The 140,000-nt window shown below is 40.5% G+C and overlaps 3 protein-coding genes across 11 annotated transcripts in view; 2 read left to right on the top strand and 1 right to left on the bottom strand.

The window, feature by feature from the left end:
• Positions 1 to 16,082, top strand: part of shf (Src homology 2 domain containing F) — a 104,127-nt gene extending 88,045 nt beyond the window's left edge. For all 3 annotated transcript variants that reach the window (XM_028583215.1, XM_028583199.1, XM_028583208.1), the window contains 3 exons: positions 6,540 to 6,714; positions 6,896 to 7,015; positions 14,245 to 16,082. In XM_028583215.1, the coding sequence (XP_028439016.1) occupies positions 6,540 to 6,714; positions 6,896 to 7,015; positions 14,245 to 14,431 (482 nt within the window). In that variant the 3' untranslated portion in view covers positions 14,432 to 16,082. The remainder of the gene's footprint in view (positions 1 to 6,539; positions 6,715 to 6,895; positions 7,016 to 14,244) is intronic.
• Positions 16,083 to 21,943: 5,861 nt separating this feature from the next.
• Positions 21,944 to 29,439, bottom strand: ubl7b (ubiquitin-like 7b (bone marrow stromal cell-derived)). Of its 5 annotated transcripts, none has more exons than XM_028576243.1 (11): positions 29,295 to 29,439; positions 28,636 to 28,812; positions 28,381 to 28,500; positions 27,804 to 27,889; positions 25,017 to 25,101; positions 24,726 to 24,783; positions 24,471 to 24,604; positions 23,430 to 23,479; positions 23,159 to 23,335; positions 22,842 to 22,955; positions 21,944 to 22,332 (listed from the first exon to the last, which is right to left on the bottom strand). In XM_028576243.1, the coding sequence occupies exons 2-11, from the start codon at positions 28,808 to 28,810 to the stop codon at positions 22,192 to 22,194; spliced, it is 1,140 nt and encodes a 379-aa protein (XP_028432044.1). In that variant the 5' UTR covers positions 28,811 to 28,812; positions 29,295 to 29,439; the 3' UTR covers positions 21,944 to 22,191. The 5 variants fall into 5 exon arrangements, with proteins under 5 accessions (XP_028432044.1, XP_028432035.1, XP_028432052.1 ...); XM_028576234.1 differs by having other exon boundaries at positions 28,636 to 28,816; positions 29,300 to 29,439; XM_028576251.1 differs by having other exon boundaries at positions 29,300 to 29,439.
• Positions 29,440 to 30,876: 1,437 nt separating this feature from the next.
• cd276 (CD276 molecule) lies at positions 30,877 to 110,132 on the top strand. 3 transcript variants are annotated; one of them, XR_003692620.1, is made up of 9 exons: positions 30,877 to 31,180; positions 39,465 to 39,560; positions 54,844 to 55,194; positions 58,164 to 58,460; positions 85,544 to 85,681; positions 89,117 to 89,158; positions 95,435 to 95,473; positions 96,420 to 96,477; positions 109,260 to 110,132. XR_003692620.1 is itself a non-coding variant. In XM_028578821.1 (8 exons), exons 2-7 carry the CDS (start codon positions 39,515 to 39,517, stop codon positions 95,455 to 95,457), a joined length of 897 nt encoding a protein of 298 aa, XP_028434622.1. In that variant the 5' UTR covers positions 30,882 to 31,180; positions 39,465 to 39,514; the 3' UTR covers positions 95,458 to 95,473; positions 109,260 to 110,132. The 3 variants fall into 3 exon arrangements, 1 of the variants encoding a protein (XP_028434622.1); XR_003692621.1 differs by lacking the exon at positions 109,260 to 110,132 and adding an exon at positions 97,010 to 97,060; XM_028578821.1 differs by lacking the exon at positions 96,420 to 96,477 and having other exon boundaries at positions 30,882 to 31,180.
• Positions 110,133 to 140,000: the final 29,868 nt, after the last annotated feature.

The raw sequence follows: 140,000 nt of genomic DNA, 5'->3' as shown, positions 1-140,000 counted from the left end.
TTGAAGCTGTATCATACAAATAAATATTTTAAAAATCATATATTGTGATTTCTGGATTTATTTTTTAGATTATGTCTCTCACAGTGGACATGCACCTATGATGCACTCATATGTGTGTGTATATATGCACACATATATACACACACACACATATATATATATATGTGTGTATATATATATATATGTATATATATGTATGTGTGTGTGTGTGTGTGTGTGTGTATATATATATATATATATATATATATATATATATATATATATATATATATATATATATATATATGTATATATATATATATATATATATATATATATATATATATATATATATATATATATTTATATATATATATATATATATATATATATATATATATATATATATATATATGTGTGTGTATATATGTATATATATATGTATACGTGTGTGTATATGTATCTGATTTCATTAAGGAACAGTTTGAGTATGTATGCATTCACTAAATCAGTAGCATTTAAGATTGATGTGTTGCATAGCTGTACCTTTACATTCACATTGTTGTGGGTGCCCTGACATTTTAAGGGGAAATTTAAAAAACAACTTACTAATATGATTTCCTATATGAACTGAAAACGGAAAAGTTTTGTTTTTTTGGATCATTCTTACAAAACAGAGGCAATTCAGAAGCACAATCTATGATTATGTGAAAGTGTCCCCTTTTACTTAACCTGTCAGTGATGACTTAACTGAGAGAGCTCAAATCTTTTAGAAGCAATGTATAATATGACTTTAGGTAGGAGCTCAGTAATGACTGCACTGCACTTTTCCATCTGGATTACATGTGGCGGAAAATCACTAATTCTTGTGCAGGTTTTAGGGCTGAAGGCTCATTAGTTTTAATTGTGCTAAACTGTTTTCTGCATGCGTAATTGCCATTTGCTGTGACCCCCATTTCCTCTTGTCAACATACTCATAACTGTCCCAGATGTCCCTCTGGCCCACTGTTCTCCACAGTTCTACATGAATTGAGAAATCAAACTAATTTGAGGCAGTTTCACTTCTTGACTTGAGTGTCTTCACCTCAGGTTTAGCCATATTTACCATTTTATCAAAACACAATGGACAAGTAATCTCATATTTTCAACCGATCAAGCCATTAGGTCATTTTTGAAGCCCTTCTACATACTCAAACTCCTGACTGCTGTAATTACCCGAGGGGAAGAAGGACATGTAGCAGAACTAATGCCAGGAATGGGATTTCCCCTGGCAGAGCGGGAAGACTTAGAGTGAGACCATGTAAGAGGACACCGCTGTGTGCTAAAGGCGAGGACAGGGCAAGGAGTTGATTTATATCCATAAATCCATGGGAAAGGTTCTGGTTCCCTCTGTGATGTCAGTGGGTTTAAGATTGGCATCCAGCTGTAAAGTGATCCTCTCTCTGTCTGAGCCAGTATGGCCCCACTCTACATCGTTGGGGTCAAAGGCCACTGTGGCAGACAGAGGTGGGGTGGCCTCCGGGACCCCTGTGAATACAGTTACAATACTCTCTTCTTGACCTCGGCGTACAAGCAGACCCACAGTAACACAATAGTCATCCATTAGACACAGGACTGTTTACATGCTCCAGATTGGCTCGCCCAGGGTAAATAGCTAAGAGTCTATGTATGTATATGTATGTGAAGGCTATTGTGGCTTGCTCTAATATGGATCAAGAATAAACAATATCCATTACAGTTCAAGGATATCAGCCTTAACCGTCCAGCCCTCATTATCAAAATTTCGGTGTGGCTTGACACAACAGATATTACATCTACATATAAATTGAGGGCACTTTTCTCTGTATACTTTTCTATAATGAAGAGCTTTTCGCTTTTGTTTTTTGACATGCATTAATTATACACACTAAAGCATTTATCTTACCTTCTCCTTCATCTAATCTTAAAAGACTTAAAAAAAAAAAAAAACTAATTTAAAAATGTCCATATTTAGCTTTTAAGGGTCACTCCTTTGTCTTGAAATGTAAAAGAATAAAGCATATTTCTAGATTGTGGAATCATCAGAGATTAACTTCTAGATTTAGCAGCAATGCGCTAAAAATATATTCTTACAAGCTGTCCAACAAAGCATTATTTGAGTTCCTGATGCAGATAATTGATATCAACATAAAAGTGAGTGATTTTTAAAGCTGCCAGTTACTGGGGTGTCATACCACGCTAAACACTATTTTCAGTGTGCAGTGCATTCTAATGAGATGCAGACCTGTTAATCATTTCATACGTCCTGGCTGGAAGAGTTAATTTTCACCTCACAATATGGCAGTCGATAGCACACTTTACCCCTCAGACTAGTCATCCTTTTTGATAGGAGTACCGTTAGTAAATGAGAATTAATTAGCCAGCTTAATTAGAGAAATTTCCTCAGGAATGTGTGCAGAGGAGAGAGGGGTGTAGTCAGGTTGTTCAGAAGCCTCATGGACGTTATTGTAACTACATCTTTGGTGTTTCTCTTACTTTATTTGTTTGGAATATTGTGGTCATTGACAAGTTTAGTTCTGTGGCATTTGATGGCCACTATTAAGTCTCTCTCTTCATGATCTCATGGCATTATTTTGTCTAGTGTATTGTGCTTTGCTGTTCTGAATTACATTGCAGTGTAATCATGGAAATGTCATTTTGACCTCTGTTTATCACTCTCCCTCCTCTGGGTTTTATAGAGCTCTCTAAAGGAAGCTGTGTGTTTGAGGGGGGCAGGCCATTCAGCCATCAGTCACCATCTGACTGACAGTTCAATCTGATACACAGATTCCATTTGCTGTGCTTTACAAGCAACAATACTGATAACACACACAGATGCCCCTGCACATTTACTTATGTGTCTTTGTGCGTGTATGGGACGGTGTGTGTGTGTGTGTGTGTGTGTGTGTGTGTGTGTGTGTGTGTGTGTGTGTGTGTGTGTGTGTGTGTGTGTGTGTGTGTGTGTGTGTGTGTGTGTGTGTGTGGTGGGTGGGTGGGTGGGTGGGTGGGTGGGTGGGTGTGTGTGTGTCCTTCACCCTCTCGTCTGTGTGCACCAGAGAATGAAAAGGGAATGGGTTTAGCTCTCTTGCATTGATATTCAGCCTTAAAACATAATTCCACAACAATTTGAAGCTGTAGTGTTAGTGAGATGGCTCGCAATCAAAGCAGACATGGGTTCATTTGCTTTTGAGCAAATAAAATGATAGCTTTTGTTTAGTTTGGACGCTCTCCCTTTAGGGTAATACTCTTTTTGTAGAACGATGCACTCTGCCCGTAGAAAAGACTCAGCTCTGACGGGGAAGGTTGATGGGGTGAGCTCCTCTGAGAATAGCCACTCAACCCTTGCTAGGAGGTGGAGTGAAAAAAGTGTTTAATCAAGGTCAAATAAAGCGCTGATTGTGTTGAATCTGGGGAAGTATAGGAATTAGTGGGTGCGCTAGAAGAATGGAGAAAATGTGAAAAGCTAAGGTCAGGCGGATGGCTGAGTGGGCTGTAGATAGACTGAGAGATGGACTGTGTGGGAAATCCAAGACAGCAACATTCATCCTTATGCAACACTAGCAGATAGCTTTTGCAGCCATGTTATGTTCAAAGTGCATATTTCATCCAACTTGTATATGGACATATGCTGTACAGAGATAAAGTTAAACAATTTTGATGCAGGATCAGACATAATCACTGACTGATAGCCCTGCATTAGGACCATCAGAAACAGTGGACATAACAGATCAAAGCTGCTACTGCTCTTTCTCTCTTTTTTTCCTATTAGACACGCAGACATTCCTCCACAGTCCATTTCCCACTATCTTTTTCTGTCCTTGACAAACAAAAACACAGAGGAAAAGACCCACAGACATAGAGAGACAGGACTGAAGTGTTTGAGATAGAAAGATCAAAAGAAAAGGTGAGGGGGAGAAAAAGAGGACAAATGCAAACAGGAAGAGAGAAATTGAAAGCGAAGGAGGGAGAGAGAGCAATTGGCCGCGTCTTCATCTTGTCATCTGTCAGCGTTGACAGGGATGAGCCCGGGCAAACATGCATCTCCCTCATTCCCTTGGTCAGTTTCCATGGAAACGCTATTTCTCACCCTTACACATATACTGTATGTTCATCCTACTCGCACTGTATTCCCAGTCAGCATGTGGTTCAAATGGACTGAAAAAGTAGAGAACTAATGATGTCTGTTGACATGTGGACTTACATGCAACACAGGCACATCATTTGACTGCCAACGGTCCAAGCATCATACCCTGTGGAAGTTCAGCTACAGCTCATAGTCTTCCACAGGTCTGAGGTTAGAGCCACAGTTTACCCAGCCGTCATGCAGCATTACAATTTGGCTGTCATTTTAAGACTCGGCCATAGCCCTATAACGAACAAAAGTGCAGAGGCCAAGATAACAACGGTAGGCGGAGTCATTTGGAATAATCATTTCCATGAGTTTATGTTTAGGGAAATGCATCAGTGAGCTCAAGGCCGGCAAGTTCAACCTGCAGCTGAGTGGAGATGAGGGGGAACCCCTGGTGGTCAGAGCTGAAACAGCAGCACTCTGTCTCAATACCCTTACCTGTTGGATCATATTCCATCACAGTCAGTGGTGGAAGATGTAGTCAGATCCGTTACTTAAGGAAAAATATTTGATTTGCAAAAATGTGTAAGCAGCATTTTACTGTTGTAGCATGTGACATGGAGCTAGTTTTAACTACTTAATGTACAATTCGGTTGTTGAATCTTGTGGTTCCCAACCTAGGGGTGGCACCCCTGCCAGAGGGTCAAAAGATAAATCTGAGGGGCCGTGAGATGATTGATGGGGTAGGAAAGTTCTGCTACACAAATTTGTAACCAGACACTGTTTTTTTTTTTAGTAAGCGGCCACAAGCCAAACAAACTTAGAACCACTGGGTTAATCTATAACTATATATTACATTTTGTAAGCTTTATGATGTGTCAACAAATGTATTGTTATATTTACAGTATCTACAGAAAGTGGGGCTAAACAGGTTTTCTGTTTAGCCCCACTTTGAGGTGACCACAAGCTTAATGAAATTTGTTGACATGATGTTGTCTCACTTTGCCTAAATTGATTGATTGATACTGTCAGCCCTCCCGCTCAGTCTGGAACAGGAACACTTGGCGAGCTCACAAACTGTAAGTGTAATGGAATCCTCTGACTGGAATACAAAGTCTAGACAGACCCATCTCCATCGACACGTCAAGATCACAGTGCCTGTCTGTCTGTAAAGTACCTACCATGTTCAGCCCAGGTAATTAAACACTAGACGTGAGAATGGCCATTACCGAGAGCTGCAAAGACAGATGCAACGATCAGAGGCACTGGCTGTGAGCTTCATACTACATTAACTCCTTCCTTGAAAGTCTCAGCTTTGATGTGTTGATCCTAAGCCCTCTAAGCAGCCATCTCCAGTTAAAGCTTGTCATATACTTGTTGCTGTTATTGCTTGAGAGGCGTATCAGTGGCTCTAAATGGGTCTTTCCAGAGCCAAGGGTGCTATGACATCAATTATAGCGATGGATGACAGAGGGAAAATGGCTAAAACACACATGTACACACACACAGAGATAACCACACTGTGACTCCAACCTCCACCGTCCAATGTTTCATTATTTTGGCCTCCATTACTCAGAATTCACTTTCATTCGGCCTTGTGGAAATTAGTTCTCTTCTGCTCTCATGTTAGCTTTTGTGGATAAAGGTAAATATTTTCCCGTGTCCTGATTGGCTGTGAAGCTGCTCAGTGACCTCCACCAGTCACGTCATGAGCACAGGTCACCTCCAGCCCCCACATATCATCAAACACTTCCCTGTGAAGTTGCCAAGACAGCTTATCATGTCCATGTTGACCGTGAGAGTTTTGAAAAGGCAGTTTAATGTTTAACTTGCAGTACCTGTGAGTGGGTTTGTGCGCGGGGGTGCGTATTTTTGCATATGACTTTTCGAAGTTTGCATGACTCTGCACATATGTTTGTGTGTAGTTAAAGAATATACATGTTCACACATACTGTAATATATGTGGGTGTATTTACAGATTTGTGGTTGTTTGAGTTGTTTGGAGGATGTAGGCATGTGTGTTTACTTTGTGTTACTGGGATGTGTGCACAGTGTGGAAGGATTGATCTATGCCTCCTCCACTGTATGTACATGTCTTTCAGTTGGATGAGTTACACAAAGTGACACTGTGTGTGTGTGTGTGTGTGTGTGTGTGTGTGTGTGTGTGTGTGTGTGTGTGTGTGTGTGTGTGTGTGTGTGTGTGTGTGTGTGTGTGTGTGTGTGAGTGAGAGAATTTCTGTTCCCACACACACCTCATTGCTCTGTTCTAGTTTAGATATATTTCAAAATGTCTACTTCCTGTTAAGCACACTAGCTTTTCCAAGTGACCTTAACCTGAAGTCTAACTGAAGTATACAGACAGGACTATGTTGTATTATTATCATACCTGTGAAGGGTCTCACTTTTTTAAAAATACCCATTGTTTTCTTCCCGAATAAAATGTTTCAGCTGTTGCATTTTCCTTTTATTACAGTCCAGTTTGATGGCGTGGAGAAGTCTCGAATGTCGCCTACCAAGGAGGGGAAAACCCGCCCGCTGCAGCGACACTCCAGTGGCTGTCTGGTCAACACCAAAATGACTTCACTAGACCACTGCAGTTCCTCTCTCGGGGAACGAATTGACCCCACCATGCCCCTGGAAAGCCAGTTGTGAGTCAGATCTCGGGGTTGCTTTGTTATGACTGCAATTTATTTCAAATACACCACTTTGGCCCTTCATGAGCAGATTTGACATTAGGTGTTTCATTTCCTTTGTTCAGTTTTCTGCTCATTATAACCCTTCCTTTGTTCCTCTTCTCTCTCATCACTATTTTCCTATCGTTCACTGTAGCTGGTACCATGGAGCAATCAGCCGAACAGATGCAGAGTCTCTGCTCCGGCTGTGTAAGGAGGCCAGCTACCTGGTGAGAAACAGCGAGACCTGCAAGAACGACTACTCCCTCTCCCTTAAGTAAGGACAACGCTTTCTTTTCCTAAATAACAAGCCACAAACAGTGTTATCAGATACACACATTCCGACTGTCTGTGTCAAAACAAACACCAGAGACTCGTGGAGCCACAGAAGTGTAGCAGCTACACATGCTTTCCGGTGGAGTACACATTGTGGACCAATCTAACATCTTGCTTACAAAGGTCCTCGTATACCTGTGCCCCAATAGTCTGCTGACTCTGCCTTTTCAATATGGTAATAATTTTCACCTTTCAGACCTCTATCTTCCACTTGCATCCTGCCCGCCCCTTGTCCTCCACCTCCCCCCTGTAACCCCTCTGACAGGTCGGCTCCTTCATTTGCTGATGTGCCCACAACACAGTTAATGTTGCCCTTCATCTGCGCCCCCTGATCCCTGCCGCATCCAACACAGGGTTCAAACGAGCCAATCTGATTGGTTTAGGCTAGTCTGACATTTGGTAGAGGTTACCTCTGCTTGAAGGCCTGTGGTGAAGTCACATCACATTCTTTTGACGGTAATGTGTGCCTTCGATGGGTTTTGGCAGTGAATGATTTTCACTGCCAGGTGCAAGTACCAGGTGACAGAATCATAACCAGAAATGTGTAGCCCTTTGAAAACTTGCCAAAGTCAACTTTGGTAATTTAGCTTGAGCCATCAGCTTTAAAAACCTAGTATCTTTGCTTCCAAATGGTCTATTCACATTTACCCTATATACAGTCCATTTTACATTTCAAGGCAGGTTCAACCATTTGACATTTAGAGAAATCTCCAAGGCGACGTCATGTTAGATAAAACTATAATATGCTAAGAAACGTTGATTAGCCTTTGTTATTGGTCATCTTGCTGGAGGCTTATATGTCTTGGCAGGGAAACATAATGCATTTCCCTGCTATAATTATCTTCATGCTAGTATAGGTGACTATCTGTCTAATGTCCTCTCTCAGTTACTGATCATCTGCTTATGCTTGTGTGACTGCGTGTTTTTTTCTGCCTTACTCATTTAAAAAAAAGAACTTACTAACTGCAAAGCTACAGACCTGCTACACTGACATTCTGACAGACAATTTAAAAAGACCAGATGCATGTATGACTGGTTGACTTCTATAGACTATTATTATTTTTTAAGAAGCCTTAGTCTTTTAATTATCCGGAATGTAAAGTTACTGAAAAAGATTTTCAGGCCAATTGAATTTTCCTTGGAGATAAAAGGGATGTGAATGTAATAATATCACTTTAGATAGCACTGAGTAGGAATACATTATTTAGTACTCAAAAAAGCTATGGCCAAAAGGGACATCCAAGGCAGCCAACAGAGGATACATAATCAATAGCTATAAAGTGCAAACGAAGGCCAGAATATATTGTTCAGAACCACACACACACACACACGCACATTCACAAACAGACACACACACACACACACACACACACACACACACACAAAGCTTATATTCACCACAGAGCTCCATATCTCCAATGTAGATAGAACAAAACATTTTTTGCTATTGGCGGATGATGATTTAAGGAGTGATAATTCAGGGAGTGAATTTGATTAATACACTTCCAATAAACCATTTCAATTTTGGAGCATGAACCTATTATTATTATTATTATTATTATTATGGAAATGTGCTTACTTAATGCTGGGGGCTTTATATTGAATGAAAATTTTTGGCGAGGAAGACCAGAAGGCACTGGCAAAGTGCTGAAACCTGTATGGCTGAATATTTTGTTCACATATTAAAGTCAAACAGGCAGTAATAAGATAGTGCATCTAAAGTAAAAGTTTTGTTTGATTTAGTGTGTGGTGAAAAAATGTTTTAAACTTCTTCAAACCTTTCATGCCAGTGGCCACATGGGGAAAAATGCATATAGTCTTCGGCCATGAGCTTTTTAGTTTAAGAGATCGTAATGAGTTTTAAGCACTTTGTGTTGTACAGTTGAATCTGTAGCAAGATGATTGTATCACTATTAAATTGCACTCACCAGTAAGTATTATTTCTAATGGAAACCGTGATGCTGGTATGTGGACTGAATAATTGCTGCCAGGTCTTGTAGTGGAGATTCAATGTACATCACAGAGGTGACTGTCATGTTGGACCTCAGTCTGTTCTTGGTCTGTGTCATAAGTGAAAAGATTAGAAAGAATTTGTTTTCTTTGTCTTGGAGTGGTAAGATGTATTGTTGTAGTAACGTAGCCAACTGTAGCATTTGCTAGCTAAATAGCTGGCAGGAAAGCTCCTGCAGAAGGAGAAAGAGGGTAAAAACATTCACATAGAGAATGTTTCTTGCAGCTTTTTGCTTGTGTAAGTCAGCTCCTGGCTGTCACAGAATGTTATATGTTTTGCCTTTGGCATCAATCAGATTAAGCCTAGAAAACAGCCAGCAGGCTGATTGGTGGGAATGACAGGTGCCACCACACTGCAGGTAGAGGTTTCTCTGAGTTTAGCCTGCTCACACGAGCCCGTCTCCCCTGCTGCCACTGAAAATGAGTAGAAACCCAAGGTGAGGATCCTCCATGTCTGAGGTTGCTGAAAAATGTATAAGGGCATGAGGTGGCACGCATGTGTAATGCATTATTGATAAAGACAGACGTCGCTAAGACCTCCAGCCTCAAGAGTCCTCTGGCCTGACGGAAAGCATTTTCAGTCTGTTTTGCCCTCCTAACCTCTTTCTTCTGTTCACCTGCCCCTCTCCCACTACCCCTCCACCCTTCTTTTTTTCTGTCTGTGACGAGAAACCCTTCAAGGTGTTTGAAACATATTAAACCCTTCACAAGTCTGTCAGAGCACAGTATCATCCTGTTTCTCAGAGAGAGAGAGAGAGAGAGAGAGAGAGAGAGAGAGAGAGAGAGAGAACTCTGCACCGCATGTTCCACTGGCTGAGAAGAGACATTGTTAGTGAAAGGAGAAAATCTTATCTAACAGAACCTGTTTGATGCCACAACACGAACGAGGGGAAACTAAATAGCCAATTGAAAAAGCAACCAAAATGTCTTTGCATCTGCAATTTAACTCCTCTTCCAAAGGCACATCATGGTTTTATGGTGTTTTTTTTATTTATTTTGTTTAGACAGAAAAAGAATCAGATATCCTTTATGTGGCGCAGACGAGAAAAATGACCTGTGTAGAACACAAAAACAATATTAATCTGACTTTGCTGCTTATTTTAACCAATCAAAGCCACGTTTTTCAGTGATCTATGGTCCATTAACCACATTGGATATAGATGGCAGATTTTGTTTCTTAAACTTCTTGGCCTGCTTCACATCACTAACTACATCCTTTTTTTCATCAATTGTGTATTGCCGAATGGTTTGGCTCATCCCAGGTAGACTCATTCAATTTGTGCTCATATGATATAAACAGGATATCTGATGCCCAGTAATGGTTAAAAAGGTCATCACTTCTGCCAGGGATTATTAGCTTTTGGCGGATGGATTTTCCTTTTCTGGTGCCACAGATTCATAACACTGACAGCATCATTCATGGAGCAATCCAATATGCTGAAGGTGGAGATAAGCTGTGATTGCTGTCTGGCTGTTCCTGCTCTGAGGACTACAGGGTTCAAATCAAAGTCATAAACCTCAATTAACAAGGATGGCGGACCTCCCTTGTGAGATTCATCCAGATTAGACAACAGAAACCTTCAAACACATGCATATGATAACACCACAAAGGCCTGTCTTCTCAAAAATAGCCCCATATTCATTTTATCAACATCCCTGCCATATAGCTCTGTTGTCCTGGTTTCTGTCTCTGCAGGACTGTAAAGTGATAAGCAGCCATGAACACTGACTGGAAAATCAGTTGGGAATCTAAAAATGATGCTATTGATGTGTTTGCCTTTTAAGTGTGGCTCTGTGTAACCTAACGCCAGTCTCCCAGCGCTCCACATGAAGACTCATCAAATGCACTTTGCAGGGAAGATTTATTTTAAAATGAGCTCTCCTGGCACCACTTGCAGAATGGTAGAACTGTAGACCTGTGGTGACTGGTGAGAGACATTTGTCCAGCTCTCCTCAAATCATGATGAACTTGTTAATGACACTGATAAATCTATAGGCAATAGAGGTGATGGTCTGATAATTGTGTTTACTTTTTACGTTTTATAGACCAGCAAGCCTGCAGCTTTCTACCTCAGCTCACCTATAAAAAAGTATGTTAATACATTTGAAATATTCTCCATCATCTGCCGTATACGCTGCAAAGGATTCTCATTTTCTGTAATAACCATAATAATCACACTAATATAAAGAAAAGGATTGGTCTCATCTGTTGACATAAAACATAACCTCACAGGAAGGAATCACTATATCTGTTTATTCTTATTCTTGATGGATGTCCCTTTATTTAACCCTGTACATTCTAAGCTCTTTTCCACTATAGTGATATCTCTGTGCCAGTTTCTCTCTGCGCATCAGGGAGAGAACACATCCGCAGGCATATGCAATTACGAGATAAGTAAAGAATGGACTTGCCTTACATATAAGGTGCCTAAAGCCAACTTCTTGCTTCTGTTCATCACACATAATGGGCGTACATTTACAGTGGGTATTCATTTATAGTGGGCATATATTCAGTGACCTCAAAAATATGGCTTTTGTTGATTTTAGTTGCTTCATTTGTCTGCCTGCCTTTTCACAAACCCATATAATAGTCAGTAAACAAAAACAAATTTACATGGAAAAGAGGAGCATGGCTCAGAGTCATCAACACTCTTGACCACCCTGTTTCCACTGTATCTTATCAAAACAGAGATGCATGCTTATGTCTGTCTGTCAAAATGATGTTGCCACATCCTAGTTTTGTTGGTAATGAGAATAAATAATATCTCTTCTACTTAACACCTTGCACAGACTTATCCTGCTTGTGTACAGTCCTCACGAGAGTCATATTCTACACCATCTGTGACAGAATGAATATTGCAGATAACACTTACTGACTCCATGAGTCAATTGGGCCTGAGCTCTCAAGCTTACCTGATGTGTTTGACTGCTTGCCACAGCCAGAGTTAGTGAGAAATGGTAATCCCTGGGGTTTCTCCTCTTTTTCCTCCAGTGTAATGGAAAACTTCTGTTATTATGCTTCTTTTGGCCATGTTTTTCATTATTTGCATTTCAGCAACAGGGGTTACATTTCAGATTAGGGAAGTAACCAATATAAAGTAGAGTATGTGGGAGTTTAGTGAGCTGGAATGAACTGCTGCACATTATGTGGACGACAGGTCATAATGCCCACTTGCAGCAATATGAGTGCATCGTATTTGAGCCTACAGCAATCATAACTTGCAAGAAGCATTAGCTGCTGATTGAAAAAACTATTATGCTAATGCATTTTTGTAAAGACAAATTATCAAAACAGTATATTTACAGCAGGATATAGGGGTCATTAGTTTTGTATCAGTCCCTTACTAAAGCTTATTGTTTGCATCACTTAACTCCAAAAAAGTAATTTTCTATTTTAAAGCAGAAGATTACTGGCAAGCTGTAAAATGTATTGATCGAAAGCCCCAAGAAACACACAGGGAGCTTTTAATTTGCTGTGCTTTTATTGCTGTAGCTTAAGTGATTTATCCTGGGGGTTCATTAGCCTCATCCTTATGCTCTGCATGTGAAACCCAGCACCTTAAGCAACCTGCCTTTTAGTCTCCTCCCCAGACAGCGTCAAAGTTATCAAAGGGTAATCCGGCTTTCAGAACATTGTCACGTACTGTAGGGAGCAAGTACTGCAGGAGTAAATGAGAAAGGAGCTGTCAAGGAGGGCTGATCTCTTGAGTTCCCATATATTCAGGCTTCTGACATACTTTTCTCTTTAAATTGGTTTTTAGCCATGCAATCGACATGGCTCCAGGCACAGCAGTGACGGTTGGTTGGTCCACCACTTTAGTCAAGACTGAAATAGCTCAACAACTTTTCGATGGATCGCGATGAAATTTGGTACACATGTCCATGGTTCCCCCAGGATGAATCCCATTGACTTTCGTGATACTCTAACAGTACTTGTCATTTTCGCCACCAGCAGGTCAAAGTTTTTATTTATCCAGTGAAATATCTCAACATCTACATGATGGATTGGCACAAAAGTTGGTTGAGGCATTCATGGTTCCCATATGATGGGTCCTTTCCTATAGTGCTACCATCAGGTAAAAAATAAAATTTTCCCAATACTTTAGTTTATGAAAACCTGCAAAACGAATTACATTCCCATCAGCCTCAGCTCTACTTTGTGTTTAGCACTATAGGAAATAAGATGGCGACATTGACAAAAAAAGCAGCAAGTTTTCTGGGTTTGGTTCCACATTGTGTGGTCCACTGCACATGTGCATTAGTGTTTCTTCCACTGGCCCCACCTGTGCGACCCTGCTTGGCGCTTAGACTTTACATTGCTATGAAATCACACACATGAAAGTAACTTTTTAAAGCTCTGGGAAAGATTTACAAATTTAAAATGTCCATGTTTTAAAAGTTACTAATGCAAAGACTAATACTTGATCTTCGTTGCCGGTCAGGGTGTCCTGTCAAAGGTTTTACAGAAGTGTCTTTTATTAACGTTGTATGTGGGTCACCGGGGACTTTTTTCATGGCCACTGGGACAAGTTGGCAGTGAGGTTTAGTGGCAGTGCCGTGTCCAGCTCTCTTAAAGCTTTACTGTGCAACTTTTTGATATTAATGAACGTCCGTTACATTCAAGCCATTACCAAATGAGTTGCTACAAAGCTAATTAAGACTATCAGCTCCACACAACTCTCTCTGTATTTCTCAGTATGGCTATGTTCAGAAAATTGTGTCATCCGGCGACTTTCCCGCGCTGAATTCAAGTGAAGATAATTACCTCTTCAGAAGAGTCCATCATGTTTTTTTTTAATCCTCCGTGTCCTCCTTGGCTACTAGCAACTGCGTGGAGAAGGGGTGGGGGCTGTGCGCGATCACGGAAGGCTTGTATCATGTGGACGCGCCAACAGTTTTGTTGTCATTACTTACTACAGAAACTACGCACTATAACTTTAATATATCCATGATGCTGACATTAGCATTAGGTCAGAACCGTTAGTGTCGCTATTGCCTCTTGTTTCACCTTGTTTTACACAAAGAATTTATTTCCATGCTATTCAAGATGGAAATTGACACTTCAGAATATATGATGTCAAATGCAGACTCCTGGTCTTGTTTTTATGTTAACTAACAAAATGTTTTCGGCCCCTCTCTCTTGTCTTCTTCTGTCCCCAGAAGCAGCCAGGGCTTCATGCACATGAAGCTGTCGCGGACGAAGGAGAACAAGTACATCCTGGGCCAGAACAGCTGCCCTTTTGACAGCGTGCCTGAGATAATCCATTTCTACTCCAGCCGCAAGCTGCCCATCAAGGGTGCCGAACACATGTCCTTGCTCTACCCTGTAGCCATCAGGACACTATAGTGCTCTGGGTCCCCTGCAGGCGTCGGCCCCCGCAGTACCCACTGGGCCACCCTGTGGCTCCAAGCTTCCTGTCCCTCTGGACAGAGCCCATTAAGCTCATGGGAAGATGAACAGTGGCATCCCAAAACTGCTGATCCTGACTCACCTCACTGGCCAACAGATTCCAGACCTGTTTTTGAAGGCCTACTGCATACTATCTTACAAATACAGACTCAGTGTTGCAGAAGTCTTTATTATTTTATTTTATTGTATTTATGACAAACACCAACTTCATTACATCACAGACTGACTATCTGTTGAACATCATTTCATTGATTCTTGAGCTGATTTCCCTTAGCACTTAACACTCAAAGAAAAAGAAAGGTACAACAATGTAACATTTGTCACTGGGGTGTACCTTTTTATTATAATATGTTGTACCTTTTTCTGAAAAGAGTGCACATCATGAAAAATTGGGTATGGACAAGTTTGTTTGACTTTGCTCATTTGGTTAGGCTCTGTTGATACTGTAATTGTTCGTAAGGGGACTTGAAGATTGTAAGAGCTGTGTAAGGGAAGAGACATTTATGAGGCATGTTGAGGTAAATTGTCCTCATGGGCCCCATACAGTGGTCAGGATATTGAATAAACTGGCCTTGTATGAATGGTGTGTCCCCAGCTGCATGGGAATAGCAGGACTGTGAGCAGTGCAGACTGATCTCTCTATCTTGTCATAGTGCATGCTGTCTGCTATCCATCACTGAGTGGGTGTATCACACCAATGACAGTGTGTAAGTACCATAGTGGTGAGACAGGCAGGAGATCATGATGGATGGGTCAACCCATCTGACACAGTACAATTGGCTGAGGCTAGAGACCAGAGACTGTCCAAATGGACCAAATTAGCCCCGCTACCCCTCCTTAGAATGGCTTTGCATCGGGAGAATGAAATATGTCTTCATTGTCTACCTCAGAAAATCAATTTCATTCGCCCATCTGCAGATCAATAGGTACAATGGGATTGCAGACATCGATCTGTTCTCCCTTCAACATTCCCAATTCCCTTAAAATTGCATCATCGGTTTTAGTAATATGATTTTTTTGAATAAAGTTAATCCAAGTTTTTTTTTTTTTTTTTTATGAAAACACAAGCAGATTTTCCAGATCAGCAATTGTATGTATAGTCACTAATATGATACTGTGTGATGTCAGTAACAAATGTTTGGTTAATGCCTTATAATGCATGGGTCAAATCAGTCCGCTAGATCAGCTGATTTCCAGTTCTGCTTTTAACGATTGTTCTGTGACTGTAATTTATTCTGGGGTAATTATTACTGATGTGTTACTCCTTTGTGATGGCCCATCGGCCCCCTCGCCCTCATTGTTCTGTGCCGATGTGATCGTGTTTTTTGGGACTACTCCAGCCTCTTTTACTGTGGTGCTTTGCATTTTTGTTGTTTCAAGTTCCGCTAAATGCACGTTTGCCTCGGTGGCCTGACTCTGAGACGTGAGTCATGGCGTCTCCTGACCAACGGGGTTGTCAAGCATCGCGTGAGAGACGATCACATATTCTTCCTCGGACCAATCGCAGCGCAGCCTGTCCGAACCAGAAAAAACACCTACCTTCATTCTGTCATGCTTCCACTTGGCATTAAAATCTCTCTATCATCTACCCTTCACTACCAGATGTTTATTCATGTGTGAATGTGAGTGAGCATGCATGTGTCCAACATGTCCAACATGTGTACGGTATATGTATGCACACGAGAATTTGTGCACAGACTTTCTGAGTTCCGGTGTGTTTTTGACCCTGCTGGTACAAACTGGCAGCCCTTGCTTGAACCTCTTTGGTTGTCAGTACCTTTTTTTTTTTTTTCTCCCTGAACTCAAGAAACTAGAATTCAGCCCCATGACATTTAAATTTCTTCTTGTATTTTTTCATTAACCACATTTTATTTCAGCAACTCCTAGAAATGTCATGTCTGTCTTGTGGTCTGCTCTCTGTAGTTTATTGTAACAGAACCAATAATATTTCAGCCCACAGCAGCATTAAATATCGCTGACCAGTTACAAGAAGCTGAGTCTAATGATTTGTGACAAACTGCCTCTTCAGAGGAAACCTTTGTCAGTCTTATGAGTTGCAAAATTCTGTGGTTAAATGACCAAATCCAAGTAAAAATGGAAATTTGGGGAGGGGGGCTTTGGTCCAAGCTGAAAATGACTGACACTAAGGAATTAGAAACTGACTTAAGCGAGCATGACCACTTTATATACTAAGTCAAATACATTTTGGCTTTGGCTATATATACGCTCTGTGTGCTATGCAACTCTGAACTGCAGTCATTGAAGGAAAAATGATTGGAGTGTGTGCCTCCACCAAATGTTTATGACCAATATGATGGTACAAAATGTCCACCAGGAAGAGATGTAATCAGCAAAATGACCTGATTAGTTAAAGATAATAGATTGCAGAAAGTGGGATGTATAACAGATGTTTATTTTGTTGGTGCCGTAAGTTAGCAGACAGATGTTGCAGTCCTCAGATTAAGTATGCCATATGAGGGTGTCTGTTCGTGTGACAAGACAACCTCTGCAGCTTTATTAAGAAATAGCATGTTGTCGATTTGGACCTATGTATTTCCTTGAGAGAATATATCCTAAGAAGAAATGCAAATGAAATAAACTATATGTGTGATGTATCCTTTATGTTCTAAATGTTCCCTGTCTAAGTGATGAAATGTTGACAGTGAGGCTCTTTATTTAGTTACTGCTGCTGATGAGTATTACTCCACTATAGGAAAGAGCCTGCATATGATGTCCACACTGCCTAGAGAGAGGCCTTAGCTTTGGAAAAAAAGGGAAAATGAGAATAAGCGGGAGACAGAGGGGAAGGTGTTCTGACGGGGAGGGATTTGCTGCAATCAGCAGACACACTCACATTCGTATATTTCTATTATGAGAACCTGAAAGAGCCCTTCTCTTCTCTCAGAAGTGTCTTGTGTGTGTGTGTGTGTGTGTGTGTGTGTGTGTGTGTGTGTAAGCAACCATCAGCCATTGACTTGCCCCGTGTGGATCACTTTACTGAGGTAAAGTGGCATGTATGAGTTTCCTTTGTGTACATTTTCGTGCCACGTATGTATGCACTACTATAACATATCTCTGTACAGTCCCTCATGGCCAAATGTATATACTGAATGTATTGTATGGGGACATAGAGGCATCAAGGTTAAAAAATAAATAAAATTGGGTTTATGAGTTAAAGTGTGATATAATGTTTCAGTGATCTTTTTTTTTTTTATTCAAACACATAATTATTTAGCAAAGGAAATCTAGCCCCTTCCTGTATCTTCGCCAGCACCAGTTACCATGGTGAAGTCCTATGACAAATAAGAGAGCGACCCTTGTTTGAGTCAAGGACAGAAAGCTGGAGCGATTACCAAGCCAGTACTCCAGCACTTGTTGTCCTCTATTGATCCACTTTGTAGCAGAGTCCTGTAATATTATTTTTTCACTCCGTTTTTCATTCCAGAAGCATTTGCTTGATGTGTAGTCTAAAGCTTGCTAGTCCATATTTCCTATCCATATTTCCTGCTTCCAGCAATCACACCTTTGCACACTGTCAATTTAATGAAGTGTAAATCTTATACGATTCTTGGCATTTGAAGAAAGTCTTTGCCTCAAGTTAGTAACAGATTTAGAGGACAATCATTTTCTAAGAATTTCCTGGAAGAACCCTCTGGTTGGGCATTAATTATAGAAAAGGTGTAAAATAAATAATTAAAAAAAGGTCCAATTTAAAGCCAAGTAATATTAATTTCATTTTAATTAATTGTTGAAAACTTAATTCTCTATATTTGTTGAATTGTATGCTTGCCCATAGATACATTTTACATGGTTGCGTATTCAGATGACCTTCTGAGCACTGACAAAAAGTTAGCAAATATTTTAACTATCAACTGAACAATGTATCTATTTTCCCTATGATTAGTTCCGAATTACATAACTCTATTAATACCAGCAAATCCATGTTTTATGGATGCTTTGCTACTACTACAACAACAATGGTGTGATTTTTTTTATTTGCTTCTATCATATTATCCATGCATAAATTGTACTTTTTGCACTGCATTCTTTTCTGTGATTGTGGATACTTTTCAGCTAGACACATCACTACAACACTTTCGTGAGTAGTAAGCTATCACACCCACTGAGGTGATACTGCTACATGTAAATCAAACTGCTCAGAGTCCAGCAGTCAGTTCTGTTGAAGGCAATTTTAACAGTGAAATACCTAATCCCTTACCCTAAAATCCCTTTCAGAACAGTTGCATTGTGACAGCAAAAAACCTTTTTTACACAGCACATTTTGGCAACAAAACATCTGGCAGAGCAAAGGCAGGGAGTTGAGGAAAGGGAACGGAACATTCACAGCCACCTCAAGTCAAGGACTTGTCTATGTGGCTCTGACAGTGAAACAGTTTGCAGCAACATTCGTCTGTTTGTAATAGTGGACATTTTTTATAATACAATACACATTATTGCACCATTTTGTTAGCTATTTGGCCACTGTTCTTGTGAAATGGCCATGCACATTTCTACATTGAAAATGATAAGACAGTGGCCTGGGTTTGCTCAGTGGGTAGAGCAGGTGCACATGGACATAGGGGTTTGTACCTCGACACAGAGGTCCAGAGTTCGAGTCTGACCTGTGACAATTTCCTGCATGTCTTCCCCCTCTCTCTCCCCTTTCTCACCTAGCTGTTCTATTAGGCAGAGAAGCCCAAAAAAATAGACATTTTTCAATACCCAGCAATGTCTACACACGTTTATGCACCAAATTACTTCTGCAAATTTCAATTTCAAATGTCATTTTAGGTTCAGTAGTTTTTTTTCTTCTTTCATATCACCTGTTCCAATCAAATCCACACCTTCAGACAGAAAAGTTGCTATTTAAAGTTTCTCCCAGTGGTTTGTGCTGATCTTTGCCTCTTCCTCTGTAGCAGCTCTATTTTCCTCTATAGAAGCTCCATCAAGGGTTAAAGCACCTGGGATAAATTGCATCAAAGACGCTTTTGTGGACAAAAAGAGTGCTGAAGGGGAAGAATAAAAGCATGGCTTGAAAGAAATGAATGGCCCACAAGGGGATAGAATGGCCTTGTGTCCATCAGAAGCTCATTTCATATTCCGCTCAGTCACGCCAGACAGAAAGCAATCTCAGGTAACAGACCTTATGTTAATAACACATGAGTTGCCTCCTTTCAGAAAGACAAAAGCGGACGGAGGGCATTATACCAACTCTTTCCTTTCCTCCTCCTCTGCCAGGTCGGAGGATTTCATCTGGAGAGAATAGTGAGAGTATTGTTCTGCTTGTCTGTGAAGGCTTGATTAGAGGAGCTTTTACATCATTTCAAAAGCTCTGGCATTGATGATTTCTACTGGTTTAACATTTGCCTATAATGGCACGCTGCAGAACCTTGCTCATTACCTGAATCCCAGGTCACCGTGGGAGTAATTGGGCAGATTTGTGCCAGCTTCAAAGCTCCAGGCTTGATTCATTAGGAAGTCATATTTCCAGTTGTTTAAGCCATTTTCCTGCTCAGAAGAGGGCTTTTATTTTTCTCACAGATATGCATCCACCACAGTGTCATTTGGTAACACATAAAAATGGAAATAACACAGTTGCGCAGCTATTCAAAACCTTTTTGGCTTGGCAAGTGTGGCTTAGGCACCCTCTGATAACTGTGGCAGAGCTCAATGAAGACGGACTATATTTATCTAAAAAATGATAGGTGGAAATAGAAAGAAAAAGAGAAATAACAGTGTGTTTTTTTAATTAATTCTGCTCCCTCTGAGATCTTCAAAGTTGGTGGTTCACTTGTGACGGAGTGTGCCACCAGCAGGTGAAATACAGCTGCCATTAAAAAAAAAAGAAAAACCTCTAAAGATTCACCTCTCTCTCAAGTGTTGGATTGTTGTGTTGAAGATATTTTGCTACCCTGTCATCTTTATTCCTATAATTTTAGCAGAATAAATCGTTTTTTAGCCAGGTCTTACAATGATGAAGAGGTTTTGAAAGAGTCGACAGGTGCAAACAATACTTTTCAGTTCATGAAGTGTATTGCAATTTCAGTTCTTTTTTGACATAAGGGTGGATATATAGGATTTAATAATAATATCAGGCAAGAGATTACATATTGTCAATACTTCTCTCACAGCTGACTAACAAAAGGGACCTAAATATGGTTTGCAATAATTGCTTTTTATACCATATGTGACGGCATTTCGCACACCATTGAGTGTCTCCATGACAACTTCACATGATTTTCCACAGTAAATCGTTTAGAATGTCCTGAAAGCTGCAGTTATGATGCTTGTGACGAAAGGCTTGGCATAATAACAGTAAACAGAAACAATACACTACTGTAAAGTGCGTGCAACACATTCCACGGACTGACTTCACAGCTTACTAGCAACAGAAAAACATGTCTTAATGGAAATCAATGCAAAACTATTCAACATTACTCCGGCTGGGTTTAAAATTCCACTCGTTTATCTAGACAGGCAGTCTTTTTTTTTTTTTTATTTGCTAGAAAGACAATAAAACTTTCATTCACTATTGTTTTGTTGGAACTATGACACTGGTTCCTTCAGCACAGTGGAAATGCTTTATTTTTTTAAATACCCTTGGAGCCAATTGGAGGGGAAAATTGCCCGCAGGTGTGCATGCATATAAAACGGTAATGGGGACAGACGGACACAAAGCGCTGTTTGGGTGCTGTGCTCATGAAAGGGCAATCCACTGATTGAGCTGTCACAGTCACAGATGCAGTAATAAAACTAAGCAGGGCAATTACTGTAGATGGAAAACTGTAGGTAGCAGAGGGGGGCACGCAATATGTCCTCCCCTAAAATACCCTGACGGGAGACAGCGAGACAAAGCAAATGTAGCCTTCTATAATAAGGCTGTGGGGGGGAGAGAGAAAGGGGGTGCTCAACTAATGGTTAACAATGCTCCAACAAGCACAGCAACATCTCAGTGGATGTTAATACAGCTATCACCTTATCTGTGCAACTTCCTTTTTATGTTACTGGCTGCCTAAGCATATTGCCTTTCAAAAGAAATATATGAAAACCCACAACTTCAAATAAAACAACCATTTATGAAACACTGTTCAACAGAGGGCAAATCAAAAGCAGGACTTGAAATTTAGGAGAGGAAGAAAGAGCAAATAAATAAGCAGTATGTCTGCTAGGGTGACTTGTGACCAACAGTCCCGTCTGGATAGAAATAAACTACTGCATTGCCATCTAGTGTACAAATATATGAACTACACAGGTTGGGTAAATACAGTATGGTTTTTAGAGCACTATATGAGGCCCATATTTTAATACTGCAACCCAAAACTTTTATAATTATGTTTATACAATCAAGAAGCAAACACACGAGAAAAATTTAATTTAGACGGACTAGACCAATGCAGTATGTTACGATCAATGTCACCTATTAAATAACAGGAAGACAGGCTCAGGAGATGATGAGGTAAGCATTATTACATTTATTACAAGTCTAGTCACATCAATGAGAAAAAAGCTGGCATAACGTTTGTGGAACTCAGATGTGATACTGTACAGTATTTAAATGGCGTAAACAGTGCAATAATACAAAGAATCTATATATTTTATGTCTGTAAAGCCATAATTTATTATGTCTGGGCAGCACAATGACAAGCTTTGTTCTGCTTTCTCTCCTCTAGAAAAGGCTTTGTCCGTGGGGTACGGGCTCAGAGTCCTGGGCCTCCAGCAAATATGAGCTCCAGGGCAGCCTGGATGTCACCATCTGTGGCCTGCAGCGCCCTCAGCATTAGCTCCTCATCCTGGATCCCCATGTCCCTGAGCTGCTGCATCTGGGACTGCCAGCGGCCCTAGCAAAACAAAAACACATTCACTGAATAAGCACCAATCATTTTTACTCCTGCCTCGTTTAAGCTCTGCATAAACAACTTCACAGCAGCAGTGTATACTTTACACTGATACCACCAAAAATACAGGCCAGTTACCATTTAAAGTGCTCATATTATTATGCATTTTCAGGTCATAATTGTATTTAGAGGTTGTACCAGAATAAGTTTACATGATTTAATTTTCAGAAAACACCATATATTTGTTGTCCTGCACATTGCTGCAGCTCCTCTTTTCACCCTGTGTGTTGAGCTCTCTGTTTTAGTTACAGAGAGTCCCTTTGGGGTGGACTTTGGGCTTTTTCACTTTATAAACCTATAACATGCACAAAAAAAGATATATAACACAACAAAGGAAAGGGGAAAAGCCAAAAAGCATAATATGGGTCTTTTAAACATGATTTGATATTTCAAAGTACATCTCCTTCATGAATTGTATATGTGGGATTTAGTCTACGAGTTTACATCCCCACCTGTAGAGCAGACATGTTGGAGGCTTGCAGAGCTTGCTGTAGAGCCTGGCTGAAGAGATCGTTACTGACTGGAGTCCCTGCTGGCATAGGGGCTACGCCACTGGAGGGGTCCGCCTATATCAAAGGCAGACAAGAAAATCAAAAGATCAATGTATTCACCTGCAACAATGTGTCAGAGATCATGTTTTCAATACATAAGTAATATCTTTAACGTGTCATACTTTAATCTTGCGTCAATTCTACAGTATCTGTTAAGTAAGTAGTAAAAGAATAAACATGCGTCTGTGTATCTTTTTCTAAATGGAAATACATCTCACCTGGCTTGAAGTTGTTGGAGTAACCGCACTGCTGTCAGGAGTGCTGGCGAGGGCCAAAGCTGTCGCCAGCTCGCTCTGCGTTATTGGCCGAGGGCCCGTTGCTCCACTGTGGCTCAGAGAAACTGGTCGCAATCCTGATGAGCCTCCCGCTCGGTTGGAGGGACCTGCTGGGCTCCCCTGTTACACACAATCAGACACAGAAAGATGGCCTCGCATCATCAGTTTTCCTGTATATGATATCTGATGTTGAGTATCAAGCAGAGTGACTCACAGACTGGAAATCTTCCTCATCGTCAGACATGCCCTCAAACATGAAGCCCCCTGCCGGATAAAAAGGATTTGTACATTTGTAGTGAAAACGCAACAAAAACTGATCGAAAACTATTTTTATGTTCAAAATTGCTACATATTTTTTTTTACTGGCAGTTTAGTAAAGGTACACTTTACTATACTGCCAGTAGTTATCTGTTGCATTGTATCAAAATATTAAAGTGATGGTTCAGAGTAACATCACCCTAGGGTCCTTTGCACCATGACCTCGAGCCAAACAAACCCCCAGAAGCTTTTTTTTTCACCTGGATCGAACATTGGGAGAGTTAGCGTTATCAGCTGAATAGCTTAGTGCAGACGCTAATGGATCCAAGAGTGTATCTTGTACATTACCCCACTAATAATGCCCGAAATGATACCAAACATCTACAGTAGTACAAATAGGTTATGCACTCATAAAACGATGGAATTGAAAGTTTGTAAGTACACCAGGAGTTTATTTAAATAACACTTGCCGGTTGGCTTCTCGTCTCTGCTGCTACCGCAGTAAGACGAGTGCTTAGGGATGTCTACAAATTACATCACCGAAAAGAGATACAACAAAAATATTTAATAATTTAACTTATACTTAAAAGTAAGTTCTGTAGTACAACTAGCAGGAGACAAGTCATAATTGAGGTAAGTTTGGAAACACTACCTTATTTAATCATTAAATTAATAAATATTTCTGTTGTATCTCTTTTCGGTGTTGTAATTGTAGACGTCCCTAAGCACTCGTCTAACTGCCGGTAGCAGTAGCAGCAGCAGAGAGCAGAAGCCAGCAGGCAAGTGTTATTGAAATAAGGTATAATAATTTTAATAAGGTCATGGTGCAAAGGATCCTAGGTTGAAATTACTCCTAACCATCACTTTAAACTATTGTCTGCCTCAGATCAGTTATGTTAATATCTGGAGTTTGTCAACAACAATTCTTTATTACTATAAGCGTTCCTCTCTTGCTTGTCATAGATTTCATTTTTACTGCGCCATCGTCCTTGCTCACCTGGCATATCACTGTAAGAACTGGCAGAGACGTTGCGAGAAGAGCTGGCACTGGACTGAGCGGGCATGCTGCCTGCCACAGAGTGGAGGACCAGGATGATGGCGTTGACGAGGGCTGGGTGTGAACTGATCAATCTACGAAACCGACAGAAAAGTATAGATGCAGATTTAAATGCCCTTCCACTCGTGTGTCTGTGCTGGACTGATTATTAATGCGTCACATCAGAGCCAATAACAAAAGAAAAGCCACACTCACACGTCCAGCATGTTAGGGTCTGTGAACTGCACGAAGAGATCTTTGTCTTGGAGCACCCCTGAACAGATAAAAAGGGCGTGAGGGGAAATGTTACCATTTACATATTTGCCTGGTACAATGAGATGGCATAACAGCATTAAAGATGCAGCAGGTAAGACTTATAAAACTAACTTTCTGTCATATTTGCTGAAACTGACCCTATGTTCCAGTAGAACTATATGAAACTGGTAATAAATCTGGATCTTCACAATCCTACCTACAGCACCTTTAATAAAACTCAGCAGGTCTTACCTAGGGCGACTGGGTCTGACCTGAGCCCTGGTGTAGCCACGATGATCTGATCCAGAGACTCTTTATTTGTCAGCATTTTATATACCTATGTGAGGGGAAAAGACAGTAGGTCCCATTTTTAAATATAGCAGCATCAGTAGAAGAAGGATTAATAGTAACCTAGTGGCGGTAGAAATAGTTGCAGAAATACTAGCGGCCAGTAATTGAGTAATATTTACATCACTAAAGCAATACTTATTTAACCATATACATGATTAGTGTGCATTCCAGATTTGACATTAGGTTGCGTGAGATATTTACTGGTGGCGATCGTATAGACGTTAATCTGCAGATACTTTGGATAAAGATATGCCAGTGCTCATTTTAACCGTCAACAACATATTACATCGATGGTGTGTACACATGTTTGATTCTGCTGTTTGTTTCAGAATCATTTCTGTATCACTCAGCAAATAAAATCCTTCCATTACAGATCAGAATAGATTGAGGATGGTTAACATGTTGTTTGACTGCTGTGTTGTGATTTAAAAAGTTTTTTTTTTTTTCACCCGACCCAAACTGGTGCTGACACGTATCTCCTTCCACATCTGTACCAACATCCATGGATCAATATCAAGATAAGTGAGTACCAGTTTATGTCAGAAAAATATGCCAATTTCCATCTGAACTATCCCTTCCTCAACTGTTTGTACCTACTAGGTTTACACCATGGAAAGCTGCCAGCCTTTAATAGCTAAACCTGTTCCTGTTGAGGCTAATCTTTGACCAGCTCGTAGCGGCCCAGGGTCCTGCATGCACACACACACATACACTGAAATGGATCTAGGGTGATTCAATCAGAGATAAACAGCTGTGAACACAGGTGTGACGGCACCCAAGTGACTGTAGAGAAAAATCCAAACACCCAAGCCAAATAGTCTCCAGGTCAAGGATGCGTGTGTCCAAAAATGAGTAGAGTGCAAACTAGAGCTGGGAAATATATCGATATTATATCGAAATCGTGATATGAGACTAGATATCGTCTTAGATTTTTGATATTGCGATATCGTAATATGACAGTTATTGTCACTTCCTGGTTTTAAAGGCTGCATTACAGTAAAGTTATGTAATTTTCTGAACTTACCAGACTGTTGTAACTGTTCTATTATTTGCCTTTATACACTTAGTCATTATATCCACATTACTGATGATTATTTATAAAAAATCTCATTGTGTAAATATTTTGTGAAAGCACCAATAAGTAAAAAACGACAATATCGTTGCGGTATCGATATCGAGGTATTTGGTCACAACTATCGTGATATTTGATTTTCTCCATATCGCCCAGCCCTAGAATCAGAATCAGAATCAGAAAAGCTTTATTGTCAAGTACATTTTTTACACATACAAGGAATTTGTTTTGGTGTCGTAGGTGCATGTCACACATTATCTAAAAATAAGTTAAACAAACAGGTTAACAGAACAGACAATATAAGTATAAATATATAAATATATGTGTATATATACACACACAGGATGTAATAAAATAAGAGTAACAATTAAGATAAAAAGAGCAGATTAAGTACAGTGGCATGTAGAGCCAGAGGTGGGTGTGGAGAGAGTCAGGGTGGTTTCCGGGCCTTGTTAATAAGGCTAGTGGCGGAGGAGAAAAAGCTGTCCTTGTGACGTGAGGTTTTGGTCCTGATGGACCTCAGCCTCCTGCCAGAGGGGAGTAGCTCAAAGAGTTTGTGTCCGGGGTGTGAGGGGTCAGCCAAACACACTAGTGCAAACACTCCAATGAATTCCTACATTCGGCAGTGAAAGACAACCTAATTAACTTTTTACTGTGTGTAAGCCATAAGAAAGCTTCCAAACCCTATTGCAAACGTTCAATGTCACATAACTCACACACTAGAGACTAGATTGCAGAGAGGATGAACTCCATATCCCACCTACCCTCTTCTCCAGCTTTATGGCCAAGTGTAAGGCTACAATTAAATTGCTATGTTTTGGTTTAAAAACAAATACTGTATCTTTTTTTGCTACGTTTACAACTCGCATTCCCACTGCTCTGGCGTTTCAGAGCCTCTAAACCGGAGACATTTGAGATCACTTCTGACCCGTTTTGGTTTGGAATCTGAGGGGTTGTGGTGCATTCTCAACGGCCGCAAATGATGATGCCAAAGTTTCACCACCTGACTGGGTCTTATGGTCATGATGTCTCGTTCTCTGAGACTAAGCTACTACCAGCAACCGGTGGAGTACACGCTGCCTCCTGTTTATGCCCAGTATACAAGAATGGAGATGAGATATGGGGTTTGGGTGTGTTAGTTTAAAAACGGAGATTAGCTTTTCTACTGGAGCTAAAAACGTGTGCACAGAAATCGCTTTTGGCTCAAAACTCCTCTTAAAAACCAAAACGCAGCAATGTAAATGTAGCCTAAATGTTCAAATATGTATTAGGCAACAGTCCCAGTTTCCCTACATATATAATTAAATCAGAAGAGAAGTTAAATCTGAACACAAGAGGTCAGATATACTGTGAAGTCAGGTCTGAATGTATCTGAATAGAAGAAAACAAAACTACACAAGACCTAAACCTATGCCCTCCAGTTGTAACAGAAGTTCGATATATCGTATCAAAGACGGTCCAAAAAAGGTTATTAATACAAATTTGATCCATTCTATTAACATAAAAGACATAATTTAAACTCTTTGGAGCAGAGAGGGTTGTTACCATGGGCAGTGTTGTGCCTGCTGCTGCTGCGTGCGTGCGTGCGTGCGTGCGTGCGTGTGTTTTCTACTCACTGAGTCTCTGTAGGCAGAGTTGAGAGAGTGAAGAGCAGCATGAAACACCCTGAACTCCCTGGCTGCAGTTGCTCTGTTCACAGGCTCTAGAAAATAAACACACACACACACACACACACACACACACACACACACACATTAAGACTTTCAGTCTCACTTACAGTTAGGGCTGGGCGATATGGAGAAAATCAAATATCACGATATCTTTGACCGAATACCTTGATATCGATACCGCAACGATATTGTAGTCTTGACTATTGGTGCTTTCACAAAATATTTAAACAATGTGATTTTTGATAAATAATCATCAGTAATGTGGATATAATGACTAAGTGGGTAAAGGCAAATAATAGAACAGCTAGAACAGTCTGGTAAGTTCAGAAAATGACATCACTTTACTGTAATGCAGCCTTTAAAACCAGGAAAAGACAACACTACGTTATTACGATATCCAAAATCTAAGACGATATCTACTCTCATATCACGATATAATATCGATATATTGCCCAGCTCTACTTACAGTATCCTACAGCTAAAATTACATAAAATACATACTGAAAATGACAAACAGACAGACCTGCGCTGCTCCCTGGCTCTGGCCAAGTCTTTTTGAGGATGTGTAAGGTGGATCCTGGTTGAATCCCACAGGCATCCAGAGTTAGGTCGTCCTTAAGTTTCCGCCCACAGTGGACCAGCTCTGATACAGGAACAGAGATAGAACATTTTTAGGACAAATAACAATAGGTATTCAACATACGTTGACAGCACACAAACAGAAACATTTCATTCACAGCTAACATTGTGGTCAACGGTCACAGCAGGTGTAACACACCTATTAGTTCAGGATCTGGGATGGAATCTGGGGTCTGTGCTGCAACAAGTTGTTTTAAAGTAGCGATTCTGTATCCTCCAGGTGGAACATCCCCTGGCATCATGTCTGGGAAGTGGAAGGTGGATTTGGGACGATTCGCCAGCTTCAAAGACAGGTGCCAGTCTGAAGAAGCCATCTCTACCTTTTACACAAACAGAACACAACCTTAACATGGTGGCGTGGACAGTAACTACAGACTTGATCAGTAGCTATTGGGGTTGCCTAGACGGCCACAGGCTAGCCTAGAAGTACAATGTTATATTATGCTTTCATTTCAAGATAAGATTAGAGAAAATAATGGCAATTCTATTTTCAGTTCAGTAACGTTACCACATACTATAGAAAATAAACGTTAGATGAATAGCATTACAACAACAATTATCACCTCCATCTTTATCTTTTTTGGGGAGGTTGACATGACAAGTTAGCTAGCTACGTTAGCAAACCTCGGTTAGCTGCTTAGCCGTTGCTAAAAACAAAACATGCCGATTCGCTAAATGAAATGTTGGCTATCAGTATAGTATGCCTTGTTTAGAACAACCCCTTTGATAACATCAATAGAAATGTCCAACAGAGACGCCACGACAACTGTAGTGTTTGTGAAAGAAGCGCAAACTCACCTCACCGTTTTATTGTTGACACTCTATTCCCTTCCTGGTTTTAGTCACGTGGTCTACGTTACGTTTACTTCCATTGTCCAAACAAAGGAGTTTTTACTTCTCTGTCCTTCACTGTATGCAATCATTAACCCCCTTCTCTCTCTCTCTCTCTCTCTCTCTCTCTCTCTCTCTCTCTCTCTCTCTCTCTCGCATGCGCGCACAAACAGGCACGTAAGGCCTTTTTACAGTTTACAGTTAAGAAAAAGAGAAAACTTGTGTGCATACCCACACCTCTGTTTGTTTAAGAGTGAGCAATATAATTCTTTCCTACATTCTGTAACATATTTTTTCTAAAGAAACCCATTTCCAATGGGAAGAAAAACTAGAACCTATGGCTGAATCGTATGGTCATGTGCTTATTTGTGGCCACATTTTTACAGGGATAGTCAGCGGTGGCGTCTGTGATATAGATATTAAATGTTCATCCGTATGGTCACAGTTATATTTGTTTGTTGTGTACTGAAGTAGCATAATCACATGACATGGTAGCCTAAAGATACATTTGATTTGACAAAAATAACTGCGGACTGCCTTTTAATGTATTCATGCTATTTTCAACAAGTTATTGTTTATTACTCATCTAAAGTGTTATAATTAATGAGACTTAGCTAGGTTTCAGCCCATATGGCAATTATGAACCACAGCCTCAAATGTTGGTCTTGAGGAGCTGTTTCAGCATATATCAAACAAATGTAAAAATTGACAAAATTACCCACACTGTACATTTACTACCACCTAACAACGTTACTAAATATTCTCTATATTCTCTGCACTCCGGTGTGCCGGTATATCTCTAAATAATGACTTCTCAAAATAATGATAATATTATCATTATATATTATCATTATATATGATATATATATATATATATATATATATATATATATATATATATATATATATATATATATATATATATATATATTATAATATTATGACTCATTATTTTAATATTAATATTATTATATTATTATTTTAATATTATGACTCATTATTTTATTTTGAGATAAACTCATTATTTTGAGGATTCTAATTTTTTTGAGATTCTTCGTTTTGAGAAAGTTTCTCATAGAGATAGCCTACTAACTAACTCGAAGGCCCGATCTTTTTTAGACTTCCATATTTTCCTGTAGGCCTATACTGCACACAAGTTCCCAATTGATTTTCTGCATGTCCACAAATCCAAGCCATCGCATGAATTAAGTAGGCTAATGCTAGGCAACCTGTACAATATGGCATTAATCAAATCGCCGCAACCTATAAATCCACATAGGCCATATTCTTTTATAAATATAACAGACTGGGCTATGCTAGCCTACGTAAAGGTACTAAATCTGTTTCATTTAACGGCATAGGCTGCCGTGATACGTTTGAGGACCGTATGCTAAATCAATACGACTTATCAGGTAGCATACCATAAAAAGTAATTCCGAGTGCCCACAGATAAGATAATTGTGCCATAACCGTTACTTGCTTTTATAACGCTGTACATGGAAAGAAAACGAGGTAGATGTGTGCTCACAAACGGTTAACCTGGGGGTCGGGACTGTCGAGACTCTTTTCTCCCCAAGGGATGACATCACTGCTGGACAAAGCGCAAGGAGTGGTTTCTGTGAAGAGAACCGTCCCAAATCAATGGAACATACCCCCACACTCTGAAAACACATCCTATAGCGTTATCCACCGTCAAAACAATCTGTTATCGTGCCGGGCAGCAGTTCTAGTAACGTGCGTTTGTTGTAAGAGGAATGAACTACTCTGGAAAATAACAACGGCTGTGCTGGTCAAAGAAAAGATTCACCGCCGCTGGATGGTTGGTGGTTTCTAAGTTTCGCCCTCCTAACATGGTAAGCCTTAAGAAACTGTGTTTGAAAGCAGAGCACGAGCTAACAGAAATTATATCATTAACGTTAGGCTAATAAAAAGATAACTGCACGTTACTAAACTTAGGTTATTCTCAAAGACGAGCAACAGCTGGCGGGGAGCAGAAGAACCCCATGAACTCAGGGTAGGGTAACTGGCTCACATAGTTGGCTCTGTTCACTGGCTCTATGTATATGTCATGTCTGGTATTTTTATTTGTAGTTTTAAAGCAATACATATAGGCCTGCTAAGATATACAGTATACTGTTTCCCAGATGGAGCGAATACAATCTATGAATGAAATGGACTGCGCCCCCATTTGACAAAAAGTCAACACTGCATCAATGCATTTAATCTGTGTAAGGCAACTTCCATAATTCAAAATAGGGACAAACAAGTAACTGTTATGCGTTTACGGTTACTGGCAAGCGACTATTTTATCCTGAATCTTGCATTAAGGTCATGCTAGTAGTTATAAATCCTCACTTAGGGCTATGACTTAGTCCATAGAACTAAAATTACAATAAGTAGATCTATGTTTCTTTCTTCTCTCTCTTTCTCTCTTTTGTGAATGAATGAACTGTATCAGAATTGGCTAGGTCACTGTGGTTCCCAACCCGAGGTTTGAGACCCAAAAAGGATCACAAGACAAATCTGAGGGGTCAATAGATAATTAACAGGGTAGAAAAGTGAAGAAAAAACATATTCATGCCACACTATGCTTATTTTCTTCCAGACTTGTCAAACAGAAAAGGTTGGGAACCACTAACATAGGAGATGCTGTACTTTAGGCTGTAATGAGGATGTTGCCTGGCCTGATGCTGCCCTTATCACATGATAGTGCAGCTGTGCTCCGCTGGCAGGTACAGCTTCCTGTGGAATGTAGGAGGATGTAGTATTTACTGTTCTGACTTGTGTAGGAAATGGTTTCTGATATAGTGGAGACATAATTAGGTTTTTTGACATGTGCAAGATGCTCTACTGCATTTTTTGCCAGGGACGTGATTGCAGTTTGGCAGTTCATAGTATAATTTCATCTCCATATTATTGAACAAAGCTGCCATAAGATAAAGGTTACACTTAATTGCCTCCTGTGGCTTTGCAAAAACAGGATGTTGGAGTTTCCGTCACATTGAATACTGATCTATATACAGTCTAGTACTGCATTATCTTGCCTATTATTAAATTGCTGTATGATACTGATGCATGGCCTATTATAAATGGTACATTTGAGATTGAGTAGTTATAAAGAAAGTTGGCAAGTAAAACTTTCATATGTCTGAGCCATAAAGCTTTCTTGACGTTTATGGAGCTCCTTTTTTCTTCAGTTTGACAAGCTAATGTATAATTTGACCACGTAATGCACTAATTGACTAGACTACTACGGGGAACATTTCCCTGCATGAGGTGAATTCAGTCATCCCTTAAAATGGCTTGCTAAATTCTCACCCCTGCTGCCATATGGATTTAAAAGGCTCACGTTCATCCCATGATTCGGTCCTCGATGGGGCCGGTGTCTTCCAGATTGGAAATATCCCCATCGTCAAGGGTTGAATGGTTCCCAATGGTTTGAGGAGATTGACAATGGTGCCAGCCATATGCCAATGAGACATTTTAGCCCAAAAGGTCAGTCAGATTTATTATATTACTAGTGTTTAAGAATGGCCTTGTCATCCAGGAGAGGAGTGGACTCAAGAACAGTAGTGTCAGTAAATGACAAACTGTTAAGAGAGCCACTGTCACAGATTTCTTGAAAGAATACTGCAATGGTACAATGACCATGGCGAAATAGTAAATCTTAATGTTCTGTGATACTTCAAGAATAATTTCTCTTTCCTTTGACCTCGGTAAGAAGCTTAATAATCCTTAGCGCAGTGTCAAAATGAAATACACTGGTGATTATGGCTCAAAAGCTTCCTATGCACCACTTGACATTACCTGGCATGTGTTGTTTTTGATAGATAGCACTTTATTGTCCGTGTACACGGAAATTTGTCTTTCAATACAAGCTCCGACAATCACCACAACAACCTAAAAACAAAAGCTAAAAACATAGAGGCAACAATAAAACAGATACTTAATTAATATGAGGGGGGCCCTGCCCTGCAAGAGTAGTCTTAAATAGCCATAAATATATAAATAAAGCTAAAAATAGATAAAAGTAAAAAATAGGGGGGAACTATCACTTCTTTGCTTTCCTGTGTTGATTCAGCAGAGATATTGACAGAGGAACAAATGAGTGTTTATATTTGTTCTTTCTGCAGTCTGAGACCCTATAGTGCCTCCCGGAGGGCAGGAGTTGGTACTCCCCATGCAACACATGGGATGAGTCCTGGGAGATGTTGTCAGCCAGTCTGACGGTGTGCAATACGTGGCTTTCAGTGAACACGTTCTCCACTGAACGTCCCACCAATTTGGAACAAATCCTCAGGAGCCGTAGAATCCTGGCCTTCAGATGAACTGAGAGGCCCCCAAACCACACTGCGTCTCCATACTGCAGGATGCTTTGAATTGTTGACACAAAGAAAAGAAACAGGATTTCGCTGCTCGCTCCGAATGACCTAAGTCTCCTTAAAAAGTAGATTCTCTGCCGTACTTTGCTGCAGATATAGTCTACATGATAGGTCCAGGAAAGGTCACTGTCCACATGCACTCCAAGGTATTTGAAAGATGAATTTTGTTTTATGGTTTGATTGTGGATGGTTATTGGTGTAATGTGGCAGTCATGAGAGGTGCCGAAGATAATCTCCTGAGTTTTCTGTGTATTGAGGATGAGGGCATTTAACTCACACCACTTTGCCAGATTATTCACCGTTTCCACATAGAGGTCAGCCCCTCCCCCTCCTTCATCAGAGCTACCAGTGCAGTATCATCGGAAAATTTGATGATATGGGGGTGATATGTGGAATTTGTTTTGTATGTCTGTATGATAAATGGTGCTAAAAAGAAGAAAAGAAAAATTCATCCCAAAAAAAAGCTAAAAATCACTAAAAGAAATTCAAGACATTCCGACTTTCAAATCAAAATCAAATCAAAATCAAAAGAACTTTATTTTTCCCGTAAGGGAACTTCGTTTGTGGTCAGGCACATTCAAACACAACATCCAACAATACATAGGACTAGTCCGTATTAATCATACCAGAGAATACATAAATGCTAAATACTAAAAGAAACTAAAAATCCTGAGGGTAGGAGTAGAGGGGTGGGTAGGGAGAATAGGTTGAAGTCTGGTTCGATCGATGGGGGGTGGTTATTGTTTGTTCAATAGTCTGATGGATGCTGGCACAAAGGTGGACATGGCTCGTTTGGATCGTAGGGAAGGGAACGGAATCTCCTCCCTGAAGGTAACAGATGGTACTGGTTGTTGAGATTATGGGTGGGGTCCGATATGATGAGTTTACTTTTCCTGATGGCCTGTTCATCAAATATGGTTGTGAGAGTGGTCTGGTGTTGTCCAGTGATCTTCCCGCTCATCTTTATGATTCTGTTGAGGGGACATTTGTTTAACTCAGTCAGAGGGTGAGGGTGGATTTGATGAAACAGTTATGAAATGACTGGAGTATTGACTTGTTGACCTGCAGTCGTCGTAGCTTCCAAAGACAGTACAGGTGTTGTTGACATTTCTTGAAGATGCGGTCGGTCTTTCACTGACTGTTTCCTTTCCATTTTAATGGTCTTCAATTTAGAGAGCACAATTATTCGTTCATTCCATAAACAGCATTGGAATCTGAATAAAGAGCCTAGTTTTGATGTATTGGTGCAATATAGTGATGGATAACGTAGATATTTGAAAAATACAACTTTTTACAGTTAAAGTTTATTGTATCATTATATTTTTAGGTGTTGTGACTTGCAAGTGTGGTCAGCTTGTTTTGATCTCTGACATTGAACTGAATCGTTAAAGTTAAATCGTCAAATGAAAGGGAGAAAAGGGCATCTACATGCTGGCATGGGGTCGGTAAAGTACTTGAGTCATTCAGTAAAAAACCCTTTAATGGCTTCCTTGTGTCTGAACAACACAGATTTCTTTTCATGCCATCGTTAGGAGAGCTTACAGATACTTTTATAGAAATCTTGTCCATTTGGACAGGATAACTGTGATATGTGTTTGGTCGTTTCCTCTTTGAATATTTATCCCCATGTTTGAATGTCTGTGCAGTGAATAACCCATATTCTCTGCCTCTGAGGGTAAATTCAGATAGTGTTACAAGTCTGTCTTTTCAGTTGGTCTCTAGCAGACTAGCCTTCTCAAAGTCCAGAGAGAAAATGGTGTGTGTGCGGTTATGGAAACTTAGTGATGAAGCCACACTCCTGCCCACATCCTCTCTGCTTTAGCCATAAATGGAGCCTCATGGAAAACCTTTTGGTCTGGCCTGAGGTGGAACTACAGCTAACAGCAATATTGAAATCATTCATTGCACCAAAACATCACGACTGGTTAGCTGCCTTCTCCAACTTCAAAGAATTTATGTCCAAAACATATTGTTGCTTATGTTTGCTTAACTTTTAATTGTGGATTTGTGTAGACATTTAACTTCTCAACCATAAGGTTTTACTTTTGTTGATTGGTGGGACGTTACAGCATTGAAGGTTTAGCAACTCTGAACCTTGATGTTCACAGTTGATCAAAGTTGCGAAACACCCACAGCTGTTACTGTAAATGCTGAGTAAGTGGAAAATGTGAAAGCATTATTAAAAGGTGGCTACGTGTTAAAAAGAAAGACAGTGTGGATATGGAAAACTGAGCTATATTTTTCTAGTATTGCCACAGACAATACAATTTTCTGTTCCGGTTTCAAATGACTACATTTAACACTATCACTGGTTGTAAATGCAGTTTTCTTAAAGTGCTCATATTATGCTTTTTTGCTTTTTCCCTTTCCTTTACTATTTACTATTAAAGGTATAGTGGAGGATTTTCTTTTTCCGGGTGGATCATCAAGACTATTGGTCCTCCTGGTTGTCAATCATTCTGGTGATATGTTTACGTAAGGCCGTCGTACGTTTACGTCCCTAGCTTTCAGGTGTATGTGTGGTGAGCTTGAGCTACGGTTTCAGCCATTCATTGAAGCATTGAAGCTTTTGGGAGAATATTTCACACGCTGGCGTGCGCTAAAAGCACAGGTTGGGCTTCCCACTGATGCCTCAGTCGTGAAGTTTCTACTCCACAGGTAAAGTTTGGCATGCTATTTGGAGAAATCCATTTAAAATCACTGCTAGTAAAAGTTGATGTAAGCTATGATTAGCGATGCTAGCCCTGGCACAAGTCACGCACCGCGCACACATGGTAAACATCTCAATTTGTGAAAAAATGCAAATCTTCTTTTGGAAAGTAGGCTTGTATGAGCCATGCCGACAGCAACTTGTAAACAGTGCACTCTCGTGCACACGTTTAATAGGCGTTCCCTCTCGGGAGCAGGCAGAGTGTTGCGCATGTGTATTTTTTCAAAAAGTACAGAGGGCGGTTCTTTTCTAAAATTCGGGAAAATCCTCCACTATACCTTTAAGGCACTTACCATCTCCAACAGAAAACACTGTTCACAAACTGCTCCAAACAGCTCTATTGTAGTCCAGCCTTTACTTCCGTGACAAACGTGTGTCACTTTGTAACACACGTTATAATGCTATGCCTAGCTGCTAGCGTGGCACGCCCTCATACTCTGCTTCTGACTGGGTAGTAGTCCTTACCTAGCTACTGCGCATGTGCGACTCCCAACAAAAATGGAATAGAAGTGAGATGCCTCACTCTGTAGCTAAAACAGAGAGCTCAACACACAGGCTGAAAAGAGGAGCTGCAGCAATGTGCAGGACAACAAAAATATGTAAACCATGTAAACCTATCCTGGTACAACCTCTAAATACAATTCTGAACCTGAAAATAAGCATAATATGAGCACTTTAACAACAGAAACAAACAAAAATATGTAAACGACAGCATTGTGTGGTCACAAAGTTTAAATAGATGAAAATGCCAAACTAAATGCCATAACTCATTCGGCTAAACTCTTTAGGCTATGGTGGTGGTAATACACCATTTTGTTGTTTGTTAAAAGCCACAGAAGTAAAAAAAAAAAAAAAAAAAGGGTAGAAACTTTGAAGACCTAAAAACTAAAAATGTTCATTGGATATATTGCAGATACCTGGCGTTTGTCTTGATAGAACATGTGGTTTACAAGTCACTCCTCTAACACTGAGCAACCACTATGCCGGTTTTTACCAACCAGCAGTTTGCGTAGCTGTAAAAAATGTTGATGTGTGTGGTTCATCTTGACTGTCTAGACCTACTGCATGTTTAGCTTTACTTAAATTTTCCCATTTGTAAATGTAGGATTTGAAATTTTCTGACTCCCAGTGGTAGTTTAAAAAAAGACACTGTCACTGAGAGCAAAGCACCACTATATGTACACCCAATCTGACCCAGGGACACTGGACAGACACTGAGATGAATAGGCTGAAAGCAACACTTTCGCCCAGGATTGTCTCATTTTCCTACAAACCAAAACGATCAGAATAGTTTGTAAGATGGTAATCACAAGAGCTTTTATCAACCATAATATTCCTCATCCTGCTCTCACACACTCTCTCAGGACACAGACAGCTGCCTCCCGGGCATTTGTAGAGGAATTGAGAGTATGGGCAGACAGGAAGACATGGATAACTTACCACAAGGAAAGGAGAGTAAAAAAAGAAAGTATGTCATGCTATATCAGTTATTGACAGGAAGCCAACTGGTTTGCACTGGTGGTAGATTGTTGCTCACATGCCTTTGTGCTCAAGGTTATGTCTCGCACATTCTAACACAATACAGATATCTGGAGAAGATATCCAATAACTCAAATGGCTGTAGATTTCTTCTAGATATGTTTAAAGTTGGGTAAAGAACTCTGTGTCACGTCCAACTCTGCAATATGTCATTTCTATTCATCCGCACTTTACTCATCTATATATCTGTGTATATATACTGTCTGTTTATAAAAGGGTGTTTATTGTGTAAATATGTTTGTATTATTACTATTATTATTATAACTATTATCTATTTTTTCTATTTCTTATAATACTTTCTGTATATTTTTTCTCCTATGTCTATTTAATGTGTATTTGTGTTATTTTGATGTGTGTCAATTTTTTTCTTTTGAGCTGCTGTAGCACAGGAATTTCCCCAGTGTGGGATTGATAAAGTCTATTTTATCTTATGTTTCATAACGCAGAAATACCCTATTTGCTTAAAATGCTTCTGATTCATAATAGAAAACTTCCCCCTCTCTTCTCTTTCTCTGTTTTTGTCTTCCTCTTTTTCTTTTTGTACTCTACACACTTGCACCCAATTAATCCAGTGTATCCAATTATGCACAGCATTGTAGCATTTGGTTCCATTCATTTCAGTTCAACATGAAAACTTGCAGTGACTTGAAACTTGCTCGATCTAGGTAATCCATTACTTTATTTTGTTGTATTGATTCTTCAGTGACCTAATTGTTTTTGTTTTTAACGTGATAGACTCATGTGGTCATTAAGGGCCCTGAAATCCACCAAAGAGCCTTGCATTAATAATCCTAGAAGACATGCAACAAGCAAACATGGACACTGAAACCGATACAGTGAATTTGCTTTTCAGCTTTGCTGTTGTACTGTTATACCCAATTATTTATAATAGGTGGCTGTAAAATAATGACTTCAAATCAATGAAAAAACATGTGCCTCGAGTTGTATCAAAAGTTTAAATACAAGTAGCTTTTCCCCAACAAATAAAGATACAAATAGTGACCTAATATCTCATAAATATTTCATGTGTAGAAATAGACAGGGAGGGGATAGTTTTGTCCCTCTCTACTCACTGAAAGTTATGTTTTCCCTCTGGAAAGCAGAGTATGAGTTGGCTGTTTCCTGTCAACTTTGGAAGTTCCCATTTGTCATCACACCTCCCTCTCTTTCTGAAAGAGAAAAGCCCCGAGTAGGCCAGAAAAAAGGACTGAAATAGTTTACCTTCAGACTGATTTCAGATAAATTTGCCAGTCACCAAAAATATTCTGGAATTTTAAATAGCCTTTACTTGAAATATGTTGGATTGTCTCATTGTCTCAAACTCCACCCACTGGAGAGAGCAAGCAAGCTGAAACAAAGACCTCTCTCTGTTTCTATCACTTCCTAATCCTCCTTCTATCCACTTATCTTCTTATTTTGCTGGAGTTATTGTGTTCTGTTCTGTGTTGTAACAGTCTTCCTCCTCCTCCTCAGATGTCTGTGTTTTTTTTATTTTTTTACCTGCAGCTCTGTGTCTGAAGAAGTTGACCTGCGGTTCCAATCCACCCTGGTATACCATGCTGTCCCTCCTGCTGCCCGCAATGCTGGCCGTCCAAACTATGGGTGGGTGTCGCCCGTCTATGCGAGTTACCGCAGTGGGAAATGCCACTGCCTGTTAAACAATACGCCCTGCAGAGCCTATTAGTCTTCCCCCTTCAAAGGCTTCACTGGCCAAAACAACAGTTCAAATGAGAATACTCCCAAAAATAATTTGACAAGTAGTTTGAAAGTTATAAACCCTCCCTGTTTAAACTCTTACCCATCCAGACAAGTTGACAAAATACATATTCTTATTTATACTGTATAGACGTAGCCTCAGGGAGTAAAAAGACATTACTCATCTTTAAGTTGAGTTTATACAGGGTTACAACTCTATGATATGGGAGTGTGTTTTTAATATATTTTTTATATATAATATATAATTCAGCGTGTAAAACAGCATAGCTTTGACCTTTTCCAGACATGTGAGGAATAGAGCTTGAGGCTAAGGTGAGGCCCTCGATGAAGAGTGCTAGAAGTGCAGTTTTTCGGCTGTGACTCAGGGAGTGTGGTGTGGAAGTCGTCCTCATATATTTACAACACCGGGAAGCATGGTGGTGGTTGATGTTGCAACTGAGGATTCATAACTCACGGACTCAAAAGTTCTAGAAATGGTGCTTGAAGAAGAAATTGTGTCATCATAAAAAAAGATACAGATAGCCTGGGCAGGCTTGATAACGTCTCAAGTGACGGTGAATAAAAGAAGGGAATTGGGCATGTCGAAAGAGGGATCGACATTTTATTACCACCCTTTTCCAATTCGGTGTGCAGCTGAAACATAATGTAAATAAAAGAATCTCATAGTAGATGATATTCCTTTCATATTAATGAAGAAGAAGGAGGTAGTCAACTATGAAAGGCTTTTTTAGCATGCCAAAAAATAGATTCAGCGTACTTTGGCAAACCCACAAAGTTCACAAAGAACTTTTATCGTCCAAAAGACCATCATTTAAAAAGAGCTATTTTTCGCCTTTTCTACCCTCTGGTTGAGCTGACACAACCTTCCATCGGCCATCAGTGGCACCTTTCAATCTTGACTCAGTGGACCTAAGTGTCTTCAGTGGTTCATTAGGGACCTATTCTCTCCCAGCACAAATGGGCCTGCGGCCTGCTCATTACTGGCTGTGTGGCATCCACTGCCTAACTCGCTCTTCTCACCGGGAGGGAAGAGGAGGAGGTGTCGGGGACTGATGGAGCTCTTTAACTCACGGGTAATGGGCTATTGTAGCTCACACAATGATTCAGTTTCTCTCTGCTAACTGGGGCACTAAGTGAATTAGTTGGAGTCTAGTTTGATTCTATAGTCTGCACATGTAACACTGTAAGATGATACAAAAACACTGCATGCTTTGTGGAGCTTATTTAATTTAGTGTAATATAACTGTGCCACCAGCTTTGAAGAGTTGCAGGTGAATTTCAGAGAAAAACAGTAAACATTAAATCTGACTTATTTTTTCATTCTTTGTTAATTAATTAATTAATTAATATATTGAGTGCAGTGGCATGATTGTGGGCTGACAAATTAATGCAGTTTCCATTTTTTTTTTTTTTTTTACCAGTTAGGGCAAAGAAACCCTACAAATGTTGTTGTTGTTGTGTAATTATGTGTGTGTGTGTGTGTGTGTGTGTGTGTGTGTGTGTGTGTGTGTGTGTGTGTGTGTGTGTGTGTGTGTGTGTGTGTGTGTGTGTGTGTGTGTGTGTGTGTGGTCCAAGATGGTGGCAGGTTGCAGTTGGTGTGCAGGTTAACACCAACTGTTTTTGTAAAATCGAAACAACCACACCCGTTGTAATTGCCATCGTTAATGTAATAGATGCAGATATGATATATTGTGTTTGATCGCGACAATCAAGCGTGCACACAAACAAGCATTACTGGTAGAGGAGCTTACAAACCATGCCTTCCAGCAGTAGGCCTACATCCGTCCGCTGTCTGAACAGCATTGGATGGCTTTCCAGATCCATGTGAAAAACACCAGCGAGCCGGCAGCGCGAGCAGAAGTTTGTTTCCTCCAGCGATCCAGTAAAGTGCATAACGCTCACGATATTGCTTAATGGAATATTCTTCAAGAACAGAGTTTTTACAGCGGAAAGCCACAGTGGTAAACCTTTTGGATTACAAATCCTCAAATATGTGGCAAGAGTCCTGAGGAAGTTCCCGCTGATACGGCCTCATCCCCAAGTTTTAACACAGGCTTCAACAGCTGACTGGTTTCGCAAACAGCTGGGTTACCTGCATGAAACCGTCTTGCCCTCCCTGGAGACAGAAGCGAGCTATGGCCGGCGGCGAAAGAACGTGAGCAGGAATAGTATACTAATTTGGTAGTATAAAAGATCTAAAGCAATTCTTCTTCAAAGTCTTCCTCAACCTGCACCTTTGATTCCAGCATGGAGGAGGCTTTCTACACCAAGGTAGTTAAATACCAATCACTCCTAAACACCATCTCAGAGCTAGGCTATAGGTGCAGACTACTCGTTTTCATATTTAGCCTAGGACACACACACACACACAGGTTGGTATTAAGAAGGCTGCAACAACTTGGGATGGCCAAAAAGAGGGCTAAACAGCTTGCAAAGTACTGTGCCATATCTGCTATTATTGGTAGCTGCCACATATGGTGGAGACTTTGCTACTTATACCCTTAAGAAGGTTTGCGTATGTATTGTACTGCATCTGTAATATTTGTGTCCCTGTACAATTTTTCTTCATGTGGACATAAATAAATGAATAAAAAAATGAGTCAATATGATTCAGGGTCTTCAGGTCCCTTGCTGGAATGACTGGCTCTAATCCTCCTTTACATCAGCCGTGTCGTTGCTGGATAACTCCTGCAAGTGCCCATATCAGTAGACACAATTACACTTTGTAGTCTTGCCAACACACTTCCTATCGTGAGAACAGTATTTGTGGAAGAAACCACAAGGACAGCACATGACAAAACTGTCATCCCAACGCAGTAACATTGTCTCTGTAACGCGTAGCTGTATCCTGACTTAGTAGTCAGATGATGGATCATTCTCTGTGAAACCTCTCCCTGATGTTACTCATACGGCACTGCACAGCTGTTGTGTCACGGCAGCAGTGAAGAGGGTTGTCTGTAAGGGGTTGTTGTTTTTGTGCTTAAATGCACTATTGAGGAAGCAGAAGTGAGGAAAATGTGCTACACCACCAACCCAATCAGGCTTTGACCCTTGACCCTGGTAGTTGCTTAGGTTTATTTTTTAAAATGCATGAAATGTCAATATATATGTACACTAATGACAGTAGCTGAGTAGAGTAACATCCTTGGCTCACTCCAGCACAGCACACAGCCGTGCCAGCCAGTGGCAGAGCTAACAGGAGGCTGTCTAGCTAATTGCTTGTTGTTGTCATACTCTCTGTTCAGTTAGCACAGCCACTAGGCTGCCAGAGCACCCAAACAATGAAAGAGAATTGTATTCATGCAAATGCAGAAATGGAAAGCTGACCGGATTTCACTCTCAGTGATGGGAGCTGTAAGGTAATTCACATTAATTAGCATAATTGGATAGATTGCATCTAGCATAGTAGTCGGTAGGCACACATTATGGCAGGGCTCCGGAGCGTGAAAATAGCCCACTCATGCCTGCATCTCTGGTGTACTTTTTAAAGGTCTGCTAACTATAAATGCCCACTTCCTGTCCTCCTTTTCTCTTTACAGCAATTGATTCTGTAGAGAGGTGACACTTTAGCCTGCGCACAAATTCAATTTAGGGTTATTACCCCATATCAGTGATGTTCTTGCTAATTTGATTGCGTCCAGTGAAGTATCCTTTTAAAAACAATCGAGGACAGGCTCAACAAAGATTGGTTTCGCCGCAATGCATACATAATGACCAGTCTCTTTTGGCTTGCCTCTGTTTCACTGTTTCCCAGCTCTTCTTTTCTCACAGTGCGCTCATTGAAACAGAGTGCATTACCCAACAAGCACCTTATGATTATTTCAACAAGTCCTAAAAATGCTGCCCTGTGGGATTGTTAAAAAATTGATACGGTTAATATGCCGAGATTGCAGATCTGGAGGGGAAGAGGGGCCTGGAGCCATATGTGTGTCTGGTGGGCTGTGATGAATAGGTTGAACGGATGCTGATCTGTGCTTGGAAAGCATCACAGCTACTGACTTGCTGAGGAAGCAACACAGCAGCTGACACAGGGAGACACCCCCCTCCAGGGTGTTGCCTCTGTGATGTGGCGGTGGTGATGTCAGGCACAAGGGCTCTGTCATCGAGACAACGCACAGCTGGTGACAAACTGACCCATGCTTAACCTTGCATCACTCCTGGTGCATTAAACTGTGAATCAGCAAAGGATATGAACCTGTGAAAGAGCAAAAACATTTAATTTCAAAAGACAGCTGATGGAAAACACCTGCCTTATCAGAGGAATACGAAAAAATATCCTCTTGGTCTTCCTCATCAACTCTTCCTGGCTCCTCTGTATTGATGGCCATAGTGGATGTAGATTGCCATTATGGGAAATTAGCTTCACTCTAGTCAGATCTGACCCCATGACCCTTCTGCTACCTTGCTAAACTTCCCTTTGTGCCACACCGCTCATCCCTTTTCCATCACCAGCCTCCTGCTCATCAAAGGCTCTCTGTCTCTCAGGCTCATAAGCCAGAAGCTTGTCCTTATCTGCCCACTGTTCTTCTTCAGCCGGGAACTATTATTTTACAGCCGGAGCCCATTAACAGGTTATTGATGGGATATGAGAAGGCCTACATCTATAAGGAAGCAAGACAGAGGGAGCAGAGATAGGGAGAAAGAAAAAGCGGAAAAAATACATAATAGCACAATAGTGAGTCCCATCTTGATTTATGACATTGCTGAAAATAAGCAAGTCAGAATTTTTGTCTTCCCTATCTGCCATCACCTGTATCTCTCCCTGAGTGAGGTCATTCACACTCCATGATGAGTTCCTGGAGCAAAAATGGGAAAGGAAGAGATTATGTTCAGAGCTTAATGTTGAAAGTGACCCTTTTACACCGCAGAAGGCTTTAAGTCTCACTTAATCCCATCCATATTGTGTCTTTTTTCACTGAGGGGCCATTTGAAAACCGCTGCTCAAGACACAGACTCTTTTTCAGGTTGCTAATTTTCAAACCAGATCATGCTTACTGTGCACACACTCCCATCGCTCCCTTAATGTTTTCCAGATGATTTTTAAAGGAAGTATTATGGACATCTACATCTGCTCCTGACGGCATGAAATCAAAAGCTAGCTTTTCCCTCAGACTTTTACATGGATTGGTTATATCATAAGAATAATCGGTATGAAAGGGCTCACTGATCCTTTGAGCAAAATCCTTTGATGTCCAGGTGCTGCAAAATGTCCAGAGTGAAAATGTGTTGCGCTGCAGTTAAGTTCTTTAACAGATGGGGGCAGTGTTGTTAAAGCATATTTTTCCTGCTTGTCTTTTTGCCCAACTGAACCCTAATGTCATTGCAGTCTGTTAGTATTGCACCTGTTTACTTTGCTGTGTCAATATTGCCCCCTCCAGTGCTACTGCTTGATTTTCCTTATGTGTGAAATCATATTAATACTTCCTCCTCCCATGTCATAGGTTTCAGCAGGGTTTTAGACATACCCTCTAACAATGTGTCCTTATTGTATTTAACAAATGGCTCCACTGATTGTGTAAATAGCTCTGTTCACTGTCTGTCATGCAATGTGACAGTGATGAGTGGCTGTGAAGTGCTAATCGTTGTGTATTGTTATTTGTATTGGACTGAGTCAAAAGTTGGAAGTTGCATCTGCTTATTAAGCTGGAAGGCCCTGAATTTGGTATTTGTAATATTCACATTGAATATAATACATGATTTAAGTTAAAAGTAGTGCTGTCAAACAATTAAAATATTTAATCGCGATTAATCGCATTAATGTCACTCACAATTAAAAGCAATTAATCGCACATTTTTATCTATTCTACATGTCCCTTGATTTCTTTTTGTCCCATTATTTTTTCTCATTTCAACGCTCTTATCAACATGGAAATGTGGATCAGCTTGCTTTGTGCTTTTGTCGCCTGGCTTTGACGAGGGAGCGGAGAATTCGCATCAGCTGTGTGCTTGGCCATCAAGTGGTATTTCAGACTGGATGTGCTGCGATGATAGCTCAGTTCACGACGACAAAACACACAGATCACTTTGGTCTTGTCAATGGAACCATTTGACAATTTTTTTAAAGTAAACTTTCCATTCAGAATCTTATTGGCATCCATTTCGGCGTCTCGCACTCGCCATCCACTCAAAACCTAACATTAGCCTACTAGTCTTTGGCTGGCTCGCAAGCCCAAACAAGTGTGTGCGGCGTGCCTGTTGTTTTGTTTCCGGTCAAGCTAGATCCGAGACTACAAAGTTTGCTAGGCCAAAAAGAACGTTAATCTCGCGATAAAAAAATTGACGCCATTAAAATGGGGTTGCCGTTAATAACGCGTTTAACTAACAGCACTAGTTAAAAGCATTACTTGTATAAGATTTTCTGTTGGCCAATTGATGCACGTCATGATTTGTAAGCTGCGCATGCTCAGTGTGTAATTAGAGTAAACGATGAGCTGAGACACATTTTACATGTTGCTCCAGGTTTGAGCGAATAAAATCCAGTTCATGTCACGTCAGTGTGCTCCTATTTTATGCATGCAGTACGAAACAAGACAGTATTGAATTGTGTGTGTGCTGGACGTAAATATATGAACCTCATCTAAAGTCAGTGAATTGTGAAAATAATCTTTGCAGAAAGTTGCAAAAATTACTTACTTAAAAATCTGTGTTTTCCTTTATTATGTGTGTGTGTGTGTGTGTGTGTGTGTGTGTGTGTGTGTGTGTGTGTGTGTGTGTGTGTGTGTGTGTGTGTGTGTGTGTGTGTGTGTGTGTGTACCGACCTGTGTACAAGCACTGTGTACACGTGTGTATTTGACTGTTGCTGGTCATGCTGATGGGAACCTTGCTGCTCCAGAGCAGCTTTGTAACAGTGTCTCCATTGTACTGTCAGAGTAACTTGTGTCCAATTCCTCAGACAGTGTTTTGCTGTGGAGCTGTCAGGAGTCATACAGGTGTGGAATATCAATGCATTCTCTGTTTCTGCATGAAATTGTGTGTGGGGACGGTGTGTGCAACTCGATATTACTTGCAGTTTATTGATACTGATTCAATGGTTACTGTTTACTGATTTAAGCCAAAGCTCACTAACATTGTATTTTTACCGGTTTTCTTTACCAACAGCACTGTGGAAGACTAAGGCAATCCATTAGAATACGTGTCTAATCACTTGTTACTGCTTCTACACAACATGTTTTGTGCAAAATCATTCCTCTCTAGTTGTTAAGTCAATAAACGACAGCAGAAATGAAATAACCATCATTTAAATATCTGACTCATACAGAACTGATCATTATCTGAACTGATCAGTATTTTTTTCCCAGAAGGGATAAACTGATAGAATCTTGCAAACTCACTACCTTTGGAGCATGTCGTGGCTCTCGCTCGGCTCATGTCTATGGATATAAATGAAGGATGATCAAAAGAATTTTAGCCTCTTGAGAAAGACACCATTTTTCTCAAGTCCTCTCTATTGAGTTGGTTTAATTTGAGTATTGTAGGCTTTAATGGGGCCATAGGAGGCTTGATTTCATGTCTGTTAACGGAAAAAAAACAAATGACCATAAACACTCTTGCAGCATACTCACACATAGTGTCCTCAGTATATTGTCATATTATAGCCAAACCCCTGCTAAATGCACAATTTCCATCTCCGTCAATATTTGCCTCCCAGCTTATCACATTAATTCTTTCTTACTTAAATCATTGTCAATCTTTGTGTCAATTGGAATTGTGTGTTTATGCTACTCTGTAAGTATCATCCCTAGTTCTGTGTACACTTGTGTGTTTGTCTAAAACAGCAGAGATGACAAAAGTACTCACTTCCCATACTCAAGTAGAAGTACAGATACTTGTGTTAAAAAATACTCTGGTAACTGATTTAACTTTACTCAAGTAAAAGTAACAAAGTACAGGCTTGGAAATGTACTTAAAGTATAAAAGTAAAAGTGGCCTTGTGAATGACAACCATTTTTTATGCAAAGCTACCTGGACCAAACAAATAGAGTACTAGAGTGCAAGCTGTGAAACTTCAGTGGACATGGGAAAAAAAGGCTCTTTATATGCCATTGCCTACATTTTAAATGGATGTCTGCCAATAGGCCTAAAACATCACATATATGATTATTGTGACAGAGACTGGGACTCCAGGTTAATGACTGAGTAGCAAGATATGAATTCAATTGTAATTCTGTTAGAATTCACAGATCCAGTTTCTCTTTTTTAAAGTGCCCATTTTCTGCTCATTTTTAGGTTCATAATTGTATTTTGAGGTTGTACCAGAATAGGTTTACATGGTTTAATTTGAAAAAACACCATATTTTTGTTGTGCTGCAGTTCCTCTTTTGACCCTATGTGTTGAGCTCTCTCTTTTAGCTACAGAGTGAGGCATCACACTTTTATCCCATCTTTGTTGGGAGTTGCACATGCGCAGTAGGTAGGTAAGGACTACTAGCTAGAAGCTAGTGCTGCTAGCCACCTTGTTCTCAATGGCAAAACACTGCTACAACACTATAGAACTACTTACATGTCCCTAGTCTGCAGGCATTCCACGAAAAGTTGGAAGTCTTCTTCTAACCCTAACCCACGTTTAGAAGAAGTTTCCCAGCTAATCCTGCCTTGTACTGACCGAAGTTGGAGAAACAGCTAGCTGATGTGGTAATAGCTAAAGTGGTTAGCACACACCAAATGTTTCGGCTGATGACGTAGAACTCCTTCTTGATGCCTACTATCTCAAACATCTCTCTCAGATAAGGCCAATGATGATTGGGAATGTCTTGCTGCTTGTCTGCCGAATCTCTAAGTCGCCATCCATACTACTATGTGCTAACATTGCTGCCATCAAGCCGCAATGATTTGCCACGAATGAATGCCGCCGAATCTGTTGAGTCGTCTTGTAGTGGTGTGTCAAGTGCAACATATGTTCCCATCCAATTATATTGAATTCGGTATTGAGGACGCCAAAAATAATAACGGTAACTCCACTGAAATTATTTAAAACTATAGTAACAAGCCAATTTTGTAAAATGTAAGGAGTAGAAAGTACCGATATTCGTGTTAAAAATGTAAGGAGTAAAAGTAAAAATTCGGCACAAAAATAATAGTAAAGTAAAAATATCTGAAAAATCTACTTGAGTACAGTAACAAAGTATTTGTACTTTGTTACTTCTCATCTCTGTAAAACAGTGTGTACTTGCCTAGGTCAGCCATTTGTTGCCTTACTTTTGGGACTACAGGATAAGAAGGTAAAAAGATTCAATGACTAAATAGGATGAAGCTTTCTGTACATTCTGCTTTGCAATCAGACATGAAAATCACTCACCTTTTTAAACCAAAATAGGTGACCTACGTGAATCGTGTAGATTCAATGAGAAAATGTTTAAGGGGGGAGAGGGGGTGGGTGTAAGTACTCAGGCCTGGTGCCCGAATTCTGGCGTATGACTATTTTAGAAAAATAAATAAATTAAAAAGTCCACATGGGATTTGTTTTGATGCGCTGGATTTAACCATACTGTCTATGGATTTAACCAATCATTGAACTTCCACCAACCAATGAAAGAAGTTCCACCAACCAATGAAACGAGTTCTAGCCAATCAGATGCAAAGTAGGGCGGGTCTTTGCCGAAAGTTAACGCGGCAAAAAAAAAATGAGGCAAAGTTTATCAAACTTGGAGCATGTAGATACAGGAAGATTTAGTTGAGAAAAGAAATGGCGCTGGGCATGAATAGAGGACAAGAAGAAAAGGGTGGAGACGGGAAGCCGTTTAGCATTTGGTGTCTCAAATTGAGGGAGCCGGGTGCTTGCTTCTGCAGCACATGTTTTGGACGGCAGCAGCGGTAAGATAGTAGCTGTGTCTCAAACCGCACACTTCTGTCAGTATACTGCTAATGTGCACTGACCACTTACTGTCGTAGTGCCCACTTTGGATGGTTAGTGTTGTCCCAAACGGAACACTTATGTTAAAACACTTAATGACGAGTGGTCGGCTCGCCCCGTCGCCTCTGAAAATCTGACGAAAATCTCTTAAACTGACCTTTGTTGATCTGAAATGAAGACAGATTCAGCCACTGCATGGCCTATTTCTTCCTTAAAATGTTTTCAGAAACACGTTTTGGTTAACTATTTTTGTAAAATTTGCGATCGTATTCTGAACGAGCCGCCATTATGCTCTGATGTGAAATCCGGGAGAAGCCAGACCCATGTGACACGTTCGTCCAATCAAGTGCCGGTAGACGTCCCTGGTCCCTCCCCTTTTCGCTGCATAGTCAAGATGGCGCTTATTTAGTGCGCGTAGTGTCCATCGTTCCACACTGAACTTTTTGACCGTTTTTAGGGGTCTTTCGGGAACTTTCAGTGCACTGACTTTTTGCGTTATATACACTATACACTATATACTTAAAACTAAGTGCTTGAAGTGTGCAAGTAGGCAGTTTGAGACACAGCCAGTGCTAGCTAGTCATTAGATGCTAATCACAAAGCTTTGGTCCGTGCACTCTGTCATACGAGTATGTTACCAGCAACGACCGCTACCGTTAAGACTGCAACTGCGCCTTTACTGACCCACCGTGATACAAACAATATGTGTGTACGTTCATAGCGGAACATGATTTGTAAAAGCCTATGGTAAAAGCTCTCTGAAGCCCAAACTAACTTGACAAAGCTGTCTGTTTGGAATCAGCATGGCAGGTATTTAAACATAACGACCTTGTCCCAGAGTCTAGACCTCTAGCTATATGAAAAGATAAACAATGCAACGTTTTTAATAAATGTAAATAAAGCAGCTAATGTCAACATGGACAAAATCTTGAATGTACTAATTCGCTTTTTTGATGATGACCTGGCCAAAGTAGTACATTTTAGTTTTCACAATGATTCATTGTAGGATTATGATATTATTACAATATGTAAATCCACATTCACTCTTTATTTAACATATGGTTGGAAGAAGTAAAAATGTATCCAAAACGTTTTGGACTTTAAAAATTATGACTTTTATTATTGTTTTGCCAGTCAAATTAACTTTAATGAGTGCATATTGAAATAGTACACTGTTAGTTGGCAAAAAATGCATCTCAAAATGCATCAGATTGATGCTTTAAAATATGGAATATTTAAAATTTTCTTCCGGGGGAGCATGCCCCTGACCCCCTTAGTGGGGTAATATCCTTCTCACCTTTGTCACCCCTGACCCGTTTTCATGCCTGGCAATACATTTTCCTGTATGAGGTGCACATTTGTGAGTGAGTGACAGGACAGAAGTGACTTTAGAGTTAACAATCCACACTTGCCTACATGTTTTGGTTGTTACTTTGTGGTCTGTAAATTCAGATTTTATCCTTGTTTACTGTCTTTTAAACTTTCCTTACCCGACATGCTGGTATCGGCACAGAAGTCAGAAAGTGTAACGCTGCCAGAAAGCCAAAATATAAGAATAATAACAGGCATCTCTAAAAAAATCTTGATTTAGTGAAAGTACAAATACAGCAGGATACATGTAGGGATTTTATTTACATTTGTATTCATTAAAAGTCTATGTATGCCTGTTAGCCACTGAAAATATTACTAATTCAAAGTTTAGAAAAATTATTTAAAAAACACGCTCTGTGTGTTTGCCGAGGAATAAGGTCTACACATCAAATCAGTCATAATGCCTATTTACATTACTAGATCAACTGGTGAAGGCTACTAATCTCAGTACAGTTATCTGATTTTGTGCACATACTGTATTTTTAAGTGCATGTGGGTGCGTGCATGTGCACTCACCTATCTGTATCTGCCAGGACGATGTGAGGTATCACTAGATTTTATTTACCAACAGCCTTGCACGTCACCCTGCAAGCACCCTCCCTATAAAAGCTGTAATCCTCCTGCTTACATCCCACGCTCTCCCTGTCTCACACTCAGCCTCCATGCTCACCTCATGTGCCTAGCTAGCATCAGTTCACTATACAAATAACGTGGTCGAAGCAAATCCAACAGCACACCTAAGGAAGGCATGATGGAAGTTGTTGTTGATACTGACAAGGGGGTGGGTAGTCTTGTAAGTACAGTGGAGAGCAGTGTGAAGATCATTTGCAGCCTTTTCTAGCCAGCCCTGTGCCTCACTGCTAAGGAGGGCCTGTTGCCAGCGCTCGGGAAGGCTGTAATGAGTTTATTTCATGTCGGCTGTGAAAGTGCCCGTCTCTGTCTCGCAGGCACTCAAACAGAGCTGAGGCCCATAAACACAAAGTGCAGTGTGTAAATCCCCACAGCCTGACGTCTCCCAGCCTGCCCTCTATGGCTTCTGAGCATCTCTTTATCGAGAGGTAGAAGGGAGAGGCGAGATCCCCGCTTACTCTTGAGAAGACACCACAGGCCTGGCTACAAGGTGCTGCCCGGCCCCTTAACCAAAGACCACCTGTGTACCGTAGTTATCTTTAACCTCTGCTGCTTACACTTGTCTCTTTAGAGAATGCATGTTTTTTCATGTCGAGAGCAGAGCTGAGGAGAGACGATCAAACAGTCAGCTACCATACAGAAGATTTTGTTTGGTGTAAACAGCAGCAGATCAAAAACAGCCCGAGTGCGCAGTGTTCGTTTTGGCTCGTGGTATTTCACCTCTGACGAATAGGAGATCAGATGTGCGCTTTCCATGACGTCAGCCGGGCTAGCTTGCCCTTCTCTCCTGTCCAATCCTCTCGATGCAATGCAAAATGCTCCCCTTGAATTCCCTTTCTAAGCAATGGTCGGTGTCTCTACACAAGGTCCCTGTGTAGAGCTGCATCCTCCCAGGGCCTTGGAGCTAGTAGTAGGTCACTGGTTAAAGAAGCAGTGAGTGAAAGAGGAGGAGCGAGGCAGGGATATGGACTGAGAAAGGGGGGTTTCTATCGCTCGCTCCTCTCTGATATGGCTTTGGTCCCTGTTGAGGGATTAGTGTGTGAGGCTCCACCACAGCCTCTCCCTTGACTTGTTTCCAGATATTATCTTTAAGTGTGAGCTCAATGTCGGCCTCTCTTTCTCTCGGTTTCCCTCTTTCCCTTCCCCCTTCCTGGTGTGAGTCATACCAGGCTGCTCGGGGAGTGATTTAATTGCTCTCTCTCCTCCTCCTTCAACATGCACGTCTCGGAGAGGGCTGTCACTGACCCTCCACTCCTACAAAAAACTACAGCTACCTATTCATTACGGCAAAGGTTGTGCCACCTCCAAAGACAGCATAAATACACACTCCAGAAATCTGCTTGATTATCCCTTCCTATTGATGGCGACACAATACTGGCCGCTCCTGCCATGCTTTGCCCTGATAACTTCTTAGTATTGTTTGCCATGCTGTAGCCCAGCTGAGTCAATGTGGGCATAATACGGATGATAGAAAACCCCCACAGCACCAGAAGAGCTTTTGTAATCACAGTGAAGGAAATCACCCTCTGCTGCTCACACCAGGGTGGTCAGAGAATTGTTGTGTGACAGGAACTTGGTTGGTATAGAGGCTTTGATTTGCTCCAGGTCAAAATTATGAAAAACTATGATAAATTATGTTAAGTTTTATTCAAAACATGGTAATACCAATGATTATTTACACAATGTTTCCTGTTTCTATTTTAATGTGATGCAATATTTGAGGAGGAAATAATATATCTTCAAGAAGTGTCCATCACTTAAATGTTTTTGAATTGTTAAATGATTGTGATTTAAAATATTAGTCATTCACTCTGTAAGGCTTTCCATGGGCTATTTTGGGCCCAACACTCAGGTTTAGATGGGGCATGGGGTATTTTGGACGGTATTTGGAGCGATTTGTGCATTTTTTAGTCCCACGTGTCTGCACTTGTGAGGTTAGTCAGTAGGTGGCACTGTTCCTACAGTCGAGCAGGTTGTTTGGGGTGAGATGTGGAGAGGCTACCTAGCTGGGAATGGCTGAATGTGATTGAAAATAGGTCTGCCTTGACTGAGCGGTACCCATCCATATATGAACTCACTCAGATGAAAGACTTGTTTGTTGTTAATAGGGGAAGTAATTATTGCACCTCTGCAGCAGTCAAATCACCTTCACAGCAAAGCGATTCAACATTGACGTTGGCTGTCTGATAGGCAGAGCTCAAAAAGGGGTGAGGAGGCTAACATGCCGCTGTGATTATAACAATTAGAGAGGCTGAGCATAAAGTAGAGTGTATTGCTCCAAGGGCCGACTGGCTTTTTTTTCTCCCCTGTGATGCTGATGAGTGTTTCGGAGTTGTAAAAAGAGCAGACAGGGATCAATGGAGAATGCTGACTCTTGAGAATACTATGGATGTACTCTGGACTGCCTGAGATGGCTACTAATCCAAAATGATTATGCAGTGTACTCTTTGCTGTTGGCCTAGTCTAGACAAACAACACCCAAAAGCGCAAACACACACACACACACACACACACACACACACACACACACACACACACACACACGCACACACATGCATGCGCACATATGCATAGAAGAATCAGCTGCCTTTGAGTAGAAGCATTTGGTGAAAAGCAGAGTCACCTTTCATTACCACAAAAGCACACAGTTCTACCCCCCCACCACCACCCACACACACCCCAACAGATTTTTTTTTTTAGATTTAACCAACGATTTAACTAAAGCTATAAAGATGTTGTTGCTTCCTTCGCTAAGTTTTAGCACACTGAGCCATCGCCAGGAGGTAAAGCCAATAGAAACACAAACAAAGTCCTAGTGCTTACCTCCCCTCTCCTCTTCATCGCTCTCGCCTTCATACCGTCTCACCTGCTCCGCGCTACCACGCTGCACAAACACAATGGATGTTTCTGAAGCAGTCACAGCATAATATTTCAAAATACTGCATTGATTTTCTTTTTCAAAGACATTACAATTTTGAGTAGATGTCAGTCTGTCACATTTGAACACAGCACACTGAATTAATGCTGTGATTCAGTGAATACTGTATGTTTATACTAGACCTGAACAAAATTCTATTTACTAATACTGTTATTGCCTATTTTAGACTACCTAGGTTACAGATGGGTGGTGTTATATGATTGACACAATGAAGACCACAGAGTCAAGATATATTTTTCTTTAATATATTTTGTGACAAGCTTACAGCAAAACACACCCCTCTCTACTTAGATACAAACACAATTGTTTTATTCAATTCAGGGATTTTTATTTTTTTTTTGTATTGACATCACTTATATGTCCCACCTCCTCTCTTATAGCTGTGTTGGAATTGACCGTCCCGGAGCAGCCAGTGGTGGCGCTGCACGGCAGTGATGCCACACTCAACTGCTCCTTCAGCCACGCCAACCCCTTCAACTTGTCAGATCTGAGCGTCTTCTGGCAGCTGACAGACACCAAACGCAGTGTGCATGAGTACTCGGGGGGTCGCGACCAGCTGGTGGACCAGGCCGAGAGCTTCGTCAACCGTACCAGCCTGTTCCCCGCCCAGCTGGGCCTGGGCAACGCTTCGCTCCTGCTGAGCAGGGTGGTGGTGGCCGATGAAGGCAGCTATACCTGCTTCGCCAGGGTGCAAGACTACGGCAGTGCTTCTTTGCTGCTGCAGGTGGCCGGTGAGTCAATCTGTGACAACCATGACACATGCAGAAACAGATTAACATGCACATGGACACTAATGACCAGTGGCACGCACAAAGTAGATACACAAATTGCCAAAAAAACACTGCCCTAACGGACGGGCTGAAAATAAGCTAAATTAACATTTATAATTAGTATTTACTTAAATTCTCTTTCATAATCGTCATTTTATCAAGGAAAAATGTCAAAAATAGGCAACGTTAAAATCACAATTTCCTACCACCCAAGGAGATGTTTTTAACATTTGATAGTTCAATGATAAATTGATGTTTCTTCATTTAATTCCCTTTTTATTTTAAAGTGCTCCAGCAATTTAGTATAGCACTTCCATAAAGTCGGGGGATTCACAAAAGACAGATTTCAACATTTAAGCCCAGATATCTTGACTTTTAGTCCATGGTAGGGATAAAGCCCGAAAAATTTTCTACATTTCCCTTGATGCAACCTAGCATCTTTTGTTAGGCTTCCCCTGATTTATAAATGCCCATATCTTTACAACTCCACTGCCAGTCTGTAATGCAGGCTGCATATAATTTCTCTACAAGCCCTAGCATTGGTTAACTTATCATAACTCCTCCAGAGCACGGAAAACATTATACAATTGTTTTCACACACACACACACACACACACACACACACACACACACATACAGACTGATGACCTTTTCTTACAGAACAAATGGCAAACAAAAAGACAAAAAAATCATCATCCAGGAAGAAATACTACTATTACTAAAAATACTAACTTCATTCCACAACAGACCATTTTTGGAAAAATGGGAGGCCTCCAATTTGTATTACATTGTAGTTATAATGAAATTAAATTATCGCAAAAGTTAAAAATCTAAATTTCATCAGCAGGCGCTTAACGCTGCAAAATTATGCTTTATTCATAATTGTTCTCCACACAGAACTATTATATGGAACAATGAATTCATAACCAGACATAATAAGTCTTTATATCTACAACACCGGGTTGATAGGAATATAATTTTTCTTGCAGCTTTCAAAATGATGACTCTCAACTTCTTAGTTATGAGGAATTTCTTAGATCTAAAATCTTTCCTGTCACCCACAAAGAATATAAAATGCTAATAAATGCTTACATAGTGGAATTCTTCAACTAATGAAATGTCACTCTGAGAAACAAGAATTGCAAGAATTGGATCTGACCTTATTTGTTAATGGAATACATATTAAAAGTCATAAATGTACCAATAAACATATAAGGAATTATTTCTACAGCAAAAGGAAAATCACTGCACGGGGGAAATTAGTTTGGAACTCTTTTTATTCTAACATTCACTGGGAATCAACATGGCTTCTACCGTACAAATTTGTTACCCCCAATAAACTGAAAGAATTACATTTTAAAATACTGCACAATAGTTATCCTATTAACACATTTGTTTCAAGATGGGTTAGTATTTCAAATACTAACACACACACACACACACAAACACACACACTCACACAGACACAGGTTTATTGTATGAAAGTAAGACATAATTATAATGGTCCCAAGAACTAAACACATGTAAAATTAATGTTTTAAGGATTCTTTCTGTGCAGTATGTTCAATACATTGCCTACATGATGGATAAATGCTGTGTCATTGGCTAATGTTTGCATCATAGTTTCTTTTTCCACTTTGAATTGATTGCATTAAAAGTGATTTGAGCTCAGCACTTATACACACATATACACTAATGGCACGCAATAAAATGTATTATACAATTACCTATGGAGAAGGTGATTTATGATAATTTCTTCTCACAAGACGTGAGCAGGTGATAAACAGTTTCCTCAGGGCTGCTGAGCAGTGCTTTTGGTCAATGAATGCTGATTGTGGTCTGTCATGGTCAATATCTGCTGACTTTGATTATTAGCTGTTGTTACGGTCAATCAGCCATCACTAACATCTTCTCTGCTGTTTGACTACATCGCCCACCTTCACAGCTGAGAGCCTTTTATTTATTTATGATGATACTGTGTGCCTTTTTCTTCCTCCTCCCATTTCTATATCTGTTGTGAGATTGTTCCTGTATTCTCCAAGGATGGATGTGCATTAGGCGGTGTTAATGAATAACATTTTTTTCTCATGACTGGGGAGAGGGAAAACAATGTCTCCAACAGTGACAAATTGGTTCCATTTTATGCATTAGATTTATAGATGGTCTATTTTTAGCCAACATTTACAGTTAATATTGTATACTTCCTTCATGCTGTGCTGGAAGAAAATGAAAGGAGCCCTCAATGGAAATGTGCCTGTCAGTCAAATGGACAGCTGGGAAAGTTAGTGTGTGTACCACGCTAAATCTATCTTTGTGTTGAGAGTCAACTTTTCAAAAAGCAGCTCAGGCAAACTTATTTCATCTCGCCCTCAGCTCCACCCCATTGTTTGTTGTGCAATGATTAGTTCTGGGAATACAGCAGCCTATTTCTCTGCCACCTCTCTACTCATGTTTTAGCTCAAGGGATTGAAGAAGCGTGATTTCAGCCGAGGCGGAGGATTCACCCCTCACCTCCATCCCTCTATGTTCTTTTCATGCTATAGGTTGAGTCGTCCCAAATCTCTGAGCCTGCCAGTTTTCTCTTCGGCCTGCCCAGCTCCACCTCCTCCTCCTCTGGGAGTGGCTCAGGGCTTTGGGTCTCTAGAGAGAGTAGCGTTAAGAGTGTAGTGATGCAGCATCGGGATGTGCCACAGATGCTGTATGTGTCTGTGGGATCTTAAGCACTGTGTTATGCTAAGCTCCCTAAATATAATTAAGAATTTAATGGGAATCATGTCAAACAGTTCCCAGGGTGACTGTCACTGCAGAGAATCTAACTAAATTCAGTATGTGTCTGCTGCTCCCTTATCCCCCTCTCCATCCTCACATGCCCTTACCCACCCCCATACCTCACCCCTCTCCTCCTCCTCTTTCGGTGTAATTTTTTCCAGCCCCCTACTCCAAGCCAGTAGTGACTTTGGCACCTGAATCCAACCTGCGACCAGGAGATGAGGTGGCCCTGACTTGTGTGGCCTACGGTGGTTATCCTGAAGCTGGCGTGGTATGGCAGGACGGGGGCGGGCGCAACCTGACGGACAATATCACCACTTCATTGGTGGCCAATGAGGAAGGGCTATTCTCTATGACCAGCGTGCTGACAGTTGTGCTGGAGCCCAATAGCACCTACAGCTGTGGACTGATCAATCCACTACTGGGCAAGGAGGGCTATGCCTTTGTCACAATCACAGGTGGGTCTTCATCTCTTTTTCTCTATAAATAGCTTCTAGGTCAGTCAACATTGTCACCTCCATTCTGGTGCAAAGTAAACAAGCTATAAACAAACAATTCACTGGCTTCATGCAGTGTTTGAATGTTACCAGCTCAGACTAATCTTGTTTTCAGTCATGCATAAGCAGAGTTTCTTATTAACGTCTCATATGGTTTTGTGAATCAATCCATCAATAAAATGTTATGCTGTGGAGAATTAACTTTTTTATATGTCTTTCTGAGTCTCTCTGTTTCTCTGTTGCCTAACAGTTCAGCTCCAATGAAAGGAATAAGAAATGATGTAATGTCCAATTATGGTTCAATAAGTGTAACACATCATTAAATTAGATCAGTGGGCGATTATTTCCCTGAGGATAGTCAAATAGCTATTCATCACACATTTCAAAAGGCGATACAGTAATAAAAGATTGTGCTGGACGTAGTGATTGCTGTCTCCTAGCAGCTGTCCGCAGGAAATGTTTGCTAACCAGGAAGTGGATTGATATATGTTTGCCATTCTCTGATTGTTTGTCATCTTGAGCTGGGTGTGTGACAGTACCTGCGTGACAGGTCTAATGGTCTTCCCAAGCCAGCTACCATCCCCACCCACTGCCCATGTCCCCCTGGCCCTGCTGGTGTACTCTATGTGTTAAGTGCAAGGAGAGTGCCGTGTAAGGTGGGCCAAGGCTGGGTCTCTAATGGGAGCAGCACTGTGTGAAATGGCTCATAAATAAGTGGAGGTGGCCTGAGCCTGCTCTCTGGGCTGGAGCTGGTGCTGGTGCTGGAGCTCGGGCTGTTGAGGCGGAGGTCGAGGCGGAGGTCAGGGAGTGCTGCTCCACTGGGCTGGGAAATGACTGTGCTGTCTGGAAACAGGATGGCCGATTGGCAGGGCAGGCTTGCTGGACTACTGAGGGAGGGTGGCCTTTCTAACAGTTTGGTTGGCCTCTTTCAAAACAGCACAGATAACCAGTCTGAGGGACCATGGGGGAGTGGAAAGGTATTAAACACATGAGAATGAAATATGACTGTAAGGTAACAGTGGTAAAATAGCCTGTGGCTGCTATAACCCTTTGACCTTTGCCGGATTGATGTACTCCTTCAGGTATGGTTGAAATAGATATGATTGTTTATTAACTTTAATGTCAAAAAAATGTTGACTGAGTCATCTGGACTGGCAATTGAAAAGCTTGTGCATTTTTGTCATTTTTCAGGGTGGGTGAGTCAATGTAAATCAGTGAGAATTACATGAAATTTCCTTCTTCTTTTCTTTAGTCCCATAGAGTTTAAAACCATATATGACCATATATAATTTTTTTTAGCCAAACCTTTTATCCCATGATCCTGGGTTTTTACTTTCCTGTTTTATTTTGTTTGTGTTGTTTGACTTCCTGCCTTGTGTTTTTTGTGTCTAACCTGCAACAAAGATGGCATTTTAACTCTACAAGTTGGTTGCCTGATTGTGGAATTTTGACATTTCAACATCAGTGGTATAGCCAGCAACACTCAGTTAAATCATCCTACTATTAGATGACTTCACGGTGCAAGACATGGAGGCTTACTCTTCTGGGATGCAATAATGTCGTCATAGTCCAATCTCTCCGCCATCTGTCTTAAATCTGTCGTAAAGTAGCGACAAACATTTAGGACCACTTGTCAGCATGGATGCCCTGCTGTGCCGTGTGGAGAACAGGCGTTCTACCATGCACCCTGTCATAGACAATTGCTCTTAGTGGTTGAATCACTGCAGGGAAAGGACAAGAGACCAAACTCTCTGTGAGTGATGGATTGGCAGTATTCTCCTGCTTGCCTTTTATGTGCTGCACAAAAACTGTCAATCTTTTACCATAACCACATAGTGTGTGCTGGGCAAATGAAATGTTGCACTGTTTTATTTGGATGACAAACATCTTGCATTGAGTCATCAGTCCCTGATTGTGTAGTCTCGCATTGCCAGACATCTCCACAGCGCTGCGGAAGAAGGTTTGGCCCTTCCACACATCTTGTGGATATACACAAACATGCTCTGCATTTCTTAAAAACGATCCCAATGATTTTAGGCGGCGCTAAGCTCCGGATGCAGCGGCCAGTATTCTGCAAGTACTACTGTTTTAGAGTATATATGCATGGAGGTATTAGGATTGTATGGAGCTGTGATCCCTGTGTATCAACCATGCCATATACAGATACATATGGGTTTGTGTGTGTGTCCCTGTATGATAAAGTAATGATCAATTGACACCAAGAAAAGGCCACATACAATAATAACTTAAGTTTACTGTTCACACAATACAGTAGCGTGAGCTATAGAAATTAGCTGGATACATGGTTAAACAAAATTTGCTCTTACCAGTGTATCGCCGTGTGTATTTTGTCCATAGTAAATCCCTGCCAATTGGCACCAAAACCTCCCATTTAGATAGATAATGCTGTAAACATATTCTTTGTTTATCTTTACAATCATTCTCCGAATGATCCAAGCAGGCCTGCCTTGTTGCACGATCCAAATGTTCCTTAAAACTTGCCATTTTCAGCCTGTAACGTTGCTCAGAGGTTCCTGTTAATGTCGATCGATAAGACCAAGGAGTATGAAGTTAACACAAAGAAAGCGAAAAATGAGGGACATCCAGCGGCACAGTAACTATCCTGTAAATTAACCATCGTCGATATAGACTACTTATTGTGTAGTACAGAATGGTCCTCAATTAGGGCTGACAGGTTAGTGCATTCACCAGCAGGAGTTAGCCCTTAGGGCTATCACCTGGACCTGATCCTTCTTCAGATGCAATGGCATCGGGGAATTGGGGTAGCAGGCGAGCATGCTCACTGGCTGTTTCTTTGTAGTGTGGAGAACTTCACTAATTGTCCATGCCATTTTTCAAAGAAATTCTTGCATCATTTCTCTCACATACATGCAATCTGATCAAATTATGATCACTGCATCCCACTGCCACTGATACTACCTGTGTACTAGGATAATTTGTGGACTGTTTTGCTTTAACACCAGTGAGCTAGCTTCATCACCGACAGTCTTCTTCTTTGACTTGAGAGAGGTTACTTCAGCAGCAAAACTTAAAATTCTTCATTCAGCTGATCATGCATGAAACTAACAAAATACTAGATGCCGTTATAAGTACTGTACAGGAGCTCAAGACCAGCTTGGAATTCACCCAAGATAGGTTTAAAGGAACATGCCGACTTATTGGGAATTTAGCTTATTCACCGTAACCCCCGGAGTTAGACAAGTCGATACATACCCTTCTCATCTCCGTGCGTGCTGTAACGCTGCCTGACGGTTCCAGCATTAGCTTAGCCTAGCATAGATCCTGCAGGTAACTGGTTCCAACTAGCCTACTGCTCCGAATTGTGACAAAAGTAACAAAATAACGCCAACATGTTCCTATTTACATGTTGTGATTTGTAGAGTCACAGCGTGTACAAAAAACAAGGTAACATGAGACACAGCCGTCTTCTAACCGTAAACAAACTGGGAACTATATTCTCAGACAGGCTTGCTGTGAGCATATCACTCCGCCCAAGTACTATATTCTTCCACCTAAGAATATAGTTCCTGGTTTGTTTACGGTTAGAAGACGGCTGTGTCTCATTTTTATACACACTGTCACTCTATAAATCACAACATGTAAATAGGAACATGTTGGCGTTATTTTGTCACTTATTCGGAGCAGTAGGATTACTGGAACCAGTCACCTGCATGTTCTGTGATGGGCTGATGCCGCTGGAGCCGTCAGACATCCTTACAGCACGCACGGAGATGAGAAGGGTATGTATCGACTTGTCTAACTCTGGCGGTTACGGTGAATAAGCTAAATTCACAATAAGTCGGCGTGTTCCTTTAAAGAGATGACATTTGGTAATAAAGAGATTTGAAAACGACAATGAATCCAAAGCAGGAAATGGATAGGATGTTTGAGGGTGTGCAAATTCGAGCACATCACACCCATCCTCCATAAACTCCACTGGCTTCCTGTTAGGTTCAGGATTGAGTATAAGATCTGTCTCCTGACCTATCAGTGTGTCTACGGCAGCGCACCATTGTTCCTTTGACAGCCACAAACTCTAAGTCCCCAAGTCCAAACTCCGCACTATGGGAGATAGGGCCTTCCAGGATGCTGCGCCTCGACTGTGGAATGCCCTCCCAAACAACCTGAGGGCGCCACAGTCTATAGAGGTTTTTAAAAATAAATTAAAGACCTACTTATTTTGTATTGCATTTTCTTAATATAATCTTTGTTTTCTTGCTGTTTTTAACAGTTTTAATGTTTACAGCACTTTGAGATGTGTTCTTCATGTGTAAAGTGCAATACAAATAAAATGTATTATTATTATTATTATTATTATTATTATTATTATTATGTTTACAAAGTTGGACTACATAGAAAATCAATGCTGGAGGACAAACATTTGAATTGATGTGATTGCAGTCAGAGATTGCAACCTCAGGAGCAAGGTTCATGAGAACAGAATCGTTTTTAGTACTATCAGAGACACACATGGAAACTAGCCTACTTTTTTAATGAGTGAGTTGGCTGTTGAAGTATTTATGTTATATAGAACAGATGGCTACAAATATGGTGGCAGAGTTGCATGTTATGTTCAGGAAAACATTTCAGTTCTACAGAAAGATATAATAAGTACTTACATTGAACTAATATGGCTACTGATTCACCTTCCATACTGTAAGCCTATTCTAGTTGTTTAGTATAGGCCGCTCAGTTCTAATGTGAAGTATTTTAATTGAATATGTGAAACTCTAGATTTAGTGACAGATTAAAGTAAATATATAGTCCTTCTTGGTGACCTGAATATTGATTGGTTTTCTAAAAATGGTCCATCACATAAGAAGTTAATTTCTATGGCGGATGTTTGCAATCTTATCCAGGCTGTGACCCATCACAATGGACTGTTATTACTTCAACCTGTATTGAACATATTTTCACTAATATACGTGAGCTGTGTTCACAGGTACTATCGGTGGCAGTGGGATGCAGCGATCAGATGCATGTATGTAAGGGAAATGATGCAAGCATTTCTTCAAAAAATGGCATGGACAATTAGGGAAGTTATTAAATGAGCATGCTCCACTCGGGTTTATAAAGTGCAGTAGTGCACCATGGATTAATGATGAGTTGAGATCTTTAATGCTTCAGTAACACTAGCGTTCCATTTGTGGAAACTAATCAAAATAAAGAATAAAGACCTGGTGTTGCCTGCTAGCTGAGAGTGTTCCCTCTGCTGGTGACATTCAAGTCAAGACTTTATGTTATTCATAAATCTAATTATAAATCGAGGAATCTCTCTGCATGTGTGTGTGTGCTCTGCTATTAACACAAATGCATGTTAGATGAACGCCCAGGCTCTTGGGCTCTCCAGCACGTTGTTTTGTTGCCAGCGGTTGCACACATTTCCCTGCCCGTTCTGTGCGCTGTAGTGGCTTTCTCAGCCGGCTGAGCTGGGTTCCCTGCTCCCCCCGCCTGGTCCACATCGCCACCTGGTTGTGTGAAGGCGAGACAAAAAAAAGGGGACACGCCGAATCCCTAGATGAGCCGCAGCCAAGCCACGCCACAAGAACAGGGCCTTTCTGTGTGGAGTTTGCATGTTCTCCCCATGTTTGCGTGGGTTTCCTCCGGGTGCTCCGGTTTCCCCCACCATCAAAAACATGTACTAGGTTCTCCAGTCAGTGGCCTTGATCAAGGCACTGGCTCAGATCTGGAGTTGGTGCCCAGGCGCTGTGATTGGCTGCCCACTGCTCCCTTGAGGGATGGGTTAAATGCAGAGAATGAATTTTGCTACATGTATTTGTATGTGACAATAAAGTACCTTTACCTTTACCTTTACCTTGAACCACGCTTATAGTTAGATAAAGCAGTAGTTTAATTAATTCCCCATTGTTTAAATGGAGGACAGTTGCACACAATTTTTTTCAGCAATTAGGCCAAACATTTGCTGTTTCTAATTTCTTATATGTGACGATTTTAATGCTTTTCTTTGTCATATATGATAATAAACTGAATATCTTTGGATTTTGAGCAGTCGGTCAGACAAAACAAGACATTTGAAGATGTCACCTTGGTCTGTTGGAAATTATAATGGCCAATCGAAAAAAAGAATTAGATCAATCAATAATGAAAGTAAACGCTAGTTGCTGCCCCAATGCTGTAAGGATCAAATTCAATATTAGAGCAGTTTATATAGACTTTGATTGTCATTTCCTTTAATCAGTGCCATGATCCTGCTGTTCCCCTAATTTAAAAATAATAAAGGAATCAGTCTGAACAGATCCAGTCAAAGAAAGTGCCTAGGAGAAAAATGGCCTGTTAAAGAGACGTCTAGCCAAAAAGCAATGGAGTTATTGAAGTGTGATGAAGTAAAGATTGAAAGAGGGATGGCAACAGTAGCAAATCTGCAAATAAACTAGGGAAAACCCTAAATTAAAAGAGTGGTGATCATGATTTTCAGCAATTGGACAGACATTAATAAGAGTAATTTCTCTGTAGGAGCACCAGCACAGCTTGATGATGGCCCAAGTTGTTAGTAAACACACAGAAGATTTACAGTATTTTCTGTGCCATGATACAAGGGGACTTTTTTGAAATGAAAATATATTTGCATTTGTTTACAACAGCTGGTATGTGCTTAACAGCTTATGTAATTAATTTTGACCCAGCAGAACTCTTCTGCTGGAGTAGCAGAGTGTGGAGTGTGCCGAGCTTGAGTTAATATAGGAAACACACTCGCCTGTTGTATACACTTACAAACACAACACACCACACTCAGAAAGTGGAGAATCCTATTATAACAATGGGTGAAATCTGCTTAAAATTCTAAATGGACTATGAGAGTGAAAAAAATATAAAAACAAAATAAGAAATGGGAGAGTAAAAAGAGAGAGAGTTGGGGGGAGGCAGAGAGTGAACAAGCATGTTAAAATGTCACACTCTCCCCAATCTCTGATTGAAAAATTGCAATAGTAATACCAATCTCCCAAAAGCAAAAAAGGAGTTTGACAAGGTTAAAGGTCCAATATGTAATATTTGTACTGTAATAAATCCAAAAATGACACCAATGCCTCATCAGATATTAAGGAAACATGTTAAACTGAAATACTATCTTTTCTGACAACAATGCTAATGTCAGTATTTTTTCTTTTTGAAATTTACATTCCGTGACGGAATTTATGTTTATGTTTTGGTCTGTATGTTGAATATCAACGGCCCAGTTTGACAGGCAGGCCGGGTCAGATATACCTGTAAAAACGTAAACCCAGCACGCTACAGCTGTAACGTTAGTACAGCCATGAAAGCAGCAAACAAACGAACAGGATCAACGGAGATAGATTCTACATATAAAAAAAAAGAAAACAGCATGTTTCTAACAGTTGCGTGACCAGAGACGTAACAACCCCCTGGTAAATATTGGAGATGTATTTGAAAGATGGAGACAGCTTGGATCCCAAAAGGACGCAGAGTTGGCTTATTTTCTCCTGAACAGGTAAGCATTAGCTTCAGGCTAATTTATCACAGCTACTAGGGATGGCACAACGGTGAGTTATTTTAAACCACAAGAGGGGGGCTGTAAATCGGAAAGAGAGGACTATGAGTTTGCAGTGTGTTTAGCGATTGTTGCCGTAATTCTAAGCCAATGAAATGTCTTCCGTCGGCAAGGTAGTGGTATTTTTAGCGTTTCGTATTGTAATTCTAAGCCGAGGAAGTGTGCCTGACTGGCGTGTGGAGAGGACAGTGAGGTTGTTTTTAGCGGTTCATATTGTAATTTTTAAGCCGAAAAAGTGTGTCTGTCAGTTGGTTACAGAGCTCCGCGTGAGCACGGGCTTTTATGATTGTCAATATAGCCAGCATCTACCGTTAGCTACTCCGCTGTCCTGTGGAGTAATGTCTGGCTATGTGAGAAAAGTGTCTAGCAACATTGTTGTGAATGTTGTGGTCTCAGCCTGGCAACCCCCGTGAACTTCGAGTCTGAGCAGGAGGGGGCGGGGGAGACGACTCTCCAGTATTTTGAATTGGTAGTGCAGTAACTATTTTAACCGCTAGCTGCCAGTATTACATACAATATTGCATATTGCACCTTTAATTTTGAGAAAATGAACCCTTTACCCACACTGAGCAGAGCACTATGTGGGCCGGCATGAGCTGCTCCTTGAGAGTCTGTGTTAAGTCATCCATGTTATTCTAACCTCTTTTATAGTCACCACCAATTTAGCTACCTCACCAGAAGCATCCAGACTGTCAATAGCATATGCACACGCTGCATGAACACATTTCAGGCATTTCAGAGACAGTTATTTTTGTATACACGCCCTGTGGAGCACTGGTCAGCTTTTAAGCCGAGCTCTGGAATAGGCAGTGTTTTTGTGTTGCTGGGATATTGATAGATTTTGCAGAGTGCAGCAAAGCTTAGTTGCGAGGAGACCCATAGGAACAGCTGGTATTAATGAACAGTCAAATGATGGAAAGGAGCAGCTTCAGACCTCAAATGAACCGTGGCCTGTCTGCTTGCCTGGCCAGCATGCTTGTGTACCAAAATCCCACCTCCCTCTCCTCCTCATCCACCTGTCTTAATGACTGTCCACTGTCTCACACTCCCAGCCTATTCTGACCGCTTTGTTCTCCTCAAAAAAGGAATCATGTTTTGGGAGTTTTGGGGGGATCAAGACTCTATATCCTATCATTTTTTACTGATCCTTTTCTGAATGTGGAGCTTTCTGTGTATCCCATCTACTGGAGCTGTGTGATTGCTGCAGTGTGTTGTCTGATGGCTGGGTTTCAGGGCCTGTCACTGAACACCCCCTCCAGCACCACCCCCACTCCGTCTGCTTGCTCTCTCAATGAGAATGGCGCCATTTCCCCGGCATCACTCTGCTGGCACAGCATTTACAGTGAACAGTGTGCGGATGGAGATATATAGAGTGGGAAAAGGAGGGAGACAGAGAGATGAGGCAGGGAGATAGAGAGAAGGAGCTAGGGAGACAGGGTTAGGAGGGGTGAGAAGTGGATGACAGAAAGCAAGATGGAGACAAAAACGTTTGCTGAGCTCAGAGTTGTGGCACTACGGCCTGGCAGGCAGGATGGACCCGCTAAAGGGGAGGGAGATCACCCCACATGGTGTGGAAGGCTTTTTGCTGAATTTTACTATCTAGCTGGCATTCTCTGGCTTTCACTTGGCAACACAGTGGCTCAGCGGTTAGCACTGTTGCTTCACGGAAAGATCATCCCAGATTTCCGTCCCAGTCCCAGTCCTGTCTGTGTAGCATTGGCCATGCAAGTGTGGGTTTCTTTTCATCCCGTGGTTTCCTCACACATTCAAATTTCCTATAGTTTATATATAGTTTATAGTCCTTATGGTAAGTTTTCTATATTTTTAGCCCAGAAGACAGAATATAGGTGGATGAAATTGGCTGGGCCATATTTTACTTGCTATTAATCAATGTTGTGTGTCCTTGTTTGTCAAATGTTTGTTGACCAACTGTCATGGACCTAGCCCACCTTTGCTGCTACTATTAATACCCCCTGAATCTATTCAAGTTCACACTGTCCAAAGGATTGCCCAACTCAGTCAACCCCATCACAGGCCCTTATGCAGGAATTAACATGATCTCTTATTCCGTGTTTATTCCCTTGCACAGGAATGAAGATACACAGAATCGTTGAGACTTACGGTGTTCTTTTCCCCCATGTCTTCGAGACCACATTCTAACATTTCTTCAGTTTTCTGTCAGATCCTTCCATATTCCTTCAGTCTTTTCTAATGTGACTTACTCTACTCCAGATACAGCATTGTTTTTAATGGGGCACATTTCTCCAAGGTGACTGTTTGTTACTGTATGATTGTGAAGCATGTGCATGCTAAACTAACCTTCACTGGGTAAATCAAGGTTAGAAAACATCTTTAATTGCTAAATAAACATTGACCTTAGCTGTGAAGATGGAATCTAACTCTGGTGCTAATTGTAGGTGGTGCTGCATGAGAGCATTCAGCTATTCGTTACACTTAGCAGTAGGGATGCACCGATCCAACTTTTTCAGTCCCAATACCGATGCCTGGGCTTTGTGTACCTGTCGATACCCGATACCGATCCGATACCGTTGTTGAATTAATAATACACTGTATACCTTCCACCTTATACCTTCCTTCCACCATGTGGAAGAGACTAAAGGCACCAGTTTCACTTTCCTAACTAAACATTACTTTCCTAACTAAGACAAAATAACATAGATGTAATGTATTGAATTTTTATTTATTTGTACACTCAACTCTTCCAGCATGCAACACACGTGCGACAAAAAACTAACAAAACTGGATCGGCCCGTGGATCTGTTAATTTCTCCGATCCAGCTATTTTGTCAATATTGGGACCGATATCCGATCTTAATATCGGATCAGTGCACCCCTACTTAGCAGTTGTTTTTTCTTCATTATTTGTGTACCAGCTTGCTTTCTTGCCCCTTTTCCTGACAGTTATTATGTCTTAAGAACTTCATCTTGACATTGCATTGTCATTTAAATAGCTACCTGCCATACTTACTCGAGCGATAAAGGGCTGATTCCTCAATTGTTTCTAAGAAGTCCCACAATAAGTGTTTTCCCTGAATATAGTCAAGTAGATTATTTTTAACTCAGAATCTTTGAAAATATTGTGTGGCAGTTTGGAACATTTTTGTGTCTTAAATTGGAGTAAAAGCATTGCTGTGCTAGCATTGCCAAAGGGCCAAACAGAAAGATGCAGTGATGTACTGGTTCAAAGGTTCTCTCATTAGAGTAACTGTTGGGATGAAATTGCCGTAATTACAGTTATTGCTGAAATATTTTACAAGCACTTTTGCGCTTTTCTCTGGTAGGACCTTCTATCAAAATCTCTGTCAATCAACTTTGGGGTAATATGTTGACGAATATCATGTTTTTGCTTCCAGGTTCTATAACAAACCACTGTGCTGGTCCTTGTTCTCTCCTGAACAAGGTCTAATTTAAATGCAATTAACAGAGCCTTCGGAGAAGCAGAAAACAGCAATATAAATGAATATGTTGTCAGTAGAGCAGCTAGCAGGCAACTTTCCCGACGGAGCATTGTATTAATTAGTGTCCAGTGCACAAACATACCTTTCTCTTGCTGAATGCATGCTCTGTCTTATCAGCAGCCCAGCCAGGGAAAACAACCAAATAGACAGATGAAGTAATGTAGGCAATCTAAAATAAATTCAGGTAGGCAGCAATGGCACCATTGTAAGCACAATAATTCCTATCAGGATTATTAACTCGGGCCACTTGATGTTGTCAGTGGTCTAAAATGTTGAATGTTTTCTTCTGGGCCTTCATTATAGGAAATGTATCCCTGTATTATGGCCTGGGCAATGTTATTTGTGATGTTCCCAGTCCTAGTGTTAGCGACTCTGAGGGAGTGTTTGTTTGGATTCAGTTGTGGCCACTTTCTGGTCTGTGTGCTGCTTTTTTAGAACTGTACAGTCAGAAAGATAAAATGAGCGCCTCTCTTTTGTGCTGGGATTTATTTTCCTTTTATTCTAGTTCCCTCTCTGCCATTTTGACTTTTTTGCATTAAAGGTTTTTTGTTCTTGTTGGGTATCATAATGCTTTCTTTGCCACAATTAAAGTTTAGTATTTGTAGTTAAAGTAGTATTTCTTCCTGGATGATGTTTTTTTGTCTTTTTGTTTACCATTTGTTCTGTAAGAAAAGGTCATCAGTCTGTGTGTGTGTGTGTGTGTGTGTGTGTGTGTGTGTGTGTGTGTGTGTGTGTGTGTGTGTGTGTGTGTGTGTGTGTGTGTGTGTGTGTGTGTGTGTGCGTGCGTGCGTGTGTATGTGTGTGTGTGTGTGTGTGTGTGTGTGTGTGTGTGTGTGGATATATATGCACATGCATGTACAGTAAGTTTGTGTAAGTACACAAAGCTGTTTTTGTGTCTGTCACATGTGCACCTTTACTATATTCCTGTCGTCTTCATGTCAACATGCATGTGATCAAAAATAGGCTCAGTCTTTGCTCCGAGACCATCACATCATGGCAGTGTGATCTTCCCCACTGCCACCCTCTCACAAACAGCGGTCTGACATCTTTATGCCCGTCCCCGGCCCGGTGAAAGCCTGTCTCTCTCTGTCCTCCCTCGCTTTCCTTTTCAGGACACTGTATTTATGATGGCAGTAAATGCACAAAAGCCCTCTTTTGTTATTGATCGGGTTCATTTTGATTTGGACTCACAGCAACGACTATCATTGGGACCGGTGGGGCCCAGCAGTGTACATTTCACACAGCTCCCGCTAAATCCTGTAAGAGGGATTGGTTTCGGGAGGTCTGGCATCAGTCTTGGCTTCACGATATGAAATCATATTAGTTTCAGCTTTTCATAGTCACTGGGAGAATAGCCACCAACAAACGGCTGGGCACACCTTCAAAGTTTGCTTATTTAGTTATTCAGCCCTTTTATTTGATGTTTAAACTCTGCAACTGATAACACCATGAATTATTGTCCTGCAAAGGATGTTTGCAACCTCAGTAAATTGCTTTGTTCTCTGCATGCAAACAGTCCAAATTAGTGGCTGGCGACACACAAAGAGCATTGTCTAGCGATATAATGCATTTTCAATTAGGAGGCGTTGAGAGATTTAGCTTATTCTCAGGATAGGTAGCTCTTTTCTTCAATAGCCCTAGAGACCAGTAATTGATTACCAAGTGTGAAATGGAAGTTACGAACGGACTGAGTGTGGCTGTGTCCCAGGGGAGAAGAGTTTCGAGCAGGCGTAGTGCTTGACTCGCTCACCTCCGCCTCTACTTACATCTTGACTTCAAAATACGTAAGCACCCACTGACTCACTGCGCGATAAGAAACGTACCTATTACAGAGCCTTTTATTTCAAACCCAGTGTCAAATATCACAGTAATGACTGTGATTAAGCCATGCTGCGGTCGTGCTCCTTATGATACCAGTTTGAATGGACAGCAGCTCGCGATGACTCAGATCCCCTATCAGGTTGCATTAATATCTTCCCACTGGCTCGGACTCTGTAACCACGCCTGTCTCCCCAGAGCCTGACAACTTGCAGCTCATTACAGACAAACTGTCCACGAGGAAACAAACTCGCTCCTCTTACCTTATTAATATTGTCAACTGTGTTTAATTTCATCACTTGCCCTCCTCGTGTGTGTTGCCGGAGTAAGTGCAACTCTCTGTCAACGGCAGAGACAGCTCGGTGACCCACACCGCAAGAGTCTGTCATATCTATAATGTATCTGTCTCGATGCTTTCAGCCATTTACTCAACCAGATGAAGAGTGATGCCATTTGTAATGTCGGGTCGTTTTCCTGATGTGGTTATTAGAGGGATTAAGCAATCCAAACAGGGTTACACTGCTAAGAGTGTCTCAGAGAACCATGGATGTGTTGTGGAACCAAGAACTTTAGCAAAAAACAAGCCTTTTGGAAAGGGAGTGGAAAGGTTTTGCTGATACATTTACAGTATATGATTTAAAGAAGTATTTCAACACAGAAATTTGCTGTCTGGTGGAGAGTTAGATGTGGAGATCGATACCCCTCTCATGTCTGTGTATGTACTATGGAGGTAGAGCCAGCAGGTATTTAGCTTAGCACAAATACTTGAAACAGGGAGGAAACAGCTAGCCCGGCTTTGCCGAAAGGTAACTTTAATAGCTTTAAATAACTAAATCGGCCTACCAGCATGAAATATAACATCTTAATTAGTGAGCTTTAGAGGTGCTGTTAGGCAGACTTTGTTACTTTTGGACAGAGCCAGGCTTTTGTTTTACCAGTCAGATATGAGAGTGGTATCGATTTTCTTATTCTCTCTCTCAGCAAAGAAAGCAAATAAGCCCATTACCCCAAAATGTCACAAATTCAAGAAGGCACACACATGTATTATTATTGCAGTATGTACTGTAGGGTGTCTGATTTTCAATGATATATCTCAATAAGCACCTAACATATTGAATGTGTTGTGTTGCAGGTTGTGTACACACCTGCTAAATGACACACGCAGGCAGACTGATGCCCTTGGATTTCAATATTTCACTGCATCTCGGTAAAGCCACGTGACATAAAGTGATGACATTGGTGCGATGATGTCACTGGTTATAGTTTTGAAATATGTGCTGCTTCAGCAGAGTGATGACTTACATCCAGAGATGAAAGTAAGGGTGTCCTGTTTTGTATTGTGTACCACGAGAAGAATTAGTGCCGGTACTCCATTGCAGGAAAAGAAGCTGTCAAGGTTACAGAGTAAAATAGGATTCAAGTTGTAATCCTCTACATTGTAAATCTGCCATTGATTTACAAGAATGTCTTAAATAATATTTCTCCCAGTATTTTCTTGTTATTTATCATACATTTTAAAGCAAGGGCTAGACAGCTTTAGAGACGGCAGTAGTGTGCATCATACAGTAATGGTGTCAAAATATGATAAAAAGGGAGGAAAAGAGGGCAAACTCCTTTTTACAGTTGCTTCAAGGTATCCCTGTCATTTCAATGCAGAGTTCGCTATATAGGTCTGTTGTGTAACTAAAAAAAGAACTATAGAGAGTGTCGGGAACTGATTGCTGGTAGAAGTAATGATCACCCATTCTGCAGTATGTGTGCTATTAAGATGGGTGTGATTGACACATTAGCCAACAATAGCTTCTTAGCATTTTGAAGTAGTTTGGTCAGTGAAACTGGGAATAATCTTTAAAGTGTAAAGCTCATTATAACAGTATGTTGGTTTACCTGTAATTATAATCAAGCCCTGCACAAACTACAGGCCTGTTTAAAACCATAGCCCATCACCCTGTTTCAATTGTGAATGTGGTTTCCCATGCATCCATCGTTCTATTGAAAGACAATTGTCTCAAAGTCATGGTAAAAAAAATTTTTATTTATCCAGAAAACACTTGCTTAGCATGCATGCTGTTTATAGCAGTGGCCTGGATCACACACTCCCACCTGGGAAGACACTTGATCAGTTGATCAATGTCAGGTTTAATCTTTCTCTTAGACTTTTTCAGAACCTACTAGCATTGCTCTAAGCCCTCATTGCACATATCTTATGGCAAATGAGGGAATAAAAATCGTTATTTGTGCATTAGGTTGCCTTGTTTTAGTCATAATGTATTAGTTTTGTGAAAAGTGCTACCCTTGTGGGACATTGGTATGAACATATTGTCCCTGACTTCTTTATCCGCCGGCGGCTGAGCATTTTCTCAGGCTAAATGACTTAGCTACACACAAGTTGTGAGACTGTGATTAGCTACTTTCCTCTGAGAGAGAGATTTACAGAGTCACTTTTTCAGTCTGTCCAAGATATCATATTTTAAAAGTGCTGGAAGGAGACAACATATATTTAAGCAGTAAGCCATGAGAAGCTGTACTTGACAGTGATTTTGGAAAATCAAGGCATTGTTAGGGACTTTTCTAAAAAAAAACTGTCATGGCACAGCTCTGAGTAGCTTTTTGCTTTTGTAAAATGACTGCAATAAAAAAAAGAATGTAAATTTGCCATAAATGTTACATTTTAATGTAATATCTGTAATAAATTATGCTTTTACCACTTTGACTGGTGATTTAGTTGCACAGTATTTTACAAGAACTTCAAACACACTCAGTCAAAACTGAGTGAATAAACTGTTTTTATGATATAAACTCAATGAATGACTCGATTTTCTAAAAGGAGCTGTATTGATCCAGCTCAGCCCGTAATGGACATTGGAAAGTTGTTTCAGCACTTAAAAGCCTAAAATCTTTGAAATGTCTCTTTTTAATCACTTGATATCACAATGGATCTCAGTGCTCGCTTCTAGATTGCAGTCATTTATTTAAGCTACAGGGTAATGCACAAATATCAATGTGTAACAAAGCTATGTTAAGTCTCTCCATGCAGCTGTAAAGGTACTAATCAGACTGTAAAAGTTCAAATTAGATATAATAAAATGATTATACATTGCCATTGTATGGTATGAACCATACTGTATTTATGGTTTCTAAACTGTGCTTTGTGTAAGCTAGGCATTTTCTTAGGTGTCTTCTCCCACAAACATGCACACACCTTTCTTAGAAATGCTCGTAAGGACTCTTCTAAAAAATGTATTGTAATACATTCTGCAGTTTCTTTGAGCAGAAGAGTGATGATAAGAAAAGAGTTTGAAGCCTCTTGCTGTTTAACTATCTGCACTGAGAAATGTTCTCAAATAAGACACTGTATCCCTGTTAGCAACAGGAGTGTTAGTGGTGTTATTAAATAGCTTAACCTGTCCTCTGACCTCCCTGAAGGCAACAGCTGTGTGGTTCCAAGAGTGTTTGTATATATTCACATTCAAACTAAGCAAATTACAGTGCAATTATGTGAAGAGGGTTTGTTCTTGAGAAACAGGATTGAGCTAACCTGCTTCAAACTCTGAGCTCGGCCTATCTCCAGTGCTTTCAGAATATTCATCTGTCTCTCCAGTAACCACCAAAGACTGCAGCAGAGGAAAATGAGAAATGATGTTTTATAATGAGAGCCCTAGGCAAAGACATACAGAGGCATGTCTTTTAAAAAAATCTGTCATTATATATTCTCCTAGTAATACTGCAGAGGGGGAAGCATACTAAGAACTGTGCACTCTTTGAAGGCAGTTCTTTAATGTTTTGGATAGAGCTTGCATTGCCTTTTGATATAGGGTTAATCGTATATCCTGTAATTTTGTATTCAGATGTTATGCTGTAAGCAGCAACAGTTCATGTGGAATTTAGCTATATCTTTGTTTACTCATAAACAAACATTGATACTTTAAATCAGACAAAATCAACTATGGCTGTAAAAAAAAAAAAAAAAAAAAAAAGTTTTGCAAGAGATTGTATAACTAGAGCACACTGGCTACAATGACTAAGTGTTGATGCTGTCAGCTGTCCCATTACAGATTCATAGCAATCTAAAGAGACAGAAAACAAACGTGAAAGACTATTACAAAAGGTAGTGCAACTACTGGGTGTGTTCCTGACTTAAATGAACACTTGAATGGATGGTTCAATAAGTGTCATGTTAAAGTTCATACCCTGGATGATATTTCTCACCCACTTCACACTATACTGATGTAACACAGGAGTTGTTTCATCAATAGGTGTGTACTTCACAGACTGTCTGCAGAGAGTTTCAAGCTGCAGTTTGTTCTTGGTGCAATGAGCCATTGGAATGAGCTGTGGAGTTGTTGTACTGTCTTTATTTAATTGAAGTTTGTGTAATGAGACCTGTTATTGTTTTTATCTGTGCGTTTTATCACTTAAAGTCATTTGCCACTAGCAGCTTGTGAATATGCACTGATAAAATAATGAAGCAGGATCAATATCACAGTTTAAAGTGCACTAATCAATATATTTTATATTGACAGTGGAATGAATGAATATAATGTGAAAATATTTGCTTGTAGTAACAAACCCACACAGAATGATCACCTCACAATGCAGTCATCCTCAGCTCTACAGAGCATTTTTTGCGACTTCCAGCTCATTGTATTGGGTTTGTGGCCCACAGTTTTACTGTTTGGTTGGGTCTCATACCTCTCATACGTGTCACTTCCAGCAGCAGGCAGTACATGTCTAGCACTAAATGACTGCTGTTGAGCAGTGGAGCATTAAAGAGCTAAAGATATTTCTCTCAGGAGTTGGCCAAGACCAAAACAGAGCTAAAAGGAGATTTAAAAAAATTTGACTTACATTTGTTCAGGTGGCCAGAAACACAACTGCATATGAATGCTGATATTACTATTGTCTGGATGTGTAAATAGGTAACAGTTAGTCTCGCTTTGCCCTTTGACCCTCCTCCACAGCGCCGCGGAGGAGGGTCTGGCTAGTCCACACAGCATTCCGGGATGGGCATTTCTTTAAACCAATCACAATCGTCTTGGGTGGCGCTAAGTGCCGTACAGAGCAACGGTGCCTCTGCGAAATAGCCTCGGGAAGGAACTTGTTTTGGTGGAACGTGTACGTTCAAAGGTTGTTTTAGTCATGCAACAGAATACTCAAATACGACAGATAGTCTAGCTAGCTCTCTGGATTTACCCTGCAGAGATCTGAGAAGCAGTGAACCATAATCCTCATAAATCAACCGGAGTTTAAAATTCCAACACAAAGAAAGCCCAAGGTAACGGTCATCTGGCCTAAATGAGGGACATTCGGCGGAATTTCTGGCAGCAATCCTGGAAGTGAAACGTTGTGTATATAGAATAGGTAACCGTTTGTTAACATGTTTGCCATGACAGCTTGTTTAGATGATAATATGTCAATGTTGTTTTTACAGCTTATTGCAATGCACCACGGGGCTAAAAAACAATAAATATATTATTACTGCTTTAAAAGGAACCAGATGTAGCTCAGGTCAAGAATTGAGTTTGGGTTTGTTTAGCAGGATCAATGCATACGCTTTGTTTTAAATGACTCTTTAATCCTTCCATAGCTATTTGTCCTTGTCACTCTGCTCTCAGCTCCTCTACTTGGCATTACCAACTAGCCAGATAGTCTGTTTTGTTACTGATAGCTGTCACTAGTGATTCTCTCCTACACATCCTCAACATCTCACAGGCAGCTCTTGCTTTAAAGCTAATTAAAAATTTAGACACAAACACAATGTTGTAAACTGAGTATTGCAACCAAGTTCCACCTGCATTGCAAAGATTGCCTAGCGAAGAAATGGTGCAACCAAAGAAAAAAAAGAAGAAAATCAATAGTCCACTCTGCCTCCAACATCTTAATGCCACTCTCAGTGGAGAGGGATGTGTGGAAGTGATGGAGTCTCTGTCAGTTACTAGACATCAGAGGAGTTTTTAATTGAGGCCCCAGTGGGGCTGGGAGGGACATGGGAGACGTTGAGAGAGAGCTCGCCCGGCCGGTGTTAGATGAGGTGGGCAGGCCGGTTGTTAGACAGTATTGTCTGCGTGCGTACATGCATTTGCTTCAAGTTCAGGATTTTATTTTGGGCAAAATTAATGTTTGTTTTATATACCATGGATCCTGTGTTTTCACCATGTCTTCCACGTCTGACTTGTCTCATCATTAGTACAGGAAGATTGGCAACGGTGTGTTGGGTTTTTTCTTTTTACGACTTTTTTTAGTGCTACGTGTGTCAGAGCTGGACCACATTTTGGGGATATTCCTTGTTGACATGTTTCCTAATGATTTGCTCCGGTCTCTATTGAGCTGTCCGACTCCATTTCTTCGCCATCCCTTTTCGTAGCATGCACATGTGCGTTTGTTTTAATGTAAAAGGGTAGGGTATGCCCACTGGTTAACATGCAGTGGGCTGATGCTCGCAGTGCGATTTGACGTGACATTTAAAATTCATTTTTTACCAGGACAAATTGTGTAGCCAAATCCTCATCAGGGCACGTATCTCCACTGGTGTGAAGTTTATTTTGGTTTTACTGCCCACCTCTACCCCAGGCCATTGTTTATATATTCCAGCACTGATCTGTTACACATTCTTACACCTCCCTGCCTGTAACTTAGCCTCTGCCTTCCTAACACGACAACCATGCAGTTGGCTCTAAGCTGTATATTCAGTTAATTAGCCTGTCTATTGGGTATGGGATTACCTTCAACTGTAAAGATGAGAAAACCCACTCTAACCTTGCTCCTGGCATATCTGAGTAAGACTTGAAATCATCCCTTTGAATATACCTGTGACTTAGTTTTGCCCTGCTTTCCTCCCAGACAAATCAGTGACTGTTGTGCTGGTTGTGTACTGTAGTAATACACAAAAAGCTTTCTGACAGTTGCTTTTATGGCACTATGAAAGTCGTCCATCCTAAAGAAATACTCCACCCATAACCTATACTTTGATTATTAGATATACTCATCCCCTATGTACCTTATGCAGCACACCCATTTTTTAGTTTGTTCCATTTCCTGTTTTAACTTCTGGTTGTACTGTAGTTGCAGTCTTTTTGCTAAATCAAAGGTTGCAGTCCAGATCGGTTCACACAGCCTATTATAATCTCAGAGTTGGGAACACACACCTGACATCACCACATACACCACAGATATCGGATTAAAAAGACCTCAATCTTTGGCGCAAAGTTACATATGGCAATAACTTATTGTACAACTCGCTCAACTAGCTTACCATGTGTTGCAGCCATATGGTTGCAGCTTGTTTCAAGTAGCAAGCCTCTGATACTAACTTATCAGTATGATCATTCAGGTCATAAAGTTATTAGCATTATTTGCATTCTATAAAAACAATCATAAATTGCCATGCTATTCTTTGTTTTTTTTTGGTCTGGGACCTGATTTATCATCATAAATTAAAACACATTGTTTCATCCAACTACCCAATATAATATTTATTGTATTAATAATAGAAATAGAAATAATTAGCTCCACTGTGACTCTGTGTTTTGGATGAAGAAATATTGTATTGAGTCACATTTTAAAGGGTCATTCTCAGACAACTTCATATTGTTATAAACCCATTATAAAACATAAAAAATCAAACACATTCTAATCAGTCACCATGGCTTTTATAAAAGGTCAATGGCAGTCTGCTGTGATTTTTTTAATTTTTTATTTAACCTCTGGTCGTCCTTCACGCTGTACATTATATTAATATGAAGGCAATCTATAATATGAAGACAAAATAACGGCTAAAACACATCTTTTCCAACTACACCTCGGATAAAAAAAAAAAAAGTCTGGAGTTTGAACCTTCACAGTTGAAAGCACTTAATTGTAAGTCGCTTTGGATAAAAGCGTCAGCTAAATGACATGTAATGTAATGTAATGTAACGGAGTGGTAGCAGTTCATTGTTGCTAAAATGTGTAAGATCAATCTCATTTTAAGGTAGCTCTGCTACGTTTGTTACAACTACGTTAATACAAACCATTTTAACCTTTCTTACAGCATAAACCATTTGATCACAAACATATCTTTGTCATTTCTGTAGTGCAATTTATTGTTATGCTTATCGATTGATCAATCGACTGTGGTGTGCTGATACCGATGTATATTCAGCAAGCTTTTCATGCCTGGTTATCCGGCACTTTGGCTTTCAGTGGGAGATTTTTGTCTTTTTTTGTGTCACAGCCAAATTCTGGAAAGGTTTGAATTTTTAAGTGATATGCAGTAACCATTTGTGATGTTTAAAACATGTTGCTGCCTTTGTAAATACCTTTCACAGACATCCAGATACCCCTGATTTACACTGGTAACTTACTTTTGTATGACTAAGAAACTTATCATTTTCCAACCGCCCCATTTTCTTGTTTTGTATGAGCAAGCCACAATGATCAATATCTTGCTCAAGTTCAGTCTGTCTCTTTGTCTCATAGTAACCTTTCTTAGTATTGTGGGTGGGTGGCAGAGAATATTCACCTGTGGATCAATCAGATTAAAGTCTGATTTACCACACACCACCAACTCATCATTCTAAATCCATAGTGCTGCAGCATAGTCAGAGTACCTCTGGACTGTGAGCCAACGTTCCACTGAAGAAAGGTCAGTAGCAGCCTGACGTCTCTGAGAGACAGCTTATGAGTTGAGGGTGGACTAATACCATAAAACCTCATTGTGATTCCAACCCAGTCCTGCATTCACATAGTTACCAGCACTGCTTGCTGGCGAACCCACAACCCCAAATTCATTCACTCTTTATTTACCCTTCTTGGGTCGCTTGGTCACTCAACCGCTTACCCCATCCCTCCAACCTTCACTGACTCACTAACTCATCCACCTTACTCACACCCGCTTACCCTCCACCACTTTCCCCACTACTACCAGATGGCTTTTATAGTTCTCCCGCTGAGGAAAGAAAGAGGGCTGTTAGAAACGTTATTCCTGTAAATGCAGAGCCATTACTCTGTTTTAATGTGCATGTCTGCACGTCATACACTCGTGTTTGCCACGAGCCCATGGTGTCAAGGGAAGGGCAATAATGTCAGACAAATTGTGTAAGTAAATGGGCGCTAGGTTGTCCTAGAGACGAACGCATTGCCTCCCTGCATGCAAATAAGACACTGAGGTAGCATCTTGCTGAAAAGCAATTTATTGAAATGCAAAAAAAGAGGAGAGAAGGCTCAGAGCAAAGATGCTGACAGGACAAAAACCTGTCGCCATCCATCTCAGTTTGCCAAGTTTTCACTCTACAAGTGAGCTTCTTGTCCCCTCCCAGAGAGGACAGGTGTTTCCTAGAAATATTGCAAGAACAGCTGGTGTGTCTGTGTGGTCACAGGCTTTTCATGTTGGCTGAATGGGGAAGGGTTCAGAGGTTTTGATAGATGGACGCCTTCGAGGTTGATAATAAAGGCTGGTAATTGAAACTGAAGCTGAAACAAATTCAAAGTCATTCGTTCAATGTAATGCTAATATTCATGCTCATGTTTTTCATTCTGGCTAATCCGTGTCCTCTGACACAGAGGCCATCTTCTTTCCATTAGCACCGTTGTTATTGTTTCTGCCAATCTCTTTCCTGTGAGATCAGCGGCACTACACAGAAACTGAATAAAGAAGTTTAAATCACCAATGTCTGCGAGCTGCTTGCACTCGCTGAGGTAGTATGCATCAATCATCTCGCCAGTGTTGGGTGAATATGATTTAAGCGTGAGCTCCTGTTTTGTCTCACTGAGTTTTATATCTCATTCACTCTACTGTTTCTTCCCAGCCTTACTGTATTGTCTGAATGAATGTCTTTATCTCTGCCATGTGACTCATTGTTAGAGAGATATATAAGCCTATTTCGAGTTCTGGGCCTGGCTGTGCCTCTGTGTTCTCCAGGGCTGTATAGGCCCTCCAGCAGGGTTGGGCCCTACTGCTGCTCAACCCCTGGGCTAGCCCCCAGTCCACCTCGCTTTTCTCTGATCAACACTCCTCCTCTACAGGTCCCCCCTCTCTCTTCCTTTATTTTCACAACCAGTCAGAATAAGGTCAGGTTGTTCATCCTGACAATGAAAGAAAAACCTAATTGACTCTTCCTCTCCTCTTCCTCATCCCTCCAGCTTGTCTACAATGAGCCTTGAGGCTCTTTTTAGCCTGAAGCCATCCTTCTGTCAAGGGACATTATTCTCCTTTGGTCACAGCTTAAGAGGCTAGGTTTCTTCTAGGCAGGTAAAACTGGGCTGACAGTTGGAGAGAAAGCAGCTTTGATCTCCGCTGTCTTCCCGTTGCAGAACCAAGATGACAGACAAGGGAGTCTTAGGAGCACTTTATTCCACCAAAGGTGCTGGTGAGAAAACACTCAGGCTTGTAAAAATGCCTGCAAATCTTGGCTCTCACATTCACTGATGCCCAAACAATATCTAAGCTGGCCCCTCGCGAGTCCCCAATAGTGTCTTCCAGAGACTAAGGGAGCCTCATTTCTCACTGGTGATGTGCCCTGTGTTAGAGGCTCCATATGGAGGTGGTGTTTTATCATACTCTTGCCTGCCCCCATTAAATATCTATTTTTACTATAGCAGTCTGCTGTGGCCTCCTATGATACACAAAACACCTGCGGTGAAGCACCACCTATAAGAAGTAATAGTAGAGGATGCGCTCCAGGTGTGGTCGATATAACCTGTAAAAAATTTTGCAAACATTAATTGAAGGTGCATTTGTAGCTATCAATGGTACCCTTTCATTATATATCACTTTTTATCAGTTTGATAGTGCTCAAAAGCAAAGAAAACGCTGCAAGGGATGAACACAGTAACACATCACATTGTATGTACAATATAATAGAACATAATACAACAGCATCATTTTATAGCCTTCAAAACTACCATAGTGTTGACTCAGTGCCGTGCAGACAGTTTTAATAAAATCTAAACATTTTAAGTAGGCTATTCTATTGGATTTGCAATGTATTGTGCAGGTATTCCCGTAATTGTGTCCACCTACTGAATCTATCAGTAATGTATGAGACAGATGTGATCTCCACACGTTAGTATTGTATATTTCCAAAAATGATTGATATACAAATGAAAATAATCACTGTAGATGTGTGATGTCACAATAAGGCAGTGGAGAAGGATTCATGGAAAATAATGGCAGCAACTGTAACCACTGCATACGGCTGCTGACAGTGCCAAAATGCAAATGTTACCACATGCAGTTTTCCTGACATCAAACATATAGACTCCAATAAAAGCAAAATTCATAAATGCTGCACACGGTTTGAATGTGCTGAAATGTGCAGAATGTCATGCTTTCACGTTGTAGTAAATTATATGACAAAAAAATGAAAAGATCTAAATCTATAGTGTAATTTTATGTACACTGACAGGGTACATACCTAGCCCCTATTTTATGTTTACTAGTCAACTGACATTGAGTATTTGCATCAGCAAAATTGGAAGGAAGTAAATACAGACATGAATCCGGGTGAGTGTGTGGCATTTAAATTGGTTATTATGATTGTCTTCTTTCATTCTCTATCTTATCATGTCAGTTTGTTATAGACCCCCTGCCACTATTTTGATGTGTATTCTGATGTGTACTACACATTCACAGTATCTAGAAAACATCAAGTGTGTGAGGTGAAGTTTGCCCTGTTTGGTGCAGCTCTGAAGTCTGCAGACTCTAGGTAATGTGACAGTGCAGCCCAAAGCACTCCATCCTCACCCTTGCACAGAGGGAATAGGGAAAAGGGGAAAGAGAGGATAGGTAAACAGAGCCATTAGAGACAAATCTATTTCTGAAGAAAACAAAATCACATCATCAAACAAGAGAAAAAGAAAAATATGATCCTGCAGCCCTTTGGGCCCCGGCGTAGCAATGATAGCCGACTATGGCATTTGTCTTTATCAGTCTGCCTTGAGGGAGGGAGAGTGTGGTGGGAAGGTGTGCGAATAAAGAGAATGAGAAAGACTATGGAAACAAAGAGCAAAGCTTCTTTACTCATCGCAAAGAGCTAGACTCATTTGTTACTTTTCTGACTTAAAAGACGTAAACAGCTTGTTTATGATTATTTCTCTTTTATACATGTTTTGTGGTTTTGCTGTTAGTACGAAGTGGCTCTCAGATGGTCATTCTTTAAATATAACAGAGTGAAGGGCTCGGTGGACAGCGAGCCAGAGCATCATCAGTCACGACTAGCCTGGGGAGGCATACGCAGCTTCATCAAAATGACAAGATTGACTTTCCAGATTTTATCCTTTCTTGCTTTGCAGTAGCAGTACCAGAGAGTCTTAAAAAAGCCTTGTGTCTCAAGGGACTCTCTTGAAATATATATATATATGTATATATGGTTAAGCAGACTATGGTGACCTTAAAATTAGATCATTAAATTGCATGGAATGTATAACATGTAATATACATTAATATCTGCCTCTATAACAGTCTCTAGATTATATCGGAGGCATTCTTTTTAATCTTTTACTGCCAATAAAACAAGGAGTAGTAAGACTAATAATCTGCAACCATGCTATTAGCTCTGTGGGGTTAAATATTAATGTCATCACCAATCCAATAAGACATTTCCATTGCTGTCTTCATGTAAATCACCCTTCTTCTTCACCCTTGGTTTTGTTCTGGTTTTGTGTGTGCCAATAACAGCCTGTACTTAGCACAGTGTGGCTTTGAGCTAAATGCTAATGTCACCATGCAACCATGCTCACAATGCCGATGCTAACATAGCTGATGGGGATGTCATTAATTTTGCAGGTATTTAATAACTATAATAATAATGCAATTAATCCAACTTGCGTAGGAATCTGTCCAATAGTTGTTCTTTTCAACAAATATAATCCTCATGTTGGGGCTAGAAGAAAAGTCAGGGGATCATTAAAGTCATAGGCTTTATGTTCTTGGAACCATGAATGTCTAGTTTTATGGCAATCAATCCAATAGATGTTGAGATGTATCAGTCTGGACCAAAGTGGTAGTCTGACCAACAAACAGATTGGCATTGTCATCTCCAAAGATATGGCTAAAAACAAACTGAACTGACTTTTTCACTCCTCACTATGGCCCTCTGTGGCCTTTCATTAACTCTGTTTCATAGGACAATCAGGTACATTTGCTTCTCACCATCAGATGGACTGGCTTTCCATCTGAGAATTGATCGCCTCCAAAAGGAAGCCTCTATTTGCCCTCCATCTTGGCTGGGCTGTATTATAGCCTGTCTGCCTGTCTGCATAGTTGATGCCAAGTCCTTACAGATGCTTCATCATTTCCTCTTTCCAATGCCAGTCATTTTTCAGTCTTTTTTTTTGAATACCCCAGGGAAATTTGGCTGTGTCTCTGATTTCTTTTTTTTTGTCCTGCTGACCAGTTTTTATTCCTCCTCATCAGTTTGCAGTTAGCCAACCTACTGCCACTCATTTTGATGTCTATATGTATTCAAAATAATTTGAATATAGTGTTGTCCGAAAGATATGCTATTATTGTACTCGTCAAAAAGATCAAAATGTTGTATCAAAATATGTACCGTGCAGATTTATAATATCTCACTGAATATTGGCATTTCATTCCCGTTCAGAGTGAAAATTACATTATAGACATTAAGAAGCTATAGAGTATTAAAGCAAACACATCAGAACTTGAGACATCTGAGCAATGCGTAGCAGAAGGCAGGGGGTGGGTTAGTTAGCGCCAACATCCTCTTAATGCTGTGCCAATGCTGTTCAAGTGAAACAACAACACAGTCTTGTGCGACTGCTTAGCTATCTGCCATCTGGACTCAATTGAATGACTCAAGTGTCTTAATTGGACACTAGTAAAGAAGCACTGACTCCGTTCACATTAAGCAAAGGTTCAGACTCTTCGGTTTTCTCCGACAGTCCCAATGTTTTCTGAAAGTCAGACCTTATACGGAGATGATATGAGTCTGACGATGATGACGGAGATGATGATGATGATGATGATGATGATGATGATGATGATGATGATGGCAATAATCGCCATCAGTGTCGTCATGTTGTGCTTCATGTTCTGCAGTCTCGATAATTCAGGATTTATTGACAATGAACTCACACAGCAAAAGTGTCAAATGGTGATGGATACAGCCGTGACAGTTGTGCTCTTATTTTAGCTCTGCAAGAGTGAATAATGAGGCTCTCCCTTCTCTGCCCCCCTCCCCCTCTGCTCTTTCCTTCAGGTCAGAACATTGCGTTCCCCCCGGTGGCTCTGTGGGTAACCGTTGGCCTGGCCGTGTGTCTGCTGGTGCTGCTCATTGCCCTGGCTGCTGTCTGCCGCAGGAAGATCAAGGAGAGCTGTGAGGAGGCCAGGAGAGAAGGTAGGGGGAATGGAAAAGAGAGAAGGGAGAAGGGAGAAGGGGAGAGGTGGCTCTGCACATTTTGCACCGGTATATATTCTCACTAGGGGTACAATTCATTGGTGATGACTCTCTTGAAAATCCATGTTTAATCTTCAAGGTTAGATACAAGCATGTTTTGGGCTGACTTGCCTTCATTAGGGGCAATATGAAATGTAAATCTCAGAGCAGTGACACCAAACTATATGCACAAAAAATAACTTTTTTTTCTTGGACTGTGTTAGCCTGCTGCGTACACAGTTCAAGGACTGGCTGAATAATGGATGCTAACCTATCATGCTCTCAGGCCCTTTCAACCCTTCTCAGGGCCTTCATTAAAATGCAGAATGAGTCCTTAAACTCTTCACATAGAAGCTCAGTAGATGATATGCTTAATTGCGACATGTTGCTTGGATCATGTGGGAAGCACAGAAAGAGATAAAGCAGAAAGCAGTGATGAGATGTTAACTGCTCAAGGAACATTGAGAATCCAGAGGGAAGTCTGCTTAATGTGTATAGGCAGGATCTCGGATGGTGGGACACATATCTTCAGCAAAGAGGAACATCATTACTCGGGTCCAGTAATTAGCTGTGCGGAATGGCTGAGGATCGCCGCAAGTGCAAAGAGAAAAAGTTTTGAAATGAGATAGATAGTGCAGTGCCACCAGCTCTGCTGTAATGAGATCTGCTCAGAGAGGAGGAGACATTTAAATAAAGGTCAGCCAGTGTCTGCACCACGGCCCAGAGGTTTAAAAATAAATATGGAAGTGACACAGACTCAGAGGAAAGAGTAAATAGCTCCATGGAACATATGAAATCAAATGAAATGGAAAGAGAGAAATATAATGCAGTTCCTCCCACGGGAAAAAAAGGCTCCTCAGCCTTTTCTTCAGTAGGGTAGAATACAAGCTGCGTTTCCTGCCTCCAGCCTTAACACCGAAGGCGGGATTGATTATGTGGTCATCGACTGTCCGCCTTATTGAAATGTTAAGTCTTATTCTGTCCCCTGCCAGCAAGTCTTTGATGGCAATGCTGACTTATTCACATATCATGCAGACTCTTATACTCCTGATAGAATGATACTGTATGAATACAGATCTGGAGGGTTTTAAAATAGGATTGGTATACTCATATCCAGAGCTGAGGGCAGGAAGCAGAGAAGTGCAACCAAATTGTGGTTGTCTTATCTTTTAATGGCGGTTCCCGGGTATGGCTAGATTGAAGTTGACTCTCTCTTCACTGTGTCTGGGTAGCAAGGGTGGAAGGGTCAGTACAAGTGCAGAAGTGAGTAAGTCATTTTTCTTACCTGTCATAATGTATGTGGAGCACCCGAATGTGTATCACAGCAGAGCAGAGCAGCTTGTGGAAGCTCAATTCCATGGGCAGTGTTGTATCTCAACACCAGCATGGTTCTGTTTTCTCTGATATAATTGTTTTTCTTTCAGCCCTCTCTTCTGTCCTTCCTTACATGATGACTATGTATTTAATATATGCTTTCAGTGAACTATCCAGTGCTGCGGTTCCATTTCTCCAAAGCGTATTTTAACATTTAGATAAGCATATGATTTAATCAGACTTACGCTTGGAGACCTTGTGTATGTGACATGGGACAGATCTCCCCAGTGTGACAGATGAATGTCACAAGGGAAGCAGTGTTTCCCATAGTGTCTGTCTCACAGGGGTGAAAGATGTGCACCACCCTCAGGTTTACCATAGACCAAATGCTGTTAATTGATCACCTTTTGTGTGCATGTGACTCACGTTAAATAACAGACACATAGATTGATTTAATTCCATCTATGTTTAATTCAGTCTATGTAGCAAACACTAAAAACAGACATTATAAAATCCCTGATCAAAATATTGGCAGACAAAAGCTGTTCCTCATGTTTTGTTTTTGTAAATTATCAAAAAAGTTGTTTTTTTGTTTTGAATTTGAATTCAAATAGAATTTTTGTCATCAAGAGTTGTGTCAAAGGGAGTGAAAAATAAATTAAAACCTACGCAGCACAAAACACTGCTGTCATTAAGCTTCATGTCTTAGTGTGCAAAAAGGTTTTTAAAAAGAAAGCTCTGCTGTTTCTGGGGTGCAAAAATGAATGAATTAGGCCCACTTATCAGTGTGTTTATAGTACTATAGGTTTACTAAGAGGCCTTTGCTTACATTTGAAACACTCATGATGTCACAGCAGTGTTTGAAGAGATTCAGCAGCAGTGCTGCACCAGTTTTCTGTAGGGGAAACATAGAGGCAGAACGGAGGATGATGAGGAACAGTAACAATCTTCTGGCTTCACTGAGTAGCTTCCTTTCCCCTGACTTTTTCGCCTTTTATGTGGTTTGTCCAGCTTTTGTGCTTAAGCCATAACCGCCCTCCTTCTTACCCTTACACATCTGGGATGCAGCCAATAGGGGCATAAAAGTGTAACTTTTAACACTCAGTTCTCACTCCCTACCCTGTGGATGCCCTCGTCTTACTTTAAGGTGCCTTTAGATGAGCCTCGCTCTCCGATCACATCTCTGTCCCCCAAGGTATTTTTTATTGCTGCCACAGGGGTGGGACTGTTGGTCGATTTGGAGGTGTTGAATGAAGCAGTCAACGTAAACAGGCTCACACATCTATATGAATGTCACACCACAGTTCAGATGTGTAGTATTGGTTTATAATATGTATGTATATATAAACTCTTAAGCTATATGATCAAAGCCATATCGTGTTCTGACTAATGATAGTGTCGCGTAATATGTGTGTAATATGTAGTACAGGCTTTGAATCTGGAAAGCATGTTTTATAGTCCGCTGTCAAAGTCAAAGAAAATCAGTCGAACATATAGGAATATAGACAAATTACTTGTGTTGCCTTGACATTTAATTTTTAGTTATTATTAATTATTAGTTTAATATCATGTATCAGACACTGAATATTGGATTTCAACCCAGATTGCTGTGAAAATTGTGTCATAGAAAATAATATCAGTCGCTTGAATACTATTTTTAGCCTGCATGAGTGTGCGCACATGCATGCCGTGTGTGTGTGTGTGTGTCTGTGTGTGTCTGTGTGTGTGTGTGTGTGTGTGTGTGTGTGTGTTTAAGTGTGTAAGTGTGACAGCCATCACTGGGTTGGTTCCCTAACTCTGTTGACAGTGGGTTTTCAGAGAGCCAGCAGCTAAAGCCTAATGTGATTACTGTCTCTGCGAAAGGGCTGGATAGGATGTTAAGGGGTGGGTATGGCTCTGTGTGTATGATGTGGCGGGGGTACCAATGTGTGGAGCATCGTAGTCACATAGCTCTCTCACCACAGCTTGTCCTTTGAGCTGTGAAGGATCAGCTCACCATAGGCTTGTGATGAAGTGACTGCATTGCGTGCCTGCCTTTGTACTGTGACTCCCACTGATAATGGCTCCTCTGTCTCCCCACAGCTGAAGAGGCCAAGGAACTGGAAGAAGAGGAGTCAAAGACAGGTCAGCAAATCCACACCTGGTCAAGCCTCAGCCTCTGCATGCATGAGGGACCTGCTGTACGTTTTAGCTAGCAATGCTGCGCGGGTGCTTGTGACAAAAGCTGGTCAGGAAACCGTTGAACATCCACTTGCTAAAGTTCCACATCCTTCAGCCAGAAACGATATTCAAATTTGAAATATGTTTAATGTTTTGCATTCAGCACTCTGAGCAGTGTAATCATGCAAGGCTTTAAACACTGCCAGGAACAGGCAACGGTGCATTTTGTCCACTGAAGGGTGGATGAAGTGGGCAGGCAGACCAGACCGTGCAAATCATTTACGTGCAAAAGCTCATTGCAAGCTTGATCTAGAATTGTTTCGTCATGTTATTTACATGAACTGTGCAAAGCATCGCTGTTACAAAAATATCAAATAACACAAAAATCACCCACAGTCTTCTTTAAAAAGAAGTCCAGGTGGCAGGATGGTAGGGACCTAACAGAACAAGTAACTGAATGTTAAGTTTGTTTACTGAAGTGTAAGTAAACACTGATGAAGCATGAGTGCACGTGAGAAATGAGACCAGCTTCAGGCACTGAATCCGTTCAACACAGCAACCCAGTGGCATAACTCTTCCTCTGTGTGTGTGTGTGTGTGTGTGTGTGTGTGTGTAAGTGTTTGAAGCAGAGAGGGGGAGATGGGCGCACTAATTTAGTGATGCCAACAAGCTGTTTTACATTATACGTTCCCCCAAAGCTACAGCTATAACAGTGAAATCTATCTGGTCTATAAATTTAATGGTAACAAGTTCCACAAGTTCCAAGTTTCACAAAATGCCAACAATAGTGCTGCCGTGTCCTGCACTCAAATGATCCTGTTTACCAAGCCAAATTGATTCCTGGCTGAAATGTGTTATGCATATTATTGCCACTTGGAATACATTGCTTTGAATTTGTATGATGAATCATCCAACAAAATGGACAACACCTGTGACAGTCCTTGCACCACATAATGCTATACAGAGTTTGGCAAGTCACTATTCTTTCAAATCTAACTAGTTTGAATCACTTTACAAAGAAAATGCCTAGAAGGAGCTATGTTCCATATTATAACTGTTGTCCTTCGGTAAAGAGGCATTCCACAACTGTTCAAAGTCAAGCATTTAAACAAGGAAATAAAGATGAGTCTACAGCCACACTAGTGGCTCTGCGAGGATGTGCTAAAGTAGAGTGGTGCTTCAAACTAAGTGTTAATGTCAGCATGCTGACATGCTCACAATGACAATGGTAACATTATGCTATTTAGCAGGTAATATGCTTCAGAGGAAAGACTAAAGAGACTAAATTGCTTTGGGCTAAATGCCAACGCTAACATGCTCACAGTGACATGGCTAACATGCTGATGTTTAGCATTCTCACCAACTTAGTTTACTGTATTAGAAAAACAAAGTTCAGCTGAAGCTGGAGTTTCTGCTGGTTGCCTAGCAACCTCATGTCGATGACTCCAGGAAGTTGAAAAATGGGCAAGAAATGGTCCAGCTCCCCTGTTACGCTGCAATGTGTTGTTTTTACACTTCTGTTTTTGTACGTTTTAAACAAATGAGATATAACTGTTTTGTTTTGTTCATTAGTGAGCGTTAGAGATGCTGATTTTGTTTTACCTTTAGACAGAGCCAGGCCAGCTGGTTCCCCTTGTTTCCAGACTTTGTGCTACGGTGTGCTAACCGGTTGCTAGGTTTATATTTACCGTACAGACATCATCTAACTCTTGGCAAGAAAGAAAATTGAGCGTATTTATCAAAATGTGAAATTCATTCTATAACTTTTTGCTCAGTAGCCTACTAATCTTTTGCTTTTCATAACGCTAGTGAACCAGGACAAAAGAGGTGTGTGCTTCTTTTTCTGTGATAAGAGTGATGTGATATTTTGCTTACTATGACCTTATGAGTCTAGAATTAATTTCGCCATTAGCAAGCAGAGCAAGCTTCTTCTGCCTGCCCAGCCTCAGTGACTACCCCTCACAGTCTTGAGCAGTTCTCCCTCAAGCATTAATGTCATTAGAGTTATTCATTTGAACTCCTTCTTTAGTCTGATTTAATTATTTAGCCTTTATGTGAACGGCAAAGTTAATACCATGTGATTTTAATAAGCTGAGAGGTGAAGGAGAGTCTCTGAGTGAAGCAGAACAATGACTTTCACTCTCTAATGCCTCGCTCATGAATGTTTCAAAGAGATCTGTGCAGCCAGGAGCAGGGTCAGCCATCCCACAACTAGTGATACTTAATAGTTCAGCTTTAGCTAAAGGTGCAGGGCAAAGGAGAATAGAGCTGGGAGACTGTAGTATGCCTGTACTCCGGCGACAAGACAGCAACTTGCAGCCTCCCTCACTCTTGTTGCCTCTTGTCATCGCCCATACACCTGGTTGATCCAAGTGGACGTTGTGGGCGGTGAGCTGGTGAAGTCAAGCTAATGGCTCTGCCTTCTGAGATCACTCTGTGAGCACTCCAGACAGGAAGCTTTGTTTTGCCATCTGGCTCCAATTGCGCTGACAAAGGCAGAGGATCCTGCATGGGACAAAAGAGCTGAAATGAGCCCCACTTTAATAAACCCAGGATGATGGGGAGCCACATTTGTGTGTTATCTTAATGAGCTGTCCAAAGGAGAGCGCACCTCCCCATTCAAAGCCAGGCTGATTTTAACAATTACCAATGATAACTAGGGACCTGGGCTCATTCATTTGCAATGGGGAAGGATCCCTTTGTTGCCTATACAGCAGAGGCAAATAATGTCTAACAAACAGTTCTGGATTGATTTGCAGGTGCTTAAGCCACAAGCAACCCCTTCATACACACTAACATGTCTACACATGCACACACATGTAAAAGGACACACACACCACACACAGAAAGACACACTGTTAAACACTTATCTACATCCACATGCAGAGATGTGCAGTGTGTACAATTCTTGCTGGCTTCATTGCTCAGCTCCCCACCTCCTTTCTGAAATGTGTTCAGTAATCTAAGCATGATGTGCTGTTTAGAGGGGGCTGCAGTCACGCAAGTGCAGCTCCTCCTGTCAGAAGCTGGCTTTAGTTTGTGTGCACTAGCCCCTGTCTCCCTAAATCCTGGACTCCAAGGAGTCAGGCCTTAGCAACAAGGCCCTGGAAGAGAGTGTTAGTCAGTGACCCAGTTCTTTCAAAGACAAAGAATTGTCGGCAAGAACGATTTGACACGGCATCTGAAAAGGGAGCTCCATGCGAAAAACGGTTTTATTAACCCTTCTTAACTGAGGCAAAGTCCCGCGAAGGTGGAAGTTTAGGGAATATGGGGCCTTATAAAGCTTGATAGCACAAGCCCCACCCTTCACCATATTCTGGTTCCTTCATGCCAAGGCCACCACTGAAAGATGGATGACAGTGGCTAAAATCATATTAAAGCTTCAAGCCTAGTAGCTCATCACCCTAAATGATTGTAAGAAGCTAGCTAGCTAAGGCTGTGTAAAGGTGACTCTTGAGCAGACAGACAGAAACAAGGACAGCTGTACCAGAGTCAAAGTCACCTCTGTGCTTATTATATCCCCCCTCTGTCCTGTCTATTGAGTTATTCACATAGCAATGGAAATACAGCTCTGTAATGTGCGAGGAACATAATATTCACCCTATGCCTCTTGAGTGAATGAATTAAGTTGTTTCAGTATTTCAGTATGTTCCTTGAAATTGCATATTTTTTTATTGCCTCAGGGAATATTATTCATACATACAGTCGATTTGACTAAAGGTAGGAAATTGTTTTTACATGTCCATTTAACTATAACAACTGCATTGGAGGGAATTGGATAATTAACAACTAAAAAGTGTCAGTAACGCACCAACAAACTGAGCAAGGCGCCAACAACGGCAGTGAGGAAGAAGACTTACCTTACACGGCAGCTGGAGTCTCGCGATATCACGCAAGAACGGCGGAATCACATATCACATTTGTTCAAAAAAACAACAGCAGACGTGATAGACAGATGGTTCATCCAATCACCTTCCAGGTATTTTTTTTTTTTTTTTTTAAATGCCTGCCCTTTTCCAAACAGTTTCCATTGACATTTTCTCAGATAGTTCCATCTGGAGCAGCAGGTTGGGAAAAAAAGGAAATGTAAACAATGCACTATTGCAGATATTCTGAAAATGGCTTTGCAATTGGAAAGAAAATGGAAAGAAATAGTATCCTTGAGATTAGAGATGGTGTCGGTATCGGCTCCGATACTGCCTAAAACGCTGGTATCGGTATCGGGAAGTACTGGAGTTTATGCATCGATCCGATACCACGTAATAAAGCCCTAAAGAAAATCTGCGTTAAAGTAGTTTATTTATGTTATTTTTCCCGTTATAACAGACTGTCAAACTGGAGAATAAAATAAAAAGTTCTGTGGCATTCATTGTTTGTGTTTGTTCATGTTTTACAAAGAGTTTAACCTGAGCCAGACCAACAACAAAGATATAAATCATATCACATCCATACAGGGATAGTAGTATACAGTTGTTAAAACATAATAAAATATATGACACACTGGTATCGGATCAGTACTCGGTATCGGCCGATACGCAAGTTCAGGTATCAGAATCGGTATCGGGAAGCAAAAAATGGTATTGGACCATCTCAACTTGAGATCCAGCACACATGCTTTGCAAAAAACTCCAGAGGACACCTTTGAGTTAGTTAGTTTCTCTTATTTAATGTAACACTATACACTATACAAAGTATAGGTTATACATGGTAGAGTTATAATGGAAAAAGAAATTTCTTGGACACATGGCAGTACTAGACCAAGGCTTATTGAAAAGTTGCATAGCGTATTCTTATAACATAACCCAGTTTGACAGACCTGCTGGTCACTAACATACCATTCCACATGGTTTGAATTGAGAGGGCCTCGGAAAGCAGCTCCCAGGCAGCTCTGTTTGACATGCCCTCCCTTTTCACTGGCAGCACATACAGTACTCAGCCACTGGGCTCTCCCAGCGGTCACACATTACTGACTAAATATATGTAAATAGCACATTCATGTTGCCTTCATTATTAGATGTGGGTCACTGGATAACTTCAAGAGCGCTAATTAAAAGAGCTCCCAGCACACCATTGCTTAGTAGTTTCGCACACAATACTCAAGCACTGCACTCATGTTCCTTGCTGGTTCTGCACCATACAGTAAGCTAAATGTTTAGTACTGTTGTAGTTTTCTCCAAGTGTGAACCCTGAGAGATGATGTTTTTGTGTTGAAGGCCAAGTAACTGGTTGGATAACAACGGGAATTATAAACCTATCACATGAATCATATACATGTATAGGTGTTAAATAAAACTGAATTTTCTAAATAGGTTATTTCCTGTGCTTGCTTTTTTATATTTCTATATATTGCTTACCTTCAACATGAGAAAGGGTTAGATTCCAAAAGGAGATTGCCAGTTGCTGAGAAACTTTCTTCTTTCCTTTTCTCCCTCCTTTGTCTTGAGTAGGAAGGAACTCATCAAATATGTGCTGCACACTGAGCTACTTTTGCATCCTGTCAGAGGTTATCTGCTGGTCCGCGAGGAAAAGGCCACCCGATCATTGTCAGAAGAGATAGAAAAAAAAATAGCAGCGCCTAAATCATTTGAAATAATGAGTGTTGTCACAGTTAATAAAATCAGTCAAACCACTCAGTGCTGTGCATCACAATAACAGGCCAATCCCACTGCTGGTTGGTTTACATATTAGACAAAAGTAACAGTGTAAAGAATGCTTCTGTGAGACGACAGGGGTGCTACAGGAGTGAAGGCAATCCTTTTCCTGGGATGAATCCCCCTGTACAGACACCATTTACATCTTCCTGCCATCCAACCCCCCCTCCCCCTCATTCCCCCTTCTGTCATGTAATCTACGCGCCTCTGACAGCACAGCGAGGCCCGGTGGGATAGTGCCTATCCATCTCTCTACCCCAATCTGCCTCCCCTGTTTGGTTCCACATGAGCACTCAGCTGCTGTGACTAATTAAATAAAGCACTGTGCCCTCTGCTTCCTGTTAGCCATGGCAAGGTTGGTGCACAGAGATGGAGCAGAGGAGGAGGAGGGTTGCTGAAGGAAGAAGGGACACAATAACAACTACCAAGCCTTAAATTATGCTTTGGCCCATGAGCCAATAGTTACTGTACGTTGATGATGCTGGCACGACCACTTTGCAGTAGTTGTATTGCTTACAGATCTTTAAATGAAACAATTCTTTGAATTTAAGATTAAGTATTTATTCTTGTTTGTTTTTTCTTTTTCCAGCCATGACACTACTGAAAAGCTAAGGCCAAGAGAATAAATGTGAGTATAATTCCAATATGTATATCTATGTATATCTTTAATTACATCTGTGTCTTTATGTGTCTCTCGGTTTTCACACTTTTTTCTGCTTATCACAATTGCCTGGTGTTCCCAGCAGTAATGCAATGGAGGACGCAGTACCTCTGTAGATTATGTGTAAGTGCTGCTGTAATCAGGCTAGTTAGGCTGCATTAATTCAGCAGACAGTCGTGAATATGAGAAGTCTTGACATTTTGATTTTAGGTATCACAGGGACACTGGCTGATATGACAAATCTATTTCATTTTATCAGGCATGCAAACACAAATGTCTTGGCCTGCTCAAAGCCAGTTTAAGAGTCTGAATAATGGTAAACATTTAAGGTTTGAGTCGTGTCTGTCTGAAACTATGCATATTCATATTCAGTCATCTTCATCAAGTTTTCAATCTCCCAACTTAAGCTTGTGATGAGCTGCAGCAGACCATTTTGGGAGCCTTACAAAATAAGTTGTATAGCATTTGTAGCAGTTGTAACATATTCTTTGTTTCCTTTTGGCATTGGTTGAACAGATAATGTCACTAACTTTGTCATGCTAAAATATTGCAGTGGTAGTTTTACTTTTTTCGTTGACAAGAAGACTTGCAGCATGATCACAACCCCCCACCTTGCAGTCTGATTAGCTATCTTAAATGCACCAAAATACGGTATTGGTTAAAGTACTGTTGGTCGAGTGACACTTCATCAGTCTTAAATATGGACAATCTATAGAAACAAAGCAAAGTATAAAAATGGCCCCTATAGTAGCACAAAGAATATTTTACAGTATGATTCTATGCTCAATGATGATTTTTTAAAGAATACATAATAATAATAATAATAATAATAATAATAATAATAATAATAATAATGATAATAATAATATTAAGTAATAAGGCAAAGTATACTCTTTGTTTGTACTGTGCTCAGACATGCAGTGCCATGGACAGTTCAACTTCTCACACAGTAGAAGAAGGTGGTTAGGAAGGTGAGCAAGCTAATCTCAAATGGACTGTTGATATTGATTGTTAACATACTGTATATATATATATATATATATATATATATATATATATATATATATATATATATATATATATATATATATATATATATATATATATATATATATATATATATATATATATATATATATATATCTGTATATATATCCTGTCTGCCCCATATTAAAGAGGCAGACAGGAGGGTGCTCCAAGTTGGATATATATCTGGGTACTGGCTGGCTTGATTTGAACTATAGTCTGTTATGGATTAGTAGACGACCCAGAACTATCTGTCTTGATAACAGGGAACACAGACAAACAGATTAGTAACTGGATTCTCCCTGTAGGACATGTGGAGAATTGTTATCGTAATCTAGGAAATGGTGTGACCAAACAGAGGAACCTCATTGGTACAGTCATGTTAGTGTACATGGAATCATCAAAGAAAATATACCATGTGGTATCTTTCCTTCTCTTGACTCCTGATATCACTTCACCTCCATCTCTATGTGTTAGCTCCTGCTGGGCACATGAAAAGGTGGAGGTGGACCGTTTTGCTGCAGTGTGCATTGACTCACCCATGAGTGACCCCTGGCCAGTGAAGACTGGTCAGTACTCCCTCTTTTAGCTGCTATTCACCCCCATTTTTCCAAACCAATAGAAATCCAGATGTCCCTTGAAGACCAGGATACCTATACTTTATACTCTATCCATTTATACTGTGTTTGTATCTTTGTAGGAGTCTTAGGGCCCTCAGTTATGTTTTGCTGTTTCAGTATCATCACCTGGTGTTGGGGCATCATTCTTGTTTTCATTTTTCTTTAGTATTTCTTCTGTCTCCAGTTGTGAAAACAGCTTTCTCTTGACCATCTTTGAATGTTGGGTAACTAGTTGTTTCTCAGAGAGTGAGGATGATGGTGTATTTTCCCCACTTACATTGTCAGACTGAAGGTTGACCCTATTTTTTAATGACTCCACTCTAGTAGCAGGCTGAGCTGGACCAAGAGCAGCAGCATTTCAGAAAGTGATAGGAGCCTGGGTGCTGGCAGTGCCTGTGGCCATTGGGAAGAGGAACGGGACACTCCCACTGGCCTCATATTCACTCGACCATGGCCAGCCTGTGTCAGACACTATATACCTCCCTGCACCCAGCACACGGACCTCTGTAGGCCAGGAAAGCCCAAAACCTTGGAGCTATTTTGGGAAAGCTCCCGTGGAGTAACCAACAAAGGACAGGAGTTGTAAGGGCAGAGGATATTTTTGTGTTCAAATCTTTATCTTTTTGAAGAGAAAAATAATTTTCTCTTTTGTTGAGACATACTGTACATGTTTTGATGTTGGATGCTGACATTTCTAGAGACATTTTAGAGGCACTCCATCAATTTTGATTTGACATATTGTTGAAGTGTTTTGTCACTATGTCGCCATAGTTGTGTGATAACAGGATGTTGTAGCTGGTTTGTCTTTTGTTAAAAAATGGGAGATGAGAATGAGAAAATGAGAAAAGTTGCTATTGGTGAATATTTCCTGCTGTTTAGGACCATTTAAAATGTATTCCACTAACAAGGGAAACCTGTCCTAACATTCCCCACAGAAGCTTACTTAGAAGCAGTACAGATTTAATGTACTGTGTAAATTTGGTGTCCGTGTGTACAGTATGGGCACCACACATCTATTGCAAAGGAGGCAGAGAAAAAAAAAGTAGATGATATTGCTCTTTCGCACCACTGTCTATGAGTCACAGTTACTTCTATCTCACACTGTTTCTGTTCTTCACCGCTCCTCTAACATTAATAACCAGCAGTTTCAGTTGTGTGAATACTTTTTATTACAAGGTTGGACAGTTACAGCTTGTTTTTATTAGACCCTGACTGGTCATTGCCATAAAGCCTCAGCATGCAGAGTGAGTAGAAGATGATGGAAGGTGCAGAAAGTAATTTCCTGTAACTAGCCAAAATAAATTCTGGCTAGTAGGAGTCAAAGAGAGGACATTTGTCATTACTGTAGCATCCACTGACCTTCACCGGGACTGTTATTGCTAGGTAATATCCTGCAAGCCCCTCGACCTCTCTGCTGCTGAATCATCCTGGATCAATTATTCTAATATTTGTGTGGCAGTTTTGCTATCGATTAATGCATTTATGCAGAGTGCAGCATATCTTATTTAATAAAGCAAGGCTCTGCATTTAATTAAGTAGTTTCAGTGGGAGGCGGCACTTTGTTTTCATAAACCTTTGCTTTATCGATACGTTTTCCTTCGTGACTTATGTTTATCTATTCAAACTTTTATTGTTTCATTACTGGCAGATAACATAGTAAATGGCTATCTGCAGCACACTCAAAATTTTATAGATTGTTGCCATCGTTAGTGGTTTAGACTTGCTGTGTGCTACATACTGATCATTATGGCAACTTTGTGGTTCTGGAAACTTAACATTAGTAGAAGTAGTTGTGTTCAACGAATAAAATGTGTTATTCTACCAAGATCAGAATTCTGTAGGCAGGATGTAAAGGAGGGGTTTCAAGTAAGTCTTCATTTTCTACGCATCCCCTTTATGTATGTAGGGAGATGGTTGGTCATACTAATTCCCCCTCCTCTTAATTCTGACACTGCAGAGTTTACTCCCTGCAGGCTAACACCACTATCATAAATAGTTGTAGAACATACTCCAGTCTACAGCAATTAGCCAAAGCTAATGTGATGCTTCAGAAGACTTGGTGAATCAGCTGGTTATTTTCCAAAGTTATCTTTTTAGTCTGAAGTTCCCTCTTTGCAATTGCCAGTGGAAGGATACTACTCATTGATAGTTGCATAACCACAGTGTCTGAACAATGCTGGTTCCAGCAACATTTGAATAAAAATGCTGAATATCAGTGTTGTTGTTCTTTGGGCACTGGAGTTATGACCTTTGTTCATAAACTGCAATGATTGTTAAAAGTCGTTTTTGTTCTCTCCATGTGTAAAGGGTCAGTTAAACTGGTATTGTGCAGAACCTTTGCCTGGACAGAGATGGCTGCAGATGAGAAGAGAATAAATATTCAAAGGCAGACATGATAGGAATAAAGAAAAGTCAGTGAAACGAGGAGCAGCATGGATGATCCCGGTCATCTACCTGATGACTTTCAATGAATTCCAATGAGAGAGATTCCATTTTTAAAGATAGGCCCTATAGGTGCAATTAGTGCTACATAATGGCCCTTTCCCAGCTCCTTCAGCAGAGTTGTGAAATGTTGATTTAATTTGCCCCTATAAATTCACTTAAACTCTGAAGAATAGATCTTGTTGTTATAGTCATTTGCAGAAATAGCTCAGGGTTTACTCTGTCATGGTTTACAAGTACAGGCTGCATATAATTACCTTCAAAGTCACTGTTCCACTATCTTTAATGCGACTATTATCGCCATCACACCCCCAACCGGCCCCGTCAGACACCGCCTACCAAGAGTCTGGGTCTGCCAAGGTTTCTTCCTAAAAGGGAGTTTTTCCTTGCCACTGTCGCAATAGCCACTGCTAATGCTTGCTCTTGAGGGAATTACTGTAATTGTTGGGGCTTTGTAAATTATAGTGTGGTCTAGACCTACTCTATCTGTAAAGTGTCTCGAGATAACTCTGTTATGATTTGATACTATAAATAAAATTGAATTGAATTGAATTTGAATATAAGGGAGTCCTTTCTCAAAGGATGGGGACGAATGAAGGTGGAAGATAAAAGGTGAAATTTCAAAGGAGAAAACTAGTTTAAATGTATTTTAAAAGCCTGCTGCAGCTAGGTATTCGAGATGGGATGTGAGCTCTCTGATGAGTTTTTTAGTTGGTAGGACAAAGAGTGACGGACTAGGAGAGACAGAGGGGGTCTCCCCCAGTTCCTCTCTGCTGTATGTGGCAGGTGACACCCTGCAGACACTGATGATGTCAGACAGGACACTTGCGTTGGACTCTCTCCAGGGAGGTGTCTTGAAGTAGAGTCTGACTCGCTCTTCCAGTATCTCTGATCTCTGCATTATTTATGCTTTTGTCTCAGCCATTTATCAGCATTTTTATACCTCGCAGCCTCATTCTACAGTACATCTCCTGTAATGGAATAGGCTGCAGCGATGATAGCCTCTGAGGGAAGCCAATAACCGAATATAGTAGCTCATATTGATATCAGAAAACTGTGGAATGGACAAGTGTGCTGCGTAGCAGTCTCTGCATACTGTTTAGGACCTTGGCAAACATCCATTCACATCAAAATAGTGCATTGAAAAATAAAATATAACGAAGAAAAAGCTGTGCTGGCTCCACTTTCTTACCTTTATATAAATTTTTTTAGAACATGAAACTGGTAATATGTGAGCTGTGCTTGGAGCAGCACAGCAACTGAATCTCTGATCAATGACAGCTAATGAACACGGCAGGAGTTCTGCTCTGTTTGCCTCTCGACAGAGAGCTGCCTTCTCCAGAGAGCTCTTTTTTTTCTCCTGTTTTTGCCAGAAAAGTACAGGAGCCTTCATTGAAACCAACTGCCTCTGGGCTCAATTAACTAACATAGATTACTCATAATGCAGATGAGAGACTGTGTACAAGATCAGCAGTGTGGTGATGTTGAAAAACACACAAATCGTGCATGCAAGGATACAGACAATTGGGACACTGTGGATCTGAGATATGCCATTAATGTATAGTTAGTAATAACTGCTCAAAAAAAGGGCCGTAACAAGTAAAATAATGTACTCGATCTACTTTAATAAAAGTGATTATCCCAACAATGAAAACATTTGCATGTACAAACATCTATTCCCTGAGGCTCTATGCACCAAAGTACATCAGAAGGTGCGATGAAAACTGATATATATATATATATATATATATATATATATATAAAGCAAAAGGCTGCACTGGATCTACTGTATAGTCTCCATTAGGGCTGTCCCAAACGATTATTTTTTAAACGATTAATCAGGCGATTATTTTTTCGATTAGTCGACTAATCTAACAATGCATTTTTCGATTAATCTAACGATTAATTTTTCACTTGCGCAATTATTAACAGTTTACACAAAACAAATTTCAATAAGGTTCAAATCTCTATTTATTAAAACTGTTTAACACTGCATTGTGCAACCTGAAGCCAGATACAAAAATAAAAAGAGCAAGTGCAAAAAGAGTAGCCTGTATTTGCTTTTTTAACAGTAGTAGGTAAAATAATGAATAAGCTCTTGTTTAACATCCAAGCACTTCTCCCTTTAATTTAACTTTAATTATTTGTATCTAAAGGCTTTTTTTGTGATTGGCACATCTGGGTGATGGCGTTGGATATGCGTTAGCATGTTAGATGTATTTCCACTCACATACCCAACAACTGATGAACAATGCCAACACACAGTCCTCGTCTTATCCACCACTCTCTCGCCTTCAGCCTACTACTGGAACTGACCAGAAGACCGACGTTTTCGAGGCGGGGACGGCATGAGACGAGAGGACATGACACGGGAGGCTCCAGGCTGCAGCCATACGGTCTCGAAGTTTTCCCAAACTTGCGATCTTAAAAAGGCTGGCGGGGAACTCTTGTGGGTCGCCACCACTCGCCGTACTCGTCTTTTCGTGCTGCTATCTCTGACTCACTCACTGGACCGTCGACCTAACAAAAAACTGCATGTAGACGGAGGAGCTCGGCTAGCTTCAGAGCTCAGGCGGGGCTACAGTTTAGGTGTCCCTAGAACCCACGTATCTAACAGTAGTTCCACATTACATTAGTTCCGCATTACATTAATTTGCACGCAAGTTTTATTTATTTATTTTATTTAGTGACGCGTCAATGCAAATTATTTTTGTCGACGCATTTACGTAATCAATGAATCGTCCCAGCCATAGTCTCCATGATAACCTGTAATTCTGTTAAATGTTGCATGCAACAAGCAGCAACACTTGTGACCCCAACAGCAGAGCTAATGCAGCAGATATATGTTTTGCAGCAATGACATGGTTTGCTTTGGGTGTGGTCTCACACTTAGCATCCCTCACTCAGGCCGAGTCGCTGTTAGTTTCCCTACCTACTGAACAGTCGTCAAATTCAAGAATCTCTGCTGTTTTTGGCAACATGATGAGTCTTTCTCTAAAAGCTCAGAATTTTTGCACTGTCGAAATGTTCCGTTCACAGCAACCAACACTGCCCAGCACAAAGCTTTTAAACCTAAATTAGTCTTGATGCAAGTAGTAGTTTTTAAATGGATCCCAGCCTATTGTTTACAAAGGATAGCTATCAAACAATCAATTTGTTCAGCACCAGAGAATTTACAGATGGCACAAACCTAAATAATGTACAGCCCCCCACTGTTTTGGGAGATGCTAAACATGTTGCTTATTGAATGGCGAGATTACTTTTATGTGTCGCTTTCTGAAGTGTGCACACATTATCGTGAGACTGCAGGCAAAGTAGCACATGCTCAGATGAAGGGAGCTTACAGTATATGTGCACTGTAGAAGTAGATTAACTAATGAGATAAGAAGGACCATGATCATACATGCGGAGCAAGCCATTCAAAATCAAGTGTACAGAAATTATGCTGTTGAAATGCACTTGATGACTATAGAATGTTGTGGAAGGTGTTTTCTTTCAGCTAAAACATCAGATGTGATTGTGTCACATGCAGCTAATTAGTGGTACATTAAACTGAATATTCAACCTGTCAGTCAGTTAGAAATTATACTTTCACTCTCAGTTACTCTGGTTGGACATTATTTCAAATGACCTGTGTATTTAGGCCACTGTTTATAACTTATGGCTTTTTTTTCTCTAGTCTGTGGTGTTTTTTAAGCAATTACCTGAGTGTCGGTGTCATTTCCATCTCTCCCTTTTTACAGTCTGTAGCACTGGCCAAAACAAGGTGTAGAGACACAGTAGGGTATGGCTTAATGCTATAAAATGGGTACCAAATTATTTTTTACACATCATGAAACATTATCATATTCTAGATTATTTAAAAATAACTAGAAATATATATATATACTGTACATAATACCACTAAAAATGGTAAATGTTCATCTACTATGGTTTGTGGTCACAATCGCAAAATGCAGCATTGACCTCTGTGCATACCCATGAAGGGCTAAAGTTATTAAATTAGCAATTAAATCGGGCTGAATGTAAACTCATTGACACGTCAGTCTTTCAGCCATTGCTTAGCTCTGCTCAGTTCAGCTTATAGGGTGACAGTCACCTTCATGCTGCATCAAGGGAACAGCACAGGTGGAAGACGGACACTTGGCATGTCATCCTGTGCGACTCTTAATATCCATCCAGATTTACATACTGAGAATTTAAGTGATTTAGGGTAAATGATTGACTTGCCTCTTGAGGTGGCCGGCATCCCAGTGTGAGCGCAGGATATATGTGACTCTTTCTTTTCCACTCCTTCTACCTTTCTCCTGGTACTGAGTCACCTCGCCTTTGGGGCTTACCACAGGAGTCTCTATAAATGATCCTTTAGACTGAAGTGGAGAATCAAGATTAATGCACTTTCACGTCCCACCCAGGCTCCGGGGGAAAAACTCTTATAATTAACACCAGGGGGGCTGCAGGCTGCTTTTGGAGAGAGGTCGAGGGTGAGGTTCCTCGACCATAGAAAAAGAGCTGATATAGGTGTGAGATTTTCAGAGCGTGATGTATGCTGCTGCTTTGGAATAATAGTGGAGTGGTAACAGAATGACCTGCCAGACACCTCACACTGGCTTACTGTTATGGGGACCAAGTGGAGGTGCAAGAGTTCCTGGATTACTGCATCATTCATAGTGATCATTGTTATACCTATGTGAATTATCACTGAGGCAGACGACTGTACTTTTTTTTTCCCCCAGCCTGCTCCCTCAGAGATTCCAAAGTATTTTTGCATCACTGTTTAGTGTTAAGTAACTGCAGGGAAAATGAGACACATGTACCTCTAATGAAATGTACCGATCTTAAGAAATGCTTAGCATTTAAAAGAATAGTTTGCCATTTTAAAACAAATATGCTCATTCCTTCTTTTTTTTTTTACAAGAGTTGGATGAGAAGATTGATACCACTCATGTCCAATGATTAATATAAAGCTACAGCCAGCAGCTGGTTAGCTTGGTTTAGCTCTATTCAACAGTACAACAATCCACCTCCCAGCACCTCTAAAGCTCACTATTTAATATGTTATATATTGAATACGGTAGCAAAACCGAAGCATTGAGAACTTTGTAAGGGTACAGACAGTTTACTAAAAAGATAGATTATAAAGACAGTCGCGTTCTCGTATACAGGCGGCCGCCATCTTGGGAGCTACGTTCTTTCTAAACTATCTTTTTAATAAACTGTCTGTACATTTACAGTGTTCTCAATGCTTCGGTTAACATTTAGGGACCCTCATGCTACTGTTGAAGTGTGGTGATATTTTGAGCCTTTTTAGTGGTATAAATAGCGATTCTTTTATTTTTTTTTACTTTCCCTGTGCCCCGAATACTAGTGTTGTAAGCTAATCAGCAGTCCGCGCTAGCTTGTTTCAAGCTACAAACACATTCGATTAGCATGAAAACATGTCCCAGAGAGCGATCGAGTGGGTACACATCTGTTATTAACCCCTAGGTTCGTTTTGCAGGGGAAGTGTCCTTTAATAATACAGCTTTAGAAGACATTAAATGAAAATAAACAATATTAAAAGCCTTTTTTCGCTGATACTTTACTGTATGTCCTCAGACACTTATCCTTAGCATTTAACCAATCAGATGTTAGACAGCAGCAGTGATGGTGTTTTTATTTATTGATTTTATTATTGTCATATGTTTTAACTTAAGATTGGACATTTTTTAAAGTCACTAATGTTTTTATAACTGACTTCAAAACTTGTTTCAAAAAGAGGGGGCTGAAGGAAGGGAGACACAATGCAGTACTTAACTTTATTTGGTGATGTATTTGGAACCATACACCACAAAGTTTACTTGAAGGCTACTTCAATGCATGGTAAATACTAATACAAATATAACCTTTTATATCTCTTCCCACGCTGGTGATACCAACCCCTGTTTAGATATACTGTTTATCCCACCCCCAACCATTTGTGTTTTGCAGTCCACACAGGATCCTATTTCCATTTCAGCTCTCTACTGTATATTGAGGCATGTAAGGCATTTGTTGATATGTAAATGCATCCATAAAAGCAGATCTTTATACCATCTACGAGTAGTATACTTATCCATTCTTGCACAGAGAAATTGTATGGTGTGTTTGATCATCTGGTAATGATCTTTAAGTATCACAGAGGTTTAGCTGCTTCCTCATTATCCTGAATACTTCTCCAAGGTTATTCCCAAACATTTACTTTCATAGTCCCATTTCGGTTGTTTGTCTTTGATAGTGACTTTGATTGTTGTTGTTTTTGTCTGTGTCAAAAAGCAGCGGGCCTGCTGTTTTTTGAAGAAAAAAAAAAGGGGGGGTGAAGTTACCGACCGGGAGAATGAAATATGGCACTTACATTTCAATGTAAATGAGGAAAGTAATGGGCACAGTGTGGATATACAACGGTTCATTAGATTGAATCCACTGTGCCGCTGTATCTTTCACGTGAACAATCTCCTATAGCCCAAGGAAATTAGTGTGCAATCTCGTGTACCTGCTGTAAATGAATCTGTCCATCAGCTTGTGTCTCAGGTGTTGGAGCGCAGGAATGGTTCTGCCCTGCCACGGATGCTTTGGGTTCTCAGACAGAGAGAAGTTGTTTGTTAAACACTAAAGTTGGACTTTACTTTTTGATTGCCTGTGTTAACAATCTCAGAAAAAAAAAATCTTTTCAGGTATGGTTGTTGCTGTTGTTTTGTAAGATTCCAAATTACTGTGCTGCAGATGTTCATCCAGTGTCTCAGTGAAGGTCTTTCATTTCATCTCTGACCTCTGGACTCAACAGCTAGCACAAGTCCTCTTTAAAGGGTAACTACCTTTTCTTTCAACCCTATTTTCCTATGTTTTTGTGTTTAAGTGACTGATGGGAACAACAATCTTTGACATTGGTCCAGTATTAAGCAAGGTCGCTGCAGTCGGCAGCAGCAAAACAAGCTACAATGTAAGTTAATAGGGCCATTGTCCAGCCTGTATTTACCATCACAAAAGTGCTCTTTTTGCCACTGACAGGCTCAGATTAAAATTTAAATGTCTGACAACATTATGGAAAGGATCCCTTCAGAGATAGATCTTTTAACGTCTTTGAGACCTTTCTGTTTAACCAGTGACAGCTCTGAAGTCGCAAGCGCTAAACCTACCAGACGCCATTTAAAAAAAGCAATACTTTTAGCGTGTATCGAGCCAACATATTTTCACATGTAAATCGGTAAACTATGTGTTTATTTCAACCAAAACTAGAGTTGTGATGGTTGAATAAGTGGAAAGACGATCCACAACAGCTTTTCATAGTTTTATTTTCTGTCGACTTTGAATGAAGTGTATTTTACGATGCTAAAATTACTGTTTATTTACATGGAGTCTGGTGGGTTTAGCAAACTCAATTTTGCGGATGTTTTTATGTTTAAAAACAGGATCTTACTCTTTAACAGAAAGGTCGACCTCCTTAGAAATCCTTTCCATAATGTTGCCAGAAACTTAGGGCCCTATCTTGCAATCGGCGCAGCTCCAATCCTGAAGCAAGTGTCTTTGCTAGTTTAAGACCGACGCAGTTGTCAATTTCCCATCCTGCGGCGCATCTTTTAAATAGCAAATGCACCTGTCCCCATCTTTGCGCCCATGGGCGTGCTGGTCTTACAGGGAGGTGTGTTCAGGTGCATTCTTGGCGTAATGCTATCTTGAGGCACTGGAAAGTGATTGCGCCATTGACCAACAAAAACCTGGTCTAAAGTCAATAGTGCAGCATTTCAGTGTTATTTTAACAGAAAATTAGTAAAATGTGCCTAGGCTTATGCACAGCGCGCGCACACTATGCTTGTTACACACACACACAGGGAAGTGGAGCAGCACACAAACATGCAAAAATATTTAAAAAAATATATATTACAGTGCAAATCCGCCATCATAATAGCAATGCGCCAAGGTACAAACGCACCTGGCTTTTAAAGGGAATGGGAGATGACACTCTGATTGGTTTATTGCATGTTACGCCCAAAACACACCTATGAATTAATGAAGACACTAAGTACAACCCTTTTGAACCATGCGCCCAGCACACGGAGCCTTTTTTCCACCGTCAAACTAGCAAAAGTAGATTTGGACACGCCCTAAACGCACCTGCGCCATGCGCTTCACGCCGTGCGCTTAGATTGTTAAAATAGGGCCCTTAGAATATTAATCTGAGCCTGTCAGTGGCAAAACAAGCACTTTTGTGACGGTAAATACAAGCTGGACAATGGCCCTATTAACTTACATTGTAGCTTGTTTGGCCGCTGCCGACTGAATCAATTTTGCTTTATACTGAACTACTTAGACACAAAAACATAGGAAAATAGGGTCCAGGTTGAAAAAAACTGTAGTTACCCTTTAAAATACAGATCCTTAGATCTCTCTAGAGGCACGTAGGTTGGGTTTGAATCTGATGAGAAAATGCATGAGTGAAAATTGTGTTGTGTTCATTTGGGTGATGGATAAGTTACCTTCTGACAGGGAGCAAATGGAAGCCAGACTTTCAAATGCGGCGCTGCTCCGTAAAACAGATATTCTTCAGCGAGCTTTGCTATTTGCGAAGACTCCTATCATTTAGAATGACAGACTTTATTACTGTTTTAGTTCTTGCTTTAACATTTTGAAGCTGTGAGCAATGCCCTTAGGGTTTCATTTAGGATTTATCCACTTCACACCAGGCTGTCATGTGTAAAATGTAATAAAGGTATGATAATGAGCATCAATTAGGAGGTTGAAAAAGCTCACTAACAGAGCTATTTTTGTATTTCCCCGTGATTGATGAAATATTAGGATAGACTCAGTAAGTGCTTCAAACGTATGTGCGTAGAGTCATAACTATTCACGTTTACAGTATATCTAAATCAGAAGTCGATTCATGAGGTGCAGCTAGGGTCTTAATAGGACACAGAGCATGAGCAGAATCTCCACTGCACTGATTATTAGCTCATCTCATTTATGTTGGATATCTCACCAGGAAACACAAATTAAAAGATCAGTCCTGATGGGCAACTCCACTGTTTTCATTTAGAAGTCCAGTTGCATGCGGATATAGCTGACTGACTTGAATAATGTATCTAAAAGCCGAACCTCCAAGCATATAGCCAACTATATTGCTTTTAAAAGCTTCAAGTAGGAGAGCTTCATGTGTGACATAATTAAATTCCACCCAAGTTAATTCAAACTGTTTAATGATGCAGCGAGAACAATTTATTTCGCTGTGCCAGCGGTGGGATGGTCCGCAGGGGCTACGAGTGAGGAGAGGCATTAGAAGTTCAGAAAGACACTTGTGATACAGAGAGGAGGATGTGTAGGTGGAGACAGACTTGAAGGTTGTAGCATCCTTGGAAACCCATCTTCCTATTGGTGTGATTGTTTATTTAACAATACCGCAATCACTTTGTTTGTTGTTTTCACCATTTATTTTACTATTATTTATATAGATAATAGTAGAAATGATGATTAGTAATCTGCGCCGTGAGACCACATTTTACCAGTGGGATTAGCTCTGCTTGCTTTAGTTATTGGGTAAGCTGTTGGTTCCTGTGACCCTCCTGCAGTGTTTCATTATTTTTCAAAGCTAATAACCTTTCCCACGGTGAGCAGTGTTGACATTATACGTATTGTGTTTTTGTGTCTTTTTCCAGGAGTCAAGGCCAGACGGCGGGTAGGAGATGAGTCTGGCGGGTAATCCCACTCCACCTATCCATCAACCTGGCGACTATTTCCAGCGTCCCCTACAGAATGTCAAAGCCTCGCTGAGCAGAAGATGAGTCCATCATCTTCTTTCTAAGACTTTCCCTCGAGTTTTCATCAAAAACACATAAACACATCATGTGCCATTATTTTTCTATTGCCCTCCCGTTCCGTTTCTGTCAGTGGAGGGCCGCGGCAGTGAGTGAACACAGTTGAGTGAGTTGTTCTATGCAAAAGAGAAGCTCTGTTTGAAAAGTACAGGATGTGACAGGATCCTTTCTCTGTCGCTGACATCACTCTGTATGGGTTGTGATGGGGCATGTGCCAGAGATCTCCTGTCTAATAGGAAGTGAGACACTTAAAGAGATGACCCTGCCTTAGTTGCCATCACTGTCTCTCTGCCAGGGAGGGAGCTTGGCTCTCCCATTACTCCTGCACTTGCTAATTAGCGTCTGTCGCTGAAGTAACTTGTACCTGTCAGTGTGCGCCGCTCTCCTATATTCAGTAACTTGAGGGAATTGAAATTGAATGCCAGCTAAGCTCCGACAAACTGCAAATGGTGCATGGGATACACCCTGATTTTCTCACTGACCTGACAGCCTTATATGTAAGAAATTGTTTTTAATGAACACAGAGTATCTCGGCTAGTTTCTACTGCCAGTGTGGAATGTTTTATCTCTCCCAGACTAGGGGCATTTTTTTTTTATTGCATTTCTTTAGGTACTTGAGCAAGTCCATGCGCCATATGTCCATGTATGAGTGCCAAAACCATTTGTGTCAGATAGCCCAGTGCCTATTTACATTAAAGAGACATGGTGAAACTGCCTGGTCATTGGTAATTATTGGTCCCATTCCCGGGGCCACTTTGGGCTCGTTCACGCAGAACAAGGTCAAGTTTATTACAGACATTTCTTCACCCACAGGATTAGCCATGCTGCTCAAATTCATCCTTCCACTTTTCCATTAGTTGATTTATCTGCCGACTAGACTATTCTACATAATGAGTAAAACATGAATTATAGTCAAAGCAATACAAATATTTCATTTACATGCAGATCAACACTGACATGTTGAATTGTTCCCAGTTAGACACAGTCCTATTTTAGGGCTAATCCCCCTCTGTTTGCAGATGCTCAGTCATCCCGAACATTTGACTTGTTTTGAATAATGGATTTTGTCTGTGATTGTTTGTTGCTGTCATACACGAAATAGCTACCTTGCATCAAGTCTGACTTGTATAAGTAGTGCAGAAATACCTCCCCCAACAACCATGCACAGGAGCACACGCACATACTGTGTCCTCTTCCTAAGCTGGATGAAACTGTTGATCAAACCCCAGGCTGTGCCCAAATGCGCAGATCTCTCTGTACAGTAGCCCTTGACCTTACTGTGTGTCCTCATGGCCCAGACACCCGCCTGAAATTAAATTACAGATTACTGGCTCCAAGCCCAAAGAGGGGTTTATTTGGTTGGCCCCTCTCTGAGAAACGTGCATTCTCTCGTTCAGGGACTGGAAAATGTCATGGGATTTAAGGAAGAAACAGTCTTGAAGACATTTTCTTCTGACTGTGAGCCCTGGAGCCAATGGTTCCCTAAAACTGAACTGTCTGCAAAGACTTCTAAATCTTACATTGCAGGTAAGAAGGTAAAATCAAATCAAATAAAAAAAAGACAAGAAAAGTCAAACTGAAGGAACTCTGACAAAACAGCAGCTCACTGCTGAATGTACACCTTGGGAATTAAAAAATCAGTCTTGTGAGACATAAGAAGCAAATGCCAAGCCCTCATTAATTTTGAAGTCTGTCAAGCCTTTCACAATCCTTAATTCCAAATTACATTCACTTCAAACATTCAAATACAAGTGACCATCAAGTGGCAATCAATAGGGAAAAAAATCATGGATATGTGGTTACTGTAAAAAAGACAAAATTGAAACAACTGTTTTAAAGTTGATAATTACAACTTATAACTTAAAGGACAGGTTCAGATTTCTTCCTAAAAACAAAAATGCCCACTTGATTTGGCTAAAGTGGTGGCACGGTGGTCCCGTGATTAGCATTGCTTCCTCTTAGTAAGTAGGTACTGCTGAGTACCCCGGGCAGGACTGAGGCTTCATATTACTGTAGCTTCAGCTGAACTTTTGTTAGCATTTTATCGCCCATTGCTTACAGTGTAATTGTGCTAGGGCTTGATCATTTCACTGCCATAATGGACAGAAGGACAGATGACAGCAGTCGATACCTATTTAAATGCACATATTGGCATGTGACTGTGTGTTAAGACAGATTTGACTTTTCTGAATTAGAAACACTTTGTAGTCAAATGTACATCAGCATGGTACAACATAAGGGGCAGTGAGTGCAGACAGCAAATTGAAATTTGGCAGTGTATCACTCAATAGTAAAAGCTTCAGTCTAAATTTGTTCAAATACATAGCAGCATGCATCACAAGCCTGCTATCAGTTGACTTGACCTGCCAACTACAGTTCTTCACTTAACTTACTTCACGTGCGTAATTGATTGCACTTAATGTCACCTCTTACAGACTCGGGCACAAGAGGATCAACGTTTAAGATGCTAATGTAACATCTTTATTTATCTATCAAAATAAAACTCTTGGCAGGGTTTCGAGATGCCCCATGCACAGCCAAGCCTCGGACTCGCATAAGGGAACATTCCACAGATTAAAGAATTCAAACTCCCACCTAAAGCAGGGAACGGGTTGGTGTGGTGTTTGCATGTACAAGTACAATGCTTACTGAAATTAAAAGGTTGGCATGAGTACATACAAAGTTAGTCAAGAAACAGAGGCAAACAAATATATATGTGTCCCTGGAAGCACAAAAGATTTGTGTGCTCACATTGGAAAAAAAAAAAAAAGTCAGGTATCCAAAATTGTCTCCATGAATGTATGGAGACAGGAGCCAAAAGGGAAACAACTTGAGTTGCTTATAATGTTTGATCAGTTTAAACTGCCACGCACACATTTACAGTATAGGCACACTTCACGCACTGAGTTGGTGCATGTTACAGGGAACACATATAACTGCTATTTGTGACGAAAAACACTGAGTGACTGAACAAACTTTAAGAAAGTGAGGCAACTATATGCTATCAATGCAGATGGGATAAAACAATATATTTTGCGAGGGAGAACACCAATGCACTTATTTTTCAGAAAATTCTCCATACTCCGCAGAGCTCACATAACCTGGCTCAGTGGTCCAAACGCGCTGTAGATTTTTATTAGCACTTCTACTACTCTGCATTTGACTTGATTTGAACATGAGGTCCCAGTAAAGTAGTCACTGAAAATGGGGCCAGATGCGCTTCTTAAATTTTAGTACACAGTAAATGCTTAGTGTGCTCTTTAGTCAATATCTTCCTTTATCCCGTTCTTTTCTTTAGCAGATACTTCAACGTAAGCATACACACTTCTTCCATCCTTTCACTTCTACATGAATCATTTCTTTCCCCTGTATTAAAAGTAATCTCAGTCAAATAGAGAGAAGGCAGCTGGTAGCTAGTGGCCCATGTTCTGTTTGGGATAGGACACCTGATGTCAGTGGCTCTCAGTCCAAGTACTGCGCATCCAGAGCTCTGTCGGTTTCATTCTAGCAGTCTAATAAGGGACTGATTCACACCAGGGGCCGCAAGTGAAAGCAATTAAGTAGACGGTAGTAAAGAAATCAAGGAACAGGATTGAAGACCACTGTGTAATTGGTTTATTCATGGAATCGTGGGATACTCTATCACAAGTTATCAAGGTGCGTGTAAATAGCTTGGGCAACGGCCAGTAGTTAGTTAACTCTGGATGTAAGCATGGTGTGTAAACACGTTCTGCGAAATCTGCTCACTGTGAGCATCTTTGCATCATTTTTACGATCTGCTGGGTTTGTTCACCGCTTAAGGAGAAAACACTGCCAGCATTTTACGCTGTGTTTTATTTCTCCTGAGGAGGTTCGATAATGTGTTTAGTATGCAGAGGCGGGAGTGAAACATAAAACAGGCGAATCAACTGCGGTAGTGATCCACCAATATGGGGTAAAATTAATGCTTAATAATAAGTTATGAAATGTATATCAATTTACATGAATTAATTCAAATTTAACTTCATTAAAATCCCAATTTCATTCTCAACATTGTTAAACAATCGGCTATTGAAAGAATACCTCTGGGATTATTATAGGATTGCTATCACCTCATAGGCGTCTACTTCTTTTCCTCTAAAACACAGATTATTCTCGTCTCAACCTCTGAGGTAACTGAACATAATTGTATGAAGTTTAGCTTATTGCATTAAAGTGAAATATAGAAATGTTGGAGAGTTTGCTTATTCACTTTCCTGCCGAGATTGAGACGCACATATTGATATCGCTCTCATCTGTCCATAAATATGAAGCTACACATGGGCACCTGGGTAGCTCACCTGGTAGAGCGTGCGCCCATATACAGAGGCTCAGTTCTCACCGCTGCGGCAGCGGGTTCAGCTCCAACCTGCGGCCCTTGTTGCATGTCATTCCTCCTCTCTCTCCCCTTTCATGTCCAAGCTGTCCTATCAATTAAAGGCCTAAAATGCCAAGAAAAATAATCTTAAAGAAGAAATAAAAGCTACAGCCAGGAGATTGTTAGATTAGTTTTGCTTAGCATAGATACTGGAAACAGCTAGCCTGGGTCTGTCCAACAGTTAAAGCCTTCTAGCACCCCTAAAACTCATTAACTATGGTGATGGCTTCAGGATTGTTTTACCATTTGACCAAGTCATGCTTGCTGTTTCCCTGTTTCTTTGTGCTAAGCTAGGCTGACTGCCTGCTGCCTGTAACATGTATCAAATAGATATAAAGTGGTATCGATCTTCTTCGTCACACATGCATTACAACCCTAAACTTATCTAGAACTTACCCGGAGTAGCTGTATGTGAGAACACAAATTTCCAAATAGTTGGACAGGACATTACACAAACGTTACCCTGCCCGCTCCCTTGTACAAAGTCCGTATAATGTCCGATTGTAGATGGAACCGCTTGTTTGAAGAGCTCACGGCAAGAGAGTGGGTGTGCTGATGACGTTTATATGATGCTGCTGGCATGAAAACTGAAGGATACAAACATCTGAGAGTGAAAAAGAAGGGTAATTTACACAAAGACACCAACGAAAATGTCTAACCGGAGAGACAATGAGATTTGGGAACTTCTGTCCGTGTAGGCTGACGCCAAAATCGTCAGACAAATTCAAGAAACAGCAAGAGACTTGGTTGTTTATGACTCAACTTTATGAATCAAACACAAGTAGACCAAGCATTCACTATAGTCTGACATGGGGGTTGTGAGGTAAGTAGTACCAGTGGGATCACCAGAACAAACTTAAACAAATACACCTCTCTGTTTTAATAATCACTTGTGGTGAGAATACTGACCTTCAATTAAACCGTCTTATTAGAATGCAAATATAATGTGTAAGGATAGCTGTGAAGAAACGGTTGTTAGATGGCAGAAAACCTTGTTTATGTTCAAAGTCTTTTTAAAATCTGTACGTCCCTAGTAGTTATCTTAAAGGACAAAAGAGTTGCTTTTGAGGTTAGATCAAAATTCCTTGAGCGAATTCACAATGTGAAAGTAAGAGAAGAAACAAAAAAAACTTGAAAGCACCTGAATTCATAACATTGTAATCCTCCACCCTGAATGGCAAGCAGCCTTACTGGGCATGAGATGTTGCCATAAGGATTTACAAGAAAAAAAAGACAATTGAGGTGCTAAGAAGAAAAGCCTCAATCCAAAATGTACAATAATACCAGCTGTGAATATATACACAGAGATTTTTGTAAAGCTTTCAGGCCTTTTGATATCTCTGTTGTTGAAAAACTGCGTAAAGACAACTTATATTTGCAAGATAGAGAATAAGATCATGGATATGTACAGAAGTAAATACATGGTGGGCATTTTACTGTCATGGTGAAGAGGGAGCTGAGCCTGAAAGAAAGGCTCTTGGTTTACCAGCAGATACCATCCAAAGCTCTGTGTAACTCTGGGTAGTGACAGAAAGGATAAGATTGCACGTTGAATCACAGCTCAGAGTTGCTCCATTGCTACTTTGCATCAAAAGTTGAGGTGTTCAGGGAACGTCCAACTGAGAGGAGACCCTTAGGCAGATCAAGAACCCACTGGCCTGGGAAGGTCTTAGGATCCCTCCGGATGCTTGAGAGAGCGGCTGGGGAGGAATATGTCTGGGCCGACGGATCTAGGTAAGCAGAAACTGATGAATGGAAAACTGTTCTATAATGTTATGTCAGTTACTGAGTGTACTGTAGGTGCTTTACATGCTGGGTCAATATGTCCCTCTGTTCTTCAACTAGCACTCTGTTGTCTGAGATGGGTTTTGAATTTCATTCAACATTATTATTAATAAAAATATTCCTAAATGGAGCTTTAAAAGTGTCAAGGATGTGGTCACAGGGAATAAGTTAGTCTGCTATACTGAATTCAGGAATGAGCGCAAAATCATTGCTGTCATTTAATTGTGTGTCATTGAGTGTCATTTATTTGAAAATCAGTTTCTGTGAAAAATGTTAATGGTTATAAATTGTTAAAATTGCACATATGTATGGCGTCAGGTTTATGTCATATCTCCTGAGTGCGATAAAACATGCTCACGAGCAAATTAGATAATTTCACACGTATTACACATATTACTCTTCGCACACCACTTCAACAATCGAGAGTTATACAGGCTGAACTAAATGTAGGGAGAGGCAAAGAATGGGTGCTATCTTGCAAAAAACAGTTCTTCGGCCGGGAGACCAAGTCCGGGCTTCCAGAACGATAGCTGTCAATCAAAGTAAACTTGGAGGTCTGTGGGTGAGATCGCCTTGAAAGTGCCCAATCATAGGAGGGCCGATGACTCCCTTGGTTTCTTCATCCAAAATGTCAAAAGTCAGTTTCATTCGGTCGAGCAGAAGGCGAACAGAGTTTATCTGCGAGAGTGTGTATGCCCTCCAGCACTTGCAAAGTAGACACTCGCAGGTGTGTGGTGGCTGCTCTGTGCAGGTGCCATTCTTTACCTCTCCCCATGTTTTGTTTCACGCTCGCAGCTGCCTGTACAACTCTCAATTATTGAATTGGTGTGCGAAGAGTAATATCTGTGCGTAAGAAATGATATAATTTACTCACTCACGAGATATGACATAATCCTGACGCCATAGATATGCTCCTTTATGCTATCAACCGTCTACATATACGGCACACTGTCTGTCTGATCCACTCATTTGAGGTTCATCCATGTGTTGAGGGTCAAAGGGAGCTAAGGTCAAACTCAGTATGACAGTAACAGGTAGGTAAACACCTGGACAAGTCAGTGTGAAAACAATGTATTAAATGGTTCAGTAACACAATGGCACTACAGTTAATCAACCTGAGTTTTGAATTGCAGCTGGGTATGAAAGATGCAGGAGATTTTTTTTCCCCCCATCAGCAATAGATGGATAGATAGATTCCTCTATATACTATACTCAAAAATCAAACACACATGCACTCACTATCAGTATGCATGACTTCACAAATTTGCAGGTTGCCTACCTATACATTTAACAGGTGCAAACTGCACCTGACCTTTTTTTAGACGGTACTTATTCTCTTGAATCCTTAGCCACTGGAATTGTCAACGATCCCACTTTTGACTCCTGCAAAATGAAATGAAATGTCTAAATTCCCCTTTTCTAACTAAACTTGGCAAGACAAAATACCATGATTTGCCAAACAAACGAGTCACAGCAATAAAAAATAAAAGGACGAAAGATGATTTTAATCAATTTTTCAACTTTGTAAAAAGTTGTGAAAAATCTGTTTTTATCAGTGGTCCCTTACCAACGCTGTCCCATGACTCAGAGCGCTTGAACCGGCTTCTCAGTCTCAACACCTGGCTTCAGTCCACCTGTCATACCCACAACTTTGGTTTCATTGACAATTTTAATTTATTTTGGAACTCTTACTCTTTTTATAGGCTTGATGCAGTTCACCCAAACAGAGTAGGTTGCTCGTTTTTAGCAGTCAACCTATAGCTCGCCGTACAGTCTTCTTCTTCTCCGCCCACCATGGCAGCTCCCAGATCGATAACCCTCACCAGCTCCCCCCTGTGGCCTCATATGTCACCACCCCGTCCTCCAAACAATCGCTCTGGCTGCCTATTCACATACCACCTCTCATCATCCAACTGCATCCCTTTACTATGGTCAAACCGTATTTTCGTATTCCGTATTATCCCCTTCCCCAGTCCTCCCAACTAATCCCAAAACAACGTCATCGGAAAATAGCCCTCCTCAACACTCGATAGCACTGAAACAGCCCTCCTCAAAGTCACCAATGACCTCCTCCTCTCCTCTGACTCTGGCCACCTCGCCATTCTTATCATGCTTGACCTCACTGCAGCCTTTCGACGCCATCAACCACTCCATCCTTCTGTCCCGACTGGAAACCTACTGCAACATCAGTGGCAACGTACCCACACTGGCTACGTTCCTATCTCACCAGCAGACAACAGTTCATACACATCAACAACTGCACCTCCTCCGTTGCTCTTCTGTCACAAGGCGTCCCCCAAGGTTCGGTGCTTGGTCCTCTCCTTTTCATCCTTTACATCCTGCCACTCTGAAATATCATACAAACATGGTCTTCACTTCCACCGCTACGCCGATGATGTCCAGATCTACATTTCTACCAAATCCATCACCACAGCTACATCCTCCACCCTGACCAACTGCCTCACCGATATTCAAACCTGGATGCAAACCAACTTCCTACAACTCAACTACAATAAATCCGACTTGATGCTCATCGGCCCGAAAAATCCCTCACAAAGAACACCCATAACTTCGGTCTCACTATCAACCACTCCACCCTGTCTCCATCCCCACACATCCGTAACCTGAGAGTCGTCTTCAACAGCAACCTCACTTTTGAAAACCACATCAACCAAATAACCAGAACTACCTTCTTTCACCTCAAAAACATTGCCCGTCCAACAAAGAATGACACTACTATCATACGCAGGCCTCACTTACACAATGCACAAACATTGTTCTTACAGAAGGACAATATGTGAATAAATATATATGAAAAAACAACATACAGTATAACCCAACTACTTCACAATACTGGATGCACTGAAAAAGCAAGGCTGAGTCTGACACATACAGTATGTAGTGAAGATGACCTTCAACTCAAACTGTACTGTTTTACATCTAAAATATTCTGCCGCCAAATTCTAATCAATAAGACTGAATTCATGATTCGATGTTTTTGGACACGTAAAACCTCAAATTTAAATTTAAGATGGACATAACTGCATTTGTTTCAAATTATACACTTTATCCATTTCAGCATGTTTGGATTCTAATGAAATAAAAGCATTTTCTTGTAATGCCATTAATGTTTAATCACCGCTTATGCGTGTCACGTCATGTTGGGACATAACATAACATTATTTACAGTCAATACCTTCCCTCTTAGGTTCATCTTTAACATTGTCGTTGCACATTACAGGGAATAAATCTGAGGAAGGTATTAAGAGCCACTGATATATACAGTATAGAGAGATAGACCGGCATATACATTTTGCATTAGAATCCCAAGGCTGAAGATTTTCCTCAGTTGTGGTAATATCAAAGGAGCGGCTGATTCTTGTAAGGATGAGGTGGAAGGTTGAGCATTCAAAGTGTCTGACTTTGACACAGGAGACTGTGGTTTGAGTTCCATCTCCTTTAACAGTAAGCATTGTACTAATGTAACCATGAGGATGATCTTTCCATTTTAATGGACTTGAACAGTATATTGTCACAATTTATAACCCCTCAACTATTTACCCTCGACCTGCAAGAGGTGCACATGTAGCCAACCCCCTTCTCTGGATACAATAGCCAACGCTAACAGTCCATTTTTCTCACTAGGCTCCTAAAATAAGATGTGGCTCAATCAATTTATTCCACAGATAACAATGGAAATGTTTTATCGCTTTAGTTTTTTTACTCTAAATTGCTAATCTTAATACAGTGTTGCCCCATTTTAGTTTTATAATAAAAGTATTTTTTGCAAAGCTACCCTATCTGCTTTTCTTGAAAATTTGGTCAATTTTATATAATAAACGCACTTAGAGCACAGTTTTCCCTCCTGCATGTCCATATTCTGAATATTGAATAAATCAATATTTTTATTTTTCTCCCAACTGTACTGTATCTGCTCCGAGTTTTAATATTTCATAAACAATGATCAATCACCAAGTGCACTGAAAAGCAAATAAGTAATGATACTCCTGGTTGTCCAATGAAAACTGCAGCTTTTATTTGACTCTGCAGTTTCTCCTCAATTTTATTTAATATCTCATTACCTTTAATCAGGATGAAGTGATATCATGCTAGATTTTATTCCCTTTTCATAACAACTTCCTCAGAGGTGCACTAGTCCAAACTTGGGAAAACAAAATACACTGCATAGGCAAAGGCTTATTTTAGCAACTGAAATGTGTGCTTTGTCAGACTCATTCAGTTGTGCTGGACTAGGCCGTCCCTAATTAAAGTGTTCTGCTCTACAGAGTCCCAGACTGGTCCTGAGCATGCAGAAGCTGTCTTATTCTTTCCATCCATCACATCTACTGTAATTACTTTTGTTTACAGTGGAGGAAACGGCAGCTGTCTGATTAGAAGTTATTGAGGAGATAACTCATAGGTAATTTAGAAATGGCGCTCAACTTTTCTCCTGGATGCAGATGAATCATTTCCTGTATGAACTATGGGACAATGTAGAGATGCTCATGGAGAACGACCCTGACAAATTACCACAGGGCTGTCAAATCTCCAAACCATTTTCCCAAATGGTGATGATGCTCTCTCTTTTCCTGAGGCAGAAATAAAAAGTTAGCAAAACAGTGGAATTAGTTGCTCTTGTTGTTGAATATTTTTTTCTGATATTATTTTAAATATTATATTTTTTTTTAGATCCACTGTAGATTTAAAAAACACTGTAGCAAAGTGGTTACCTGTATTTGAATTGGTTTTGTTATTAACATTTTGCGTATTTCACATAATGAACATATTTTCCACACAGTACATTTAGTTATCATCATCATCATAGTCTTTATTCAGGACACAAAAAAAATGGTCCATAGCGCAATACAAAACATAGCAAAAGGCAGACAAATACAAGATAAAACATATACAACATGTTACATGCAGCAAGTATTATTATCTCTAAATTCTGTTGTATAATATATCAGTCAGTTACAATATTTAATAGAAAGAGACTGACTGTCAGTCAGGATGAAGGACACAGATTCTCATGGAGCTGACATTCTCGCCTCTCAAAAGTCTCATTTTTGGAGACTGGTCTGCTCCCCACAATGTACAATAAATGAACAAAAACTGCAGCTATGCCAGCAAACACAGTTATTCTTCAGAAGATATTGTTATCCTATTTTTCTCACTCTTCCAATTTTGCTTACTAGTAATGGCATCACTTTATTCCAGAGTTATTTACATATACATGTTAATTGAAAAAATACTGTATAGTGCCATTTATATTTAAACACAATTTTCAGGGACAGTACAATTTGAGCATGATGTAATTGTTTTTGGTCACTTGGACAGAACTTCCCATCAAGCTGAAACCACACACTTCTGACATATTATGACCTTTTAATTTTTGTTATGACTAACATGTTAGCAGACAGCAAAATTAGCATTGGCAGTATTTGGACTCACGTGCCATATAATATTAACTTAGAACTCTGTTTTACTGGTGTTCAATAGTTTGTAAGAATGATAAATGGGCCCTTTGTTTATGTATATAATATGTTTGTTTGTATTTAATATGTTTTACCGAGGTAGGTCAAGGTTTATTAGCTTATTTAACTAAAAAAACAGCCTGCTGCTGCTGCTGCTGGGATCGGGGCTGTTGAAGGTGGAATTTGTGGCTTGTACAATCGGAACAACAACCATAACGAGCTCTGTAGAGCTGCAAAGTTGGGTGACATTTCTGTATGCTAATTGATTGAATTGTTATTTCTTATAAATCACACTAAAGATGGCAGTGGTGGTTACAGGCAGTGAAATCCGATCTTTGTGGTCGTCAAGACTCTCCTGTTGTCCTTGAGAGCTGAGTGGGTTCACTCATTAATGGCTGTAATTGGACTGTTTGGAATATCAGCACTGCTAATGTTACTTTGACAGTGATTTAATTTGACATGTTAATCAATCATCAACATAGCTGGAGCACACTCTAATATGTTAACAAGTGATATAAATAGCATTGATATTGTATGCAGACAAAGGTGTGGTACACAAGGCATTGTGTATGTTCATAATATATATTTGCTCTTTGTTTATTGATTTATTTTGCTCTTTCATCTTTAGCTATTGAGCCAGGGGTGTTTTTTCTCAGCAATGGATGCAGAAAATAAAAGGAAATGTCATAAAAGAAATAGTTCCTGATAAACTATTGTTTGGTATACATGTCATGCCAAGTAGTTTCAGTTCTTTGTATTTCTCTACTTTATTCCTTGCTTGCACCATTAATTAGCTATTCAGTGCCTCTTCATTTGTAAATATTAAAGCTCAAAACTAGTTTCAATGAACTTGCTGTTTGTAGAACAGATCCCCTCCCTTCCCAAAGTGTTAGATTAATTACTTTGCTTTAATGGGCCTCACTACTAGGTGCTAGTAATTAAAAGATAATGATTGGTCCCTTTGAATGTTACAAATAAAGATGCACAAACTCATTTGTGTTATTCAGGTTGTCCAATAAAAGATTAGGCTATGTGTTAGTGTGGGGGTGTTGGGGGCTACTTGCTATTTCTGACAAATTATCCATGCTTTCGTGTAGTGTGTCTCTGCTCTCAGCAATCCATATCAGATCAACTTTGGATTATCACTCTGGATAAGAAAAAATGAATAAACACAGCTGTTCATTGGCATTCATCTCCATGACCCCTGTCTCGATGAGTAGCTGGAGAAAAACAAAAGTGAAGTGATTTAGGTTTTATATTAAGGACTGAATCTCTTTTTCTTACTTTTTATTGGATGTTGACAGCTGTGTTTGGGGATGAAATAGTCCAATCTTTCTCTGCGGGGACTGGTGAAACTCCTCATGAACCCTGTTTACATCGTCTTTAAATACTGACCTGCTGTAAATTGCAGAGAAGTTACAACAAAAGAAACTGTAAGGACCCATGGTGTGATTTGGTTTATATTTGATTAATTCAACAAGGAAAAGCTAGATTTTAAACTGTTTGTACCTCTGTGTACCTTCCAGAAAACTATGTTCCATTGATATCAACTAGCAACAGTTACAAATGCGACAATGTGTTAGGATTTTGGGAAGTCTCTGGAATTAAGTATTCCTTAGTTTGTGATCCCTCAACATGGCTGCATTTCTCAGGGGACGTTAATTTTTTAAGATGTTTTGGCAGAACTGGAGGAGAAATCTACATCCAGTCGCTGTTCTGCTTTATGGAAAACTAACCTGCTGAATAAAAGTGTGTACTCTTAAACTTAAATACAAAACTAATTGTGCTTTTATTATGATGTTTATATATTACTGTTGTGTAGAAAAAGTTGCTAATTTTTCACACAAAAAAAAGTGTGATGAATGAAAAGAGGGAATTAGGAGCTATGGATGGTATCACAGAAAGGAAACTAAGAACAGCTGGTCATATTGGCAGGAATCTTAAACTCCCAGAAAATTAATCGATATTATATCTGCATTGCTAGATAGTACTATTATGGTAAAGAAATAGGGGTTGAAATAAAAAACATACTTTGACTTAATACAATCAGTCTGGTTGGACAGTTTAACATTGTGGGCCAGATGTACGTACATTTGCGAATGTAGCGTTATCAGCGCCATGGCCAACCCGCAGAAAGCGCACGCTGTGATACTTCAGTTTACGTCGTATTTACCAAACCTGCAGTTCATCGGGTAGTCAGCGCCTTTCTCCGCCCACTATACCGTAAATTGCGCTGTAGCAAAGCATTAAGTACTTGTGCTATGATACGGCTGAGTGCCGACTGCGATATTCCCACTGCTGATGCTATGACTGTTTGAAATGATCCTGATGCCAATATTTGTAATGTAGAGGAGTTTAACAACTGCTGGAATGGAATGTGAACGCTGAGTCGGAGATTGTGTCATCAATGTCATCTTTGATTTCTTCCAGTAACTGTAATATTGCATGGCTGCTTAATCTGTAACGCTTAATGATTTTGTGTTCACTCAACTGAAGTGAAGTGTGATCCTTGTGGCAAAAATCCTTTCAGCTCGTCTCCTTGCCTATGTCTTCGTCTTGCACGGATTACTGCTGCCATTTCACCAGGAGGCATATGCAAGGAAACCCGCTTGCGGCTGGTTTACACTTGCTTTTAAGAGGGGGAGAATTTTCCCTTTCACCGGCGGTTTGTGTACATACCGCAGAATACATTATAGGCGCACTTTACGCTTCCCCTCCCATCTCTTTATGGGAAACTCCCATTTTTCCCTTGACCCTCTCATGAATGCATATGCATTACACGAAAAAGCACAATTTGCCATTTTCAGTTCCCGCGACAGGCAGTATGCCCTTGTAAATACCTCGCCATGCTTTTACGCGCACGTTGCGAAAAAATACACCTGAAGTGGGCGCAAAAGCATTAGTACATCTGGCCCTGAGCGCCATGGTTAGAGTTGGAGCCAGTTTGGGACCAGGGGTTAAGGTCAGCTTAACCTGGCATAGAGCAGGTTATGTTCAGGCCCTCATGTTTTCTCGCCCCGCAGTTTTCCCTGGATTAGGGTGGCACCTAAATCATGGTTGCAGCTGTCGCCGTCTATGCCCTTCAGTGCCCTACTACGCCCTGCAACGTCCAGCTACGCCCTGCTACATCGCACAGTGCCCTACTACGCCGTGCAGTGCCCTGCTATGCCTGGCTACACCCTGCTACGTCATGCTATGTCCTGCTACACCCTGCTACACCCTGCGTATTTATTGTGACTATAATTGCCACCGTTCATCACACCCCCAACCGGCAACGGCAGACAACCGCCCACCAAGAGCCTGGGTCTGTCCGAGGTTTCTCCCTAAAAGGAAGTTTTACTCACCACTCAAGGTTTCTGCCTAAAAGGGAGTTTTTCCTTGCCACTGTCGCACTAAATGCTTGCTCTTATGGGAATTACTGGAATTGTTGGGTCTTTGTAAGTGTGTGTGAGTCTGGTCTAGACCTACTCTATCTGTAAAGTTTCTCGAGATAACTCTTGTTATGATTTGATACTATAAATACAATTTAATTGAATTGAACTGAATTGAATTGCCATAGCAACAAACACAGACGTTGATCCTTTTTCCTTTGTTACGGGTAAAAACACAAGATATAAAGTGTTAATCAGTGTGGATTAGATTTGTTAGTTAGATTTTGTTACCTTTGGAGTCAGCCAGGCTTGCTGTTTCCCCGTTTTCAGTCTTTACGCCAAGCTAAAATAGCCAGCTGCAGGATGTACCCTCATTTACCATGACAAACATGATAATCCTATTGATCTTTTCATCTAATTCTCAGCAATAAAGCAAATATGCATATTTCCCAAAATGTAAAACTATTATTTTACATTTCTATAGTATGTCAGCATTATGAGACAGTACACAGTTGAAATGAACAAAAAGAACAGAAAGGGACCCGCATGACAAATGCTGTTATATCAGATTCAAGACAATGCATGCATGATTTTCCCCTGAGCCACTGTAGCACATTCAATAGCCAGACACTTTTACTTACTTTAATGGTACCTTCATTAAGCCTGAACAAACCCTAAACAGTATTTTGAGGATTTAATCCACAGTTATCATGGTAAAGTTATAGAACATGCAGTCAGCAGAGCTGTGGTAATGTTGTTTGTCCTCCAGTCACAAAAGGCAACCTTTGCGCCGGCCGTTTCATTGATTTCCTATGGGGCGAGATTTGCTCAGATTTACCAATTTGCGCTCTGCTCAAAGTTAAAATTATTTCAACTTTGACCTAGTTGCCGCTGGCCTTTCGAAAGCGCAACCAATGAGATAACAGCATGTTGTTACCTAGCAATGGGAAATAGCTTCCTTGCCACCCTTGATGACGTTTACCTGCGCTGCACTTTGCTTTCTGCGCTTTGCTTTCTGCGCTTTGCTCTGCGCCTTACCTAGCGTTGCGCAAAGAGCAAATGGCGTATCATGTGTAGGCGGCTTAAGTGAAGATGTGGCACGCCAGGTACTGTAGTGCAATGATTTTCATCAGTTTTAAAACAACACATGTGATGCTCAATACTTTAAATGAAATAAGTGATTTCTTGCACACAGAGTTCAAGTATTGCTCAATACTCACTGCAGCAAAACCACTGAGAGATGGCCAAAGATGGCCTTTGTGATCCAGGCAGGTCATGTGACCTGCAGCTTTTTGGTAATTGACTAAGGATTTATGAAAAAGGAGGAAAGAGTGCTCATATGTAACCAAGCCTGATCCTCTGTCAGGAGTCACAGAAAGCAAGAAGCTATGCAGGGACTTGTAATAAAACACAAGTAATTGATGCCTGGTAATGACAGGCAACATGTTATGTAAAGACTCAGCACTCACACACTTGCATTTGAATCTCAGCAGGAGAAGAAGCATGAGGCAAAGGAAAGCACTGCAGCGTTCAATCCTTCTTCCTACTGTTTGTAATCACTGGACACACTTGGGGCATGAAAGAATGGTTTCTCAGCCATGTGACAGCCTCTAGCTCTGTGATGTAGAAATATGTTCATGAATCTTTTCCACTGACAGATCTAGCCAAATAACGTAATCATTTATTTAAACTTCCACAGAAATGTTGCGCTTACAGCCAAATGCAAGGACGAAGTCAAAGAAGATTTTTTAATGAGCCTTCTGACATTAAAAAAAAGTGTCTGTCCTTTGAAAATCATCAGTTTGTGATGTTCCTTGTATTCCATGTATGTGATGAATGCTGCTGTTCAATAGAATTAGTTTCACGAGTAAGTACAATTAAAAGTCATGTCTGCTTTAAGTGAAAATAACACAAAAAGGATAACATTTCAACCCGTGAAAACTGAGAAAAATATACGTTGTGAAAATTGAAGTGGAGTGAGTGGGTTGTTGACATCTTGTATCAGGGTGAAGTGAATTTGATTTACCTTTTTTTATTCACCCAAACCGGCCTCCTTTGCTTGTGTTTCAATAAATGAGGTACAAGTACAACACAAGATACTTTGCTTGCCAAACTGATTCCCGGAAGCGCAGAGCTGTGCGGGGGCCTTGGGACATTCCAAGATTGTAACTCAGATATTTTAATGTTTTAAGGCGCTGACTGAGCTGCTCTCACTTAATATTTTGGACATGTAAAATGTTATGGATTTTGGCTTTAAGATTAGCAAACTCTGTAGGTAAATATTATTGCAAACCATATTTATGCTAGCGTGTATTTCTGCATGTATTTAGAAATTTGAATAGCATTAAACAGTAAACCAAGTATATTTTTATGCAACAATGCACACTGTAGGCTATTTTTTCAGGTACAAAACCTGTTGTAGCCTAATTATTAATGGCAAAAGTAATTTTTGCACTAACAATAAAAAAAAGTTTGCATGTCTGCAGCAAAAGGACACAGGGATACTGCGAAGGCCTGTATTGGAAATCATACACTGTCAATCTCCTCCTGTATTTCCAAGCCGTCATAGAAAAACACATCCAGCCACTAATTAAACTGATGTTTCCTCTGGCCAATCAGAGGAGGAGGTTGTCCTAATGCACGTGACGCGCAGGTGCCAGGAGGACACGATTATCATGGATGATTTGCGATTGTTTTGTACAGTTAGCTAGTTAACTTGGGCATCCTTATTCGGCTATGGAGTGAAGACTAGTTACTAGTTAAGTTAAGATTCACCTGGCGCAGCTAAATGCTTAGTGCAGCTAAATATTTGGTAGCTAGGCCACCACTAAACATGCTTGCAAATAAGTTAGCTAGCTAGCTACTAAACATTACGCTAGCAAGTTAGCTAAAATTGAATGACGCTTAAGCCGACGATGACCTCCTAACCCTCTTGTTTGCTCTGGCGGTGAGCATAGACTCAATAATATACAGTCTTCGGCGGTGAGGGAAAAGTGGTTAAAGCTGTTAACTTCGACATGGACACGATCTTCTTTTTCTTCGGGAAAATGATTTGGACCGTGGTGAGTGTAACTACTGACTGATAGACACTTGAGCTCTCACTTTTAGTGCCCCGTTATGAATCTGCATCAGTGGAAAAGCCTTTGCCAGAAATAAAAATTATTTTTGCTGTGAGAAACAATATTATACACATTTCTAGAAACAAAAGCGTTACATTTAACGTTAGGCTACTGGACAGATTGAATGCTCCTACATGAGTCCTACATGCTTCTAGAAAGTGAATGTTTATGTATATGGCAAGTAATATATGGTATACAAGTAAGTAAGCAAGTAATATATGGTATATATGTTTACAAAAATAACATTAATATGTAACAGAAATTGCACATAAATGATGCATGGGCCTACATCTAATTTTAATCTTTTAGTGTCAAAACCTTCCTTTGAATCTTTCCATGTTAGATGTGTTTTTTATTCATTATTTTCTTACATTGTACCCAGGAAAGCGCTGAGTTGGAAGTGGGATCTTCTCTAGAAGACCTGTCCAAGGTTTGCTCCATTCTTGTCCGGTAGGCTGTTTTCCTTAGCTCTTTCTGTGGAAGTTGTGTCTGAGTGACACTTTTGTGTATATTTACAAAGTACTGTGTGATTTATAAAAAAAAAAAAAAAAATGCAGCACGAAAGCAGTTTTTAAAATGCTGAGTTGGAAGCTGCAGGAACAGGTAATTGTTTCTAGCACTCCCAAGTGTCTCCATAAATGCCTCTTTGATTCTAATACCACGCAAACTAACAGGAGCTTTCCATTAACAGCATTTGCCAAATCAACATCTTAGGGTGATTATGAACATGTTTCTAAGAGCAAATGCTGTGATGGATGCTAGACACTAGTGTGTTGATAATTACACAGTGGATAATGGACGGAGGGCAGTAGCACATTGCAGGAGGTGCTGGACCCAATGGGCCATGATAATTAACCAAAATCTTAATGACACTAGGCTAAATGATTCCCCCCCTGACTCGTATATGATAAATATTTAATGTTTCATTACAATAATGATGGGAATGCAAAATGCCAAACCATTAACTGTCAAACTTTTGCTGCTGTTGTCTTGTAATTAGAGGAAGCTCTGTCTGCAACTGTCTTATTTCCCAGTGCAGCCTCCACCAGCATTTAACACTCTCATGAAAGAGTGGTGACAGGAAAGGGAATTGTGTGTAGAACACAGTTGGACTGCACATTCAAGAGTTTACCATTAATTCAGTACTTTGCATCCACTGGTGTGTGAATGTGTATCCTTTTGACAATTAAGAGTTACAAAAGCTAGACCTACTTACAAAGAATGCAGTAATTGGTTTACTTATGTTTCCAAGACAGTTGCAAGTGAACCAAACTTAGTTTTTCCCGTGGCTAGAAAAGCACTTTTATGTTACAAGAACAATCTATTACCAAAAGCCCTAAAGAATTGACTTTTTGTTACAGTTGTGGTCAGATAGACAAATGAGTGGGCATCTTGTAGAAATGACAAAGTGAACCAGAGTGGTCTTATACAAACACATTAGTCAAGTTATTTTGACCACCTAGCCTTTGTGTAAGCTTGCTCTACACAGTTGAGAAATCCCACTTCAATTTTCATCCTGGCTGCTTTAACCCACATATACACCAGGGTGAGCTGTGATCAATACACTGTACTTGGCCATCATTATCAAGACTTATATCCCCTTCAGCTCAGGGCCCATTAAATCAGAGGACCACATTCTTCCCGCCCAGTGTCTCAGCCACGACTCTTGAGTCACATTAAGGTCTGATTTACGTGTCTGTAATGACGGGCCACCCTTAATTAGCTGATGGCGCAAAAAACACAGCCACTACGGAAAAGGATGACCATCTAAGGCTCAGGAAGATGTTTGCTTCAGGCCAATCGCAATCTGTCATCCATATCACGCTGCGTTCACATTGCAAAAACGGCTTCCTCTCGTGGCTATGGCCATACCTCATATGTTGAGAGATGCCAGAGGCAATAATGAATCCTCGCTGGGACGCCTGATCCCTTGCATAACTTCAAGATTTCAGTTATGTGAGACCAGCAAGGTCTGTAACTTCTCTTTCCTGAAGTGTTTCCTGTCAGACGGTGGACTCTGATGACTTCTTCCTCTCTCTTGTTTTGGTCACAATCCATTGGTTCCAGCCTGAGAGGCTCTCTATATCATTAGCAAAAAAATAATTTGGTTAGTTTAATGGAGTGACTTAGACTAAGAAGTTGTTGCAACAAGAATACCCTGAAGTGACTTGAGATGTATTACCACAGTAGCAGTGGCTGCTCATTAGCTCCTTGCAGTGTTATTGCAGTTAGGCTCATAAGAAACCTGCATAATATCCATGCACGGTTGTAAAAGAGAGACGGCTGATAAATTGCATAATAACCAGATTAGCAATATGTCACACTAAGCCTCTGGCAAACGGCAAGGGAATTGGGAAGATTCTACCCTCCCTGTGAGATGAGAAAGATATAAATAGAAACCTTGAAGCGCAATTTGTCAAGTTACATGAGCAGAAATGCATTCCCCTTTCAACCCCACCCTAAATATGTAATTTCTTTTTTTTTTGTTTAAGCAGATTTCATGAAGTCATTATCAAATGGTGATGTATCTGTAAAAGCATTGACAATATCCCAGTCATTTTGAAAACCTCTAGTTTGTGAACTGTATTTCATAGTGTGGGACTGCAAATGTGACGCAGGGCATAGCAGTCTTCTATAAGACAAACTCTGGCTATTGCAACGTGACAATGTGTTCTATTAGACAAAATGATGTCTGACGACCACTTTGGCTGTTTCAAAGCTAAAAGTCAAATTGGATTGTACATTTTTGTCAACGGCCTGGCTGAACACTTTGGTCACCAATAAAGTTGCAATACTGTGATGGGCTCCCAAAACAGGTTCTTCTACATTACATTTAGACTTATTTGGTTTTGATTTTTTGCTATATAAACAGTACATGAATAGAGGAACTTTTCAAAAGGCACATTCAACTTTTTATAAGGCACGTTATTCCTCAAAACACAAACGTGGCGGGGCACAGAAAGAGCCTTAGGGCGTTTTCACACATGTAGTTTGTTTGCTTTGGTCCGAATCAGTTGGTGAGTTGGTAAACTTGGAGCGATTTGCCCTCGGTCGGTTTGGTTTGGTTTCACACTTGGAAAAATCCAAGCGTACCAAAATGCGTCATTACAAATCGGGCAAGGAAGTCCAGCCCTCTTATTGGTCGGATATGTCTGGGGGCGGGAGCAAGAAAGTAAATGCAGGAAGAAGGTCCTGTGTTCTGGTCTAGTGGTCAAACCAGCTCATTTCATTAAAATTAGCAGACATTGTTTCGCAAGAGACGTTACTACATCTACTACTACAGTTTGCTGCTCTGCTGCATCGCAGATTGCTAAACACACCTGACTACAGGAGACATTAGCTCAGACTTGCGGAGTACATATAGTTACATATAGAGTACTGACTATTTTATAACTCCAAAAAAAGGAAAGCTGGAGAACCATGGCTGGTTGGTAACTTTAAATTCAAATTTGACATTCACTGAGCTGCTGCACACTAGCATTAATCTACAACAGGCAACCAAGGTAATAACCTTTCTTCTGTGTTTACTTTTATCTCATTCAATCTGTTTCACTTTCTGAGAGTTCATTCAGTAATTCACATTGCATTGGGTTTTTCAAGGCTTTCTCTATTTAAATGTTATGAAACTTGTGTACAGATTTGTGCTGCTCTTGCATATACATATACAAAATATGTTAGACATAATGATTGTCCTAATGGCATACTCATGACAGAACACAAGGTCCATTTAAAAAAATAACGAGTTATCTGTCGACTCTGTTTGGAGAAAGAATGTTTTGTCCTCTGCTCAGGATTTTGATAATGAAGCTCACTGCAGGTTGGTTGTTTTGCTTCCACATTTCTCAGAGGAGCTAAACTCAACCTTACATTGGTTTCTCACAAGGTAAAAAAAAATGGCCATCACAACCTTTTTTGTTTATTTATGACTCGCTTTTTTTCTAGTGTGCTTGCAGTAGTCTGCACTTTACCGGTTTACTCTCTGTCGTAGTGGCAAATCTAGTTTGTTTCGCTTCCTGGTGTCAGTGGAGCTGCAGCATCTCTGTTCTCTACAGGGCAGCAAATGAAAAACGTTGTGTGTTTCAGTGACGTTGCAAACAAACCAAGCCATGAATTTAGAACAGGATATTGGCTAGAGGGGAGCTGTTTGGAAAGTAATTACATCAAAGGCTGTTGTGGGAATATTTGCCACACAAAAATTGCTACTGATGATAAGCAAGGCCCCACAAGGCAGTAATTAGGTACTCCTGCCTTATGGCCAGTGCATTGTGGCTCTTTCTCATGCTAAATAATTCTTCTTACATTTATGAACTTGCCAATGTGTAGGAGCTACGGCGAGTGCTGAAATCTATCGGTGTTATTGTCTGTCATGCCTCTGAATGACTACATCTCACTCACTGATCCTTTGCAACTTAAAGGTCCCACCATGGCATGGAAATTTCACTTTATGAGGTTTTTTAATATTAATATGCGTTCCCCCAGCCTGCCTACGGTTCCTCAGTGGCTAGAAATGGCGATAGGTGTAAACCGAGCCCTGGGTATCCTGCTCTGCCTTTGAGAAAATGAAAGCTCAGATGGGCTGATCTGGAATCTTGCTCCTTATGAGGTCATAAGGAGCAAGGTTATCCCCCCTTTCTGTGCTTTGCCCGCCCAGAGAATTTGGCCCACCCATAAGAGAGAGACATCATGGCTTTCAAACGAACAAAGTGGCAGTTTGGTTTTGTTATCTTGCCCTTATCTCTGCAAAGTTGTTGTGTTCTGCATAGCTTCTCTCTAGGGAGCTTCCTGGATGCCAACTCCTCACATTATCTTACTGTAGTCTTGTGAAATGAAGTGAGCTGTGTGATGTCACTGCGTTCTCGTCTTCGACTATGCTGTACAGCCAAATCAGCTGCTTCAGAGTGCTAAGAAGCGCATGACCTCTTTCTGTGCCTATCCTGATTGTGTTTAGCCGTTAATAGTTGAGGTGTGTGTGTGTGTGTGTGTGTGTGTGTGTGTGTGTGTGTGTGTGTGTGTGTGTGTGTGTGTGTGTGTGTGTGTGTGTGTGTGTGTGTGTGTGTGTGTGTGTCTCTGTGTCTCTTTGTGCATGAGCTTTCTCTACAATGTTGATGTACACCCCCCGAAGCATATAGAGCCTGTCAGACGATGTTGACCTACATAGTCACTGTCGAGTCATGGATGCAGAGGTGGGTTTTGACAGCATTACATAGTTTTGGTTGGCAAGAAATGGTAGCTTACCCTGCTTTGCCATCAATGTGCTACTCTGTTTAGCAGTGTGGTCAAGTCTGTTGTCACAGAAATGGGATTACAATAGTTTGTTTGTCCAGTTAAATTTGTCACAATCCGACTGAAATTCCCTCATTGCAATTTCCACCATCCTCTGTTTGCCCACACACATCATTCATGCCATTTTGTGCCGATACAGCCCACAGTTGGCAGTGAGGGATGACAATCAAGAAATTTTGCTAAGACAAGTACCCATTCATTTAGTGTAGTATGCAAATTGTATTTTATTCCACAACAGAAAAATATGAATAAATGCTATCAAATTTGCATAAATATTGCAACGGTTTGCAATCCTACTGCACCACTGCAGGCTTCAGTAATGACCAATCTCCTGTTCTCTTAGGAGAAAATTGTTGTGTGGGTAGTACAAAGTACCACAGCAAAAATACTATATTCAGCACCCCCAATATGAACGAGCAGCACGCCAAATATGATGTCCCTTTTCATACCTCCCGCGCTGGCGACAAATTTCACACAAATGTCTAAGAAGATAAAAAATTATAAAGTGACACTGTGACAATAGTCCATTTCCGACTGGAGGGATTTTTGCAGTTCCTAGAACCCTTTTTTCTCGTGTTCCGACTGGACCAATTTGGGGATTATTAAGTTCCTTTGACCGCAGTTCCTGTAACTCTTTCAGCTCCTACTTCAGGGCAGGAGCTTTTCCCTTTTTCCGCATAGGAACCCTTAGTGACCTAGCAACGTCTAAAACACAAACTGTACATATTCTTCACTGTTTTTGTAATTCGCCTATGTACAGCGATGGAGATGCACCGATTACAAATTTCTAGGCCGATTCTGATTTTTCTTTGAGCTAGGCCAGCCAATACCGATTTCAGCCTACATTGCTACATGTGCGAGAATAGCGGGTACGCGCGACACACGCCGGAAAAGTTGAGAGAAAGGAAAAAGAGACTGTAACTCATAACTTATGTTGTCAGTTAATTGTAGCGTTGACCGGCATGAAATCGGCATATGTCAGACTGACCTGCCGGCGACTGGCAGGTCATGGCCAAGCACGTGAAAACCGGCCAATTCCGGTCACCGGCCGGTCTATCGGTGCATCTCTACTAGTTAAACTTACCCATCGTTTTGTTTGCCTGTTGCGCTCTTCTATCTTCTTCCATCATATTAATTAGGATAAAATTACGCTGGAGCCTTTGTCTTCTGTGTTTCTCTGTTTAGTACTCTAGCCTAGTCTTTAAACGCCGCCGTTCGAACTCCGTTATGAGGATCCCGGCAAGGCACAACAGGAACATTCCGATGTCCTCCTCCATGCTGGTTTGTTGTTGTATGTGGCGCTAAAGTCAAGTGACGACGCTATAAAGACCGTTGCCGTGCTTGCATCACTCCCTAACCCCTCCTACCAGTTCCTGGCACTGGCCACTTGGCCAGTGCAAATGCAAATGGCAAAACCGGTTTTGGGGGAGAGTAGTTAGTAGAACGGTTTAGAAGTGGACTGTTCCTATAACTACATTCCTGTAACTACTTGGTTGGAAAGAGGCTATTATAATGTTCTGCAAAAACACTTTTCTAGCCATTATTCAATTTGACATAATTTTGGACCATCATTATTACCATATCTGTGTCTGAAACATTGGAAAAGGTAGAGCAGATAGTAAATAAATAACACTCCAAAAGCTTTGAGACAAAACTGACCAAATACAATACAAAAAGTATTTTAGTTACATTCATTTTTGTCTTATGTGGTGCCCAAAATGGCTTGCCTGCTGGGCCTAAGCCTTATAATGCAGGACTCCAGACTATTTTTTACTAGGAGCACTGTAGCCCCTAACTGAAAATTTCAGGGGCACAGGCAGACAATTTTGGGGCGCACACCTAAAATCGACCTGCAACGCAGGTTTTACATTTTCCCCAATTTAACTGTATTACTGATGCTTTGGTAATAAATACATAAACAATGTGCTGTTTTATTTTGGTTCACAGTCACATTTTAATTGAACGGTGCTTAACAAATGCACATTCAGAAATGTAAACAAAGTATTATTACTGTCACTGTACTGTATTACTGCCTCATACGGGCTCTGCCTCCCTCCTTCCTCTCTGTCTTTTTTTGTTAACACTGAAATAACAATCATATCTAAGGGGATTAAACTTCCACTGAAACGGGACTATCTAAGTACCCAGTGTGGGAAAGATGAGTGATGAGCAAGCCAGAGAGAGGAGCTCACGGCATTAACACACAAGCGTTATTTGTTTTGACGAGGTAAATAATTATATATTTGCTCAGCAATTAAAGTAACGTACCGTTTGCTTATGGCCAGGCAGAGCAGCCTAAATGTATTTTTGTTTCCATAGAAGCGGTCTCCCCTCTCTGCTGTCACATATCTACCTCTCTTACCCATGTGAGGGGAGCGGAACCGCGGCGTGTGGCAAATGTTGGAGCTAACATTAGCATTGACGTAAAAATGCAAATGCATCAGTGAATGCACAGGCAAGTGAGTGATATCCCTGCAGTTGTGGTGTTGAAATAAAATCCAGTCATTTTTGTCTGAGACGGAGACAACACTGAGTAAAAATGCAAAACTAATACTCCGCGGACTGGAAGTGCTCGCAGACGAGGCTTAAGCCCGTAAACAAAGTCAGGGGGAGACGAGGGCTAACGTTAGGCCAAGGCTAACTTCTTATTGGCTATCGCTACGCAGCATTTTCCTCGCCAATGTACGATCTTCAACAAACAAATAGATGAACTTCGGCCGCGGATCACCACTCCATAAATGGATTATGGACTGCAGCATCATGATTTTCACGGAAACATGGTAACAATAGCGCAACAACAGCATGTGCATGTTTCGCCATGAGTCTGATGCCACGCACGCGTGACACGAGTGTAGATGACGTTACCCACGCAGTTGACTAATCACTCATGGACCCTCCCCTTCGCACACATATCGGCCAACCCTGGCAAACTAGCTTCCTCCTCGTTTTTCAACATAACATTTTTTTTTTTTTGCCAGCAGTTGTAAAAATACTTGCATTGTCTCAAAAAATGGTCACAAAATTGGGTCGTCGTCTGGAGCCCAGTAATGCTTGGGGAAACCCTGCCCTAAGGTACTTGTATGAGTCCACCCTCTTCTCTTCCTCTCCCTTGATGACAACCAGGGCAGGGGGCCTGAGGCGGTAATTCTAGTTGTTTACTAAAGTGACAAAGAAATGTGTTGTTCCATGTTCATATTTGGGTACATATAATAATGCTGTGAGAAAAGCAATCCAGTCTGTTCAAGCAATTTATAGTACATGATTTCATAAACTGATAGGCCTCCATAATAATCCCATTTGCAAAACATAAAATATGATTTTGAATTTCATTTTATTTATATAGCACAAGTAAACACAACAGAAGTTGACCACTGTGCTTCACATAACAAGAGTCAGATAAGAAAGTAGAATAAAACTAGAATAAAAATTTAAAGAAATGCACGCTCCAAGAGATAAAACTTTAGTTTGAGTTTAAACTCATTTAAAGAGGACAGCGATCTCAAGGAGACTGGGAGGCTATTCCACAGCTTAGGACCAACAACAGCAAAAGCACGGTCCCCTCTTGACTTTAGTCGCGAGCGTGGCTGGGACAGATTATAATTGCTCGTGGACCGTAGACACCTACCAGGTACATTGAGATCTAACAGTTCAGATAAATAAGCTGGTGCAAGACCATTTAAAGATTTAAAGACAAACAGCATTATTTTCATATCAACTGTGTAGCGCACCGGCAGCCAGTTAAGAGACAATAAAATGGGAGTGATATGTTCATGTTTGCGAACCCCAGTCAGGAATCTGGCGGCTGCCTTTTGGACCATTTGAAGCCTTGTAATAGAGAACTGGGGCAGTACTGCATATAAAGAATTACAATAATCCAGACGGGAGAGAACGAAAGCGTGGATCACTTTTTCAAGCTCTATTGGTGATAGAAAATGCTTAACTCTGGATAACAGTTTCAAATGATAAAAACTTGATTTCACCACTGTGTTTATGTGTTTATCTAGCTTTAAAGTGGAATCCAAAACCACTCCCAGACTCCTGACAGTAGGTTTAATGTCACAGTACAGGTCTGCAGTATTAAAAGTATTTTTTCCATCTCCCAGAACAGGGCCAAACACAATAGCTTCGGTTTTACTCTCGTTTAAATGTAAAAAATTCAAGGACATCCAGGATTTTACGTCGTTTAAACACGCGGATAGGGTTTCAAGGCCCTTTGTGTCAGTGCGCTTAAAAGGCAGATAGATTTGTGTGTCATCTGCATATAAGTGAAAAGACACTCCGTGTTTCCTAAAGATTGATCCTAACCGAGCATATATCAAGAAAACAAAGTAGGAGCCAAAATGGAACCTTGTGGAACGCCATATGTAAGTGGAGCTACGGACGAAACAGAATCTCCAATACCAACTGAAAAGGTTCTATTTGTAAGATAGGACTTAAACCAGTTAAGAGCATTTCCTCGGATGCCCGCAAACTTTTCAAGGCGTTTAAGTAAAATCCTGTGGTCAACAGTGTCAAACGCTGCGCTCAGATCAAGGAGAATTAAAATGACAGAGTCCCCAGAATCAAGAGACAACAAAATATCATTTAAAACTCTCAATAAAGCAGATTCAGTACTGTGTTTAATCCTAAAACCAGAATGGAATTTTTCTACGATACTATTTTCTTCAAGGAAACTCTGTAACTGCAATAATACAGCTTTCTCAAGAATCTTAGATATAAAAGATAAATTTGAGATGGGTCTAAAATTTGATAAATCAGTAATGTCCACATTTGGCTTTTTCAATATAGGTTTCACTATGGAAAATCCAGAGAAAAGGGTGTCAGGAGTTTTGCTTCAGGAAAAAAAGTGCCCTGAGATATTTTAGGAGGCTCAGTGTGCATTGATCCTTATATAATCTAAGTGAGAGTGATTTGAGTGTATAATCTTGAAATCTGCATGAATAGCCAAACAGATGTGCAGAAAATCCCAAAGAGGTCATGGACTTATTCTACCAGAACTTGTTGCAGACTTGGAAGATTTAATTGAGGCTCCTACGCTGTGTGACTCGTGATTGGGAAACATGCAGCACAACCCTCAAATGAATGCAAATGCCATGCACGTATTTTTGCTGCTTTAACCAATTGAAAAGTTTAGCCCCTTGTGAAGAAAAGATTTAACAGTATCCCAAAGAGGACACCGGAGGCTCTGTGTGAAACTAAATTAGTAATCATATCTATTATAAGATAACCGATCTGCATCAAAAGGAAGGCAACATTTATTTTGTACATTATTAATCAAGACAGTGATGGTATTTTATTCAGTCAAAATGGCAAATTATTCTCTGAATTTATGCAGCAACAATATAAAAATACATTTACACAAATTTGAACTTAAAACATTTGTCCTTATTTTTTTTCAAAAACGGTTGGTAAGAATCAGTGGATGGATATAAGGCAGTTCTATTCTGATCTGAAAGAAGGAAATTAAAATCTACTTGATTATTTATCAAAAAGCTGTTATTTCCATTTATTTTATGCACTATTCAGTGTGTTTACAAGGTTAGCTCATGTGTAGCAGAATAAAATGTGTGTATATGTGGGAGTAGAATTGGGATCTGTGTACAGAAGCAGATGTTTTCCCCGGGGGGGTGGGGGGTGCATTCAGCAGTGTTTGGAAAAGGAAGCACGCTGTGCTCACTGTAATTGGTGCATGTGTTAAAGCCAATCCTTGCTGAGGTCCCTTGTGCAGTTTGTATTACTGCATCCCCACCTTCTTCACAGTGGATTGGAATCCAGGTCGTTGCACTTCAGACATAGTAACTTGCTTATAGTGACTGAAGGGAGACAAATTACACTCAAAGACACTTGATTTCACCATTGCAGTGTTGTTGATCGCATTGGTGTTTGATTCTGGAGCATGTGAGTTAGGTCCTCAGAAATGATCTAGTGAAAGTTTCATGACCAATTTTTCCTACTAACACATTTATCTCACTACCTCTGACTTCGATCTTCACAGTTGACGTCTACTGTAGTTTGGGACTTCTTATAGAACTGCAGTTTGCAACATCTGCTGTGTCACAACAGATTATGTTGGATTGACAATGTCAGTCTTTGGCACAGTTGTATAGGTTAGTTTTAAGGTAAGACAATGAGCATTTAAGCATTTAACTGACTGATCGAAAAGGTGAATCTTACCAAATGTTACCGCAAAGTGTTTTCAGACCAGTTAGTTAACTTAAATTAGTTTAGTAATTAAAATTCAGACCCATTAAAATGGTGTGTGGATTTCACAATTATAATCATTTAGACAAAAGCTATGCATATTATGTATTATGCACTTTTTTTGTGCAAGTGTTTGTAGGAAGCCAAAGGGTGGCAATCGTGTGTTTTTTAATTTTTTTCTTTTCTTTTTGATTTCCTCCTGCAATTAAAATATCTGCATGTTGGGTGAACTAAAGAGTGGCCCCTACACATGGAAATGAGTGTGATTGTGTTTTCTATGTGTTGGTCCTATAGAGTGGTGAACTATCCAGGATGGATTGATTGTTTGGCAGTTGTGTTTCCGAAATGTTGCTCCTGTTGATATTAGTTAGCTGCTCACTTTAACACTGAAAAACCTTACAGTAAGAACCTCCCGCTAATGAGATTATCAGTGACAATAAACATGCGCATAAACAGGCAGATAATGAGTCAGTTGTACAGTAGTTAAAGGCCTTGCAGTTGCTTTACAAAGCACATTATTGTGTTGGCTTCAGAGCTACAAATGATATATATATATATATATATATATATATATATATATATATAATATAGTGTATGTATATATATGTGTGTGTGTATGAAAAAGAATGTAACCATAGTGTGAATATAAATGAACAAACCATAAAAACATATCTGTATTCTCACTGTGTAAATATACCACACTTATTGGCAAAAAAGAGGATAAAACAACACCAGAACTGCATTCATATACTGTGCGACATGAACCAAGCAATGGCCATTTCCTCATATTGATTTGCCAGCGCTAATGATCAGCACAAAATCTTTCATAACAGCAACTGATATTCCGTGGGAGATTTATAATATAATGCCCATATTCCTAATGTTTTTCATTGAGGCTCTGGCAGCTGGCTGGTCATGATGCTCCCTCTGTGCTTGTCAGATTACAGGCAGCC

The sequence above is a fragment of the Perca flavescens genome, chromosome 1, assembly GCF_004354835.1.
Source record: "Perca flavescens isolate YP-PL-M2 chromosome 1, PFLA_1.0, whole genome shotgun sequence".
In the NCBI taxonomy this organism is placed as follows: Eukaryota; Metazoa; Chordata; class Actinopteri; order Perciformes; family Percidae; genus Perca; species Perca flavescens.
Note: the sequence above shows the minus strand (reverse complement) of the source record. Positions and strands in the feature narration are given on the sequence as shown.

What these genes read in the sequence shown, in the direction of transcription:
- cd276 (XM_028578821.1), top strand. Translation starts at nt 39,515, where the DNA reads ATGCTGTCCCTCCTGCTGCCCGCAATGCTGGCCGTCCAAACTATGG. An exon ending in TTTGCTGCTGCAGGTGGCCG is followed by an intron (nt 55,195 to 58,163) that starts GTGAGTCAATCT and finishes AATTTTTTCCAG; the next exon opens with CCCCCTACTCCAAGCCAGTA. An exon ending in TGAGGAGGCCAGGAGAGAAG is followed by an intron (nt 85,682 to 89,116) that starts GTAGGGGGAATG and finishes GTCTCCCCACAG; the next exon opens with CTGAAGAGGCCAAGGAACTG.
- ubl7b (XM_028576216.1), bottom strand. Translation starts at nt 29,092, where the DNA reads ATGTCAACCTCCCCAAAAAAGATAAAGATGGAG. An exon ending in GTCAGACCCAGTCGCCCTAG is followed by an intron (nt 24,784 to 25,016) that starts GTAAGACCTGCT and finishes TTATCTGTTCAG; the next exon opens with GGGTGCTCCAAGACAAAGAT. An exon ending in CTCCAACAACTTCAAGCCAG is followed by an intron (nt 22,956 to 23,158) that starts GTGAGATGTATT and finishes CCTTTGATATAG; the next exon opens with GCGGACCCCTCCAGTGGCGT.